This window comes from Hyla sarda, chromosome 1 (assembly GCF_029499605.1).
Source record: "Hyla sarda isolate aHylSar1 chromosome 1, aHylSar1.hap1, whole genome shotgun sequence".
Lineage (NCBI taxonomy): Eukaryota > Metazoa > Chordata > Amphibia > Anura > Hylidae > Hyla > Hyla sarda.
In genome coordinates, this window is record NC_079189.1 from 64,635,780 (window position 1) to 64,757,675 (window position 121,896).

At 43.0% G+C, this 121,896-nt stretch overlaps 1 protein-coding gene across 1 annotated transcript; it reads left to right on the forward strand.

The window, feature by feature from the left end:
* The first annotated feature begins 24,037 nt into the window (after positions 1-24,037).
* LOC130354998 (ADP-ribosyl cyclase/cyclic ADP-ribose hydrolase 2-like) lies at positions 24,038-102,864 on the forward strand. Its single transcript, XM_056555181.1, has 9 exons — positions 24,038-24,188; positions 35,355-35,555; positions 36,575-36,704; positions 74,102-74,237; positions 86,705-86,787; positions 89,093-89,169; positions 99,513-99,605; positions 100,872-100,958; positions 101,918-102,864. Exons 1-9 carry the CDS (start codon positions 24,100-24,102, stop codon positions 102,051-102,053), a joined length of 1,032 nt encoding a protein of 343 aa, XP_056411156.1. The 5' UTR covers positions 24,038-24,099; the 3' UTR covers positions 102,054-102,864.
* Positions 102,865-121,896: the final 19,032 nt, after the last annotated feature.

A 121,896-nucleotide genomic window follows, 5' to 3' on the forward strand; every position in this document is an offset into this window, starting at 1 on the left:
CAAGTCACCCCCCAATTCAGGTAAAGGTGGGTTCACACCACGATTTTACTATAAGGTTTTGGCATACGGTTTCATAAAAAAAAGACGTATGCAACCGTACAGAAGATCGTGCCCATAGACTTCCCATTCAAAACCGTATGCACCATAATGTATACGGTTGTCTCCGTTTTTCAAACCATACCGTTTTTAACTTTTTTTTTTCCGGACAGAAAACCGTGGCCTACCACAGTTTTTGGTCCCGGTGAAAAACTGTATTAAACTGTATACATTTTTTTTAAACATGGGAGTCACTGGGAACCGTACAGAACCGTTTGTGCGTACGGTTCCATCCAGTTTTCACCATACGGTTTTTGGCTTTGCTCAGTTTTTTTTCTTGGAATTTCAATCAAACAAGTAAAACTTCATTCATAATGGAGTGAAAAGTTAAAAACGTATAAGTTTTTTCTTAAAAAACGGATGCAACCGGACATCATTTTTCAAACCGTATACGGTTTTAAACCGTATACAGATAAAAATGTATACACACGTTTTGATACAGTTTAGTCAGGTTTTGAGGAATCCGTTTTTTTTATCAAAAACCTGATACAGGAACTGTATTGCAAAAACGTGGTGTGAACCCACCCGAACAGGAAGTGGGAGGGTTTGTAAGTCTTGATAGTGGCAGTGATCATAAAGCTAGTGATATGCACTCAAGAATCTGAAAAGAGAATTTTAAAATTTTGGCAAAAATATTAAAAAGTAAAAACTAACACTGGACTTAAGTATTTAGACCCTTTGCTATGACACTTGATACTTATCTCTGGCTCCTCCCATTTCTCTACATCATCTCTGAGATGTTTCTACACCTTGTTTGGAGTCACCTGTGGTAAATTCAGGACATGATATAGAATGAAAGACACAGCCCTTTCTATATAAGATCTCACAGCTGACAATACATATCAAAACAAAAATCAGGCCATGAGAAGGAAATAATTGCCCGTAGAGCTCAGAGACAGGATTGTTTGGATGCACAGATTTTGAGAAGGGTAATTCTGGTACACCTGGGCCGGAAGAAGCGTCCGTAGTGACGAAACGCTAGTAGCCTATCAGTGGTGTGCCTGGCATCTGAGTGCCTTGCCGGCTCTCGCTCCCCGCCATGGAATTGCATGCTTCCACATGCTTGCAGCCATCTTTTTGGAAATAAACTCCTAATGGTGAAGCCGAAGTTCGGGTGAGTGCGGCTTATTTCCATCTTGCTATACAATATTTAGCTCATCTCTTACCCAATACCATCCATACAGTAAAGTATAGTGGCGGCAGCATCATGATGTGAGGTGTTCTTTAACTTCTGGGAAAGGAAAACTGGTCAGATTAAAGGGGTACTCCAGTGGAAAATAAATGTTTTGAAATCAACTGGTGCCAGAAAGTTATACAAATTTGTAAATTACTTCTATTTAAAAATCTTAATCCTTCTAGTACTTATCAGCTGCTGTATGCTTCAGAGGAAGTTGTGTAGTTATTTGCAGTCCGACCACGGTGCTCTGCTGCCACCTCTGTCCACCTCAGGAACTGTCCAAAGCAGGAGAGGTTTGCTATGGAGATTTGCTCCTACTATGGACAGTTCCTGACATGGACAGAGGTGTCAGCAGAGAGCACTGTGGTCAGACTGAAAAGAACTACACAACTTCTTCTGGAGCATACAGCAACTGACAAGTATTGAAAAAATTAAGATTTTTAAATAGAAGTAATTTACAAATCTGTTTAACTTTCTGGCACCAGTTGATTTGAAAACATTTATTTTCCCTTTAAAGGAAAGCTGAATGGAGCAGTACTGCGATAGTCTTACTGAAAACCAAATCCAGAGTGCTCTAAAACTCAGAGAATGACCCTAAGCACAAAGTCAATATACCAGAGAAGTGGCTTAGGAACAATTCTCTGACTGTCCTTGAGTGGCCCAGCCAGAACCCTGACTTGAACCCTATTGAACATCCCTGGAGAAACCTTAAAATTGCTGTCCACCAATGGTCCCCATCTTACCTGACAGAGCTTGAAAATATTTGCAGAGAAGAATAGCAACAAAAAAAAAACCTAAATCCAGGTGTGTAAACATTGGGTTGGGTTGGGCAGATAAATATTCCGTTTCTGATCATTACCCAGCATCTAGCCAATAAATAATGAACACTTGGTCACTCGTATACCTTTTTATATGGGCTGAAAAATCATAATTTTTTGGCAGCACATTTGCTTGTAAACAGGTTCAACTAACAATGAGTGGAGAGGTTTATATGAATGATCACATGATAAATGTTTTGAACGATGATAGTGTCCAATTGACTGACTATTTTATCAATCACTGCGCCTTTTAATAAAGGACCCCAAATCCTTTACCAGTATCTTCACTAATCTTCAAAACACCCCCTCAACCCTATAAGCAAGCCCATAGTTATCAATTACATGTGCGCTAAATGAAAAACAGAAGCATCAGGTCTAGGTTGGACAGGTGGGAAAATTTGTGTGTAAAACCGAAGGCTATGTTCTTATCTATCAAGTGACTATGTCACTGGTATATTCCATCATATACTGTGGTATACCCACGGTGATCCCATCGACTTTAATAGACCAAAAGTAGTCTTCTAGTAACTATGGTCAGTTTGTTTTCTGAGCATATACTTTTTAGAGGTACTCAAAAGCAGTGTAATATATATATATATATATATATATATATATATATATATATATATATAAGGTAGCTCTACACAGCACTCTATGGATGAAAAAAGGTGAATTTATTCCATACAAAGTGTCTCACAAAGCGACGTTTCAACCAGCTCTACCTGGTCTTTCTCAAGCTGTGCACATGGTTGTGACTACCACACATATATAGGGGTATCCATTAGATACCAGAGGGAAATAGTATCATTCAATTGTGCAAATAAATACATAAAATTCATAATCAATTAATACAGTCCGTGCTATTAAAACAATAAAGTGCTTAACATAATAAGGTGTATTTTATATACATACGTAAAACGTGTACATACAGTGTATACAGTGTAAAACCTTAAAGGAGAACTCCAGAATATAAAAATTGTCCCCCATACTGCCGGCAGTAAAAAAAAATAAAGATGTACATACCTTCCTTCGCTCCCCCGGTGCCTCCGGTAACTGGCTCCAGTCTCCGCCGCGAACCTCTTCCTGGTTGCCGGTGGTTGGCGAGTCATACTGCACTCAGCCAATCACCAGCCGCAGCGAAGTCCCGGCTCGGCCGGCGATAGGCTGAGCAGCAGTGTGACGTTTTCAGCCCCGGCAGCAGGTGCCAGTGTAGTGAAGAATTTTGTGTCTTAAAGCGTTCTCACACTGCTGCTCAGCCTATCGCCGGCCGAGTCGGGACTTTACTGCGGCCGGTGATTGACTGAGCGCAGTATGAATCGCCGACCACCAGCAACCAGGAAGATTATCGCGGTGGAGAGCGGAGCCGGTTACCGGAGGCGCAGGGGGAGAGAAGGAAGGTATGTTCTGTACATCTTTATTTTTTTACTGCCGCCACTATGGAGGACAATTTTTATATTCTGGAATACTCCTTTAAAATTACAATTGAATTTCCAATTGCAATCACCTGTACATATTAAAAACATAACTCACCAGATAATGTAAACAGTAAGGCGATTGCTGCCATAGCCACACTATGACGTGACGGGCCTATCTATCTATCTATCTATCTATCTAAGCAAAGAGTCATCATAGTACTCACAAATGCAGTGATGAAAGGTAGCTTTATTCAAGCACAGTCAGGTGACGTTTCTGTCACACCATTATGACCTTTTTCAAGCCTTTCGGCTTGAAAAAGGTCATAATGGTGTGACCGAAACGTCGCCCGACTGCGCTTGAATAAAGCTACCTTTCATCACTGCATTTGTGAGTACTACGGTGGTCCTTTGCTTTCTGTATCTACAATATGCCCTGGAACCGGGACCCCACACCTATCGCACCCGCATGCTACCCTTTACTTTTGGCGTGCTGTTCCTTTTGCTTTCTCTCTCCAATTATTGTATTGTTAGAAAAAGTAGACAGTTTATATCCACATAAACCTAAATCCGATTCCTATAGTCTAGTGTAAGCATGCACAGCATTATGGTGGATCAGTTACAACAATATTTATTCAGAAGGTGTGAGAAGATAACAGGCAGCTTACATGCACAGTTGGTAAAAGCTGGTATAAGCCAGTGAAATAAGCATAGCTAGCATACGATGAATACAGTGTAGGAATGGGCTACAGTACTTTAAGTGTTATACTCTGACTGCATTAATATGAATGAAGCCAGCAAGTGATTTTAGCAGGTAACCAACATAGAGCACCCAAACCTCTCGTGCTAGATTAGAAAATTTTATTTGAACCCTGAGGTTCCTACCCTTTAAGGTTTTTCATTGGGTTGTCTGAGGGCTGCCTTTTCTTTTTTTTATTTTTTTTATTTTTAGCGATTTAACTAAAAATCACAAACAGATTACATTTTCCAGTTATTTTGGAAAAGCATAATGAATGTTAAAAATGATCAGCGATATTTACAGTATCTTACATAAGGGAGTCCGCCCCTCACATTTGTGTAAATATTTTATATCTTTTCATGTGACAACACTGAAGAGATGACCCTCTGCTACAATGTAAAGTAGTGAGTGTACAGCCTGTATAACAGTGTTTATTGTTGAGTCCCCTCAAAATAACTCAACACAGCCATTAATGTCTAAACCTTGGCAACAAAAGTGAGTACAGCCCTAAGTGGAAATGTCCAAATTGGGCCCAAAGTGTTAATATTTTGTGTGGCCACCATTATTTTCCAGTACTTCCTTAAAGGGGTATTCTGGGATTTTTTTTATTTGACTGTGCTACATTGGCTGTAAAGTTAGTGTAATTCATAACATAGTGTCTGTACCTGTGTTTGATGGCTGGTCTCACAATTCTTCTGTGATCGTTGCCCCGATGTTCATGTTTAACAGCATGCAAAATGAGTGTTGTTTCAGACTTTTCCCAGGTTGCAGTTCAGCCCGAGACATTACATCACTAGCCAGGTGTTGAAAGGGAGCCTGTCTGTGCTTCAATGGGTGGAGCAACCGCTGGGTGAGAGGGAGGACATTCCCCACAGAGCTGCAGGAAATTCTAGGTTAAAGCACAGCATGCATATGGAAGGTAGCTTAGCTATGCTGCAATGGGTGGGGCGACACTTACAAACATGGGATTCTGGAACTTGGTTGCCTTGGAGGGTTGTTTGGGGTTGATCATGTTGTAATACTGCCCTGTGGCCCATTTTCCAAAAGGAGGGGATCATGCTCTGCTTCAGTATGTCTCAGTACGTGTTGGTATTCATGGTTCCCTCAATGAATTGTAACTCATGCAGGTTCCAGTAATTAACGTCCTTAGTCTGCTTGTCTTATGTAAACTGTTTGCAGGCTTTTTTGTGCATCATCTTTAGTAGAGGCTTCTGCCAATTTGACCCAGTGTGCAGGGTATGGTCTGAGCACTGACAGGATGACCCTTCACCCTTCAACCTTTGCAGCAATGCTGGCAGCACTCATATGTTTATTTCCCAAAAAACAACCTCTGGATATGGCACGAGCACGCACTCAACTTTTTTGGTCGACCATGGCAAGGTCTGTTCTGAGTGCAACCTGTCCTGTGAAACTGCTATATGGTCTCAGCTAGAGATTTGCTGAGCAAGTCGTCACTAAAGTCTGTCTCTAAGTTTGGGGGCTGGAGTGTGCTGGAGTATAGGTGAGTAACTGCCCCCCGTATAGGAGAACACTGATGGCCCCAGCGGTCAGACCCCCCACAATTGGAAACCTATCCCCTACCTTATTTCCACTGAATACTCTTCCCCTTTAATATAAAAACAGAGTAACAGATCATTTTCTCCCTGTTGACAGGGAAATGTCAGGAACCCACCATACACCTTATATGGTCGGTCAGTCCCACTGGAATTTGGAGTTTGCTTGACAAGCATGCAATATGCATGGCCAGAGAGGAAGTGAGAGACACTACTATTATTCTTGAGAAAACATTCCTTGCTTGTATGTGACACAAAACAAGCATTATGACTTTGATAATAACTTTACTTTGATAATAACTTTGATAATATGTACTCTATAAATTATAGACCTGAGAGAAGCATGTGGAGGACTCAGAGTGACAGCAAAATTATCCCCATGAAAGCTAATATGGCTGACAGTGGCTCCAAAACATACTGATATAAAGTGAATTTAGATTGTGAGCCCCAATGTGTCCATTATATAAAGAATTATTATTATTATTATTAGCTAAGGGAGATCAAAGAGCTACTGTAAATACTCGAGTATAAGCCCAACCAAATGTAAGCCGAGGCCCCTAATTTCACCCCAAAAACCCAGGAAAAGTAATTGACTCGACTATAAGCCTAGGGTGGGAAATACATCTCCCCCCCCCCTGTCATCATCCAGACCCCCATCATTAACACCCCTGTCATCATCATCTTGTCATCATCCAGACCACCCCTTTAGTTTTCTACTCACCTCCCCTCGGTGGGAAGGAAGGGTGAGCTGGTCCGGGCCATCTATGCTGCAGGGACGGTCCGGTGGGGAGGGTTAGTCATTTAGGGCTGTCCATTTTCACCGGGAGGCCCTCTTCTCCGCTCCGGGCCGGCCCCGGACTAGTGACGTTGCCTTGACGACTACGCACAGGGGCGTTCGTGCGCAGGGAAGTCCCTGTGCGTCGTCGTCAAGGCACCGTCACTAGTCCGGGGCCGGCCCAGAGTGGAGAAGAGGGCCTCCCGGTGAAGATGGACAGCCCGGAATGACTAACCCTCCCCACCGGACGGTCCCTGCAGCATAGATGGCCCGGACCAGCTCATCCTTCCTACTCACCGAGGGGAGGTGAGTAGAAAACTAAAGGGGGGGGGGGGGTCTGGAGGATGATGATGAAGGCCCGACAGTGGTCTTCAACCTGCGGACCTCCAGATGTTTCAAAACTACAACTCCCAGCATGCCCAGACAGCCGATAGCTGTCCTGGAATGCTGGGGGTTGTAGTTTTGCAAAATCTGGAGGTCCCCAGGTTGAAGACCACTGAGAAGGGATTGACAGGCGGAGAGTTCACTCGAGTATAAGCTGAGGGGGGGGCGTTTTCAGCCAGAAAAATCGCGCTGAAAAACTCGGCTTATACTCGAGTATATACGGTACTTCATATTTACAGCACAAACACCTAATGGAAAAGTTTGCAATACAAATGCCTAAATGCATAAGAAATACTCATTTCAGGGGTTGGCAAGTTTTAATTAGAGTGGATGTATGTTTTATAATGCTGCTTATGTTATGCAGTTGTATGTAGTTTATTACTTATGATTTTCTACCATGCTTTTGATGCAGGTTACATCATTCATGCTGCCAACTTCTTGAATTCACATAACATATAATTTCTCCTTAGTAAACTCGTAGGATCTTCAGATTACAGGTTACAGCTTTGGCGGTAATTTGTAGACACTCCCTGGTGCGATTACATGTTTAGACTTTAATTCCGCTTCATGATCATTGGTGATGTTCATCAAATCATTTTATCCAGATGAACACAACCCAGCAAGAAGTAACATGTCAATTATAGAAAATCCAGCTTAAATCTCAGTACAACGGCAAGTCTGTTGTGATCATCCAGGTAAATGTTAGAGGGATGAAGGTTACCAAGCAAATCATTTTTCATCTTGGCCGTAACATTGCTGAAAACACAATGAAGTGACAGCTATGGTGATGGGTGATAGCCCAAAAACAGCTTCAGAACAAATGGCAGGATTAGCAGCATTCCTGGGGATTAACCTCAGTTGAACTGCTACGTCTTTTGACATTGGTTGCTTTCGCTGGTAAAAAAAAGTGACTTCATTATCCAAACCAACTAAGTTTATTATGTTTAGTCTTAATTCCAGATAATAAAGGTGAGACGAACGTCGTAACCGGCACAAAACTACTTCCACTGTGACTTGACAAGATATTACGAGAGACGGGAAAAGATATGTTCAGCTAGTTATAGAGCCAGTCTGGACTGCTTACGGAAAAGGGTGGGTGTCACATTCTTCAGGATGTGGGTGACGCTTGTTCGGGAAATTCCTGGATTAGGGCCTAGATTTGAGGTGTAAAGCCCAACATGGCCCTTGGTATTTTTTATGACGCCATCATCTCTTAATGTTTTCTCTTCTGTATAATGTTGGATATTTCTTTTATATTTCGCCACTTACAGCTGCAACAGGAATGATGACCAGCAATGATGTGAGAGAGATTATGGAAAGAATGAGAATTCTATCAAAAAACAGTGGGAAAACAGTGCCATGGGGATACATGTTTACTAAAGACTGAAGTACAGAAAAGTCCCACTAAAACGGACCTACTGAAAAAGGCATCATTTATGCAAATTCGTGTTTGTGGGAGGTTTTGTGCGTGTTCCTGGCATTTCCCAGTAAAACTTAAATATGACACTTGAACTCAAATGTTGGTAATTATTTACAGTAAATATCATATGTTTACTTAGAGAAATCCTGTATTGTCCTTCCATGACCTTACTGTTTAATTCAATTACCATGGAACAAACACTTACTTGCTTTTATACATTAACAAGCTATACTTCTCTAGCCGCACCCAATAGTAAGCAGAAGGAGTGTGATATACAGTGCAATGCATAAGTATTCACCCCCTTGGACTTTTGCCTATTTTATACTATTGCAAACTGGAATTTAAATAAACTTAGAGTTTTACCATTTGGTCAGCACAACATGCATAGTACATTGAAACTGTAAAATACATTTTATTGTGACATAAGCAATAATGAGAACAAAAACATTTACACCTTTTGGATGCATAAGTTTTTTGGGATATGTCTCTACCAGCATTGCACATCTACAGAAGGAAATGTGGGGTGTTTGCTCTGTACAGTAATGACAGGTGGGTGCTGCAGCCAAGATCCCGGGGGTCCACAGCAATCTGACATCTTACCCCTATACTTTGGATGGGGATAAGATGTCTAGGGGCGGAGAGCTTTGATCGAACCTATTCCATTGTGGCTTTGGCTGTATGTTTAGGGTCATTGGAGATTTATCAATAACTTTGTAGAGGAAGAGTGGTGTTGTTGCCCATAGAAACATCAGATTGCTTTTTTTATGTATCAGAGGCCTTTTTGAAAATGAAAGAAGCAATATGATTTGTTGCCATGTGAAATCACTCATATTACCACCAAATCTACAGCGAAATGAAAATGTAGCACATTTTGGGGACTTCTGTTTCTACACAGTGCACTTTTAGGTACAAATGACATGTTATATTAATTCTGTAAGTCCATATGATTAAAACGATATCCAAGTTATGTAGGTTTTGTTTTATTTTACTACTTTTAAAATATTATATATTTTTGTATGAAAATTATCATATTTAAAATTGTCATCTTCTGACCTCTATAACTTTTTTATTTTTTCGTATACAGGGATATACATATGTGAGGGCTAAGTTTTTAATAATAATATACATGTTTTTACATGTAAAATACCTTTTGATCTATGTTTTAACTGTGCACCCTGTTCTGGTTCCTCTCCTGGAGGTTGGGGGCTTTTCTTCAGAACCCTGACAAACATGCTCCTTTCCTACTGTCTCTCTCTCCCTTGTCGGGCCTGCACAAACATTTTTACATTATCAAAGCTTTGTGCCCAATTTGCATGCTTTATTTAACCCTAAAGCAGCCATGTGGAACCTTTATAATGCAAATACACAAGAAGTAAGTTCATAAAATGACCAAAGAGAAATCATTTTGCAAAAAAATTATTATTTAGCATCTTGTATTGCTAGTCAGTGTGCATGAAAATGCTCCTCTTCTGAAAAGGCTGCAAGCTGTCTGGGTCCTGTCTGGATCTGGGTTCAGCTCACACTGGTGAAAGCTGAATACCACACTGCACTGAAGCACGGGAGAGAGCAGAGCAGGGAGATAACCACACCCTCTCTAATCACACGGAGTCAAACTTCTAGTTGCTAGGACCAAAAAGACTAGGATTCTAGGGTTGTTTGCAATATTAAAGAGGCAGAGACCCCTAGTGGCTGCTTTTAAAACATTTTTCTCATCTTTAGCAATCAAATTTTTGATGAAATATATTAGGAAAATGCTTAGTTTTTATGAAAGTATTAAATTAAAAATAGTTGTTTCTAAACTGACAAGCTGTTCATCCACTCTAAACATAATACTCTTTTTTGAAAACATTAAAAATAAATAAACGGTAGAAAAACTGCATCTTGGGAGTGCAGTGCAGGATGTGTGAAAACGTAGCCTAAATAAGTAGTATATCAAGAGCAGTCAGTCAATAGGGTACCTCAGAGGTTAGCTGTACTAATACTCAGAGGTAAGCTGTACTTTCTTACTTTACAGGTATCTCACTAGTACAGTATCCACATGATATAGGGGCAAATTTATCACTGGGATTATTCTGTTTTTCTTTTTTTTTGTGGCAAAAATTCTAATTGTTTTGCGTATTGGGTCGCAACTTTTTGTGCAATCCAACTAGACTTCAAGAAAACCCCTATGGGAGCTAGAACACTGCAAAAAAAAGTGGAAAAAAAAGTTAATAAAGATCATTTAACCCCTTCCCCAATAGAAGTTTGAATCACCCCCCTTTTCCCATAAAAAAAAACTGTAAATAAAAATAAAAACATATATGGTATCACCGCATTTGGAAATGTCCGAATTATAAAAATATATAGTTAATTAAACCGCACATTCAATGGCATGCGTGCAAAAAATCCCAAAGTCCAAAATACCGTATTTTTGGTCAATTTTTATATCATGAAAAAATTAATAAAAAGCCATCAAAAATTTCAAACAATACAAAAGTGGTACCGCTAAAAAATTCTGATCATACCACCCCGTACACGGAAGAATAAAAAAGTTATAGTGGTCAGAATTTTAAACGTATACATTTTCCTGCATGCAGTTTTGATTTTTTCCAGAAGTACGACAAAATCAAACCTATATAAGTAGGGTATCATTTTAACCGTATGGACCTACAGAATAATGATAAGGTGTCATTTTTACTGAAAAATGCACTGCGTAGAAACGGAAGCCCCCAAAATTTGTGTTTTTTCTTCAATTTGACTGTTGCACAATGATTTTTTTTCCCCATTTCGCCATAGATGTGTGGGTAAAATGACTGATGTCATTACAAAGTAGGTTTGGTGGTGAAAAAAATAAGCCATCATATGGATTTGAAAGGGTTATGCACAATTGAAAGGGTTATGATTTTTTAAAGGTAAGGAGGAAAAAACAAAAGTGCAAAAACTCAAAAACGCTGAGTCCTTAACCCCTTAAGGACCCAGGACGTACTAGAACGTCCTGGCACCCTGGGCTTTAAGGACCCAGGACGTACTAATACGTCCTGGTGTTTCTCCGGTCTCTGCCGTGCCCCGGGCAGAGATCGGAAGTGGATCCCTGCTGAAATCCTTCAGCAGGCATCCAGGGCAAACGCCGAGGGGGGCCATGTAGGCCCCCCATGTCGGCGATCGCCGCAAATCGCTAGGGAAATAGCCCCTGCGAACTGCGGCGATACCGGGCTGATCGGGTCTCTGGGACCCGACCGCCCGGTAATTTTGCATGATCCCGGTTGTCACAGACAGCCAGGACCATGCTGGAGTATAGGAGCGAGGTGGCAAGCCTGCCACCTCCTCTGATCCCCTGTGATCCGTTGGTTAGTTAACCAACCAATCGCAGGGGGGGGGGGGGGTTACTTCCTCCCGCCCTGCCCGGCCCCTGGAAGTCCGGAGAGGACGGGAGGAAGACCGGAGGACGCGGCGGGGGACGGGGGAGTGCTGGGGACCGGCCCCGGTACTTACCTCGTCCCTGAAGACCCGGATCCCGGCGATGAAGACGGCGGCGGCGACAGGTAAGTTCCTCTTCAGCCGCGGTCGGGCCCTTTACAGCAAAGCACGTCGCCGTAAAGCGACATGCATTGCTGTAATGGGACCCTGTATACTACAACTCCCAGCATGCCCAGACAGCCCTTGGCGTCTGAGCATGCTGGGAGTTGCAGTTTTGCAACATCTGGAGGTCCACAGTTTGGTGACCACTGTGCCCTTCCAGATGTTGCAAAACTACACATCTTCAGCATGCCCTTACTGTCCAGGCATGCTGGGAGTTGTAGTTCTGTAACATCTGGCCCTTCAGATGTTGCAGAACTGCAACTCCCAGCATGCCTGGACAGTTTTGGCATACTGGGAGTTGTAGTTTTGCAACATCTGGAGGGCTACAGCTTGGACACCACTACACAGTGGTCCCCAAACTGTTCTCCTCCAGCTGTTGCGTAACCACTACTCCCAATATGCCCTTCGGCTGCCTGGGCATGCTGGGAGTTGTGGTTTTGCAACAACTGGAGGCACACTGGTTGGGAAACATTGTCTGTTTCCTAACTCAGTGTTTCCCAACCCGCGTGCCTCCAGCTGTTGCAAAACTATAACTACCAGCATGCACTGATAAACCGTGCATGCTGGGAGTTGTAGTTTTGCAACAGCTGGAGGTCCCCCCCCCCCCCTGTGAATGTACAGGGTACATTGACATGGGCAGGGGGCTTACAGTGAGTATCAGGCTGCAAGTTTGCGATGCAGCAAATTTTGCGCAGCAGCTCAAACTCGCAGCGGGAAACTCGCTGTAATCCCCCGCCCGTGTGACTGTACCCTAAAAACACTACACTACACTAACACAAAATAAAATAAGTAAAAAACACTAGATATACACATACCCCTACACAGCCCCCCTCCCCAATAAAAATGAAAAACATCTGGTACTCCACTGTTTCCAAAATGGAGCCTCCATCTGTTGCAAAACAACAACTCCCAGTATTGCCGGACAGCCGTTGACGGTCCAAGCATGCTGGGAGTTTTGCAACAGCTGGAGGTACCCTGTTTGGGAATCGCTGGCGTAGAATACCCCTATGCAAATCCCTAATTCAGGCCTCAAATGCACATGGCGCTCTCACTTTGGAGCCCTGTCGTATTTCAAGGCAACAGTTTAGAGCCACATATGGGGTATCGCCGTACTCGGGAGAAATTGCCTAACAAATTTTGGGGGGCTTTTTCTCCTTTCACCCCTTATTAAAAGGGGAAGTTGGGGTCTACACCAGCATGTTAGTGTAAAAAAAAAATGTTTTTACACTAACATGCTGGTGTTGCCCTATACTTTTCATTTTGACAAGAGGTAAAAGGGAAAAAAGCCCCCCAAAATTTGTAATGCAATTTCACCCGACTACGGAGATACCCCATATGTGGGCGCAAAGTGCTCTGGGGGCGCACAACAAGGCCCAGAAGGGAGAGTGCACCATGTACATTGAAGGTGATTTGCACAGGGGTGGCTGATTGTTACAGCGGTTTTGACAAATGCAAACAAAACCCCACATGTGACCCCATTTCGGAAACAACACCCCTCACGGAATGTAATGAGGGGTGCAGTGAGAATTTACACCCCACTGGTGTCTGACGGATCTTTGGAACAGTGGGCTGTGCAAATTAAAAATTTTATACAGCCCACTGTTCCAAAGATCTGACAGACACCAGTGGGGGTAAATGCTCACTGTACCCCTTGTTACGTTCCTCAAGAGGTCTAGTTTCCAAAATGGTATGCCATGTGGAGGTTATTTTGCTGTCCTGGCACCATAGGGGCTTCCTAAATGCGACATGCCCCCCGAGCAAAATTTGCTCTTAAATGGCCAAATATTACTCCTTCTCTTCTGAGCATTGTAGTTCGCCCGTAGTGCACTTCAGGTCAACTTATGGGGTACCTCCATACTCAGAAGAGATCTGGTTACAAATTTTGGGGGTATTTTCTGCTATTAACCCTTGCATAAATGTGAAATTTGGCTGGGAATCACACATTTTAGTGACCTTTATTTTTTACGTATGCAAAAGTCGTGAAACCCCTATGGGGTATTAAGGCTCACTTAATTCCTTGTTACGTTCCTCAAGGGGTCTAGTTTCCAAAATGGTATGGCATGTGTTTTTTTTTGTATATGCTTACTCGAGAGAAATTGGGCTACAAATACAAGCATAAATTTTCTCCTTTTACCCCTTGTAAAAATTCAAAAATTGGGTCTACAAGAAAATGCAAGTGTAAAAAATGAAGATTGTAAATTTTCTCCTTCGCTTTGCTGCTATTCCTGTGAAACACCTAAAGGGTTAAAATGCTGACTGATTGTCATTTTGAATACTTTGGGGGGTGCAGTTTTTTAAATGGGGTCTTTCATGGGGTATTTCTAATATGAAGACCCTTCAAATCCACTTCAAACCTGAACTGGTCCCTGAAAAATAGTGAGTTTGAAAATTTTGTGAAAAATTGGAAAATTGATGCTGAACTTTGAAGCCCTCTGGTGTCTTCCAAAAGTAAAAACTTGTCAATTTGAAGCAAACATAAAGTAGACATATTGTATATGTGAATAAAAAAAAAATATTTGGAATATCCATTTTCCTTATAAGCAGAGAGCTTCAAAGTTAGAAAAATGCTAAATTTTCTAATTTTTCTTCAAATTTTGGGATTTTTCACCAAGAAATGATGCAAGTTACTACAAAATTTTACCACTATGTTAAAGTAGAATATGTCACGAAAAAACATTCTCGGAATCAGAATGATAAGTAAAAGCATTCCAGAGTTATTAATGTTTAAAGTGACAGTGGTCAGATGTTCAAAAAATGGCCGGGTCCTAAGGTGTAAAATGGCTGGGTCCTTAAGGGGTTAAAGGGGTTATCCAGGAAAAAAATTTTTTTTATATATCAACTGGCTCCAGAAAGTTAAACAGATTTGTAAATTACTTCTATTAAAAAATCTTAATCCTTTCAATACTTATGAGCCTCTGAAGTTAAGGTTGTTCTTTTCTGTCTAAGTGCTCTCTGACACGTGTCTTGGGAACTGCCCAGTTTAGAAGAGGTTTGCTATGGGGATTTGCTTCTAAACTGGGTGGTTTCTGAGACACGTGTCATCAGAGAGCACTTAGACAGAAAAGAACAACCTTAACTTTAGAAGCTCATAAGTACTGAAAGGATTAAGATTTTTTTTATAGAAGTAGTTTACAAATCTACAACACAAAGAGAGAAACACAGCCGCACATCCACCATTTGTAATTTGATCTACTTGCTTCTCAGCATAATTTCCAAAACTAACAGGTTGTTAGTATACATTTTGATCAAAAAGTACAAGTTCACTCGCCACGTCAAGGCCACCTCGTTAGAGTGGGTCCCTAACCTGACACTGACGTAGCCCCCGGCAGCGACCACTGCCTCCGAGACCCCACTCCCAACGGGGGGAGCAACCCAGTGGCCAGGCAGCCCCACTACTGCCCGACCAAGATTGGCAAGAATCTGGCGGCATGATATGTATCACGATACAAGTATGACGATACACTATATCCTGAAATATCCTGATTCTGTCTCAAAGACCATGTATTGCAATTTTTTTAAATGAATATAGCTGTGGTAAACCTAATCTACACATCAATACAACATTCACATAAACATTACTGTATAAAATACATTAAATTTTTTATTTTTTTAAACAATGAGGACTTAAAAACAAGTGTTTAAGCAACAAACTCTTGTGCTTGCAGGATTTCTTTTTTATAACAAATAAAATACTTTGACACAGCTTAGTGTTTGATACTAGATTTCACAAATAAAGTAAATTCTGTCTGAAATAAATACCAAGGCATGTGCCTTATCAATAAGGTTATTCCAGTATGCTTTTTACAAAAAAAAAGAAAATAAAGTGCAATCCTGCTTTAATGCATTTTCAGAGGTAGCAAAAAGGCTACTAACTTGAACTGAGAAATGTTTCATTTAAGCTTTAAGGTGCAATATAATAACAGTAAGACAACTATTAGCAACTCTTCACTTAAATGGGCACTGTCAGATGCAAAAACTTCTGATATGTTATAAAGCATGTATAACCAATAGGTTTTGCAATGGCTTTCATGAGAACATTTTCAGTATTTCATACTGAAGAAGCCAGTCAAACAATTGCCCCGCTACCTGCTTGGACACTAGTCCTGCTGTGTCCATGCATCATCACCTATGTCATGGACACACTTCCTTGATTGACAGCTGTGAGCGCAGGGCTCAAATCCTCCCACTGTCATCTTGTGTCCCGCTACTGTCAGTGAGGACAAGCTGGGAGTTGTAGTTTTGCTAATGCTAGGGGAGATGTGAGCAGACAGCATACTGAGGGAGGGGGCGGAGACCTGCACAGTGAGGCCACGCCCCCTCCCTTTGAGAAGAATTCAGACTAGTGAGCTAAATTAAAAGTGTAATAAAAAAAAATATAAAGGTGCTAGACACATAAAAATTAGACATACATGGTCAGGATTAGGTACTGAGTGATATATCTAAAAAAAAAATTTGTTGCATCTGATGGGTACGCTTTAAAAGTGCAACAGCAAAACATCTGTGCAGGGCAAAGGCCAACACCTGGAATAGCTCCTATGACATGACTATTGACTAACATAAAAGGATGGAACGTGTGAGCTTATTTTTTTATTTTAATCTTAAGATTCTTGTTGAGGAACACAAGCTGATCTACATGCCCAGCTTTAACCCCTTAAGGACTCAGGGTTTTTCCGTTTTTGCACTTTCGTTTTTACCTCCTTACCTTTTAAAAATCATAACCCTTTCAATTTTCCACCTAAAAATCCATATTATGGCTTTTTTTTTGCGTCGCCAATTCTACTTTGCAGTGACATTAGTCATTTTACCCAAAAATTCACGGCGAAACGGAAAAAAAAATCATTGTGCGACAAAATCGAAGAAAAAACGCCATTTTGTAACTTTTGGGGGATTCCGTTTTTACGCAGTGCATATTTCGGTAAAAATTACACCTTATCATTATTATGTAGGTCCATAAGGTTAAAATGATACCCTACTTATATAGGTTTGATTTTGTCGTACTTCTGGAAAAAATCATAACTACATGCAGGAAAATTTATACGTTTAAAAATGTCATCTTCTGACCCCTATAACTTTTTTACTTTTCCACGTACAGGGCGGTATGAGGACTCATTTTTTGTGCCGTGATCTGAAGTTTTTATCAGTATGATTTTTCTTTTGATCGGACTTTTTGATCACTTTTTATTCATTTTTTAATGGTATAAAAAGTGACCAAAATACGCTTTTTTGGACTTTGGAATTTTTTTGCGTGTACGCCATTGACCGTACGGTTTAATTAATTATATATTTTTATAGTTCGGACATTTACGCATGCGGTGATACCACATATGTTTATTTATTTATTTTTTTACACTGTTTTATGGGAAAAGGGGGGTGATTCAAACTTTTATTAGGGAAGGGGTTAAATGACCTTTATTAACACTTTTTTTTACTGTTTTTTTGCAGTGTTATAGGTCCCATAGGGATCTATAACACTGCACGCACTGATCTTTTACACAGATCACAGGCGTGTATTAACACGCCTGTGATCAGTGTTATCGGCGCTTGACTGCTCCTGCCTGGATCTCAGGTACGGAGCAGTCATTCGCCGATCGGACACCGAGGAGGCAGGTAAGGGCCCTCCCGGTGTCCGGTCAGCTGTTCGGGACGCCGCGATTTCACCGCGGCGGTCCCGAACAGCCCGGCTGAGCAGCCGGGTCACTTTCACTTTAGAAGCGGTGGTCAGCTTTGACCGCAGCTTCTAAAGGGTTAATACCGCACATCGCCGCGATCGGCGATGTGTGGTATTAGCCGCGGGTCCCAGCCGTTGATGAGCACCGGGACTGACACGATATGATGCGGGATCGCGGCACGATACCGCTTCATATCGCGGGAGACGGCGCAGGACGTAAATATACGTCCTGCGTCGTTAAGGGGTTAAGGACACTTCTTTGTGCAGACACAAGGTCTCCTGCAGTGGAGAAAACTCGTTCTGCAGAGACACTTTTACCAGGGATGCAGAGAAAATACTTTGCTACTCTACCTATGTGAGGATACTCTGCAATGTGCTTTCTCCACCAGTCAAGAGGGTCATCATTGAGAGGCAAGGGGGTTTCATCTCTAAACATTCTAACCTCAGTTGCTGCAACATCATGTGCAGATTTTTGTGCTGGATTGTCTTTGGCAAAGTGAAAAGTTGTTCCAAGCAATGCAGATGATGCTCTGGGATTCTTCATAGGTGGCTGGATGTTGGTTGCTGGTTGATTGTCTTCTTTGTCCTCCTCTTCTTCTTGCTGCTGAAAAACAAAAACAAGCAGTATTAATAATAAGTAATTGAAACTTAAGATATACAAATGTATCTCAACCTCCACAGCTTCAGTCAGTCGTGCGTAGATGTCATCAGCCTCTTCATCAGGGAGGAAGGGCAGATTCTTGAACAGTTGATGCCATATACAGGGTCTCCTTTTCATTTGCATATCTATTTTTTTTTCGATCTTGTGCTATTGCTTCCTTAATATCCTTGACTGTATCTGAATCATCAGGACTTTGTTCGGTGCCCATGATGAGCTTGGCATGAAGTGGTGCAATCAGTGACAGTGTTGGCATGCTCTCCTCTGACATCACTAATTTGGCATCTTTCATAGGCTTCAATGCTTTGAGGACCTCTTCTGCACATGTGATGTCCGACTCAGTCAATGTGAAGATGTCCTTTTCATTTTTTTCTGACCTCATTGAAAAGAAGTGCTGCAAATATTGCTGGTTGCTGTTCTAAAAGCCTCTCAGTCATGTTATAGAAGCTATTCCAGTGTGTAACAACGTCTGTAATAAACCTGTGCTTTGGTAGCTGGAGTTGGTCCTGTTTGAGATTTAGCTGGTGACTAGCTATTGTACTGCGCCTAAAAAAGCCAGTGACACGCCTAATTCTTCCAAGCAGTCTGGCCACTGCTGGTAGTTTAAGTGCTTTCTGTGAGGCTAGGTTTAGGCTGTGAGCAAAACACTGAATGTGGCTAACCTGTGCCAGTCTAACAGCCACAGCCATGTTGGCAGCATTATCTGTGACTACAACAGGATCTTTGGCAGTCAAGCCCCATTCATCAAGAGCATCACGGAGCAAACCTGCAATGTTTTCCCCGGTGTGGCTGTTATATATAGGTCGCGTTTGCAGCACATGGGAGACTAACTTCCACTCGCCCGTAATGTGATGAGCTGTTATGATCACGTATGACTCGGTGCATCTGGATGTCCAAGCATCACATGTCAAAGCGACTCTCCTGGCAGAACTCAGTTCATCCAGCACAGTCATTTTTACATCTTTGTACATCTTGGGTAAGGCGATATCCGTGATGTGTTTTCGGGAGGGTATGGCATAGAGGGTCTCCATCTCGTTCACCATACTATGAAAGCCCTCGTTCTCCACCACACTAAGAGGAGGACAGATTGCGTTATTCTTGTTGCACGAATCGAGCCTGGTGGAAACTTGGCTGAATTGGCTTGTTCAAGAGTCATCTGAGAGGTGGAGGTAGCTGCTTGTTTTGCGTTTACCTCTATGTCGCCATGATGCCTGGCCATGTGGGCACATAGGTTTGTCGCGTTCCCGCAGTATTTGATTCTGGAGTGACATATTTTGCACACAGCGTGGCTCTTGTCGTAGTCCTCACTTCCTGGTTTATTATCGCAAACAAAATGAGTCCAAATGTTTGATTTGTAAATCCCCGGAGCCTCCCGTATCTCTTTCTCATTGCCAGCCATGTTTGAAGCAGCATTCACTCTGCAGCAGCTACGGCGAGACTAAAGAGCAAACAGGCGGGAGACCATATGCGGGACGACTCTCACGGGATCTTGTTGTTTCTCTGCTGCGGGTGAGATAAAGCTGGTGAATAACAGGCTCTTGTGCAGTGCACTGCCAACTAGTGGTCGGGAGTTTAAGTGTTATACAAAAGAAAGACGGTGAAATACAGTAAATGTTACTTATAAATAGTTTATAAAAGATCGATTCAAACATATTCTGAATCAATACTAGTATTGTCTAATGATATTTCACGATATTTGACAGAATCAATTTTTTCTGATAGCCCTAAGCTCCTGAACGTACCCTAGGGAATTTCCGAGTAGTATTTCAAAGTGTATTTTCACTCAGAAACTCCATTGCAGCAGGGATTCCGCTGCACAGTGCAAACTACGGAATGTCAGTGGCGGATATTCTACCTCTCATCCTTTAGGCGGAATCCTTGTTGTAGACATTGCCATCTGGGCACACTCTGAATTTCTGACTGGATTTTGCCAGATATTCTGTACACATACAATGATAAATTCCCTGGATGGTCTTTCTATATCATGCAGGTAAGCTGCTGTTACCCTGTGCACCTGGGAGGTTTTTTTCAAGGAGTCACTGATCTGCAGCGGTGAGGTGTTACATTTTAATTTTTTCAATATCCAAATGAAGCTAGTATGATCCAACAACAACAACTGGGATTTGGCAATTTTTCTCAGGCTCTCAAACAGACTTCATGGGTGAAATTTATCATTGGTTTTACCCTGTTTTTGTGGTATTGATTTGCCACGCGATATGTTGCATGATTTGTTTTCATTATGACTTTAGATGCTTTTTCTACAATTGTGTAGCGATGTCATAGTCTGGTTACCTGTCATCAGCAAAACCTTTTAATATAATGTAGAAAATAACATTATATGTATATTTTTTTATATACATTGGTTAAAAAATGTGTATAACTTTTGTCTCTGCAGCTATTGCCTGTGTGTCTCTGTGAGGAGTCCAAATACAGGAAGTGTAGGTGGACATGCAGGACTCTGTACACTGAGGACAAGCAGGGCTCTGTACACTGAGGACAATCAGGGCTCTGTACATTGAGGACAAGCAGGGATCTGTACACTGAGGACAAGCAGGGCTCTGTGCACAGAGGGCAAGCAGGGCTCTGTGCACCGAGGACAAGCAGGGCTCTGTACACCGAGGACAAGCAGAGCTCTGTACACGAGGACAAGCAGGGCTCTGTACACCAAGGACAAGCAGGGCTCTGTACACCGAGGACAAGCAGGGCTCTGTGCACCGATGACAAGCAGGGCTCTGTGCACCGAGGACAAGCAGGGCTCTGTGCACCGAGGACAAGCAGGGCTCTGTGCCTCGAGGACCAGCAGGGCTCTGTGCACTGAGCACAAGCAGCGCTCTGTGCACCGAGGACAAGCAAGGCACTGTGCACTGAGGACAAGGAGGGCTCTGTGCACTGAGGACAAGCAGGGCTCTGTACACTCAGGACAACCAGGGCTCTGTACACTGAGGACAAGCAGGGCTCTGTGCAGTAAGGAGAAGCAGGGCTTTGTGCAGTGAGGACAAGCACAGTTCTGTGCAGTGAGGCCAAGCACGGCTCTGTAAACTGAGGACAAGCAGGGCTCTGTACACTGAGGACAAGCAAAGCTCTGTGCAGTGAGGACAAGCACGGCTCTGTGCAGTGAGGTCAAGCACGGCTCTGTGCAGTGAGCACAATCAGGGCTCTGTACAGTGAAGACAAGCAGGGCTCTGTGCACTGAGGACAAGCAGGACTTTGTGCAGTGAGGACAAGCAGGCCCCTTGCAGTGAGGACAAGCAGGGCTCTGTACACTGAGGACAAGCAAAGCTCTGTACAGTAAGGACAAGCACGGCTCTGTGCAGTGAGCTCAAGCATGGCTCTGTGCAGTGAGGTCAAGCACGGCTCTGTGCAGTGAGCACAAGCAGGGCTCTGTGCATCGAGGACAAGCAGGGCTCTGTACACCGAGGACAAGCAGAGCTCTGTACACGAGGACAAGCAGGGCTCTGTACACCGAGGACAAGCAGGGCTCTGTACACTGAGGACAAGCAGGGCTCTGTGCACCGATGACAAGCAGGGCTCTGTGCACCGAGGACAAGCAGGGCTCTGTGCACCGAGGACAAGCAGGGCTCTGTGCCTCGAGGACCAGCAGGGCTCTGTGCACCGAGGACAAGCAGGGTTCTGTGCACTGAGCACAAGCAGCGCTCTGTGCACCGAGGACAAGCAAGGCACTGTGCACTGAGGACAAGGAGGGCTCTGTGAACTGAGGACAAGGAGGGCTCTGTACACTGAGGACAAGCAGGGCTCTGTACACTGAGGACAAGCAGGGCTCTGTACACTGAGGAAAACCAGGGCTCTGTACACTGAGGACAAGCAGGGCTCTGTGCAGTAAGGACAAGCAGGGCTTTGTGCAGTGAGGACAAGCACAGCTCTGTGCAGTGAGGCCAAGCACGGCTCTGTAAACTGAGGACAAGCAGGGCTCTGTACACTGAGGACAAGCAAAGCTCTGTGCAGTGAGGACAAGCACGGCTCTGTGCAGTGAGCACAAGCAGGGCTCTGTACACTGAGGAAAACCAGGGCTCTGTACACTGAGGACAAGCAGGGCTCTGTGCAGTAAGGACAAGCAGGGCTTTGTGCAGTGAGGACAAGCACAGCTCTGTGCAGTGAGGCCAAGCACGGCTCTGTAAACTGAGGACAAGCAGGGCTCTGTACACTGAGGACAAGCAAAGCTCTGTGCAGTGAGGACAAGCACGGCTCTGTGCAGTGAGCACAAGCAGGGCTCTGTACAGTGAAGACAAGCAGGGCTCTGTGCACTAAGGACAAGCAGGGCTTTGTGCAGTGAGGACAATCAGGGCTCTGTGCAGTGAGGACAAGCAGGACTCTGTGCATTGAGGACAAACAGGGCTCTGTGCACTGAGGACAAGCGGGCTCTGTGCAGTGAGGACAAGTAGGACTCTGTCCACTGAGGATGAGCATGGCTCTGTGCACTAAGGGCAAGAAGGGCACTGTGCACTGAGGATAGGCAGGGCCCTGTACACTGAGGACAAGCAGGGCTCTGTATACTGAGGACAAGCAGGACTCTGTACACTGAGGACAAGCAGGGCTCTGTACACTGAGGACAAGCAGGGCTCTGTACACTGAGGACAAGCAGGGCTCTGTACACTGTGGACAAGCAGGGCTCTGTACACTGAGGACAAGCAGAGCTCTGTACACTGAGGACAAGCAGAGCTCTGTACACTGAGGACAAGCAGGGCTCTGTACACTGAGGACAAGCAGGGCTCTGTACACTGAGGACAAGCAGGGCTCTGTACACTCAGGAGAAGCAGAGCTCTGTACACTGAGGACAAGCAGGGCTCTGTACACTGAGGCTCTGTGAAATGCTCCTGGCTCACACAGCAGGCTGATTGAAAGGCCAGGAGCCTGCACAGAGCGCTGCTTGTCTCACCTACATATAATCATATTATCTACATTATATGAAAAGTTTTGGTTAATGACACATACTCTAATGTTTTTTCAGTAATCGTGGATTTGTTGCATATGTATACCAGTCCAGACCTGGTTTACCAAACTGGATGTGTTTCAGCGTTTAGCTTTCTCTGCTACTGCTAAAAGTCGTCCTTTTTGGTTTGTAGGATATGCAATAAAGCTCCTTATACCTGAATATACTTGGTGAGTGCTGGGACTTAATTTACACTGTTTTTGCACTTGATTTACCACCTGCACCACCCCCAACTTATATGCCTTGCTTACAAAACTGGCTGTGGAGAGCATTTGTAAAAAGGCACACAATATAGAGCAGACACGTGTAAAAGTTGCATTAGGGGTTGAGGAAGAACCATACAAAATGGTGCCATGAAGTGTAATAATTTTTTTTTTACCAGCCCCATGTTTATTAGATGCTATGCCACCATAAATTTGACGCACGTACACATTACCACCACACAAATTAAAGATGTAAAAAAAATCTCCATCATCGTACGATGACATTTGGAAGTGAATTTCCGTAATACTTACATTCAGCCTCTAGGTGTCACTGTTTACACTAAATACAATTTCTACATAGCCAGCAGTCAAAACGTCTACAGCAGTGGTCTCCAAACTGCTGCCCTCCAGATAATGCAAAACTACAACTCCCAGCATGCCCGGACAGCCGTTGGCTATTTATAAAATGTGTGCAGCCCTATATATAGATGATATCTGTTTTAGAAAAGTGCCATACTAACCTCTACAGGCACCGTCTAAAGTTTTAAGGGATATGCTGGTTTGAAAAGACAAATGTTATTTTTATGTTAATATATTTTGTAAATTGATCACTTTTTAATATTTCTGCTTGATCTCATTCAATAGGAACTTTACATTTTTCACTTTCAGTTGATAAAACATATCCTGGTTATGTGGTGGACGCACGGTTCTCAGATAGAGGAGATCTTTTTCCAAAGAAGGTCCCAGCTAGATGACAGCAAGCAGAGATCTGGAAAACAGTAAAGAATTAATATAGGAAATGTACAAAAATTTCTTTTTTTTTGTGAAATTTCCCATGAGAGTCACTGTAGATATCTTGAAAATGAACTAAGAAATAAAACAGGAGTGCACAGATTTCCACAGTTAGCTTTGTACACAGCCATATTAGATCCCATGCACACAGCCATATGAGGGCCCATGCACACAGCCATATAAGGGCCCACACACAGAGCCATGTTAGAGCCCATGCACACAGCCATATGAGGACATATGCACATGTTGTGTCGCACGGGGTAATGTGTGTGTATTAACCCCTTAACAAAGCAGGACGTAAATGTGCATCCTGGTGCGGTGGTACTTAACTCACCAGGACATACATTTACGTCCTGTACATGACCGCGAGCATCGGACCCATGCGCGGCAGGACCCGACTGCTATCAGCGATCGTGCTGATGTGTGCCATTAAGCCCTCAGATGCCGTGATCAATACAGATCATGACATCTGCGGCAGTGCAGTCACTAAAATGGATGATCTCATCACCCGCAGCGCTGCCGCAGGGATACGATCATCCATAATGGTGGACGGAGGTCCCCTCACCTGCCTCCGGCCGTCTCCCAGGGTCTTCTGCTTTGGTCTGAGATCGAGCAGACCAGAGAAGAAGATGACCGATAACACTGATCAGTGCTATGCCATATGCATAGCACTGAACAGTATCAGCAATCAAGTGATTGCTATAGATAGTCCCCTATGAGAACTATTAAAGTGTAAAAATAAAAGTAAAAAAAAAGGATTAAAAAAAGTAAAAAATGTGAAAAATCCCCTCCCCCAATAAAAATGTAAATGTCCCTTTTTTCCCATTTTACCCCCAAAAACATATTTGATATCGTCACATGTGTAAATATCCCAACTATTAAAATATTGGCGGGGATTGGCTCTATTAACCCCTTAAGGACCCAGCCATTTTACACCTTAGGACCCAGCCATTTTTTGAACATCTGATCACTGTCACTTTAAACATTAATAACTCTGGAATGCTTTTAGTTATCATTCTGATTCCCAAGGATGTTTTTTTTCGTGACATATTCTACTTTAACATAGTGGTCAAATTTTGTAGTAACTTGCATCCTTTCTTGGTGAAAAATCCCAAAATTTGATGCAAAATTTTAAAATTTAGCATTTTTCTAACTTTGAAGCTCTCTGCTTGTAAGGAAAATGGATATTCCAAATATTTTTTTATTTTATTCACATATACAATATGTCTACTTTATGTTTGAATCATAAAATTGACGTGTTTTTACTTTTGGAAGACACCAGAGGGCTTCAAAGTTCAGCAGAAATTTTCCAATTTTTCACAAAATTTTCAAACTCACTATTTTTCAGGGACCAGTTCAGGTTTGAAGTGGATTTGAAGGGTCTTCATATTAGAAATACCCCATAAAAGACCCCATTATAGAAACTGCACCCCCAAAGTATTCAAAAAGACATTCAGTAAGTGTTTTAACCCTTTAGGTGTTTCACAGGAATAGCAGCAAGGTGAAGGAGAAAATTCACAATCTTAATTTTTTACACACGCAATTTCTTGTAGACCCAATTTTTGAATTTTTACAAGGGGTAAAAGGAGAAAATTTATACTTGTATTTGTAGCCCAATTTCTCTTGAGTAAGCACATACCTCATATGTCTATGTAAAGTTTCGCGGGCGCAGTAGAGGGCTCAGAAGCGAAGGAGCGACAAGGGGATTTTGGAGAGTACATTTTTCAGACTTTTTGGGGGGCATGTTGCATTTAGGAAGCCCCTATAGTGCCAGAACAGCAAAAAAAAAAAACACATGCCATACCATTTTGGAGACTAGACCCCTTGAGGAATGTAACAAGGAATTAAGTGAGCCTTAATACCCCACAGGTGTTTCACGACTTTTGCATATGTAAAAAATAAATACATTTTTTTCACTAAAATGTGTGTTTCCCCCCAAATTTCACATTTTTGCAAGGGTTAATAGCAGAAAATACCCCCCAAAATTTGTAACCCCATCTCTTCTGAGTATGGAGATACCCCATAAGTTGACCTGAAGTGCACTACGGGCGAACTACAATGCTCAGAAGAGAAGGAGTCATATTTGGCTTTTTGAGAGCAAATTTTGCTCGGGGGCATGTCGCATTTAGGAAGCCCCTATGGTGCCAGAACAACAAAAAAAAACCACATGGCATACCATTTTGGAAACTAGACCCCTTGAGGAACGTAACAAGGGGTACAGTGAGCATTTACCCCCACTGGTGTCTGTCAGATCTTTGGAACAGTGGGCTGTACAAAATTTTTAATTTGCACAGCCCACTGTTCCAAAGATCCGTCAGACACCAGTCGGGTGTAAATTCTCACTGCACCCCTCATTACATTCCGTGAGGGGTGTAGTTTCCAAAATGGTGTTTTTTTTTTGCGTTTGTCAAAACCGCTGTAACAATCAGCCACCCCTGTCCAAATCACCTCAAATGTACATGGTGCACTCTCCCTTCTGGGCCTTGTTGTGCACCCCCAGAGCACTTTGCGCCCACATATGGGGTATCTCCGTAGTCAGGAGAAACTGCATTACAAATTTTGGGGGGCGTTTTTCCCTTTTACCTCTTGTCAAAATGAAAAGTATAGGGCAACACCAGCATGTTAGTGTAAACATTTTTTTTTTACACTAACATGCTGGCGTAGACCCCAACTTCCCCTTTTCATAAGGGGTGAAAGGAAAAAAAGCCCCCAAAATTTGTTAGGCAATTTCTCCCGAGTACGGCGATACCCCATATGTGGCCCTAAACTGTTGCCTTGAAATACGACAGGGCTCCGAAGTGAAAGTGCCATGCGCATTTGAGGCCTGAATTAGGGATTTGCATTGGGGTATTCTACGCCAGCGATTCCCAAACAGGGTGCCTCCAGCTGTTGCAAAACTCCCAGCATGTGTGGACTATCAACGGCTGTCCGGCAATACTGGGAGTTGTTGTTTTGCAACAGCTGGAGGCTCCATTTTGGAAACAGTGGCGTACCAGACGTTTTTCATTTTTATTGGGGAGGGGGACTGTGTAGGGGTATATGTATATGTAGTGTTTTTTACTTTTTATTTTATTTTGTGTTAGTGTAGTGTAGTGTTTTTAGGGTACAGTCACACGGGCGGGGGATTACAGCGAGTTTCCCGCTGCGAGTTTGAGCTGCCGCGCAAAATTTGCTGCATCGCAAACTTGCAGCCTGATACTCACTGTAAGCCCCCTGCCCATGTGAATGTACCCTGTACATTCACAGGGGAGGGGGGGACCTCCAGCTGTTGCAAAACTACAACTCCGAGCATGCACAGTCTATCAGTGCATGCTGGTAGTTATAGTTTTGCAACAGCTGGAGGCACACGGGTTGGGAAACACTGAGTTAGGAAAAAGACAATGTTTCCCAACCAGTGTGCCTCCAGTTGTTGCAAAACCACAACTCCCAGTATGCCCAGGCAGCTGAAGGGCATATTGGGAGTAGTGGTTACGCAACAGCTGGAGGAGAACAGTTTGGGGACCACTGTGTAGTGGTGTCCAAGCTGTAGCCCTCCAGATGTTGCAAAACTACAACTCCCAGTATGCCAAAACTGTCCAGGCATGCTGGGAGTTGTAGTTCTGCAACATCTGAAGGGCCAGATGTTACAGAACTACAACTCCCAGCATGCCTGGACAGTAATGGCATGCTGAGGATGCGTAGTTTTGTAACATCTGGAAGGGCACAGTGGTCTCCAAACTGTGGATCTCCAGATGTTGCAAAACTGCAACTCCCAGCATGCCCAGACGCCAAGGGCTGTCTGGGCATGCTGGGAGTTGTAGTATACAGGGTCCCATTACAGCAATGCATGTCGCTTTACGGCGACGTGCATTGCTGTAAAGGGCCCGACCGCGGCTGAAGAGGAACTCGCCTGTCGCCGCTGTCTTCATCGCCGGGATCCGGGTCTTCAGGGACGAGGTAGGTACCGGGGCCAGTCCCCAGCACTCCCCCGTCCCCCGCCATGTCCTCCGGTCTTCCTCCCGTCCTCTCCGGACATCCAGGGGCCGGGCAGGGCGGGAGGAAGTAACCGCCCCCCCCCCCCCTGCGATTGGTCGGTTAATTAACCGACGGATCGCAGGGGATAGGAGGAGGTGGCAGGCTTGCCACCTCGCTCCTATACTTTAGCATGGTCCTGGCAATCTGTGACAACCGGGATCATGCAAAATTACCGGGTGGTCGGGTCCCAGAGACCCGATCAGCCCGGTATCGCTGCAGATCGCAGGGGCGATTTCCCTAGCGATTTGCGGCGATCGCCGACATGGGGGCCTACATGGCCCCCTTCGGCGTTTGCCCTAGATGCCTGCTGAAGCATTTCAGCAGGCATCCGCTTCCGATCTCTGCCCGGGGCACGGCAGTGACCGGAGAAACACCAGGATGTACTAGTACGTCCTGGGTCCTTAAAGCCCAGGGTGCCAGGACGTTCTAGTACGTCCTGGGTCCTTAAGGGGTTAATGAATCTTTGTGCGAATGGGTTGATACATTTTTGTAACCCCTGGTTAAACGTACCTATGGGTACGTACGAGACACCAAGCATTTGCTTGGAGTTCTCAGTAATATCCCATGGCAACCAAATTATACATGGCTTACATTATACATTATACACCTGCATTCCCCACAGTTTGGCTCTAATAGCTATTGAGTATCATTTGGATAAATATTCCAATTATGGATCAGATCTAAAATATTTTATTCTTTCAGCTATTCAATTTCTACTTTCTCATAATTTTTTTAAGTTTAATTCCAAATATTAGTTACAGAAAGTTGGAGCCTCAATGGGTGCAAAATACTCACCTTCCTTGGCTATTCTTTATGTTGCGTGGTGGGAGGAGATTTATGTTTTTGATGCTGTTAACCCCTTCTCTTCTGATGTGGTATGGTATGGCCGCTACATTGACGATATCATTGCCATTTGGGCGTCTGATGTAGCGGCCATACCTAATTTCATAGAGTATCTTACATAGTTACATAGTTAGTATGGTTGAAAAAAGACATACGTCCATCAAGTCCAACCAGGGAATTGAAGGGAAGGGTGTAAGGGGATAAGGGAAAGGGATGTAGTTTTATAATTCTGCATAAGCATTAATGTTATTTTGTTCCAGGAATGTATCTAACCCTGTTTTAAAGCTGTTAATTGTTCCTGCTGTGACCAGTTCCTGAGGTAGACCGTTCCATAAATTCACAGTCCTCACGGTAAAGAAGGCGTGTCGCCCCTTTAGACTAAACCTTTTCTTCTTCAGACGGAGGGAGTGCCCCCTCGTCCTTTGGGGCGGTTTAACCTGGAACAGTTTTTCTCCATATTTTTTGTATGGGCCATTTATATACTTATATACGTTTATCATATCCCCCCCTTAAACGTCTCTTCTCAAGACTAAACAATTGTAACTCCTTTAATCGCTCCTCATAGCTAAGATGTTCCATGCCCCATATTAGTTTAGTCGCGCGTCTCTGCACCCTTTCCAACTCCGCAGTGTCCCTTTTATGAACAGGCGACCAAAACTGAACAGCATATTCCAGGTGAGGCCGTACCAATGCTTTATAAAGGGGGAGTATTATGTCCCTGTCCCTTGAGTCCATGCCTCTTTTGATACATGACAATATCCTGCTGGCCTTGGAAGCAGCAGCCTGACATTGCATGCTATTCTGTAGTCTGTGATCCACAAGTACACCCAGATCCTTCTCTACCAGTGACTCTGACAGTTTAATCCCCCCTAAGACATACGACGCATGCATGTTATTAGTACCCAGATGCATAACTTTACATTTATCCACATTGAACCTCATTTGCCAAGTGGATGCCCAGACACTTAGTCTATCCAAGTCATCTTGTAACTTATGCACATCCTCTATAGACTGTACCGTGCTACAAAGCTTGGTGTCATCTGCAAAGATAGAAACAGAGCTGTTAATACCATCCTCTATATCATTGATAAATAAATTAAACAACAGCGGGCCCAGTACTGAACCTTGGGGTACACCACTAATTACCGGGGACCAATCAGAGTACGAATCATTGACCACCACTCTCTGGGTACGATCCATGAGCCAGTGTTCAATCCAGTTACAAACTAAAGTTTCCAAGCCCAAAGACCTTAACTTACCTGTCAGACGTCTGTGAGGGACAGTATCAAACGCTTTGGCAAAATCCAGAAACACTATATCCACAGCCATTCCTTAACCAGCCATCTTAACAGTAACCCCTGTGCCTTGAGATTTACTTATGATTTTGATCCTACCGTTATTAACTATTTGGATGTAAAACTATCAGTGAAGGATCAAAGGGTTGTTTCTTCTACCTATAGGAAGCCGACAGCGGGTAACTCAGTGCTCCATGCACAATCTTGTCATCCGAAACACATAGTTAAAAACCTGCCATATGGAGAATTTGTTCGTAGCAGACGAAACTGTTCTACGGAAAGTAAATTTCTCTCGGAATGTACTGAAATCTCTGCTAGATTGAAACATAGGAAATATCCCGATAACTTAGTTTCTTCTGCTGCGAACAAAGTGAAAAATATGAAAAGAGAGGATTTCCTACGAGATAAAGTGAAATCTGGTAAAAAATGTTCTAAAAAAGAATGAACCGATTACTTTTGTTACTACATACAGCAAACAATATAATACTATCAAAAGTGTCGTTCAGAAATATCTTCCGGTTTTGAAACAGGATACTATTCTTAAAAATGTAGATTTTCAGCCAAGCGCCCCCCTACTCTACAATCGATATTAGCACCCTCTCATATACAAGATAATACAGAGACCAATACTTGGTTGAATTTGAAGGGTTGCTATAGATGTGGTGGTAATCGGTGCGTTTGCTGTGCTTTCATGAATCAAACCAAAGAAATAAGTGAAAATATTCTGGGATCTTCACATATCATTTCATCTTTCATTAATTGCAATACTATGTGGGCCATTTATTATGTGCAATGTACTACCTGTAATATTGGTTGTGTTGGTTGTACTAGTAGACGCATAAAAGACAGGTTGCGGGAACATATATATGATGGCACACATGTAACCAGAAATCCTTCCAACGTATCTAAGCATTTTGCTCAGGTTCACTCAGGGGATGTTGGTGCCCTGAGAATAACTGGTATTGAAAGGGTTACCAAACCGTCCTGTGGAGGAGACCGAAAAGTAAAACTGCTTAATCGTGAAGGTTTTTGGATCTTGATGTTTAACACCTCGTTTCCGAATGGACTTAATCACAGATTAGATTTGGTTACGAGTTATTAGGAACTTTAGTACTTTTGTAATTTTTTTACTTTGATTGGTTATGCCCATAGAGGCGGTACTTTTGCACACAAATATGTGTGACACTATCCCCTGTATCTATGATTAAGGCGTCAGACGAGGGGGAGGTCTTGCCTTCGACCTCGCTTGTTTGTTTGGTGCACCTTGTCCCTGTTTGGATTTTACATGGATTTACAATAAAGGACGTTTTAACCAGTGTCGTGGATTCTACATTTTTTTCTATTAAAATATAATGTTAATGATCCCGTACGGTGAATGGCGTGAACGTAAAAAAAAAAGTCCATAAATTGCTGCTTTTTCCTAGCATTTTATAAAAATAAAATTGATAAAAAATGTATTAAAAGTTTTATATATCTGCAAATGTGGTATCAATAAAAAGTACAGATCATGGCGCAAAAAATTAGCCCTCATACTGCCGCTTATATGGAAAAATGAAAAAGTTATAGGTCAGTAAAATAGAAGGATTTTATATGTACTAATTTGGTAAAAAAGTTAGCGATTTTTATTAAGTGGTACAATAATAGAAAAGTATGTAATCATGGGTATCATTTTAATCGTATTGCCCCACAGAATAAAGAAAACATGTCATTGTTTACCATAAATTGTACAGCGTGAAAACGAAACCTTCCAAAATTTGTAAAATTGCGGTTTTCTTTTCAATTTCCCCACACAAATAGTATTTTTTGTTGTTGTGCCATACATTTTATGCTAAACAGTGATGTCATTACAAAGGACTACTGGTCGCGCAAAAAACAAGCCCTCATACTAGTCTGTGGATGAAAATATAAAAGAGTTAATTTTAGAAGGAGAGGAGGAAAAAAAGAAAACATAAAAATAAAATTTGCTGAGTCCTTAAGGGGTTAACCTCTTCGTGACGCCAGGGCATGGTTATCCCATACACCACCCGAGGTAGACCAGCTTCACCTGGGCCAGGTACGGGGCAAATAATCACTCTGACGCAAGGTTACGGTTAACTGGTATGCTTTACTGAGGTAGACAAGGTTTTACAGTCTTTACAGCTCAGTTCAGCACTGGGGAGATGCAGGGTGAATTTGAGGAAGCTTATGGGGTTGCTGGGACTTATAGTTGCTATTGACATCACTGATGCAGCCACGCTTGTTAACAGACTTGACTTGGACTAACTTGCTCAGACTGGAAAGGACTAGAATCCCTACTGGTTTATGTCCTACCTTGCAGCTTTGACTTTCACTACAGGTGCAGGGGTTAACTTGAAGTAGAAGCGTGCTGACTGGATTAGGCCTCAGGTCTCCTTTTGGATCACACAGACTCTTCAGGTCCTCACTTCACTGTACCTCAGCATGCACTAAGAGCTAGAGCTCATGAGAGTGAGCTGAACCCTAACCTCTCTATATAAAGGGTGTTGTTTAGAAAGTTCCCATTGGTCACCAACAAGTCACCTGGTTCCCCTTGCACACCTCCCCTTAACAACAGGGTTACTTAGAACATAATTTAAAGTGACAAACGCCTCAAAAGAATAACCAACACGACATGAGATTTGATAGTACTCTATAGTCCTTAGGAGGGATGTGGCCCCAGGGACACTGAAATAGAAGTTGCCACACAGGACAGGCAGGTGTACAGAATAGAAAATTCTGTACTGGGCAACCACACACACAGCCATATTAGGGTCCATGCACACAGCCATATTATGGCCCATGCACACAGCCATTTAAGGGCCCATGCACACAGCCATATAAGGGCCCATGCACACAGCCATATAAGGGCCCATGCACACAGTCATATAAGGGCCCATGCACACAGCCATATAAGGGCCCATGCACACAGCCATATTAGAGCCCATGCACATAGCCATATTAGAGCCCATGCACACAGCCATATTAGAGCCCATGCCCACAGCCATATTAGAGCCCATGCCCACAGCCATATTAGAGCCCATGCACACAGCCATATAAGGGCCCATGCACACAGCCATATAAGGGCCCATGTACACAGCCATATAAGGGCCCATGCACACAGCCATATAAGGGCCCATGCACAGAGCCATATAAGGGCCCATGCACACAGGCATATTAGAGCCCATGCACACAGCCATATCAGAGTCCATTCACACAGCCATATTAGAACCCATGCACACACACAGTGGAATTTGCTTCCATCAGAATCCCATTAATCTCAATGAGATTCTGCTGCTCTGTGCACACTATGAAACTCCAAGGAAAGAATAAACATGTTTACTCTTTCTGTAGAATACTCTTGGAGAAGTCAATGGGACTTTTATTTTTGAACATTCTTTCTGCAGGAAAATTCAGCACGGAATAAGCGATGATTCCAAGTGTTCTACTGAGGAAATTCAACATGGAAATTACTCACTGAATTTACTTGATGTGCATGGTCCCTTAAAAGAGTAGTCTGGTGAAAAATAACTCCAAGGATAGAGGATAAGTTATAGATCGCGGGGGGTCCGAGCACTGGGACCCCCCCCCACGATCTCCTGCACGGGGCCCCGGCAGTTTGCCAGAAGCTGGCGTCTGTACCCCGCAGGAAGTTTCAGCCGGCACACCCCCTCCATGTATCTCTATGGGGTACATGGAGGGGCGTGTCGGCCGGCGCTCCATCAAGAGTACGGCACGCCCCCTTCCAGCCAACTGCCAGGACCCCATGCAGGAGATCGCCGGGGGTCCCAGCGCTCGGCCCCCCCCGCGATCTGTAGCTTATCCCCTATCCTTGGATACGGGATAAGTTATTTTTCACCAGACAACTCATTTAAGGCTTGATATCATTTTCTCCTAGTTGAGGCCTTCCTGTACCGACCTATACTGGCTCCTGGTGCGTGAGGCCTCAAGTTAAATTTACGCATCTCACACAGACTGCAGATATTGCAAAGTAAATGCAGGCTCATGTACACAGTCATGGTGCAGCTCAGTTTTATATATGCATATATTTTATATAGAGCAATATGTATTCTTACTTTAACACTGTGTAGCAGGGTATTGGGGCATCCACCTATATCCCTGTCGCCTCTTTTTCTTACCTCTTTGCATTCAGCAGGCCGATCCTGTACCTGTGGGAGTTGGGGTGCATTTTTGTGTCAGAGCCCTCACCCTACTGAGCATCCGGGATATGGCTGTGTGGAACATCTCTGAGAGAGTAATGAAGCTGACACAAAGCTAACTTGGAACTAACTTTGTACTGCATAAAGAAAAAAAAAAAACAACCATGCATAACATAATAAACAGTATGGCATAAAATAACAAAAATCAGACAAATGCAATGTGTATATCTCCCTCACTCACCCACAAGCACACCTGCAGCCCATCCTAATCTTCGTCCTGGCCTTGGCTGTTGGGTACCTTCAGTTTGTGCACATTGAATAGGTAGGACCCATACAAAGTTTTGCTCCACAGTGTTACATGGAGTAGGCTGAAACTCTCAAAATATCTGCAAACGGATCTCAAGGTAATTTATCGGTATAAGAATTCAGGGTGCCCTATTGTGGGACAGGGAAGAAGGGTTTCAGGCTTACCCTTACACAGGCTGTAATAAAATCAGTCCATGTTAACTTTTTCTTTACTGCTCATAGAGAGCTTTCCTATAACCAGCTGTGGATCTCTCAAACTTGCTAGCAGATTCCTCTCAGGTGTTGCAGCACTCTTGAAGCCAAATTCTTGCAAGTTGCTTGCTCTTTGTCCTTTCTCTTTCCCGGCTCAGCTAGAACTGAAAAGTCCATGATTACACTTAGCACATGTCCACAAAATTTCTTCTTCCCCAGCTTTAGTCACTGCTCAGTTCCTTTGCTTGAGCAGTCCGCCATTTACTGGACACATCATGTAATTTCAGGATAATACCACCTATAATCCCAGGGGGTAACCACTATATTACTATTCCCTTCCATTTTGCAGGTGTATTGCTTTCATTGGCTGGCCTAAATTGAAAATGCAGCTTTCTAATCTGACCATGCAAAGCCTGCTCTTTTACATCGTTGTCATGATTCAACTGAAAGGTACATGTCAATGGAAGGGGCCAGGTACAACGCCCAACCTGGAGACTATTGTCATTGGCAGGTGTTATGACTACATTGAAACGGTGAATCCTTCAGTGGGGTAAGTGCATTTATCTCCAATAAGCAGTGTTGGCTCCGATCAGGGTTAGGCTGGGTCAACACTACGTTTTGTCCCATACGGGAGCGCATACGGCAGGGGGGAGCTAAAAGCTTGCGCTCCCGTATGTGACCGTATGCGCTCCCGTATGCCATTCACTTCAATGAGCCGACCGGAGTGAAACGTTCGGTCCGGTCGGCTAATTTTTGCGCCGTATGCGCTTTTACAACCGGACCTAAAACTGTGGTGAACCACGGTTTTAGGTCCGGTTGTAAAAGCGCATACGGCGCAAAAATGAGCCGACCGGACCGAACGTTTCACTCCGGTCGGCTCATTGAAATGAATGACATACGGGAGCGCATACGGTCACATACGGGAACGCGAGCTTTTAGCACGCCCCTGCCGTATGCGCTCCCGTATGGGACAAAACGTAGTGTGGACCCAGCCTTAACCTATTATGTCAGCACATTGCCGAGCAGCTAACAGCAATGCCTCAGTAATCATAATCTATTCATATGCATAAGATGCATGAGATAGCTGTAAAGGGTCCACTAATGGTCAGGTTTTCCACCCCCTAAGGCAGTGTTTCCCAATCAGGGTGCCTCCAGCTTTTGCAATGCTGTCCGAGCATGCTTGGAGTTGTAGTTTTGCAACAGCTGGAGGCACCCTGGTTGGAAAACACTGTCCTAAATTCTGAACTGTGGAATGGAAGTAGGGGTTGAATAGCTAAGTTTTGCTTGAGGTTATATTATCAGATACAGGCACTGCATGGAAACAGTGCAACTAATACACACATCGGGGGAGATTTATCAAAACCTGTGCAGAGGAAGAGTGGTGCAGTTGCCCATAGCAACCAATCAGATTGCTTCTTTCATTTTCCACAGGCCTCTAAAGAGGCCTGTGGAAAATGAAAGAAGCAATCTGATTGGTTGCTATGGGCAACTGCACCACTCTTCCTCTGCACAGGTTTTGATAAATCTCCCCCATCATTTCTATCTCTTTTTTTTTTATTATTACTACAGGAAGAAGAACTGTTCCGCCATATGGGAAGCCTTTAAAAGTGCTTTTGTCAGCAAGGACCCATGTTCTGTAATCCCATCGGATTATGAGCGCTACGTCAACCTGACACTCCATGACCTACCCATAAATAAGGTTCTGTATTAAACGTATTATCTATGACACATTTAGAGGTTTCAGCGCTTACATAGGTAGTATTGGACTTTTTGGGGGGTATGGATACATTGAAAGGTAAATGTATAGCAATGCTTGTTCTTGTCTGCAAGTATTCCAACATGTCTACGTGATACACTTCATAGTGCCTCCATCAGTAGTCCAAAACCTTCTAAGGCTGCTTTCATAGTATTTCGATCAGTATTTTTAGGTAAAATCTGAAATGGGTTGAAATCACAGAGGAAGCTGCCTCAGAGAAGCATTGTTTCCTGCACCCATTTTATTTCAATGGGGAATTACAAAAACAGGGCTGAAAACATTGTTGGTTAGGGTGTGGTGCTAATAACGCCATGGTTGTGGGTTTAATCCATATGGGCAAATAGTTATTCCCAGGATGTCTGCGTGAATGCACATTAATACATGTAATGCAGGACAGTACAGGATTGGTAATGTAATGTATATATGTGCTGTCTATGGGTGGAATGTGGTTGAGATGCACAATTCGTGATGCCAGGGCAATGTGAACCTACACGTTCTGAGGGACAATAAGGACCACAATGCCAGGTTATGGAAAACTTTACTGAGGCAGGAATGTTGTTTAATCCTTCACAGTACAGATTTATGCAGGGGAAGTGCAGAGTGAGCCCGGGAAGCCTGCCGCCCTGCTGGGACTTGTAGTTGCTTAAACTGCAGTTTTGAGATTAATGGCAGCCTACGCTGATTTAGAGACTTTTGATCTGGATAAATATCCACTTACAGGTCACCTGTGTGGGTCCATATTAGGATGAGAGGTATAATTTGGTCAAATGAGAAAAGCTACATTGATGAATACACAGACAAGCTGGTACGAAGGCAATAATGTGCTGATCTGTTTATTGAAAATGGCTACCCACTTTTTATACACTAGATATACGTCATAGATTATGTTGTTTTAAAAAACATACACAGCATTTTCTTACACGATCACAAGATAACCTCCTCCAGCCCTCATAATCATTGGAGACCGTCCCAGATTTAAAATAAACTAATTGTCTCCTCTCTCAAGGTTGGCCTATCTCCCCCCCCCCCCCCCCCCACCCCACATGTAACCATATCTCATGGTTCTGTCTATTAGGCAGAGTTACCCACTTCTTATACACTGGATATATATCAAGTGTACATCACAGGTCATACAATTATACATTGCCATTAACCAGAGGACACCTGCATGCTATCTCAGCCCTTGGCTAATCTCCCAGAAACTCCTCAGCTTACTGTTATCAGCTTGGTCATTCCTTCCTGACAACTCATATAAAATACAAACTAAAACAACGTCTCGGACTTTCTCAAATTCAACTTATTTTCTAACAAATTCTGTACTGTAAGGATATTAACTGTTTAGTTTCCATAACACTTTGTACTCACTGACTGATGACTATTTTCCCACCGGAGCTTTGTGCTTACCGCCAGGATTGAACTTCACCTGAGCGATGGGGTTTTCCTGAGATTTGCGTGGCTGCAGATTTTGGATTTTTTCTCCTTATACTTCCTCAAACTTCTCCGCACACTTCTCCACACTGTTCCTATGCTCACCAGACTTGAGCTGGCACTAACCACACAGCTCCTTACTCGACTGACTAGACTAAAACAGTTCCTTACCCCTTACTCTATATAAGGGCCAAAGTTGGGGGCTCTCATTGGGGCGTCAGGGTCACCTGGGTCACTCTGCAAACTTTCCTTAAGGAGACAGTAACATAATTAATTGGAACATAACAGGAAATCACAGTGTAATGCAACAGAATATGCCATGGAGCAGTGGGCCCAGAACAATGAGACAAGGGATGCCCGAGGCAACATTTAGCCCACAGGATGACATCCTGTACTGGGACACCACATGTATGCAGTGACCAGCAAAATAGTGAATGCTGCTCCAGAGTATAATACAGAATTGTATGGTTTTGATATTGCAACTGGGCCAGAGAGTTCACATTTAATATTAGTGTATATAGTTTATTAATATGTTATGGATATTGTTTTGTATATATTTTTGTTTGTGTAGAGGAGTAAGTGTGGGGATGGATCGCTGTTTTATTTTAAGCTATGGTTATAGTGGTTTTATGATTGGTCTTCATTATTTTGTCATGCTCCAGTTAAATATGGTATGTTTATTTCTGTAATTATTTATTGTTATGTTTAAACATTTTAATAAAAGAATTACAGAACGTAACTCAGGATAAGATAAAGAAAAGTGATGTAATGTATGTACACAGTGACCCCCCCCCCCCCAGCAGAATAGCGAGTGCTGCTACAGAGTATAATACAGAAAGTAACTCAGGATAAGATAAAGCAATGTAATGTATGTACACAGTGACCTGCTGTCAGTTTCCCTTTAAAGGAGTACTCTGCTGGAATGTTTTTTCATTTCATTGTGCCTGGGCTGCAAAAAGTAAAATAACAAACTTTATCTCACCTTCAGCCGCTCCCCGGGTGTAACAATATCGCTCTTCTGTCTTCTGAGCCCGATCTTGTCACACATCCTGGGGTCCAATGAGTTACACTGCGATCAGCTTAATGTCGGTGTCCCGCCTTGGCTGGTGATAGTGATAAGCTGATTGCAGTGTGACGCATCGGGCCACAGGCAGGACCGGATTAACATAGGGGGAGATGGAGCATCAGCTCAAGGCCCGTACCTGAAAATAGGCCCAGCCTCAAAAAATAATAATTTATATATAGGGTGTGGCCTAGGAGATGAGTGGGTGTGGTCTGCAAAATGGGCATGGCTTGCGCTGCGTGCGTCGGAAACATCCCTGGACACCATCACTGTCAGACTTGTAGTTTTCTTTGACTTTACTTAAATTATAGTACAACATGCTGGGAGTTGTAGTTTTAGTTTGGGACAGCTGCAGAGAGATAGCCTGTGTCAGGGCATGCTGGGAGTTGTAGTTACAGCCTATGGCTCTGCAGTTGACCCAAAACTACTAACTACTGAGAGTTCTACTCTTACAAGGTGTCTCTTTCTTGTGATATGAGGTAGATGATGTGAGTGGTGAGAGTGAATTCAGCTGAAGAAAACCAACCGCATGACACTTGGTTAAAGCTTTGTGATGCTCACTCTGGCGCATGCCGTGTAGGCTCTTTTTATTACATATGCTTACGTCAAACATACAAGGCATAATAGGCGGGATATATAATTTGACTTATACAAGCAAAGAGTTAAAACACAAAAGCAACCTAAAAGTTTATCTATTTTTTCTTAGAAGTTTGAGTGTACACCCCCAAAATTCTTCAGATTAAAGCGCAACTGTCATGGATATTGTACCCCCCCCAGACTAATACCATGATAGTATAGAGGCTAAAACTTGTAATGCAGCTATAACTTTGGCTGCTCCTTATCACACTTTATCAGCCACAAAATAGTTTTATCGTGCGGTCAGCAACAGTCGGATAGGTGTGGCCGGGGGTTCACAATGCCCCACCTCCACCACGCCTATCCCCTGTAAGTGAGCGCTGGGACCGCTGAGTGATTGACACACAGGTCCCCAGCGCAAGCGCCCCGATGTTTGTGATGTGCGGGCCGTGACTCCACTGAGCCGTTACATATTATGTGCACCTTTATGATATACAGTGCGCGTTCCCATCTTCTTTCTTCTCCTAGTGCCGGAGATGCACTTGTGGTAGCCCAGTATGGGATGGTGTTTCCCCTTACCTCTCCTTCCCTGTCAGGCAGTGTCCCTTCATGTCCCCAGGGCCCCCCTCCATTTTTTATGTTATACATTAAAAGTGTAATAACCAGAAATTAAAATACCAATATAATAACTTTATTGATCATACATAAAGTAGGACATACACTATTAAAATGAATACAGGCAATGCAGATATCAGAAAAGAAAAGATGAGGGGTATGCTCAAAGGGAACTACATATGTATCAGGGTCACAAAATAAAGGTTAGGGAACATAGTGCATATTACTCAGGAAAGCAAGCAGGAAAAAGTATATAGGCGCACAATGAACCACATAACAGTCAGATATAATTGAAACCAAAATAACAGATTGTGCACCCTGTGTTGAGATACCTCACCTCAGCCCCGGGGGTTGAAGATTAAGCCGTAGAATTGTCATTTGCTTAAGCCCCGGGTACACTACCTAGATCATGTCGTCAGCGCCAAGGGAGTCCAACCCAATCCTGAAAAGGTGGAGGTTGTCAAGAACTGGCCCACCCTGCGCACGGTGAAAGATGTCAGAAGCTTCCTGGGATTTGCCGGCTACTACTGCCACTTCTTCCCCACTTCGCTCAGATTGCAGAACCCCTCACAGCTCTCCTGCGAAGGAGAACTACAGTGGAAGGCTACCTGTTGAATGGGCCGAAGTGCAAGAGACAGTGTTCCGAGCTCTTAAACGTCTGCTGACAGAACCACCCATCCTGGCTTAACCAGACTACAGTTTTTTTTGCCTACAAATCCCATAATTCCATTTCCTCCCTCCCACACATCAGCCACCCCACCCATTGAAACATAAATGAGCTGCATCCATTCAAAAGACCAGTGGTTTTCAATCAGGGTGCCTACAGCTGTTGCATCAGTTGCAGATTGATCTCTCCCGTACCAAGCGATCCCTCCACCCACTGAAACAGACAGGCTCCCTGTCATCAGCTGACTAGTGAGGTCAGGTCTCGGCCGCATTGCAACCTGGGAAAATCTGAGACAACCGTCCTTTTGTATGCTGTTAAAAATACATATTGGGGTGAAAATCACATAAGAATTGTAAGAAAACCATCACACATGGGTTCAGACACTATATTATGAACCAGATGAAGACGAAAAAGCCCTGGGCACACTGGATCCGGTCAAGCAGTTTATTGCAGGTGAGAATGCTCAGCAACAATTGTTTCGCTACTCACAGGTAGCTTTTTCACAGGCTTATTGAACCAGGGATCTCCACCCCCTTAAAAAGTCCCAGCCTCCTAAACAAACTTTATTAACAGGGAACATCGTAAGGACATCGTTAAAAATTGTTAATATGAAACACCTGTCATTATAACTATAATTCAATAAGATCAAACATAGAAAAATTGGTGGAAAAATACAAATGTATACAATGCAACAGTCAGGTCCGAACTAACTTCATTAGAATATACTGTTCAAATCGCTCCTTTCATTCATACCCAAAGGGCCCAATGCTTCTGTTCTAAGGATAAGTTCTGTTTCTTTTCTCAATAATTCTTGATTCCGATCACCCCCCTTTGGTAAAGGGTCCACACGTCTTAAACCACAAAAACGCATACAATTCGCATCCCCTTCATGACACTGTCTCATGAGTGCAATTAGTCTTGCCGATCCGGTCCCTGTTCTGAGCGAACGAACATGTTCCCCAAATCGTTTGAACAGGGGTAGGATCATCTTGCCGATGTAATATCTGCCGCAGTCGCAAATGACCGCATACACCACAAAGCTAGTGCGGGACATGAAGAATTGATCAATCGAAATATCATACGGACCTAAACGAACCGACAATACTCTGCTAAATTGGCCAATTTAGCAGAGTATCGTCGGTTCGTTTAGGTCCGTATGATATTTCGATTGATCAATTCTCCACGTGCCGTTCGTTCGCTCAGAACAGGGACCGGATCGCCAAGACTAATTGCACACATGAGACAGTGTCATGAAGGGGATGTGAATTGTATGCCTTTTTGTGGTTTAAGACGTGCAGACCCGTTACCAATGGGGGGTGATCGGAACCAAGAATTATTGAGAAAAGAAACAGAACTTATCCTTAGAACAGAAGCATTGGGCCCTTTGGGTATGAATGAAAGGAGTGATTTGAACAGTATATTCTAATGAAGTTAGTTCAGACCTGACTGTTTGATCTTATTGAATTATAGTTATAATGACAGGTGTTTTTAACAATGTCCTTATGATGTTCCCTGTTAATAAAGTTTGTTTGGGAGGCTGGGACTTTTTAAGGGGGTTGAGATCCCTGGTTCAATAAGGCTGTGAAAAAGCTACCTGTGAGTAGCGAAACAATTTTTGCTGAGCATTCTCACCTGCAATAAACTGCTTGACCGGATCCAGTGTGCCCAGTGCTTTTTTCGTCTTCATCTGCTTCATAGAAGTCTGTCCTATATCTGACTGAGAGCACCGGTGGTCAGTTGTGCAGACGTCCGGAGGTTCGCGGTGTGTTGCCATATCCTTGTGGGACATATGCAGTAGGCAGTGCCGGCTACACTTTCTTTGTGGAAGAACTATATTAGGAACTACACTAACTTTAAAGCCCCTGTACCATAGTCAAATAAAAATTCCTGGAATACCCCTTTAAGGACTACTTGGCTGACACGCCATTCACTGTCTGCCCATCTGAATACTTCCAAGTTGGGTGCCATCGAGCAGCGTTGGGCCTCAAGATTGGTGAATTACAGTTTCACCATCAAGTACAAGAGCGGCAAGTCAAATGTCAACACCGATGTACTGTCTCAGATGACCCCTGGCGAAGAACCACCTGTCGAAGATGAGTGGGAAAACATGAAGATGCCCCCATTTTACCAAAAGTTTGTGAATCAGAATGTTGTGACTGCCCTTGAGGATGGCGAAACCAGGTCCGAGAAGGTCCAAGAAGACCTCTACACCTGGAAGACTCTACAAGATGAAAGTTGAGTCACAGGGGATCTGTTGGACTACCTCCTGATGAAAAAGGTACCAACCCGTCAACGCTGGGCCCAGTGTGACTACGAGTTGAAACGTCTGTGGCGACAGAGGAAGAGACTGTTCGTGCATAAGGGACTGTTGTACTGAAAATCTTTGGATCCGGTTGCTGGTGATCGACTTCATCGGACTCTGGTTCCCCGAAGAGACGCGGCAATGGTCCTCAACACATATCATGATTAGACACTTTGGAGTCCACAAGACTGAGGCTACTGTCAGGCGAAGATTTTACTTGATTGAAATGCGGAGCAACATTGAGAAATGGTGCAGTGAGCGTGCAGTCTGCAACATCACCAAGAATGTGCGCAAGGACGCAAGAGCACCCCTCCCCTCCAAACAGAATAAAAGGCCTAATCAGTTGGTCGTGCTAGACCATGTCAAGTTGTCTCCTACCCAGTCCGGGTAAACTTATGCTCTCACCATGGTGGATCACTACTCCAAATGGGTTGTCGTGGTACCCGTTAAAAAGACCTCACAGCCAAGACAGCGTCCCAGATGTTCTACTCTAATTGGGTGCAAACCCTTGGGTGTCCGGAGTCTGTCCTAACAAACCATGGAATGGCCTTTGAGGTCCAACTCTTCCAGGAGCTGTGTCAGTTCCACGCCTGTAAGAAACTTCGGACTACAGCTTACCACCCTCAAGGGAACGGGCTCTGTGAGCGCATCAATCAAGTCTTCGTCCACATGTTGGGAGCAGCTTCTGTATCCAAGCATGAAGAGTGGCCCCGATTGTTGCCCGAATTGTTGGAGATTTATAACAACATGGGGGGGCATTTATCAACATCTTTAGTCATGTTTTTTCTGCTATGTTTGTCGCATAATTGTCGCAGTTGCGCCTGCGCGAGTTGTCCATTGTACCAGAATTAAGCTATGTCACAAAGAAGACCTGTGCTCCCCGTACCTTCTCCACCAGCAGTCAGACCTACATGGGAGTACGTCCCAGGAGAGGGGATCCGTCCATCCATGGATGTTCCAATGTTCTCTCCCAGCCAACCTGCAATCTTCTGTATTGCGCCAACCCTGGGACCGGTGCAACCAACCTTAGTCACCACACCAGCCCCCGTCCTGTCACCGTTGGCGCCGGTATATACTCCAGACCACCTGTTTCACCAATGTCTCTGCCAACAATTCCAAGTCCTGCCAATCCAGAACAGCTACCTACTTTCGAATTTGACGAAAGAGAACCTGCTCCAACTCAAGTTGTATCAAGAGCTCCCGAAGATTCTCAAGAAGTGGTGCTGCGTAGGTCCCAACGGTCCACTCAAGGCCAAACCCAGCCAGGTACAAAGATTAACTTGTCACATAAAGATTAAAGTAAAATATGTGAAGAGAAAAAACACAGAAGTGGCGCCTTGATGGTGCCTTTACCTTTCTGGTTGTAGGAGGTAAGGGGGGGGGGGATTTAGCAGGGAAGGATAGGGAGATTTTCTGCTCACCTTTCGGAGTTTTGCTGCATAACAGGCACAACTCTTCGATGCGTATAGGCTGGTATGCGGCAAGGTACCACATAAAGTTTATTGTCACACATAGTTAACTAATACTACATAATGTACCTATATCTACATTAGGGGTAGAGCATTCATTATAGTTCAGTCCACTAAGTCAAATGTAAATGTCTATGGTAAAAATGTCTAATATTTTCTTGTGTCCAAGTGCCCAGGGTACTTTACTGGCCAGAAGGTATTAATGATAACTAACCGCACACGTGTAGTAATAAGGTAACACAAACGTATAATGTTATCTAATAATATATATATAGAGTTCTGGGGAGAAGTGTGTCCACCGAGGGACCCCAGTAGCCAAAGCATTGGGTAAAAAGCCTCTGGCAGCCAAATCTGTGAGTTTAATGTCATGTATATTGTCCTTTGAACTTGTTACTACAGCAGTTACAAGGTTACTAAGCCTCCACATGTTTATGAGCGTGTATTGACATTTTATACTACATGGACTCTTTGTCTTCATCCACTCACTAATTGCAAACCTGGAATATGGATGTTGTTTGTAATGCCCCAGGAACTGTCTGTGGCCCCTGTGGTCATTCCGGTCCTCGGTCCTCCGCCCTCTAGGAATGGGCATCGAGGACAACTCAGTTAAAAGAGGGGGGGGATGGGGTGGCCCAGTATGGGATGATGTTTCCCTGTACCTCTCCTGCCCTGTCAGGCAGTGTCCCTTCATGTCCCCAGGGCCCCCCTCCAGTGTTACCCACAGTGTACATATGTTATACATTAAAAGTGTAATGTTTCTTTAATTGCTGTTACCATGTAATTGTTACCCAGGAGGCACTAGTGACCAGGTGACCTCCCAAGTGACCTATGGGCTCCTTGCACAGCCCCCCTATAAAACCAGGGGAGGGTCTGCAATCTCTCTCTTAGCTCATTGCTCTTCCTGCTGAGGTCCAGTGCAGTCGTCTCAGTGTGTGTGTCCAAAGCATTGGAGGCCTCAAGCCTAAAGTCTGCAGCCACAAAGTCTGCTCAAGTAAGCTCAAAGTCATCTTCATGTCAATTGTCAAGTCATTCAAGTCAAGCCTTCAATATAGTCACTGTGGCCTACACTAAAGTGTCTCTACATACTGCGAGGTCCCCCTGTGTCACTGGTCACTTCTTTGGATATTGGCTGTACTGCATAGACTGTATCACCTGTCTACCCTCAGTAAAGCTACCGTTGTCTGTAACTTGGCGTTGGTGTCTTCATTGCCCCCGTACCTAGCCCAGGACCAGCGGTTTTACCTTCGGGTGGTTAAGGCTAAACCAAGCCCTGGCATCATGACAAGAAGGGGTTAATAACATCTGCCCCCAGGGTTACAACAGCTACCCTGCATTGCACCCTGCTGACACCACACGCTGCTTCTGCTTTCACTAGAGGCAGAGAGCTCGCTCCCTGCCTCTAGCACTGCACAGGAGCACAGCGCGGGTGGCAGACGACAGGAGTGAGCGCTTTCTCTCTGGCAGAAAGATAGCACTCACTCCCGTCTCTGGCAGAGAGAAAGCGCTCACTCCCGTCTCTGGCAGAGAGAAAGCGCTCACTCCCGTCTCTGGCAGAGAGAAAGCGCTCACTCCCGTCTCTGGCAGAGAGAAAGTGCTCACTCCTGTTGTCTGCCGCCAGCGCCTGTGCAGTGCTAGAGGCAAGGTGTGAGCGAGCTCTCTGCCTCTAGTGAAAGCAGAAGCAGCGCTTCTCCGGCACCAGGAGAAGAGTAGAACGGACACTGTATATCATAAAGGTGCACATAATATGTAAAGGCACGCCAGCCCGCACATCATGAACATCAGGGCGCTTGCGCTGGGGACCTGTGTGTCAATCACACTGCGGTCCCAGCGCTCACTTACAGGGGATAGGCGTCGTGGAGGTGGGGCATTGTGAACCCCCGGCCACAACTATCCGACTGTTGCTAACCGCACAATAAAACTATTTTCTGGCTGATAAAGTGTGATAAGGAACAGCCAAAGGTATTGCTGCATTACAAGTTTTTTTTCAGTATTGAAAATTTTATTGAATTTTAAGACAAAAATAGAACAAGAACAAGCAAACAGTGTGCCACAGGCATATCAAGGGGGCACAAGCGTCACGTGTTCCCACAATGGAACAGTTGTAGCAACCAACACATTATCAAGAAATGTGGGCTCATAAGCCGCGCGTACAGAAGGTGCGGTATCGGGGGTGTTAGATAGGCAGGGAAGTAAGTGCCTATGGGGGCACCTCGCCCACATGGTGTCGAGATGGGGCCTCAGCCGGTACACAGCTACTTGGAAGGGCAAAAAGGGGAATGGCGTGGCTGGGGTTGTAGGTGAGCGAGGTGTTGTCGTGTGGTGCTATTGAATAGCCTGAACATGGGTAGGGACAGACGCTGCTCGAGAGAAGAAGATGTGGCAGAAGGCATAGGTGGAGGACAGGAGGGGTGGAAAGAAAGGGGGGCAGACAGAGGGGGAAGGCAGGTGTGGACCGAGAATTACAGAGGTAGGACTTACCAGGCGCTCTGGAGCAATCCAGGACAACCTCTGAAATCCAGCAAAGGTACGTCAGATAGTCGGAGAGGAGGGAGCTCCCAGGTCAGGCAGGAGGACAGGCACTCCATCTTTAGATCTCCCGTACTAGGGGAGGCGATCTTTGGAGAAGTGATTTCTTCATTGCACTTGTCTCAGCATGGAAGAGGGTCATCATTGCATTAGCGGTTAGAGGCTGGGGGGAGATTTATCAAAACCTGTGCAGAGGAAAAGTTGCCCAGTTGTCCATAGCAACCAATCAGATCGCTTCTTTCATTTTTAACAAGGCCTCTGCAAAATGAAAGAAGTGATCTGATTGGTTGCTATGGGCAACTCAGCAAGTTTTCCTCTGGACAAGTTTTGATAAATCTCCCCCTGTGTGTTTTTCTGAGAAAAGAAGATTTTAGAGGCCAAGATCTTTTCATTAGCAACAATTGAAACCTTGCTTACAATAATTCCCAGCACAATTACTATAGCGTGGAGTATTTTTCCAAACCATCCACTCATTTCTTTGAACCAGTTAGCTGGATTTAGCCATCTTAGCCAATTTAGCCAACCTGGCCATTCAAATTACCAATCTTCTTGCAGGTCTATTTTTCTGAACTGCTCCTTAGTCCTTTCCCTTTCTAACAACTCGTCCTGAGTCCTTTCCCTTTCTAACAACGGCCGGGACCCGTGGCTAATAGCGCGCGGCAGTGATCGCGGTGCTGCGCACTATTAACCCTTTAGACGCGGCGTTCAAAGTTGAATGCTGCGTCTAAAGTGAAAGTGAAACCATGCCGGTTAGCTCAAGGAGCTGTTCGGGATCGCCGCGGTGAAATCGCGGCGTCCCGAACAGCTGTTAGACATGAGGAGGGTCTCCTACCTTGCCTCCTGGTGTACGATCGCCGAATGACTGCTCAGTGCCTGAGATCCAGGCATGAGCAGTCAAGCGGCAGAATCATCGATCACTGGTTTCCTATGAGAAACCAGTGATCAATGTAAAAGATCAGTGTGTGCAGTGTTATAGGTCCCTATGGGAGCTATAACACTGCAAAAAAAAGTGAAAAAAAAAGTGAATAAAGATCATTTAACCCCTTCCCCAATAAAAGTTTGAATCACCCCCCCTTTTCCCATAAAAAAAAGACAGTGTAAATAAAAATAAACATAGGTAGTATCGCCGCATGCGGAAATGTTCAAATTATAAAAATATATCATTAATTAAACCTCACGGTCAATGGCGTATGCGCTAAAAAATTCCAAAGTCCAAAATAGTGTATTTTTGGTCACTATTTATATCATGAAAAAATGAATAAAAAGTGATCAACAAGTCCGATCAATACAAAAAGGGTACTCCTAAAAACTTCAGATCACGGCGCAAGAAATGAGCCCTCATACCGCCCCATACACAGTAAAATAAAAAAGTTATAGGGGTTAGAAGATGACAATTTTAAACGTATAAATTTTCCTGCATGTAGTTATGATTTTTTCAGAAGTACGACAACATCAAACCGATATAAGTAGGATATCATTTTAACCGTATGGACCTACAGAATAAAGAAAATGTGTCATTTTTACCGAAAAATTTACTGCGTAGAAACAGAAGCCCCCAAAATTTACAAAATGGCGGGTTTTTTTCAATTTTGTCTCACAATGATTTTTTTTTCCGTTTCGCCGTAGATTTTTGGGTAAAATTACGATGTCATTACAAAGTAGAATTGGTGGCGCAAAAAATAAGCCATCATATGTATTTTAAGGTGTAAAATTGAAAGGGTTATGATTTTTTTAAAGGTAAGGAGGAAAAAAAAAAGTGCAAAAACTGAAAAAACACTGGTCCTTAAGGGGTTAAAGGGGTACTCCGCCCCTAGACATCTTATCCCCTATCCAAAGGATAGGGGATAAGATGTCAGATCGCTGGGGTCCCGCTGTTGGGTTCGCTCTGTGCGTAATGACGGGCGATACAGCGGACGAGCTTCGCCCCTCGTGACATCATGGCCCGCCCCCTTTATGCAAGTCTATGGCAGGGGCGTGATGACCGCCACGCCCCCTCCCATAGACTTGTATTGAGGGGGCGGGCCGTGACATCACGAGGGGCGGAGCCGTGACGTAACGATGCTTCGGCCCCTGTATTGCCCGTCATTACGTGCAGAGCGAACTCGCTCTGTGCAGTAATGAGAGCGCGGTGCCGCAGCGGCGATCCCGGGGGTCCCCAGCAGCGGGGCCCCGGTGATCTGACATCTTATCCCCTATCCTTTGGATAGGGGATAACATGTCTAGGGGCAGAGTACCCCCTTTAACTTTCCTTGCCTGGTCAAGATAATGTTTTACTTTCATTATGCCCGATGGGTCAGTAATATAATGACAGCATGCTGGCCCAACTATCTGGCACATCCTCCCCCTGAGCTGCAGTCAAGTAATCCAGGACTATGACATGTTGATTTGTAACAATTATTAGCTGCTCAGTAAGGGAAGAAGTGGTATTAGTGGCATCAAACACATAATCAATAATATTATCGAATAGATCTGCTAGTTTCTGAATAGTGTGAGTATTTCTAACTGAATGTCCTGATATGGTTAGGGCCAGGCCAAATTTCTGCTGCCAGGGAACGTATGCAAGAGGTTTAGTCTTCTTAGGTTTCTCCACCACTCTTTGGATCAATATGTGTCTGGGTATTTTACCATAGGGAAATTCATCTTCAGTCCATACCCTGGTAGTAGGCAGGAGGCGTGCAAAGGTGCACGATCCTGTTACTCCCAAAGGGTAACCACTTGTATGCGTTATGACCACATACTACAAAAGTTCCATTATAAGGCAAATATCCTGCAGAATATTGCATCCTAGCTATTTCATCTAACAATGGCATTGTTTTGTGGCGTGGGCACCATGGAGGATTGGCATTTCGTCCTGTATTCTTACAAATAGATTATCTCCAATTACAACCTGATCTAGCAAAGACACTCTTACTTTCTCAATTTGACAGTTGAAAGAAAGAATTATACTGCCAGTAAGGAGTATGAGTTGTAACTAGTGTTGAGCGGCATAGGCCATATTCGAATTTGCGAATATTCGCGAATATATGGACGAATATTCGTCATATATTCGCGAATATTCGCATATTCGTTATATTCCCGTTTTATTTTCGCGTATGCGAAAACTATCATATGTGCATATTGGCATACACAAAATTAGCATTCGCGAAAAATTCGCATATACGAAAATTAGCATATGCTAATTTTCGCATATGCGAATTTTCGTACGCCAGTCTCACACAGTAGTATTACAGCCTTCTTTACACCACACAAGCTGGAAGCAGAGAGGGGTGATCACTGTGATGTGTACTGTGAAAAAAAACAAAAAAAAAAACGAATATTCGTAATTACGAATATATAGCGCTATATTCGCGAAATTCGCGAATTCGCGAATATGCGATATTCGCGAATAATATTCGAATTGCGAATATTCGTGAGCAACACTAGTTGTAACATTAAAGCTGGGTTCACACCTCGTTTTGTACTTACGGTTCCCGTATACGGCTGGGAGGAGGGGGGCGGGGCTTAATTGAGGCGCCCGCACTCAGACATGCATTAAATACGGTTCCCTAATAAGGCTAGGAGCCGACCGGAGTGAACCGCAGCCTCCGGTCGGCTGCGTTTTCGGCCGTATGCGGTTTCTCGACCACGTTTTTGCCTACGGTCCGCATACGGCCGAAAACACAGCCGACCAGAGGCTGCGGTTCACTCCGGTCGGCTCGTAGACATGCATTAAATACGGTTCCCCTATACGGCTGAGTGCGGGCGCCGCGATTAATCCCCATCCCCCCTCCTCCCAGCCGTATACGGGAACCGTAAGTACAAAATGTGGTGTGAACCCAGCCTAACACATGGTTCAAGTCCTCTATACCCACTGATGAATGATACCTTGATGTTTTCATTATCCTGCAACTGACCTAGCTGCTTTCCTGTTTCTAACCAGTTGTAAATTAGATTAACCATCCACCAGGGTGGAACAGCCCACTCAGTAATCATAAGAGGGGTCAAGGGTCTGAGTGTTGCCTTTTGATCTGCAGGGACTTCAGCCCGTTTCCCCAAAACAATATAATTGAAACATTTCTTCTACTGACAAAGGTACAGCTAAGTAAGGCATGGTCTTTGCAATAATTGGGGAATGTGTACGTATCCAACATTCACTAAGATTTGTCAATTTAGCTAGAACCTGGTGATGCTTTATGAATTTGTTATCCTACCTTTCAGTGCATATCCCACACATTGCATTGTTAGACTCAACTGTCAGGGAAATGCAATGATCCCATAGGATTATGTTGTTGAGGCCAAATTGGAAGTTATAATTGATCAGGCCTGATAAGAAGAAATAATGACACAGACCCCAAAGCTGTATACACAATCTTCTAAAGTTTACTACAGAACACATGATTCTTATGCAAGAAAGGATGGCACACTGCCAGATTATACATAGCTTAAAAAGATACAGGAGGATCGGATGTATGTGTCTCGTCAAACTAGACAACCTTGAGACTCCCTGCAAACTGAGCAACTGTGCCCTAAAATCACAGGTTTCCTGGTTATAATTGCTAGTAAAAGTTAATATACAGTTCATAATGAAAGAATGTAGACGAGATAGCAGATTATAGGCAACACGGCTGATGATATACAAGATGGCGTATAAAATATAAAAAGAGTTATATAAAGACGTATAACAAGCTGACTTCCCTCACAATCCCCCATTCAAAATTTAGAAAACATGTAGACATGATGGATCCCAGGTACTTCAGGGGTTCTAAACCACCCCTGCTGGACTTTCCCTAATTATCACTTCTTTTCTTCTGCCAGGTTCCCCAATCTCCGATGTCTTCTGTTTTCTCATTTTTGATCATTTCAGTCTCAGGAATGAGGGAATCCATTCGTTATTCCATAGGAGTCATACTTTGGTCGTCTTTGCATATATGAGCAGCATAGGTGAAATAACTTGAAAGCTGAGTATATGAATAGCAGTATCAAATATATTTGTAACATAACAAGCATAATTCCTGAAAACCACCCTACCAAACCCTTGAACCAGTTCACAGGGTTTAGAGATGAGAATGTCTCACTCCACCAGGAATCTCGTTCCTTTTTATTATGTTCATCATACTTTCTCAGTCTCTGTATGTCTTGGAGTGTCCTACAGGCTTTCACATTTCCGTCAGTGTCTATGTAATCACAGCAGGCTGGTCCTACAATTTGGCAAATACCCCCATGAGCTACTGTCAGGTAATCTAGCACTAGTGTACATTGATCAGTCACCATTATCAGCTGATTTTGAACCGGCATGTTGGTATTAAGGACATCGACAATGTCAAAGATTTGGCAATCAAGATAGTTGGTAGCTTCCACTAACTTATCCTATGTTTTCATTACCATTGTGTACAGTAAAATAGAACTAATTATTTTATTAGCAGCCCCCTTTCGTACTACATGTGACCTACCATTCTTTCTGGGGGTATTGGGGGAGATTTATCAAAACCTGTCCAGAGGAAAAGTTGCCCAATTGCCCATAGCAACCAATCAGATCGCTTCTTTCATTTTTAACAAGGCCTCTGCAAAATACAATAAGCAATCTGATTAGTTGCTATGGGCAACTGGGCAACTTTTCCCTTGCACAGTTTTTGATAAATCTCCCCCATTGTCTTTTGCTCCTTTATACAAAATGTGTCCTGGTACAGTCCCTAAGTCTATGTCATTGCCATGTACTATCGTAGTAGCAGGTGTTAGTCTGGCTAAGGTACAAGCACCATTTACACCCACTGCTAAACAATAAGCATGTTCCCCACATACCCAATAAGTTTTTTTCTGGCAAATTCCAGAAGGAAGAGTGTTGGTTTACAAGTCTTTGGGCCAAGTCAATCAGTACGGCTATGTCATTTGTATAACACCACTTAGGTTTCTGTCCCAGCAGTCCACAGTAAGCAACCTCTAGGTTCCTACAAGTAGGGTCTCCTGGGGAATAACCAACAGGATCATTGCATGGTACATAGTTTGTAACATCATTACAAGTGGTTTCATCTTCTTAAGGAAACATGTCATTGTACTACCAATTTAGTGTATGTAGATGTCTTTCTAAGATCCCTTCTTCTGGATTTTTTCCCAATACAGTAACTCCTTTGGTACTACTATGGATCCAGGTACCCCCTTTAAAATACATTGCTGGTGTTTGTAATTATCAGTGTCACTCAAACTGCCCTGCCACCAGGGGGCTTCTTCCCATCCTACTATTGAAATCCCCACAGAGGTGTACTGGTTTCTTACATATTGGGTATCATTATTAGCTAGAATGTCAGAGAAAGTTGTTCAACTTAATATTTCTTCTATGGGTAGTGGGATTACTAGATACGGCATGCTGGAAGCTGATATGGGGGAGTGAGTACATATCCAGCAGTCTGACACATTTAGTTCTTGACCTATCAGTGTATGGTGTTTAAGGAACTTGAGGGAATTGTCAGTTTCCCTTCCTTTTGAGGGAATTGTCAGTTTTCCCTAGATTTTTGTATGTTCCTGTGACTATTAGACACAACATGAAAAGGATATAAATGCAGATCCTCATTCTTCCACCGGAGCCAGCGCTTTCTTGTAGTGTGAGGTTCGGATCCAATTAGCCTTTCCCTCTAGCTTTCCAGAGGTGCTGACACCTGAAATGGGCCATCAAATCAGGGGTCCAAAGATTTTCGGACATGACTCTTTATCACCACCCAATCACCAGGCTGGAGACTATGAGTTTCTTCAGGACTGTCTGGATCTGGAATGGAAGAAAACACTTGCCCATGTGTTAGTTTTAGACATTTATACAAGACCTGCACATATGAGGTCAGATTCCCATACTGGTGTTGTAGCTGTAGTACATCCTCCCCATGGGGTAGGCCTCAGGTCAGCCTGAGAAGAGATCAACACACACCAAGACATACACATAGCCTGAACAAGGGGTCAAGCTTATGTAATCTACCTGAGCTCTCTAAAGCGGACAGAGTGGCTTTGGGTATACTTTTGGGGGGTTGGTACATTCCTCCCTGGTTTGTGTAGAGCACAGGTCATACAAGCTTGAAGAGCTGCTACGGTGGTGAAGATACCAGGGCCTATCCAGGATTTCTCTATGACTTGCATCATGGCCCCTTTGGAAAATGTGTTTTACCATGTATTACTTGGGCCATCATTGGGACCAGAGCTCTAGGCAGGCAGACTTTTGCAGAAGTCCCCCATATGCCATCTTTTCTCCTCTGCCCCTAATTTCTTCCAAGATTCCTTTACAGCAACATCTGTCTGTTGTGAAAGAGTTTTAACTCGCTTACCTCCACGTCTTTGGCAGATATCACTAGGCTTGTCCTTCCCTTTCCATGGCAGTACGGCAACTGCCTTTGTAGTGGGTTCAGTCATCTCATTACTTTTGGCTTCTATTGGCCCTTCTGCTCCACGGGAGGTTTATGTCCCTTGGTATGGGCCCTAATTTTGACAATTCCAACCTCCTCTCACAGTAGCAGCACATCTATGAGTTTTACCCTCAGCCAGTCTGCAGGCCTCAGTTAGTACAGCCAACTCTACTTTTTGCCCTGGGCAATAAGGTAGGAGTGGTACAGCTTTGATTACTTGGTGTAATGTAGAGTAACTGCATACCCCATGAAGAATCATGTGAGAACCCTGCTGTCTCCTGTAACATTAGTAAGAGTTTTTCTAAAATCCTTCCTCCTCCCATCACCCCCCTCCCTCCTCTGAATCCAGACATTCTCCACCAAAGAGCAATTTCCTGGAATCAAGGTATTTTTTTTCCCCCCATCTTGTGCTAAGCATAAGATAGGGGATGTTTCACTCAGGGAGGGGTGTACATGCCCAAATAAAGGAGAGGGTTAACTACCAACACTGCTACAAGTCAGTGAATGGAATCTACAAGGTGACTCCCCCTCCAACAAACCAAGAAACAGTTCTGGAATTATATCAATCTTTCTCGAGGAAAGAAGTCTAACCTAATGGGACAACAATATCTTAAAAGCTGCACTTTAGACTTGACAAAACAATACAGTTTGTTCTATGAAGCCTTACAATTATTCAAGGCAGAATTACACAAAATAGAAAGGTGACTTAATTGTATATGTTATTACACGAGATAAGCTACATACTGAAAGAACAAGAAAGAAAACAGGGCAGGAGGTGGCAGCAGCATGAGGAGAATAAGACAACTCTTTTGCAAAAGAGTTAGTGCGCACAAGTAAGTATTGAGGATATGCATCAGATCATATCAATGCACTGGTCAAGACCAGTATATGGAGGGTTAATCCAATCACTTTTTCCAATAGATCACCCCTTGGGGCAATCCAATAGTACCCTAATTTCCCATATACCCACTAAAATATTTAACCTTTATTGAAAATTAAATCAAAAATATCCACACATTTAAAAAGTATCAGAGCAGTACTCCCTGGTTTGAATCCAATACACTGTAGATATCTCCACTGAGATTATTATTGCTATCTATCGCTGAGTGTGCATGCAGCTCACACTCTGCTTCCTCCGGAGACTGCTCTGATTTGCTTAAAAACACCCTACTCAGCCCCCCCCCCCCCCCCCCCCCGACATGTTTCGCTACTATGTAGCTTTGTTTGGGGCCCCATACCTCTTGACAAAGCTACATAGTAGCGAAACATGTCGGGGGGGGGGGCTGAGTAGGGTGTTTTTAAGCAAATCAGAGCAGTCTCCGGAGGAAGCAGAGTGTGAGCTGCAGGCACACTCAGCGATAGATAGCAATAATAATCTCAGTGGAGATATCTACAGTGTATTGGATTCAAACCAGGGAGTACTGCTCTGATACTTTTTAAATGTGTGGATATTTTTGATTTAATTTTCAATAAAGGTTAAATATTTTAGTGGGTATATGGGAAATTAGGGTACTATTGGATTGCCCCAAGGGGTGATCTATTGGAAAAAATGCATCAGATCATGGCACAAAAAATTAACCTTCATACTGCCCCATACGCGGAAAAATAAAAAAGTTATAGGGGTCAGAAGATGACAATTTTAAACATATACATTTTCCTGCATGTAGTTCTGATTTTTTCCAGAAGTACGACAAAATCAAAGCTATATAAGTAGGGTATCATTTTAATCGTATGGACCTACAGAATAAAAAGAAGGTGTAATTTTTACCGAAAAATGTACTGTGTTGAAACGTAAGCCCCCAAAATGTACAGAATGGCGTTTTTTATTCAATTTTGTCGCACAGTGATTTTTTTTCCGTTTCGCTGTAGATTTTTGGGTAAAATGACTGACGTCATTACAAAGTAGAATTGGTGGTAATTTTTAGGTGCAAAATGTAATTATGATTTTTTAAAGGTAAGGAGGAAAAAACTAAAGTGGAAAAACCCTGGGTCCTTAAGGGGTTAAGCAGCCTCGCTGAGAAATTGTATTCTGCTATTCCTAATTCAACTAAAACATTACATACTCCAGAATTTCCACTAATCTGGCAACTTTTACATTTACTAAATGGATTTAGCGCAAATATGAAACACTTGATTTATCCCATGAAATGATGTCTTTAGCATTGACTAAAACCATTTACAAATTCTCCTACTATGTTAATTACACATTTCTTTGTAACATACAAGCCCCTCCCCTCTAGGAAAGGTCTGTGAAACTACATTACATTTGCATTTAAGACAAGCCCTCCTCTTGGAATGCTTGGGCGTTGGCTAGTCCCTGGATGCCATTTTGAGACATAGCGCTATGCTTTGGAGATTCTATCTTTTTATACAACAAAATTGAAATATCAATCACACCTCGCATAGCAGATAGGAAAAAGAAGTTTGATTTTTTTGTCTTCCATTACCATAAAAATATAATATTACCTTTCCCAAATTCTTTCCAAAGCTGATAACTCAGTATTCCATCACTGTCACATCCTAACATCTTTCTTAAAGGGGTATTCCAGGCAAAAACTTTTTTTATATATATCAACTGGCTCCAGAAAGTTAAACAGATTTGTAAATTACTTCTATTAAAAAATCTTAATTCTTCCAATAGTTATTAACTTCTGAAGTTTTCTGACTAACTGCTCAATGATGATGTCACGTCCTGGGAGCTGGGCATGATGGGAAAATATCCCCATAGGAACTGTACAGCATCTGGGATGTGAGTCATCAGAAAGCAGTTAGACAGAAAACAGCAACTCAACTTCAGAAGCTAATAACTATTGGAAGGATTAAGATTTTCTAATAGAAGTAATTTACAAATCTTTTTAACTTTCCGGAGCCAGTTGATATATAAAAAAAACTACAACTCCCAGCAAGCCCGGGCAGCCATCGGCTGTCCGGGCTTGCTGGGAGTTGTAGTTTCGCAACCTCTGGAGGTCCGCAGGTTTAAGACCACTGAGGCCTTCGACATCATCCAGCCCCCTCTTACCCCCTTTAGTTCTGTGCAGTACTCGCCTCCGCTCGGCGCTGGTCCGGTGCTGCAGGACTGTCCGGTGAGGAGGTCGTCCGGTGGGATAGTGGTTCCGGGCTGCTATCTTCCCCGGGGGCGCCTCTTCTCCGCGCTTCGGGCCCAGAATAGAGGCGTTGCCTTGACGATGACGCAGAAGTACGTTGGTAATGAACGTACCTCTGCGTTGTCGTCAAGGCAACGTGACTATTCTGGGGCCGGGCCCGAAGCGCTTAGAAGAGGCCTCCCCGGTGAAGATAGCAGCCCGGAACCACTATCCCACCAGACGACCTCCTCACCGGACAGTCCTGCAGCACCGGACCAGCGCCGAGCGGAGGCAAGTACTGTACAGAACTAAAGGGGGTGAGAGGGGGCTGGATGATGTTGAAGGCCGCAGTGGTCTTCAACCTGCGGACCTCCAGAGGTTTCAAAACTACAACTCCCAGCAAGCCCAGACAGCCGATGGCTGCCCGGGCTTGCTGGGAGTTGTAGTTTTGAAACCTCTGGAGGTCCGCAGGTTGAAGACCACTGCGGGTGGAGAGTTCACTCGAGTATAAGCCGAGGGGGGTGTTTTCAGCACGAAAAATCGTGCTGAAAAACTCGGCTTATACTCGAGTATATACGGTATCCAGATCTTGGACTAGATATTCAATGTCAAATTCCCTTTGGGCATTAGGATGCTGATCCCCGAGTACTTCTTGTACCCACATGAAGGTATCGTTGGCCTCCTGCTGACAATCTGAGGCATGTTTTTCAATTTTCATTTTTCCATCTTTGAAAACAATTTCAGCTTCTAGAGTTGACAGAAGGTTGGCTCTTTGCAAATTGGCTGGATAAGTTTTTGACACTAACATCTGTGCCACTACTGAAGTGTTCCCTTTCACACAGTCAAGGGTTTTGTCTCCGGTAGTGATACAGAGTCTCCTGTCCACCCCATCCCCTCCACTCGATGATCAGTAAGTGAATGTTTTGGTATTTCTTGGGCCCCAAGTACTTTTCTGGTTGCTTCAGTGTCCACTAAACAATTGACTACTTTACCATTTTGTAGTTCAAGTTCAATATATCCCTGTGGCCCTTGACTAGATTTGTCGACTAGTAGGGATGGGGTGGACGTAGGGTTGCCACCTTTCTTGCCAAAAAATACCGACCATGCTAATATGCATAATTTATTATATTAACCTGACTTCACAGTATACACATATACGGGGGAAATTTTGTCCTATACTGACCCCTATAACTTTTTTATTTCTCCTTATACGGGCCTGTATGAGGGTTCTTTCTTTGCGTACCGATCTGAAGTTTTTAACAGTATAATTTTTGTTTTGTTGTGACTTTTTGATCACTTTTTTTTATTAAATTGAGGAGTTACAGTTAGTTACTAACTACAACTCTCAGCATCCCCTGATACAGCCTGTGGCTCAGAAGCTGCCCCAAATGAAAATGACAACTCCTAGCATGTTGGACTATATAGAAGTATATAGTATAGGTCAGTGTTTCCCAACCAGGGGTTCCTCCGGCTGTTGCAAAACTAAAACTCCCAGCATGCCCGGACAGCCGTTGGCTGTCCGGGCATGCTGAGAGTTGTAGTTTTGCAACAGCTGGAGGGGCCCTGGTTGGCAAACCCTAGTATAGTATATGGTGCAACATTCCAGGAGTTGGAGGATTGGTTGGATAAATACCGGCCATTGCATTGCCAGTATCTTTATTATAAAAATACCGGCGGGGTGGCCAAAATTTTGGCTGTGCTGGTAAAATACTGGCCAGATGGCAACCCTAGCTAGATGCCTAATTGCCAATTTCCTATTCATCACCTCCTGCGGCTTCAAAATGAACTCCAGCAGATGATATAGATGGACAATTTTTCTTAATGTGGCCTGGCTTCTTACAATAGAAACACAATCCCCTCTCTTTTGCCTCCTGATAAGTAACTACTTTCCTCTCACCAATGTACATTCTCTTCACATTTAGATTTACATGCTTAGACTTTTTCTGTTTCTTCAATTCTCTCTGATATTCTTTAGCTCTGAGTATAGTTAACACAGCTTCTATTGTCGTACCTGCTTCTGGTCTGGTTCGGAACAACTCATCCTTTATCTCTGACTCTAAACCACTCAAAAAGGCTGTTCTCAGTACTCTCAAATCTCTGTCATTCTTCACTGTAAAACCTTGATCTATGTGCTGCTGTAATACACCATCGTAGTACTTCTGCACTGTCTCCCCTGGTTCCTGTATGCGGCCTGCATTAGCTGGGCAACTGGAAAACAATTTGGAACAATATGCTTCACAACGCCTTATCCACTGTTCTCCTGACTGTAAAGTCTGCTGTTCTTTCCCCTCTGCAGGCTGAGGAACAATTTGAGTACCCTCCAGGATCTCTGTATTTCTTATCTCTAAACTTACTCCTATCCCAGAGGTTGCTTTAGCTACCTCATCTAGATCAATCCATGTAGCACTGAAAACACAATGCAGCCTCTTCATCTCCGTCAGATAAGACATGGGTAATTTATTTATGTCTGGCATTGTTTTTGTCATTGCCAAAAGCTCAATATTACTCCAAGGTTTATGCCATGTGACTGAAAGCTGTTTTCCATGATTTGGCCCTTCCTCGGGTTCTGGGTCAGGGTCTCGATCTTCTTCATCTGAAGAGGAGGGAGGAGGTAGAGCACTAGGTCTGGGTCTATAATCAAAATTGTCATGAGATCCAGATCTAGGCCGTTTCCTGTCACCACAAGGGTTACTCTCTGGTCTCCTCATATTCACCACTGTGCACAAGTCTCCAAATTAGGTGGATTACAAAATCCTCTGTGCCTCATGTCTCGGTTCCTCATTCTGTAGACCCCATGTTATCTTTCTCCACGTGGCAACCTGATCCTCCAATCCTTTATCCATTATCCTCTATTACCCGCCAAACCTCATGATCCAATGTTCCTCCAAACTTACTTAGCAGTATCCCCATGATTGAGTTCCCTCTCCCACTACCAACTCAACACCTACTAAGAGTCTTCAATCTCCCCAAATCTCTCTAGATTGCGTACTCTTTTAACTTCTCACAGCTTCTAGCTGTCCCACAGTGGCCAATTCACACTAGAGGAAACAAAAAACACCTTCAATAATACCTTGAATCACTACAACAAGGATTGGTGACCCCAGTAAACAAATACCAACAATAATCAACTTAAAGAACTGATAAGACAATCCGAGGATCACTCCCACTATTACTCTGAGATGTCCCTTGACAACAAAGTTCTTCAAACCCTTCACAACAAAATTCTCCAAGAGGCTGAAATCCCCCCTAGGTATCATAGCAAAGATACAGACTAAGTAGAAGACAAAACCATTCCTCCAGCAACTATCCACCAAATCATTTATGTTATACAGAGTACAGTGCTATGGGAAGACTTACTTCACCATGTGACAAGACACAACGAGGAAGTGAATTTTCATATGACAAACTATCATTAAGGAATACACACCTTAAATAGATTAAGAATATTGTTACTCCAATGCCCACTGTATACTAAATAAATACCACTATGGTAATAGTTAACAGTACAGACATAGACTTGGATCCTTCAACACAACCCACTGTCACTCGCCACTTAGACAAGGACTTGACGTTTAACAATCCCCTGGTTCTCAAAATATATGAGAGAACTGCAAGGGCCCCTTTCCAGACTCAGTGCTCCCCTTTTTACAAAAAGACTCCTTTTTATCTTCCCAAGTAGAGGTTGTGAACATCAACCATAGCCAGGGGCGTCCCAGGAAATTCAACCGGTCAAGCCAGACTGAATACCGGGGGTAGTCTTTGTTATGGTTTAGATGTCAGCCTCACATATTGGGTCGACTTATCTCAATCACAGAATCACTCAGTCATATGCCTAAAAACAATTGAAGCACATGTAACATGTAATTGCAGCATTAAAATTGAGATTTTAATCACAAGAAAGGAGTCCTGCCTCTCCTCAGACTTTGAAATCCCACCCGTCTACAGATGTCTCAGAGAAAAGAAGGAACAGATTGAGCAGATTTGTAATTCTACTCACCTGGCCAGGTTTTGTTCCTCTGTTCTCGGTGACTCCTGATGATAGTCGGGTATGGACCCAAGAGTTGAGGATCCCGGATGACTAGGCCCAAGCTGATAGAATAGGCCGCTTCTACTCTTACAAGGTGTCTCTTTCTTGTGATATGAGGTAGATGATGTGAGTGGTGAGAGTGAATTCAGCTGAATGACAGAAGAGAATCAACCAAGGGACACTTGGTTAAAGCTTTCTGATGCTCACTCTTCTGATGCTCACTCTTCTGATGCTCACTCTTCTGATGCTCACTCTTCTGATGCTCACTCTTCTGATGCTCACTCTGGCGCATGCCGTGCAGGCTCGTTTCATTACATATGCTTACGTCATACATACAAGGCATAATAGGCGGGATATATAAGTTGACTCATACAAGCAAATAGTTAAAACACAAAAGCAACCTAAATGTTTATTTCCTCCCAAACCAGGGACAGCTGCGGAGCCATAGGCTGTATCAGGGCATGCTGGAATTTGTATTTAGTAGCTAACTGCAACTCCCAGCATGCCTTGACACAGCCTATGGCTCTGTAGCTGACCCAAAACTAGATTACCGTATTTTTCGCTGTATAAGACGCACTTTTTCTTCCCCAAAACTGGGGGGGGAAAAGTTGGTGCGTCTTATACGTCAAATACACATTAAAACCCTGTCCTTTTGCGGCGGTCCCTGCGGCCATCAACGGCCGGTACCCGTGGCTAACACAGGACATCACCGATCGCGGTGATGCCCTGTATTAACCCTTCAGACGCGGGGATCAAAGCTGACCAGCGCGTCTGAAGCCGGCTGCTCAGTCAGGCTGGTCGGGACCGCCGCGGTGAAATTGCGGCGTCCCGAACAGCTTTCAGGACACCGGGAGGGACCTTACCTGCCTCCTCGGTGTCTGCTCCGTGCTGGGATCTCCTTTGTCGTCATCACGTCGTCGCGCACGACGTCCTGTCATCCAATAAGAGCGGCATGATGGCGGCGAGGGAGAGCGAGGATATTGGGCAGCAGAGACGTTCCAGAGCGACGGAGAGACCCCGGGAACGCGGCGACAGTGATTGAGGGCGACACGTGAGTACTACCTCGTATACCAGTGGTCTTCAACCTGCGGACCTCCAGATGTTGCACAACTACAACTCCCAGCATGCCCGGATAGCCGTTGGCTGTCCGGGCATGCTGGGAGTTGTAGTTTTGCAACATCTGAAGGTCCGCAGGTTGAAGATCACTGTCCTATACTTTACATTGTATTTGGTTCAGAATCTTTATCTTCTGCATTTTTATCCTTGGAACGTCTTATATGGCGAAAAATACGGTATTTAATATGGGCAGAGCAAATAATTTCTGGTTTTGGTTTTCTCCCCCCCCCCCTACCTAGCTATCTAGGTACCTACCTACCTGGCTAATAACCTACCTACCATCATATTTACCTACTAGCACTTAGGAATTTCAGCGGTGGAAAATTCCGCCACAAAAATTGTTCCATACAGAGAATGAACATGTTAATTCTTTGTGCAGAATTACGCGGGCACTGCATAGCTGTCAATGGTGATGGCGCAGTTCCACGCGGTCCTACCACCGAAGTATTTTCTCGGATGGAATCTGACGGCTGCCAGTCGGAGATTGCGCAGTGTGAACATACCCTTACAGTAGCTACTGCTGGAGAAAGGTGGATGACCATGTAATACACTGTCATGCAGAGTCCTCCAGAGTAGGAAGAAATAGAGTCATACAGTCATGGCCGTAAATGTTGACACCCCCGAAATTTTTCAAGAAAACTAAGTATTTATAGAAACATAGAATGTGTCGGCAGATAAGAACCATTTGGCCCATCTAGTCTGCCCGATAAATTTCTCACAGGAAAGGATTGCAGTAACATATGTTTTGCTATACACATGTTTATTCCCTTTTTATGTATTGGAACTAAACCAAAAAAGGGAGGAAAAAAAGCAAATTGGTCATAATGTCACACCAAACTCCAAAAATGTGCTGGACAAAATTATTGGCACCCTTAACTTAATATTTGGTTGCACACGCTTTGGAAAAAATAACTAAAATTAGTCTCTTCCTATAACCAGTAATAAGCTTCTTACAGCTTCCCAACAGCAATTTTAAGATCTCTCCACAGGTGTTCAATGGGATTTAGATCTGGACTCATTGTTGGCCAATTCAGAACTCTCCAGCGCTTTGTTGCCATCCATTTCTGGGTGCTTTTTGACATATGTTTGGGGTTGTCCTGCTAGAAGACCCAATATCTTGGACGCAAACCCAGCTTTCTGTCACTGGGCTGTTCATTGTAAATCCATTGTAAATCCTCAGATTTCATGATGCCTTGCACAGATTCAAGGCACCCAGTGCCAGAGTAAGCAAAACAACCCCAAAATATTATTGAACCTCCACCATATTTCACTATAGGTACTGTTTTCTTTTCCTTGTAGGCTTCATTTTGTTTTTGGTAAACAGTAGAATGATGTGCTTTACCAAAAATATCTATCTTGGTCTCATCTGTCCACAAGACGTTTTCCCACAAGATGTTTTGTCCACAAGATGTACTCTTTTATGTCTCTGTGTCAGCAGTGGGGTCCTCCTGGATCTTCTGCCATAGCGTTTAATTTCACGTAAATGTCGACGGATAGTTTGTGCGGACATTGATTCTTCCTGAGCCTGCAGGACAGCTTGAATATCTTTGGAACTTGTTTGGGGCTTCTTATCCACCATCCGGACTATCCTGTTTTGACACCTTTGATCAATTTTTCTCTTCCGTCCACGCCCAGGGAGATTAGCTACAGCGCCATAGGTTGCAAACTTCTTGATAATGTTGCACTCTGTGGACAAAGGCAAATCTAGATCTTTGGAGATGGACTTGTTACCTTGGAATTGTTGATACTTTTCCACAATTTTGGTTCTCAAGTCCTCAGAAAGTTCTCTTCTCCTCTTTCTGTTGTCCATGCTTAGTATAGCACACACAAACACACAGTGCAAAGACTAAGTAAACTTCTCTCCTTTTTATCAGATTTCAGGTGTTATTTTTATATTGCCCCAACCTGTTACTTGCCCCAGGCGAGTTTAACCCCTTAAGGACACAGCCCATTATGACCTTAAAGGGTAGCTCCCACCATCACTTTTTTCTTTTTTCTGTCCCCGCCTATTACCCATTTATCCCTAACCCCCTCTCTGCCTTTAATGTTTTTTTTTACATATTTAAAAATGCCTTTTTGTCTGCCTGGTAGTGTGCTCACTACCAGGCAGACTTCCCCAGCAGGCACCGCGTCACTGATGCCTGCTGGGGCCGACACTTCCGCCCGTAGTTCACCTATACAGGGCGCCTCCAGCTGTTTCCCCACTGCAACTCCCAGCTTGCCCTGACATCTATTGGCTGTCAGGGCATGCTTGGAGTTGTAGTGGGGAAACAACTGGAGGCATACTGTATAGCTGAAAACAGTATCTGTGATCGCTGTGCACATCCCGCTCCCCGCCGCGCAGCCCGCAAGCTCTCTGCTTGTAAGGAAAATAGAAATACCAAATAAATTTTATATTGACTCACATATACAATATGTCTATTTTATGTTGGCATCATAAAGTTGACATGTTTTTACTTTTGGAGGGCTTCAAAGTCCAGCAGCAATTTTTTAATTTTTCATGAAATTTTCTAAATCAAAATTTGGATTTGAAGGGCTTCATATTAGAAATACCACATTAATGACCCCATTATAGAAACTGCACCCCTCAAAGTATCAAAATGACATTCAGAAAGTTTGTTAACCCTTTAGATGTTTCAAAGGAATAGCAGCAAAGTGAAGGAAGAAATTCAAAATCTTCATTTTTTACACACGCATGTTCTTGCAGTTTTTGAATCTTTACAAGGGGTAATAGGAGAAAATGTCCCCAAAGTTTGTAACCTAATTTCTCTCAAGTAAGGAATTACCTCATATGTGTATGTAAAGTGCTCTCTGGGTGCAGTAGAGGTCTTAGAAGGTAAAGAGCGACAATGAGATTTCGGAGAGTTAATTTTGCTGAAATAGTTTTTGGGGAGCATGTCGCATTTAGGAAGCCCCCATGGTGCCAGAACAGAAAAAAACAAAACACATGGCATACTATTTTTCAAACTACACCCCTTAACCCCTTAAGGACCCTTGACTTACGTGTACGTCATGACACCCTGGTACTTAAGGACCCATGACGTACGCAAATTTTTCGCCGCAGCGCAAACTCCTAGCGGGAAGCTCACTGTAACCCACCAGTGTGAATGTAGCCTAAAAACACTACACTACCACATAATAAAAGGTAAAACTTCCCCCCCCCCCCAATAATAATGAAAAATGTATTGTACGGCAGTGTTTCCAAAACAGAGCCTCCAGCTGTTGCAAAACAACAACCCCCAGCATTTCCGGACCGCCACTGACTGTCCAGGCATGTTGGGAGTTTAGCAACAGCTGGAGGCACCCTGTTTGGGAAACACTGGCGTAGAATACCCCTATGTCCACCCCTATGCAATCCCTAATTTAGTCCTCAAATGCGCATGGTGCTCTCACTTCAGAGCCCTGTCGTATTTCAAGGAAACAGTTAAGGGCCACATATGGGGTATTTCCGTACTGGGGAGAAATTGCACTAGACATTTTGGGGGGCTTTTTCTCCTTTTACCCCTTATGAGAAGGAATAGTTGGGGGCTACACCAGCCTGTTAGTGTAAAAAAATAAAACATTTTACACTAACATGCTGGTGTTGCCCCATACTTTTTATTTTCACAAATGGTAAAAGGAAAAAATTACCCCCAAAATTTGTAACGCAATTTCTCCTGAGTGCGGAAATAACCTATATGTGGGTGTAAAATGCTCTGCGGACGCACAACAAGGCTCAGGAGAGAGCGTGCACCATGTACATTTGGTGATTTGCACAGGGGTGGCTGATTTTACAGCGGTTCTGACATAAACGCAAAAAAATAAATACCCACATGTGACCCCATTTTGGAAACTACACCCCTCACGGAACGTAACAACGGGTATAGTGAGCCTTAACACCCCACAGGTGTTTGACGAATTTTCTTTAAAGTTGGATTGGAAAATGAAAAAAGGAAAAAAGCCCCCCAAAATTTGTAACCCCATTTCTTCTGAGTAAGAACATACCCCATATGTGGATATAAAGTTTTCTGCGGGTGCACTACAATGCTCAGAAGAAAAGGAGGGATTGGGATTTTCAAGAGAAAATTTGTCCGGAATTGAAGGCTACGTGTGTTTACAAAGCAAAGCAAGAACAGTGGACCCCTCCACATGTGACCCCATTTTGGAAACTACACCCCTCACATATTGTTATTTTTGGAACTGTGGTCCGTGAAAATGAAAAATTACATTGCACAGCCCACTGTTCCAAAGATCTTTCAAACGCCAGTGGGGTGTAAATACTTACTGCACCTCTTATTAAATTCTGTGAGGGGTGTAGTTTCCAAAATGGGGGTCACATGTAGGGGGTCCACTGTTCCAGCACCACGGGGGGGCTTTGTAAATGCACATGGCCCCTGACTTCCATTCCACACAAATTCACTCTCCAAAAGCTCAATGGCGCTCCTTGGTGCCAGCAGAGCACTTGACGTCCACACATGGGGTATTTCCATACTCAGAAGAAATGGGATTACAAATTTTGGGGGTCATTTTCTCCTATTGCCCCTTGTTAAAATGTAAAATTTGGGGAAAAACCAGCATTTTAGTGAATTTTTTTTTTCATTTACACATCCAACTTTAACAAAAAGCCGTGAAGCACTTGTGAGGTGTTAAGGCTCACTGTACCCCTTGTTACATTCCTTGAGGGGTGTAGTTTCCAAAATAGTATGCCATGTGTTTTTATTTTTTGCTTTGCTGACACCATAGGGGCTTCCTAAATGCGACATGCCCACCAAAAACCATTTCAGCAAAATTTGCTTTACAAAAGCCAAATGTGACACTCCTTCTCTTCTCTTTTGTTTATTGTAGTTCGCCCGCAGAGCATTTTACGTCCTAAGATTGGGTATTTCCATACTCAGAAGATATGGGGTTACAAATTTTGGGGGGCATTTTCTCCCATTACCTTTTGTAAAAATGGTAAATTTTGGGGAAAACTGCACTTTAGTGAATTTTTATTTATTTATTTACACATCCGTCTTTAATGAAAAGTCGTCAAACACCTGTGGGGTGTTAAGCCTCACTGGACCCCTTGTTACGTGCCTTGAGGAGTGTAGTTTCCATAATGGGGGGTTTGCCATGTGGGGGGTTGCCATGTGGGGGGTTTCCTGCTGTTCTGGCACCATAGGGCTTCCTAAATGCGACATGCCCCCCAAAAACCATTTTAGCAAAATTCACTCTCCAAAATCCCATTATTGCTCCTTCCCTTCTGAGCCCTCTACTGCGCCCGCCGAACACTTGACATACACATATGAGGTATTTCCTTACTCGAGAGAAATTGGGTTACAAATTTTGGGGGACTTTTTCTTCTATTACCCCTTTCAAAATTTCAAAAACTGGGTCTACAGGAACATGCGAGTGTAAAAAATGAAGATTTTGAATTTTCTCCTTCACATTGCTGCTATTCCTGTGAAACACTTAAAGTGTTAACACACTTACTGAATGTCATTTTGAATATTTTGAGGGGTTCATTTTTTATAATGGGGTCATTTGTGGGGAATTTCTAATATGAAGGCCCTTCAAATCCACTTCAAAACTGAACTGGTCCATGAAAAATTCTGATTTTGAAAATTTTGTGAAAAATTGGAAAATTGCTGCTGAACTTTGAAGCCCTCTGATGTCTTCCAAAAGTAAAAACATATCAACTTTATGATTCAAACATAAAGTAGACATATTGTATATGTGAATCAATATATAATTTATTTGGGATGTCCATTTTCCTTACAAGCAGAGAGCTTCAAAGTTAGAAAAATGCAAAATTTTCTATTTTTTCATAAAATTTAGGAATTTTTAACCAAGAAAGGATGCAAATATCGACGAAAATTTACCACTAACATAACGTAGAATATGTCATGAAAAAAGTATCTCGGAATCAGAATGAAAGGTAAAAGCATCCCAGAGTTATTAATGCTTAAAGAGACATTGGTTAGATGTGCAAAAAATGGCTGGGTCCTACAGTCAAAATTGGCTTTGTCCTTAAGGGGTTAAGGAATGTAACAAGGGGTACAGTGAGTCTCACAGGTGTTTGACGACTTTTCGTTAAAGTCTGATGTGTAAATGAATTTTTTTTCACTAAAGGTTAGTGGGAGAAAATGCCCCCCCAAAATTTGTAACCCCATTTCTTCGGAGTATGGAAATACCCCATGTGTTGACGTAAAATGCTCTGCGGGTGAACTACAATGCTCAGAAGAGAAGGAGTCACATTTGGCTTTTGGAAAGCAAATTTTGCTGATTTGGTTTTTGGGGGGGTTCACAAAAAAAAACCACATGGCATACTATTTCGGAAAATACACTTCTCAAGGAATGTAACAAGGGGTACAGTGAGCCTTAACACCCCACAGGTGTTTGACTCCTTTTCATTAAAGTCAGATGTGTAATTGAAAAAAAAATATTTTTAACTAAAATGCAGTTTTTTCCCCAAATTTTACATTTTTAAAAGGGGTAATAGGAGAAAAAGTCCCCCAAAATTTGTAACACCATTTCTTCTGAGTATGGAAATACCCCATATGTGGATGTAAAGTGCTCCGTGGGCGAACTACAATGCTCAGAAGAGAAGGAGCGCGATTGAGCTTTTGGAGAGAGAATTTGTTTGGAATGGAAGTCAGGTACCATCTGTGTTTACAAAGCCCCCATGGTGCCAGAACAGTGGACCCCACCCCCCCCCCCCACATGTGACCCTATTTTGGAAACTACACTCCTCACAGAATTTAATAAGGGGTGCAGTGAGAATTAAAACCCCACTGGCATTTGAAAGATCTTTGAAAAAGTGGGCTGTGCAGACACCTGGGGGCATAAATGCTCACTGCACCTCTTATTACACTGCATGAGGAGTGTAGTTTCCAAAATGGGGTCACATAGTAACATAGTTCATAACGTTGAAAAAAGACCAGAGTCCAGCCAAGTTCAGCCTATAACCCTAACGAGTCCCTACAGAGTTGATCCAGAGGAAGGCAAAAAACCCTCATACTAGAGGTAAAAAATTGCTTCCCGACTCCAAATATGGCAGTCAGAATAAATCCTTGGATCAACGTTCTGTCCCTATAAATCTAGTATACATAACCGGTGATGTTATTATTCTCCAAAAATGCATCCAGACCCCTTTTTACAGAGTTCACCATGACCACCTCCTCTGGCAGAGAATTCCACAGTCTCACTGCTCTTACAGTAAAGAACCCCCGTCTGTGCTTGTGTAGAAACCTTCTTTCCTCTAGACGTAGAGGATTCCCCCTTGTTATAGATACAGTCCTGGGTATAAATTGATCATGGGAGAGATCTCTGTACTGCCCCCTGATATATTTATACATAGTTATTAGGTCATCCCTAAGCCTTCTTTTTTTTAAACTAAATAAACCTAATTCTGATAATTCCCAGTATTACTCTGGTTGCCTGTCTTTGAACCCTCTCAGGCTCCACTATATCTTTCTTGTACACTGGTGCCCAGTACTGTACACAGTATTCTATGTGTGGTCTGACTAGTGATTTGTACAGGGGTAGAATTATTTCCTTGTCGTGGGCATCTATGCCCCTATTGATGCACCCTATGATTTTATTAGCCTTGGCAGCAGCTGCCCGACACTGGTCACTACAGCTAAATTTACTGCTAACTAAGACTCCCAAGTCCTTTTCCACATCAGCCGTCACAAGTGTTTTCCCATTTAATACATAATCCCAGCCAGGATTTTTTTCCCCATGTTTGTTACCTTACATTTATCAGTGTTGAACCTCATCTGCCACCTCCCAGCCCAAACTACAACCTATCCAGATCCTTTTGTAACAGTGCACTGTCCTCTATTGTGTTTACTGCTTTACAGAGTTTAGTATCATCTGCAAAGATTGCTTCTTTACTATTCAACCCATCTACAAGGTCATTAATAAATATATTAAACAGGACAGGACCCAAGACTGACCCCTGTGGTACCCCACTAGTAACAGTCACCCAATCAGAATAAGTACCATTAATAACCACCCTCTGTTTCCTATCATTGAGCCAGTTACTTACCCACTTGCACACATTCTCCCCCAGCCCAATCCTTTTAATTTTATGCACCAATCTTTTATGTGGAACCGTATCAAATGCTTTGGAAAAATCCAGATATACAACATCCAGCGATTCCCCCTGTTCCAGTCTGGAGCTCACCTCCTCATAAAAGCTGATCAGGTTAGTCTGACAGGATCTATCCCTCATAAAGCCATGCTGATATGGAGTCATACATTTATTTTTATCAAGATATTCCAAAATAGCATCCCTTAGTAAACCCTCAAATTATTTACATACAACGGAGGTTAAACTAACAGGTCTATAATTCCCGGGGTCACCTTTTGTCCCCTTTTTTAATATTGGTACCACAGTCCCTGTTACTATGGAGTCCATGAATATTAAAAATAGAGGTCTGTCTATTACATTACTTAATTCTTTTAGAACACGGAGATGAATGCCATCTGGACCTAGTGATTGGTCTATTTAGATTTTTTGTAGTGCACTGTACTTCTTCCTGGGTTAGACAGGTGACCTGTACTGGGGAGTTTGCCTTATCTCGCTGTATTTCACCTGGCATTTCATTTTCCTCTGTGAATACAGTGGAGAATAATTTGTTTAATATGTTTTCTTTTTACTGATCCCTGTTTATAATTTCTTCCTCATAATTTTTTAAGGTGCCTACACTTTCATTTTGGACCTTTTTGCTATTTATATAGTTAAAGAACATGTGGTGGGTTCATTGTTCTGGCACTATGGGGTCTTTGTAAACACACGTGACCTTCAATTGCAGACAAATTTTCTCTCCAAAAGCCCAATGGCGCTCCTTCTCTTCTGAGTATTGAAGTCCGCCCACAGAGCACTTTACACCCACATATGGGGTATGTTCTTACTCTATTTTCCTATTTTCCCTTGTGAAAATGAAAAATTTTGGGTAAAACCAGCATTTTAGTGAAAAAAAATTTTGTTTTCATTTTCCCATCCAAATTTTACGAAATTTGGTCAAACACCTGTGGAGTGTTGAGGCTCACTATATACCTTGTTACATTCTGTGAGGGGTTCAGTTTCCAAAATGGGGTCACATATGGGTATTTATTTTTTTACATTTATGTCAGAACCGCTGTAAAATTAGCCACCCCTGTGCAAGTCACCAATTTAGGCCTCGAATGAACATAGAGCGCTCTCCCTCCTGAGCCTTGTTGTGTGTCCACAGAGCTTTTTACTCCCACATATGGGGTATTTCCGTACTCAGGAGAAATTGTGTTACAAATTTTGGATTTTTTTTTATCCTTTTACTTCTTGTGAAAATGGAGAAGGAAAAGGGTATGTGTAGCTCACTGGGGTATACTATTCTGAGGTTAACTGGAATGGTCTAAATCCCAAAAAGACCTAGTAAAGTGAATAGGTATATATAATAAATTATATAAAACCAGATCTCAAGTATAGTGAAATAAAGAGATAAAAAGGTGATAAAATGAGCGAGAAAAAGGTGATGTGGAACCAAATAAATGTAAAATCGATAAGTTAAATGTCATAAAATAGATACTGAATTAATAATGATAGTAAATGGAGGTAAATGAATAATATAATGATAATAAAAGACCTGAATCAAGGATAATGCAGTAAAATAATACAATATAACATTTATTCACAAGATAATAACTTACATCTGGGCAGGGACCTTGCACCAGATGTTAATAAGATATTGATATTAAAATAGATGTAATATTAAAAAGTCATTTATAAAGCAACCACCTAAAATAAGTCTCTTTCTTGTGATATGCGATACATGATATGAGTGGTGAGAGTGAATTCAGCTGAATGCTCGAACAGAATCAACCATGAGAGACTTGGTTGCAGCTCTTCTGATGCTCAACCCCCGTATGGGTTGTGCAAGCTCCTTTTATTGTACATGCTTACGTCATAAAGAAAAATACATAAAATGAAATATATGTAAAATACATAAAATGAAATATATGTAAAATATATAAAATGAAATATATGTAAAATACATAAAATGAAATATATGTAAAATACATAAAATGGAATATATGTTGATTACAGTTTAAAAAGTCAGCTATAAGTCATCTAAGTTTGTGGTAAAGGTTAAATGTGCTTCCCCTGATAGGAATAACAAATCACAAGAATGTTTGTGCACATTGTCTCTAGCTTGCAGTTTGCACTTGTTTGCTAGGACTAGATCTTTATCTTGCATAAGTGCAGAAAGTCAGTGTCACAGCCTACACGTTAAAGTCTTAAGTTCAGACATAACTAGATGACATAAAGCATTATAAAGCGTATATTAAATATATTAGATTCAAATAAAACAAATAATCTTGACCACTCTATCAGTAGTCAGCAGAATCGCCGCCCGCTGCCGATCGCTGTCAGTAAGCGACCTCCGCCCTGTCCGGACTATCGTGAGTGGGCAGAGCGGGGGAACTGAACTTTAACCCCCTGCCCTCGATCTGCTATTGCTACTGCTATTCTGAACGACCAATTGCAGGGATAGGAGGGGTGGCATCCCTGCCACCTCACTCCTATCCCTTCATGGGGATCGTGGGTGTCTTGGACAGCCCCGATCCCCCTTATCGGGGTCACCGGAGACCCATATGACCCGGAATCGTTGTAGATTGCCGGTCTGAATTGACCGGCGAATTGTGGCGATCGCTGACATGGGGAGTCTCAGGACCCCCCCAGGCATTGTCACGGGATGCCTGCTGAATGATTTCAGCAGGCATCCCGGTCCGTTACAGGTACACCCTGGGGCCTAGACGGGTTAAAGGAGCACCACATGCTTGAAACAATCTTATTTTTCCACAATTTTGAAAGGGTAGCAATAATTTTGTCCAGCCCATTTTTGGAGTTTGGTGACATTATGTCCAATTTGCTTTTTTTCCTCCCATTTTTGGTTTAGTTCCAATACACACAAAGGGAAAAAACATGTGTATAGCAAAACATGTCTTACTGCAATCCTTTTCTGTGAGAACTACTTCATTTTCTTGAAAAATTTCAGGGGTCCCAACAATTACGGCCATGACTCTATATTATAGCTTCATATTGGATAACATAATGTAGCGTAATATATTTCTTTCTTTTTTATTTTATACTTGTCTGCAGTCACTTTTCTGGGAAAACAACAAACAACTGGTGCACAGATTGTCGGACCGTGGACACCGATACATGGCTCTGGGTGACACTTTAATGGGATGGCTAGCCGATAATTTGGACTTTTGTGGATCAAGCAGTGACTCAGGTTAGACAACCATAAAGGTAGAATATATACAGTAACTGATGACAATACCTGAAATGTAATAATAAACAATACTTCCTATATCAGTGCCTCACTATTACTAATTAATAAAAATCTGGTTTTATATAAGGATTAGGCTGCGTTCACATGGCCGTCTAGACCCGTCCCATTCTTGTTCCGTCAAAAATAAACATCCTTTTGTATCCGTTTGGATCTGTTATTGTTCAGTTTATAAACAAAAAAAATAAAAAATGTTTTTGTTCTGAACATGCTCAGAAGTAAAAATGGATCAAAAAACGGATTGAAAAAACGGATGCAAACGGATGACATACATTAAAAGCTCATCCGTTTTCCATAGACTTCAATGCTAAATTTACTGTATCCGTTTATTCTTCAGTTTTTTTAACGGAAGAAAAAATACTGCATGTGCCGTTTTTTCTGCCGTCAAAAAAACCCAGAAATGAGTGCCGATGGGTACAAACGGATGTAAACGGATTGTAAAAAAAAATTCCATTGACATGAATGTTTACAGCCTGCAAGAACGCAACCGAAACCGAAAAAAACGGGGACAGACTGCCGCGTGAACGCACCTTTATGGGGGAGATTTATCAAAACCTGTGCAGAGGAAAAGCTGACCAGTTGCCCATAGCAACCAATCAGATTGCTTGCTTTATCCTTTAGAGTCCTTTAAAAAAAAAATTAGAGGTGCGGTCTGTTTGGTTGCTATGGCGCCACCTGGCTGGTGTTAAAAGTGACAACGGTATGTAAACAGTTATATGCTGCTTCATTGGTGGTTCAGCCTCAGTATCCATGTGTAGAATTTGCCAAAATGTATAAATGGACATACAGAAGAATAGTAAAAAATAATCTAACTAGTCTAAAACTATGTTAGTGTATAGACAGATGTTTTTTGTAAATTCCCCCCCATTGAGTATACATCACAGTGCAGGGAGAAAAATTAAGTGTATTTCTGTGTTACTTAAAGGGGTACTCTGCCCCTAGACATCGGCTGCTGGCGACACCCGGGATTGCCGCTGCGGCACCCCGCTGTCATTACTGCACAGAGCGAGTTCGCTCTGCACGTAATGACGGGCAGTACAAGGGCCGGAGCATCGTTACGTCACAGCCCCTCGTGATGTCACGGCCCGCCCCTTCAATACAAGTCTAATGGAGGGAGCGTGGCGGTCGTCACGCCCCTGCCATAGACTTGTATTAAGGGGGCGGGCCGTGATGTCACCAGGGGCAGAGTCATGACGTCACGTTGCTCCGTCCCCTGTATCGGCCGTCATTACGCACAGAGCGAACTCGCTCTGTACAGTAATGACAGCGGTTTGCCGCAACAGCGATCCCGAGGGTCCCCAGCAGCAGGACCACGGCGATTTGACATCTTATCCCCTATCCTTTGGATAGGGGATAAGATGTCTAGGGGTGGAGTACCCCTTTAAGGGCTACATGGTGACTTTGGTTGTGACTCAGGTCTAGAGTTGGCACCTTTCTTACAAAAAAAATGTAAAATACCGGCCATGCTAATTTGCATAATTAATTATATATGTGTAACATCACAGGATACACAAATGCGGGGAAATTTTGTTCTATTCTGACCCCTCTAACTTTTTATTTCTCCTTATATGGACCTGTATGAGGGCTCATATTTTGCGCCCCGACCTTGTAGTTTTTAAGGGTGCATTCACACGCTATTTGTTTTTGCGGGTTTTCCGCTGCGTATTTAAAAGGGGGCGGGAAAATCCGCCGCAAGCCCCATTGAAGTCAGTAGGGACTGCGACGGATTTTCCGCAGCAAATAGCATGTGAACGCACCCTAACAGTGCCATTTTTATTTTGATGTGACTTTTTGATTGCTTTTTAAAAAATTAAATTCAGGAGTTGCAGTTAGTTACTAACTACAACTCCCAGCATGCCCTGATACAGCCTGTGGCACAGTAGCTTCCCTAAACCAAAACTACAACTCCCAGCATGTTGGACTATATAAGTAGTATATAGTATAGGTCAGTGTTTCCCAACCAGGGGAGCCTCCAGCTGTTACAAAACTACAACTCCCAGTATGCCCGGACAGCCGTTGGCTGTCCGGGCATGCTGGGAGTTGTAGTTTTGCAACCGCTGGAGGCGCTATGGTTGGGAAACACTGGTATAGTATATGGTGCCACATTCCGGGAGTTGGAGAATTGGTTGGATAAATACCGGCCATTGAATTTTATATTAAAAATACCGTCAGGGTGGTCAAAATACCGGCCAGGTAGCAACTCTACTCAGGCCGCACCTCCTGCTTTGCAACTAATGGAAGTGAAAGTGGTTGCTGCGACCATGATCATAAATCCATTCTGTATGGATTTCTACCAACTTGTCGAGTCCTGGCATCCTATATTCCACAGGATATTTACATTCACTCTCATTATTTAGGATACAGACAGTGCAGCACAATGATCTTTAGTCATCCAACCTACGTCTGGGCCAAAGTTGCCATGTAGACCTAGACTTAAATGGGCACTGTCATGAAAAAAAAAACCTTTTGATATGTCATAGAGACACTCAGACCCCGACCATTCACAATAAAAACTTGCCTGGAGAAGTGCACGCTTAGCGCGTTCTCTCCCAACTCTGCATCATGTGACCTGGATGGACTCACAATGTAAGTCTGTGGGGCCGTTCAGGTCTTCTAAACACAGAGCAGGGAGAGGAGCGCTCGCTCTCATCACGAATACTCAGACCCTGACTAATAAAGACTTTCGACGTCCTTAAAAAAGGTTTTACTGTTGACAGGAAGACTTTAGGCTTCTTTTCCACTGCCGTTAGTAAACAGCAATGTGACGGCCTTCGGTAGAGCCGGGCAGAATAGCGGGAGAAAAATTACCGCTAGTGCCGTCTTTTTCTCCTGCTATTCATAACGGCGCCCAGTGGCCCTCATAATAGTAAATGGGAGCCACCGGGACCCGTTGTTTCCCGTTGCTCTCCGTCATGAGAACGGCCGTTAAAGCAACGGTAGTGTGAAAGGGGCCTTAATGGCCTAATGAAAACATTTTACAGGAGAATATATCCACAGCAGTTCATGACCTTAACCCCTTAAAGGGGTATTCTGCAAGAAAACATCATCAATTAAGTTAATCAACTGGTGCCAGAAAGTTAAACAGATATGTAAATTATTTCTATTTAAAAATCATAATCCTTCCAGTACTTATCAGCTCAGAGGAAGTTCTTTTCTTTTTGAATTTCTTTTCTGTCTGTCCACAGTGATCTCTGCTGACACCTCTGTCCATGTCAGGAACTGACCAGAGCAGGATAAGTTTGCTATGGGGATTTGCTCCTACTCTGAACAGTTCCTAAAATGGACTGAGGTGTCAGCAGAGAGCACTGTGGTCAGACAGAGAAGAAATTCAAAAAGAAAAGAACTTCCTCTGTAGGATACAGCAGCTGATGAGTACTGGAAGGATTAAGATTTTTAAAAAGAAGTAATAGAAAAAACTGCTTAACTTGCTGGCACCAGTTGATAAAAAAAAGTACCCTTTAACCCCTTAACGACACAGGAGGTAAATGTACGTCCTGGTGCGGTTGAATTTAACGCACTAGGACACATATTTACGTCCTGTACATGACAGCGAGCATCGGACCGATGCTTGGGTCATGCGCGGCAGGTCCCGGCTGCTATCAACAGCCAGGGACCCGCTGGTAACGGTGCACATCAGCGATCGCGCTGATGTGTGCCATTAACCCCTCAGATGCCGTGATCAATACAGATCATGGCATCTGCGGCAGTGCAGTCAGTTAAATGAATAATCGGATCGCCCGCAGTGCTGCCGTGGGGATCTGATCATCCATAATGGTGGCCGGAGGTCCCCTTACCTGCCTCTGTCCATCTCCAGGGGTCTTCTACTCTGGTATGAGATCGAGCAGAATCAAAAAAATATAGATAAATCAGGTATCTTAAACACCTTGCATGTGTGACGCTCCCAGTCTCCGAATTGCGCAAAAAATAGGGGAGTGAATTTAAAATATAACTTTTACTTGTTATCTACTAAAACACATAATATAAGTGTATGTAGAAATGATTGTAGGTAGATAATTACCTTACATTTGACCAAAAATAGACAACTGCTAGAATCATGAACAACAAATAGTTCAATAGAGTGTAGATAGTCACTATCTGACTAAATGTGTCTCCATGTATGGCCCAATACGCATTTAGTCAGATAGTGACTCTATCTACACTCTATTGAGCTATTTGTTGTTCATGATTCTAGCAGTTGTCTATTTTTGGTCAAATGTAAGGTAATTATCTACCTACAATCATTTCTACATACACTTATATTATGTGTTTTAGTCGATAACAAGTAAAAGTTACATTTTAAATTCACTCCACTATTTTTTATGAGATCGAGCAGACCAGATCAGTAGATAGCCGATAATACTGATCAGTGCTATGCCCTTTGATTAACAATCAAATGATTGCTATAAATAGTCCCCTATGGGGACTATTAAAGTGTAAAAATAAAAGTAAAAATGTATTTAAAAAAAGTAAAAAAAATAGAAAAATCTCCTCCCCGAATAAAAATGTAAATTGTCCCTTTTTCCCATTTTACCTCCAAAAATTTTTTAAAAATGAAAATAAAAATGATTAACATATTTGGTATCACAGCATGCGTGCTCCCATACAGTGAACGGTGTGAACGTAAAATTTAAAAAAAGATCCAAAATTGCTGCTTTTTTATAACATTTTATTCCCCATAAAATGTATAAAAAATTTATTAAAAGTTTTATACATGCAAATGTGGTATCAATACCAAGTACAGATCATGCTTTACGGAGAAAAAAAAAAGATATATGTCAGCAAAACAGAGGGATTTTAAACATACTAATTTGGTTAAAAAGTTAGCGATTTTTTTAAAGCGGTACAATTATGGTATTACTAGTTGGTTCTTCTGTTGTAAATTTTTTAGAGCTTGGTATTCATAATAAGGTAAATTATTGTATGTGTGCTCAGTCACGCTGGAGGTAACAGGGAGCAGGCTGCATGTCGGCCTAGTGCTGCTGTAATTGCCCACTGGCCCCTGGTTTTTGCTTATCACGCACAGGTAGGTTTAGCGTTAGGTCTCGTGTCACTTGAGAAACTTTGGCGTTGGTGTGTGGGCTAGGGTATGTCCTTTATATAAGGATACACTGGCGAATGTCTCAATTTTAACATTAGTGTTGAGGGATAGCCAATGTCATTGTATACATCTACCACAGTAGTGCACCTAAATTTCTGTAAAACAGTATTAAGGCAAAATTCTCACATACATTTCCATGCAGGCCCTTAATAAACTTATTTTTATTTTTGTTTGAAAAAGAAGCTTACCCCTAATACAACTGTTTTCAAGATATGATCTCAGTTTTCAAAAAATCATAGTTTTCAGGATGTGACCTCAAGTGTATTTAACATCATTCAGACTCCTAAAAAGCGAGATTAAAACGGACTTAGGGTATTTGCAGACATAACAAAGCCTAGCCTTACAATAATGTCAGTCTCATCTTAATCAAGAATAGCAGTACAGCCAAAATGTGCAATAATAATCATAGCCAAAATATAAAGATTCCCAAAGCTTACCTAATAAACAGATGCAAAAGGTGATAGATGGCGGATGGTATAGATACAAGTGTATGCAGACATGGCCCTTAGAGAAGGAGGATCCCTCCCTAAAATCATATAAAAGTATGTAATTAACTAAATACTTTGTCAGATGTACAAAGCCAAACCCAAAATACATAGACAAAAACGGAGGAAAAGGATTACCTGATAGCAATTCAGATCAAGCATCAATAAGTGGGTGCCACGATAGTGGGGTCAATTAGTGGGCTGGACCTGTATGGTGACAGTGTCCCATGCATATGAACTGGGAGAGAAAGAGCCCCTGTCAGTGGAAAGCCCCCAGAGAACAAAGGTTTGGATAAATCATATCAGACAGGTAAGTAAATCAAGAATATATGGATTCAGTCCTCAACACACCCCTATAAAAAATAGTGTCTGGATGGGTGTTTGTGTTCTCCCAAGGAAAAAGGCAAGTTTGTATGGTAAAATATAGTTTTAATCCTACAATAGCATATACTCAAATTTATAAAAATAAAAAACAAAAAGGGTGTTTCCCTCAGGGCCCTGCGGTAGCGCAATATGTTATAAAATATTAAAATGTGGAGGCGCCAATTCACAAAATACTACAGAGCGGTATTACAGTGTTCCTGCTAGAACCATACATGTGGCTAATAGTAAACATCTAAATTCCTTTGGTGCATAAATTAATACACTTCTTAGTAATAAACCCTATGTGGGAAATAAGTAACTTTGGGATATCACCTGAAAAATACAATATAAATCGCCTGTAACATAGACACAATATATATCCTGTAAAGGAAAAGAAAATACTGTCCTTTGGAAATGATACAATGGAACACCTGTAACAAAATCACAGTGTATCTCCTGTAAAGAAAAAGAATGTCCTTAACAATGAAATTGATCCTGAAAAACACAGTATATCCCAAATAGGTGGAGGACCTTATAGTATGTTCATTGCAGACACAAACGGCCCATCCATATAACTTAACCATAATATAAGATCCTCCACCTATTTGGGATATACTGTGTTTTTTAGGACATTGCAACTTTTCCACAGGATCAATTTTATTGTTAAAGGGTAGCTCCCACCATCATGGTTTTTTTTTCTGTCCCTGCCTATTGCCCTTCTATCCCTAACCCCCTCCCTGCCTTTATTTATTTATTTTTTTACTATTTTAAAAATGGCATTTAGTTTGCCTGGTAGTGTGCTCACTACCAGGCAGACTTCCCCAGCAGGCACCATGTCACTGATGCCTGCTGGGGGGGCAACTTCTGCCCTTAGTTCTCCTAACAGGGTGCCTCCAGCTGTTTCACCACTAAAACTCCCAGCATGCCCTGACATCTACTGGCTGTCAGGGCATGCTGGGAGTTGTAGTGGGGAAACAACTGGAGGCACACCGTGATGGCCGCACATCCCGCTCCCCGCCGCGCAGCCCGCAACCCCGCTCCGCCGCTCAACTCCCTCCCCACCCCCCCCCCCTTAGTTCACCTAATCAGTGTCCCTCCAGCTGTTTCCCCACTACAACTCCCAGCTTGCCCTGACATCTATTGGCTGTCAGGGCATGCTGGGAGTTGTAGTGGGGAAACAACTGGAGGCACACCGTGATGGCCCATCCCGCTCCCGCTGCGCAGCCCATAACCCCCCTGGCCCTGCTGCGCCGCACAACCCACTACCCTCCCCTCCCCCCGAAAAAACATTCAGTAACTGACACAACATAGATAATCTTACCTGTCGCCGAGGCCTGCCAGGGAGCCTGCGCGCGTCCTCTTCATTCAAAGCGCTCGCTCCCGCCTGTCTGATTGACAGGCGGGAGCGAGCACCGCAGTGAATGAATTCCAACTCATTGCCAGGCTTCAACGAGTCGAAATTCATTAGTGACGTCACTGCCCAATGCATTCGGCCACTAGGAGGGCGACCCCTAGTGGTCGAATTTAAAAGTCATTTTAAACTGTTTTAAAATCACTTTTTTTTTATTAAAGTATATTGGAGATATGTTGTAGTACTTAAGTACTACAACATATAAATTTTTTTATTTCATGACAGTGCCCATTTAAGGACATTCTTTTTCTTTACATGAGATACACTGTGATTTTGTTACAGGTGTTACATTGTATCATTTCCAAAGGACATTGTTTTCTTTTCCTTTACAGGATATATATTGTGTCTATGTTACAGGCGATTTATATTGTATTTTTCAGGTGATATCTCAAAGTTACTTATTTCCCACATAGGGTTTATTACTAAGAAGTGTATTAATTTATGCTCCAAACCAATTTAGATGTTTACTATTAGCCACATGTATGGTTCTAGCAGGAACACTGTAATACCGCTCTGTAGTATTTTGTGAATTGGCGCCTCCACATTTTAATATTTTATAACATATTGCGCTACCGCAGGGCCCTGCGGGAAACGCCCTTTTTGTTTTTTATTTTTATAAATTTTAGTATATGCTATTGTAGGATTAAAAATATATTTGACCATACAAACTTGCCTTTTTCCTTGGGAGAACACAGACACCCATCCAGACACTATGTTTTATAGGGGTGTGTTGAGGACTGAATCCATATATTCTTGATTTATTAAATATTTTCTGTTCTCTTAGGGTGAGAACCTTCAGGTAACCTCGCATTCCCGACCCTGTGAGCTGCACAATACTTAAATACAAATTTAGATAAGTAAATCAGTCAAACCTGATGCTGTCAGAGGATGATACACATCATAAGCCACGAGGACGCCATCTGAATGAGCGAGGCGGCCCGCGGCTTATATGCAGGTAGCAGTGCCGAAACTTACGTCACTTCTGCCGCAGTGGAGCGCAGCATGCGTTCCATGCCGGGTGACTTCCTGTAAGCTCAGCGCATATCCATGGGACACTGTCACCATACAGGCCAAGCCCACTAATTGACCCCACTATCGTGGTACCCACTTATTGATGCTTGATCTGAATTGCTATCAGGTAATCCTTTTCCTCCGTTTTTGTCTATGTATTTTGGGTTTGGCTTTGTTCATCTGACAAAGTATTTAGTTCATTACATACTTTTATATTATTTTAGGGAGGGATCCTCCTTCTGTAAGGGCCATGTCTGCATACACTTGTATCTATACCATCCGCCGTCTATCACCTTTTGCATCTGTTTATTAGGTAAGCTTCTCCTTGTGACTTTGGGAATCTTTATATTTTGGCTATGATTATTATACCACATTTTGGCTGTACTGCTATTCTTAATTAAGAAGAGACTGACATTTTTGTAGGGCTACAGTGGGGATCAAAGGTTTTGGCACCCCAGGTAAAAATGTGTATTAATGAACTTAAAGAAGCCAAGGAAAGATGGAAAAATCTCCAAAGGCATCAAATTACAGATTAGACATTCTTATAATATGTCAACAAAAGTTAGATTTTATTTCCATCATTTACACTTTCAAAATGATGCTCACAAAGCTGGAGAATGCTATAAGAAGATAGCAAAACGTTTTCAGATGTTAATATCCTCTGTTCGGAAAGTAATTAAGAAATGGCAGTCATCAGGAACAGTGGAAAGCAAGATCTGGAAGAACAAGAAAAATATCAGACAGAACAGCTTGCAGGATTGTGAGAAAAACAATTCAAAATACACGTTTGACTGCACAATCCCTCCAGCAAGATCTGGCAGACACTAGAGTTGTGGTACACTATTCCACTATAAAGAGATACTTGTACAAATATGGTCTTCATGGAAGAGTCATCAGAAGAAAACCTCTTCCACGTCCTCATCACAAAAATCAGCGTTTGAACTTTGAAAATGAACATATAGACAAGCCTGATGCATTTTGGAATCAAGTTCTGTGGACCGATGAGGTAAAAATTAAACTTTTTGGCCGGAATGAGCAAAGGTACGTTTGGAGAAGAAGGGGAACAGAATTTAATGAAAAGAACCTCTGTCCAATTGTTAAGCATGGGGGTGGATAAGTCATGCTTTGGGGTTGTACTGCAGCCAGTGGCACAGGGAACATCTCAAGAGTAGAAGGAAAAATGGATTCAATAAAATTTCAGCAAATTTTGGATGCTTACTTGATGCCATCTGTGAAAAAGCTGAAATTAAAGAGAGGATGGCTACTACAAATGAATAATGATCCTAAACACACCTCGAAATCCACGGGGGATTACATCAAGAGGTGTAAACTGAAGGTTTTGCCATGGCCTTCACAATCTCCTGACCTCCACATAATTGAAAATCTATGGAGAGACCTTAAAAGAGCAGTGCGTGACAGACAGCCCAGAAATCTCAAAGAACTGGAAGAATTTTGTAAGGAAGAATGGGCAAAGATACCTCAAACATGAATTGAAAGACTCTTGGCTGGCTACAAAAAGCGTTTACAAGCTGTGATACTTGCCAAAGGGGGCAGTACAAGATCTTAACTCTGCAGGGTGCTCAAACTTTTGCAGACGCCATTTTTTTGTTTTCTGTTATTTTGAAAGTGTAAATGATGGAAATAAAATCAAATTTTTGTTGAGAATGTATAATCTGTAATCTGATGCCTTTTGGAGATTTTCCATCTTTCCTTGGCTTCTTTATGCACATTAATAAAACATTTTTACCTGGGGTGCCCAAACTTTTGATCCCCACTGTAGGCTTTGTTATGTCTGCCTTTACCCTAAAACTGTTTTAATCTCGCTTTTTAGGAGTCTGAATGATGTTAAATACACTTGAGGTCACATCCTGAAAACTATGATTTTTTGAAAACTGTGAGATCATATCTTGAAAACAGTTGTATTAGGGGTAAGCTTCTTTTTCAAACAAAAATAAAAATAAGTTTATTAAGGGCCTGCATGGAAATGTATATCTTCTTTTTGTCTTTGCATGTTGTTCATAAATACCGTATTTATCGGCGTATAACACGCATTTTTTAGGCTAAAATTTTTAGCCTAAAGTCTATGTGCGTGTTATACGCCGATACACCCCCAGGAAAGGCAGGGGGAGAGAGGCCGTCGCTGCCCGCTTCTCTCCCCCTGCCTTTCCTGGGGTCTAAAGCCCTGCTGCCGGCCCTTCTCTCCCCCTGGCTATCGGCCGACAGCCAGGGCGAGAGAAGGGGCAGCGGCACCCATTGCCGGCGCCGCTGCCCCGTTGCCTCCTCCCATCCCCGGTGGCATAATTACCTGGTTCGGGTCCGCGCTGCTGCAGGCCTCTGGCGTGCGTCCCCTGCGTTGTTGCTATGCACGGCGCGGCGCACTGACATCATGCGCCGCGCCGGGCAGCGCATAGCAACGACGAAGGGGACACACGCCGGAGGCCTGCAGCAGCGCGGACCCGACCCAGGTAATTATGCCACCAGGGATGGGGGGAGGCAACGGGGCAACCGCGCCCCTTCTCTCCCCCTGGCTGTCGGCGCCGCTTCTCTCCCCCTGGCTATCGGCGCCGGCAATGGGGCGCCGGTACCGATAGTCAGGGGGACAGAACAGGCAGCGGCGCCGATAGCCAGGGGGAGAGAAGGGCCGGCAGCAGGGCTCTAGACCCCAGGAAAGGCAGGGGGAGAGAAGCGGGCAGCGACGGCCTCTCTCCCCCTGCCTTTCCTGGGGATGTATCGGGGTATACACGCGCACACACGCACCCTCATTTTACCATGGATATTTGGGTAAAAAACTTTTTTTACCCAAATATCGTTGGTAAAATGAGGGTGCGTGTTATAGGCCGGTGCGTGGTATACCCCGATAAATACGGTAATCGCACTTCAGTGAATCTCATCTACAGCTTCAAGCCTTTAGGCTGTATGCCACAATATATTGACTGTAGTTATTGTATGTGAGAATTTTGCCTTAATACTCTTTGCTCTCCTAATGTGACCTCTCATCTGACAGACACAGACTCCTCTAATCTACTGACAATTATTCACTACTCTGGACGTCATTCTAATATTTTAACATTACCTCTGTAGTACACTATATCTCTCTATATCATGATCAATGTGGTTTCCTCTTATCCCTGATGAGCCCCTACAATTTAAGGGGTGAAACGCGTTGGCAAGAGAGGTCTGCCACTTGCTAATCTTATTGTCACGTCTTTTTGTATAACTATCCCTCTTCCCTTCTCCACACTTAGGAATTATTAGTGTTCTTTGTATTTGGACTGGTAGGTAGGGCATAACCTGTATCCCATTTCCCCAATCGTCATTTATGTGTACCCCATTTATAATTTTTTAAAGTAAAAGCTACTATTTAATTTTTAACTAAGCATTATCGGTATTTCTCAAGTTGGTCCTATATCTTATACAATTTTACCAAGGGCACAGTATCAGAGCGGGTCCTGGTAACTCCATTGTTTGCCAGAAGTGTGTTTACTACATCTACCACAGTAGTGCCACTAAATTTATGTATTATCCTTCCAGTACTTATCAGCTGCTGTATGCTCCACAGGACGTTCTTTTCTTTTTGAATTTCCTTTCTGTCTGACCACAGTGCTCTCTGCTGACACCTCTGTCCATGTCAGGAACTGTCCAGAGTAGGAGCAAATCCTCATAGCAAACCTATCCTGCTCTGGACAGTTCCTGACATGGAAAGAGGTGCCAGCAGAGAGCACCGTGGACAGATAGAAAATAAATTCAAAAAGAAAAGAACTTCCTGTGGAGCATACAGCAGCTGATAAGTACTAAAATTAAGATTTTTTAAATAAAAGTAATTTTCAAATCTGTTTAACTTTTTGGCACCAGTTGGTTTAAAATAATTTTTTTTTTCCAGTGGAGTATCCATTTAATGCTCTGTTCCCATTACTTTTAAGCCTTCTCTTTGTTGTATACATCAGAAGGATTTGCTGGTTTATACCTTTTTCTCTAAGATCAGAAAATAAGCCATGGTATTTGTATATTGCTGCTAATGTATGTATAATGTCTCTGGCTTTAGGGTTCGACTACAACTCTTGTCCTATGACGTCAGAGTGTGAACACAACCCTGGGGAGTCTTTCTGGAGGTTGGCTTCTATTACTGTAAGTTGTTCCTTTTGTATGATTATTGACCATCTAATACAGAATTTCCCCACCAGGGTTCCCCAGTTGTTGCAAAACTACATGCTGGGAGTTGTACTTTTGCAACAGCTGGAGACACTCTGGTTGGAAAACACCAGTCTAATATTTCCACAGCCTTGATCCTACTGTACTTAGCAATCATGGTGCTTATGAGAAGATGGAAAGGAACAATGGAGCATGTCCTGACTATCTCCTTATACACCTTCTATTCAGCCAATCACGTAACTGTGCCCCTAAGAGGAATGCCATATTATCCGAATTCTTATCACTTATGCCACTTGCTTTTTATTCATTTAATATAATGTGGTGAGGGTGTGATGAGGGCAGATGTTATTACCCTAGGGGCAGATGACATTAACCCTTGTATTCATGATGCCAGGGCAAGATTAACCTCTGCACCACCCGAGGTATGGCCACTGAATCCTGGGCTAGGCACGGGGCAAATAATGACTCCGATGCCAAGTTACGGAACAACGGCAGCTTTACTGAGGCAGACAGATGGACAGTTCCCGAGACAAGTGTCATAAGAAAGCACTTAGACAGAAAAGAACAACTCAACTTCAGCAGATCATCAGTACTGAAAGGATTAAGATTTTTTAATAGAAGTAATTTACAAAACTATTTAACTTTCTGGAGCCAGTTGATATATGTGTGTGTATATATATACATTCTGCAGCAGAAATTCTACATTTCGCATAATTATTAGAGATCTTAAAATTTTGAAGAATTCCATTCAGAGTCCCATTGAAATTAAGGGAATTCTGAATTTGAGCGGAATCTGTGTTTTGAAAGTACAGAAATTCTGCTGGAATTCCGCTCAAATTCTGCAAAACTGCAAAAATCCCCAGTCTGCCTTTCTGTGCAGAAATTACGCCATGTGAACCTAACCTAATCTTTAGTTAAGGCTAAGAGTGTCATACCATGTCACACATTCTATTGACAAAGGGAATAGGGACACCCAATTATAAATGTATTCACACATTTCCAGGAGGAACAACACAATGGAGAATTCTAAGAAAAGATGTTTAAAGAGTATCTGTCATCAAACAATATTTTCTAAACTCAGATTATAATCTAACTACTCCTAACACTCCTCCTGCCCTTAAACAAATCCTCTTAAAAGCTGTGTATTATACCTTTCCCCTTGCTCATATTGTGTGAGCTCCCGGCAGGAGAAAGTGGGCGTTCCCCAGCAGGCGCGACATCACTAAAGCCTGGGAGAGCTGTGCCTCACCATGCCCCACATGCACTTCCTGAGTTTGGTCTCCTGCCAGGCCGGCAGGAGACCAAACTAACTGTTTGACTTGGGGCAAGGAACAGAACAAAGCCACCTTCAGTCACATTAAAAGCATATAAAAGGTTGAGAACAGCAAGTAAAGTGTATTATAATTACAAAAGGAACATTATATTAAAAGTTTAGTTTGGTGACAGGTACGTTTTAAGATATCTTTTCATGGGTAATAAAAGTATTTACTAAAACAGATCAGTTATATTTAATATACTGTATTTATTGGCGTATAACACGCATTTTTTAGGCTAAAAAGTGGTCGCTTTAAATCAATGAACTGCAGCGGCTTTTGCAGGTCCAGAGACCTGCCATCGCTGCCCAATTCTCTGCCCCTGCCTATCCTGGGGTCCAGAGACAGCCGCCGCCACTGCCCCATTCCCTCCCCCATCCCCGGTTTTATAATTACCTGTTCCCGGGGTAGGGTCCACGCTTCTTCTGGCTCCGGCGTCTCCTGCGTCATTGCTATGTGCTGCGCAATGACGAGTGACGTCTTCAACGCAACATCACCGTCAGTGGCCCAGTGCACAGTGACAGCTAAGGACGCCTCCGGAGCCAGAATCAGCATGGACCCGACCCCGGGAACAGGTAATTATAAAACCGGGGATGGGGGAGGTAATGGGGCAGCGGCGCCGGCAGTCTCTGTATAGCCAGGCGGAGAGAAGCGGCGGCAGCAGGGCTCTAGACCCCAGGAAAGGCAGGGGAGAGAACCGGGCAGCGACGGCCTCTCTCCCCCTGCCTTTCCTGGGGGCTTCTGCGGGGTCAGAAACAGTGTATCGGGGTATACGCATGCACACACACGCACCCTCATTTTACCAAGGATATTTGGGTAAAAAAACTTTTTTTACCCAAATATCCTTGGAAAAATGAGGGTGCGTGTTATAGGCCGGTGCGTGGTATACCCAATAAATACGGTAGTTATTTATATAGTTATATATTTATGAAGTTATTTCACCTTGCTATATCTTATTTTCCCTTTAGTATGCTAAACACAGCCATGGTGAAATACAAATCATGCTGAATGGATCCACACCAGGAGGGGGCTTCCCAGTACCCAGGTGAGAACTCATAGGATTTTGCATATAAATAAATATATATATATATATATAGGAAAACAAACAAATAGAGCGGCACATCAGTCCTTTAGTCACAAGGGGTGCAAGCGGAGATAGGCCCAGGTCAAGAGCTCTTCCTAGATTCAGACCGCAAACATGAACCGCAGCACACAGTTGTGCTGCAGTTCATGTTTGCGGTATATATATATATATATATATATATATATATATATATATACGTAAATATACTGGCTGAGTACCCGGCAATGCCCGTTTTTTCCTACATTATCCTTGTGGGGGAGGAAAAGCAACAAAGGAGGAGCTTTTGTCCTTATTTTGTCCTTAAATCTTGACTTCATATCCTCTCCTTGTATCCTGACCCCAAATCCCCTCCTCATATTCTGACCTCATAGCCTGTCCTCATATCTTGACCTCGTATCCCGTCCTTACACCTCGACCTTATATCCAGTCCTAGTGTCTTGACCTCATATCACGTTCTTATATCTCGACCTCATATCCCGTCCTCATATCCATTAGTGATGAGCGGCATAGGACATATTCAAATTCGCGATATTTCTGGAATATATTGACAAATATTCGTCATGTATTCGCGAAATTCGCATATTCGTTATATTTGCTTTTTTTGCGAATTTGCGAAAATGTATGCGCATATGCGAAAATGTATGCGCATAAAGGCATATTCGCGAATATTGAGCCCTCCCTTCTTTAATGGTATAGGGAACTATGACTAGTGCATTAACTGTGATTTTTTGCCCATTGAAATCAATAGGCCCATTGTTGGGGATCTCACGGCATGTAAAACAGTAAGTTAAGCAGGACCGTCTCGGAAGCACAGTAGAATGGGAGACCACCACTGGTTCGAGTCCTGAGGTGGGACAGAGTGTTATGGTTAAACTTTACTTTCCTGGAAAAGTTTCTGAGTTGCCCATAGCAACCAGTCAGATTGCTTCCTTCATTTTTCAGAGGCCTTTTCAAAAATGAAAGAAGAGATCTGATTGGTTGCTATGGGCAACTCAGAAACTTTTCCTCTAGACAGGTTTTGATAAATCTTCCTCTATGGGGGAGATTCATCAAAGCAGTGTAGAGGAAGAGTTGTGCAGTTGCCCATAGCAACCAATCAGATTGATTCTTTCATTTTTGAAAAGGCCTCTGAAAAATGAAAGAAGCGATCTGATTGGTTGCTATGGGCAACTCAGCATCTTTTCCAGGAAAGTAAAGTTTAACCACAACACTGTAACACTCTGTCCCACCCTGAGACGGTCCTGCCGTGAGATCCCCATAGACCACAATGGGCCTATTGGTTTCAATGGACAAAAAATATAACAGAATTAATGCACTAGTCATAGTTCCCTATACTATTAAAGGAGGGAGGGCTCAATATTCACGAATATGCGCATATGCGCATATATTCACAATATTCGTGAATTTGCGATTAAAATTCAAATTGCGAATATTCGCAAGCAACACTAATATCCATATCCAATAAATTGTCCTCATATCCTGTCCCTGTATCCTGTCCCTATATTCAGTCCCTATATCCCGACCTCATATCCCATCCCTATATCCATCCCCATTTCCCGTCCCTATATCCCAACCTCATATCCTGACCTCATATCCCGACCTCATATCCCGTCCCCATATTACGTCCCCATTTCTAATCCAGATTTCTAATCCTCATATCCCGTCCTCAGGTGGGGCTGAGTTGTGATGAACATATTGTAAACTGAAAATAAAAGGGGTGTAGCTTAAAGGGTGGGCATGTCTTTGCAAGATGGGGCAAGGAATGAGGGGAGGGTGTGGCTTGCCAGCCGGACTGATGCATTCACCAGGAGATGCGGAGCTTGTGGAGTAAGGTACCAGAAGTCCTATAAACAGTGGGGCAACAAAGTATTTAGTCAGCCACCAATTGTACAAGTTCTTCCACTTAAAATGAAGAGAGAGGCCTGTAATTTTCATCAAAGGTATACCTCAACTATGAGAGACATAATAAGAAAAAAATTCCATACAATCACATTGTCTGATTTTTAAAGAATTTATTTGCAAATTATGGTGGAAAATAAGTATTTGGTCACGTACAAAGAAGATTTCTGGCTCTCACAGACCAGTAACTTCTTCTTTAAGAGTCTCCTCTGTCCTCCACTCATTACCTGTATTAATGGCACCTGTTTGAACTTGTGATCAGTATAAAAGACACCTGTCCACAACCTCAAACAATCACACTCCAAAATCCACTATGGCCAGGACCATAGAGCTGTCGAAGGACACCAGAAACAAAATTGTAGACCTGCATCAAGCTGGGAAGACTGAATCTGCAATAGGCAAGCAGCTTGGTGTGAAGAAATCAACTGTGGGAGCAATTATTAGAGAATGGACGACATACAAGACCACTGATAATCTCCCTCGATCTGGGGCTCCACACAAGATCTCACCCTGTGGTGTCAAAATAATCACAAGATCAGTGAGCAAAAATCCCAGAACCACACGGGGGGACCTAGTGAATGACCTGCAGAGAGCTGAGACCAATGTAACAAAGGCTACCATCAGAAACACACTACAAATCATGCGGTGCCAGGCGTGTCCCCCTGCTTAAGCCAGTACATGTCCGGGCCTGTCTGAAGTTTGCTAGAGAGCATTTGGATGATCCAGAAGAGTATTGGGAGAATTTCATATGGTCAGATGAAACCAAAGTAGAACTTTTTGGAAAAACTCAACTCATCGTGTTTGGAGGAGAAAGAATGCTGAGTTGCATCCAAAGAACACAATACCTACTGTGAAGCATGGGGGTGGAAACAGCATGCTTTGTGGCTGTTTTGCCTGCTAAGGGATCAGGATGACTGATCCCTGTAAAGGAAAGAATGAATAGGGCCATGTATCATGAGATTTTGAGTGAAAACCTCCTTCCATCAGCAAGGGCATTGAAGATGAAACGTGGCAGGGTATTTAAGCATGACAATGATCCCAAACACACCACCCAGGCAACGAAGGAGTGGCTTCATAAGAAGCATTTCAGGGTCCTGGAGTGGCCTAGCCAGTCTCCAATTCTCAACCCCATAAAAAACCTTTTACCTTGAAAGTATGTGTTGCCCAGCGACAGCCCCAAAATATCACTGCACTAGAGGAGATCTGCATGGAGAAATAGGCTAAATAAACAGCAACAATGTGTGAAAACCTTGTGAAGACTTACAGAAAACATTTGACCTCTGTCATTGCCAACAAAGGGTATATAACAAAGTACTGTGATGAACTTTTATTGACCAAATGCTTATTTTCCACCATAATTTGCAAATAATTTTTTTTTAAATCAGACAATGTGATTTTATGGATTTTTTTCTCATTCTGTCTCTCATAGTTGAGGTATACCTATGATGAAAATTACAGGCCTCTCTCATCTTTTTAAGTGGGAGAACATGCACAATTGGTGGCTGACTAAATACTTTTTTGCCCCACTGTACTTGCATGGGACTTGAAACAAAAATCCCATCCTTCACATAGGGGGGAAGGTTAGGGGTTATTTTAACTATTATATATTTTTATTCGACACATAAGTAACATGTGACCAAGTATTATCGAAATATCTCCAGCCGTACGGAAGTTATGCTGGAACATACATTTCGCATAGGTTTGCATTGGACTTTAACCCCTTAAAGGGGTTCTCCGGTGCTTACACATGTTTTCCTTTGGATAGGGGATAAGATGCCTGATTGCGGGAGTCCCGCCGCTGGGGACCCCCGGGATCATGCACAAGGCACCCCGTATGTAATCAGTCCCCGGAGCGTGTTTGCTCCGTCACGCCTCCGCCCCGTGTGACGTCACGCTCCGCCCCTCAATGCAAGCCTACGGGAGGGGGTGTGATAGCCCAGTGGTCGCCTGTAATCAGTCCCGGAGCGAACACGCTCCGGGACTGATTACAAACGGGGTGCCGCGTGCATGATCCTGGGGGTCCCCAGCGGCGGGACTCCCGCGATCAGGCATCTTATCCCCTATCCTTTGGATAGGGGATAAGATGTGTAAGCACCAGAGAACCCCTTTAAGGACCAAGGACGTACGCGTACATCCTAACTACCTGGTAGTTAAAGGGGTACTCCAGTGAAAACCTTTTTCTTTTAAATCAACTGGTGCCAGAAAGTTAAACAGATTTGTAAATAACTGCTATTAAAAAATCTTGATCCTTCCTGTACTTATTAGCTGCTGAATACTACAGAGGAAATTCTTTTCTTTTTGGAATGCTCTCTGATGTCATCACGAGCACAGTGCTCTTTGCTGATGTCATTATAATAATAATAATAACTCTTTATTTATTGTTGTCCTTAGTGGGATTTGGGCCCAAGGCCCCAGCACTGCAAGGCAGCAGTGCTAACCACTGAGCCACCATGCTGCCCTCAGCATACATCTGCTATGCACGGTTGCTAAAATGGACAGAGATGTCAGCAGAGAGCACTGTGCTCGTGATGTCATCAGTGTTCCAAAAAGAAAGGAATTTCCTCTGTAGCATTCAGCAGCTAATAAGTACTGTAAGGATTAAGATTTTTTAATAGAAGTAATTTACAAATATGTTTAACTTTCTGGCACCAGTTGATTTAAAAGAAAAAAGGTTTTCACCGGAGTACCCCTTTAAGGACCAAGGACGTACGCATACGTCCATGGGAATTTCGGTCCCCGCCGCGCGGGGACCGGACCGGGGTGTCTGCTGATCGCCGCAAATCACTAGTGAATTCACACTGGTGATTTGCGCCGATTCTGGGTCATACGGGGTCATATGGGTCTATGGTGACACAGTGACCTGGAAAATAGGGATCCCGATAGCGGTGGCGAACGAGCGCGCTGGCGGGTGACAATTAAACAGTAAAAGTATTAGCTTCTGTGGCCTGATACCGCTCTCGGAATCGGGCCACAAAGGCCATGAGAGCTCCGTGCAGCTTCGGGCTATCACAGGGAGAGATCCTCTCTATGGAAAATAAGGGAGATCGGGGTTGTCCAAGACAACCACGATCCCCCTGAAGGGATAGGGGTGAGGTGACAGGGGTGCCACCCCTCCTATCCCTGCTATTGCTCGTCTAGAAGCGACGACCAATAGCAGATTGGAGGGGGGGGTTAACTTTTGGTTTCCTCATTCTGCCCACCCACAATAGGCGGGGCAGAACAGGGAAACCGACAAGGACCGGTGCTGAAGTCCACATACCCATTGGTGGCGGCAGGGATCGGTGGAAGAAGAGGACGGCAATGCGGCTCCCTGGATCCTACAGAAGCCGACTAGTTGCCTAGCAACATCTGGAGGGCTACAGTTTGAGACCACTATACAGTGGTCTCTAAACTGTAGCCCTCAAGATGTTGCAAAACTACAACTCCCAGCATGCCCAGACAGCTGTTTGGGCATGCTGGGATTTGCAGTTTTTAAACAGCTGGAGGGCTACAGTTTGGATGTGTAGACCAGAGATGCTATTTGGCATGAGTCTCTATGTGTACCAGAATCAATAACCATCGTTTGATTTGGGTGGGGTGTATTGTTTTTAAATATTTTTTAAAGGTGCGTGTGTGTGTGTGTGTGTGTATGTGGGTAGTCCCCATTATGCCCAAGTGTGCTGTAGGTGTGCTCGGACCCATAGGGACAGGTAAGGTACCCACATTATTCAAGGTAATTGCCACTTCAACCCTCAGAATGGTATGGTTCATAAGGGATGGATTGAGTGTCAGCAACAGGGGAATGAAAGGTGGTATTCCTCCACAAAATTAGGCCTTAGGTACTAAGACATTCCCCACTACTTAGGAGCTCTGATCTGCCTTGGTAAAGACCGGCTTATCTGTCCACGGAGACTACCAAACCGATGATAATCCCTACTTCAAAGTGACAAGGAGAAGCCTTAAAAAAGAGTCATGCCTGCGACAAGTCATAAAGATGCCACTCTGCGCTAGGATCAAGGTTGTGCCACATGTGTTAGCAAAAAGAACTGTCATGTTGACTGGGTAACAAGCCAAGGTTAAAGCTGCCCAGGTTGACTCAAAGACTCTGCTATTGAATAAATGAGGCCATTCCTGAGTCTGACCAGATGAACTTGAATGGAGATAACATCAGGATAGGCTGTTGACAGACAAAGAAAATGTCCAGGCAAAGTTAGGACTCATACTAAAGGACTTCAATCTAGGCCCAAGAAAGAAGGAAAATCAAGGCAAAGACTGTGTGTTCTGTGGATAGAGATGGTGGGTTACGATGACTGGCAGTAAAAGTGCACCTGAGGAAATGGGTGGTGTCCAAGTACCTAAATGTAAAATTATACTTCATCCCATTCTGAACCATTACCAACAACATACAGGGTTGAGGAGGTAAATACATCCCAATATGACACTTCCAAAAATGCATTGTCGAGTTCTCGACAACAGGGGGATTGTGAAGGGAAGCGTCATATCATCATATTTATATCAATCTATCTCACATCACCTATGCCCTAAAAAGGACCTCTTTATAGGAATGTTGTTCAAACAGGAATATTTCTTACATGACTTGGGGCATGTCATAAAACACAATATAATGGTCATTAGACCTGGGGCATATTTTGGGATGTGTTGTAAAACATTCTGACCTAACCTGTCTCATACATGTATCATGGTAGCCTTGGCATATCTGGCCAGGTCATAGAGAGGCCAAAGCACAGGTGGCATTGTTTCTGGTATGGGCCCACCAAACCTGTGTTGGTACCTGGGGATATCTGGCCAGATAGGAGGGTCTTAGGACATTGTATAATGTTAGCTATATATACCAAGCTGGATGGAAGGGAGGGAGTGATCCTGAGAGGCAGCCACCATAACAGGCAGTGAGGATCCATCATCAAACTGCTGCCCTGCCTCTGTTAATCTGCTAAGTATCACCCTCTTTCCTCCTCTACCTTTGCCCCAAACTTCTAATCTTATCCTCTTTCCTCCTCTACCTCTAATCTTATTCTCTTTCCTCCTCTACCTTTGCCCCAACTTCTCTCTCTTAGTAACCTCCACTCTCTCTTGGCTTCCATAGTCTAATCCTTTACCCTCTCATCCCAAGCACTAATTCCTTTCCACTCCTTTCTACCAAGACTCATTAACCCCTTCCATCCCTGTTAACTGTATATCACAAACTCCCATAGCCCTAGGGACAGAAAGCTGTTCTGGATTGAGTGCTTATGTATTGGTGTGTAATTAGGTGGGCGGGTAAGATATTGTATTGGGTTAAATTGTAATGTAACTAGTATAATGTTAATGTATTGAAGTTACCATTGTTGTATACACTGAGATACATTAATATTATACGGCTATGTATATATGTTAGCTAAAGTTATATAGTGTATTTGTGAATAAACCTTTGTATTATTAACCCTGTGTTGGGAATTACTTAAACCGTACAATCTACAAAGGGAAACTAGAGTAAGTTATTAACACTTAGAAAAAGGAAGGAAGGAGGACCACTAGGATATCCTTTATCATTAGGATACCCTTTAATATAAATCCTTTAACAATCCTTTAACATTGGCCCAAGTGAGACTACCGTGAGCTGCGATGCCTGATGATTAAATATGTCACGTGACACTCACACCCCCCCCCCAGCCCCCTGCAGTAACCAATGGTTGGGGGGTGGTGTGCGAGTGTCAGCCTATAGATTGTAATGGAGGCGGAGCGCTCAAGCAGGGAAAACTGCTGAGTCACTCCATCACAATCTATGGCAAATCACAATCTACGGCAGTGCACCGGACAGCCACTGACTGTCCAGGCATGCTGGGAGTTTTTGCAACAGCTGGAGGCACCCTGTTTGGGAATCACTGGTGTAGAATACCCCTATGTCCACCCCTATGCAATCCCTAATTTAGTCCTCAAATGCGCATGGCGCTCTCTCACTTCAGAGCCCTGTCGTATTTCATGGAAACAGTTTAGGGCCACATATAAGGTTTTTCCGTACTCGGGAAAAATTGCACTACAAATTTTGGGGGGCTTTTTCTCCTTTTACCCCTTATGAAAAGGAAAAGTTGGGGCTACACCAGCCTGTTAGTGTAAAGAAAATTAAAAATTTTACACTAACATGCTAACATTTTAACAAGCAGTAAAAGGGAAAAAAATAAATAAAAATTTGCAACACAATTTCTCCTGAGTACGGAAATACCCCATATGTAGGGGTAAAATGCTCTGCGGGCGCACAACAAGGCTCAGAAGTGAGAGCGTACCATGTAAATTTGAGGCCTAAATTGGTGATTTGCACAGGGGTGGTTGATTTTACAGCGGTTCTGACATAAACGCAAAAAAATGAATACCCACATGTGACCCCATTTTGGAAACTATACACCTCATGGAACGTAACAAGGGGTATAGTGAGCCTTCACACCCCACAGGTGTTTGATGATTTTTTGTTAAAGTTGGATGGGAAATTTAAAAAAAATTCACTAAAATGCTGGTGTTACCTTAAAGTTTTCATTTTCACAAGGGAAAATAGGAAAAAAGCCCCCCAAAATTTTTAACCCCATTTCTTCTGAGTAAGACCATACCCCATATGTGGATGTAAAGTGCGGGTACACTACAATGCTCAGAAGAGCGCCATTGGGCTTTTGAAGAGAAAATTTGTCATGAATTGAAGACCTCATATGTTTACATAGCCCCCATAGTGCCAGAACAATGGACCCCTCACGGAATGTAATAAGGGGTACAGTGAGCACTTACGCCCCACAGGTGTCTGACAGATTTTTGGAACAGTGGTCTGTGAAAATGAAAAATTAAATTTTTCATTTGTACAGCTCACTGTCCCAAAGATCTGTCAAACGCCAGTGGGGTGTAAATGCTCACTGCACCCCTTATTACATTCCGTGAGGGGTGTAGTTTCCAAAATGGGGTACATGTGGGGGGGTCCACTGTTCTGGCACCACGGGGGGCTTTGTAAACGCACATGGCCCCCGACTTATATTCCAACCAAATTCTCTTTCCAAAAGCTCAATGGCGCTCCTCCTCTTCTGAGCATTGTAGTGCGCCAGCAGAGCACTTGACGTCTACACATACAGTATTTCCATATTCCATAAATGGGGTTACAAATTTGGGGGGTAATTTTCTCCTATTACCACTTGTAAAAATGTAAAATTTGGGGAAAAACCAGCATTTTAGTCAAAGGGTTCCTCCAGCTTTTGCAGAACTGCAACTCCAAGCATGCCAAGTTTTGCAACACTTGGTGGCATTCTGGTTGGTAAACACTGATATAGAGGTAAGGGGACAGATTGTTCAGCAAAATTACATATTTTTAAACCCAGACATTCTGGAGGAGATTTTCAAAAACTTCTGTAATTTCTGTTCCAGCGATATTATTCACACCTCTTTTTTCTCTTTTCACATTTTTAAAGGTCTCTTTTGCTGCTTTGAAAATATGTGAAAATTCATTTTTGCGCCACTTTAGTTTTTTTTTTTTTTTGCACCAACATTTTTTGTTTGCAGCCATATTGGATAGATTTTTTGCGCCGAAATTGCCGAGATTGGTGCCAAAATCGGCAATTTTTGTGCCAAAATTGTTGATTTTTGCGCCAACTTTTACTTCTAAGAAAAATCTGGTGTAAACATCTCACGAAGTATTCCATGGTTACTAGTGCCCAGACAAGCGATAACTGTATAAGTAAAACATTTCAGAGCTTAAATGTGAGTGCAGGTGCAGTGACCAAGAAAAAAAATAAATATATATATTTTTTAATAACATTTTTCAATAATAATTCTTTTTGTTATAATTACTTACATAACACATATCCCCCCCCCCCAAAAAAAAATAAAAGCAAATAAACCCCAAAACAATAAAACTACAACCATTTCTGTGATTTCTACACTATCAAAATTTTTGATGCACACTGGACTTTCACCCCTCTCAAAATATCATGTAAAGCAGACAATATACGTGGACACGCCCACTTTTACAAAACTGCCGTGAACAGTGTAAACCGTGGCACAAAGCTCTTTAAAAATGTGGTCGATACTTTTTACGCCAAAATAGATTATTTTTTTGGGCGCAAAATTCTTCGAGAATCTACCCCTCTGTGTACTTTATAAATATTTATGATTTTACTATTGTGCAGAGTTTTATTCGGCGCACACTGCTGCTCCGGCACGTCTAGCTATGCGAGCAGTGTACCGCACGCATTAATAAAAGTGGGCCGAAGGGACTAATGTGTATGGGGCTTCCCCAATCCCCCCCATCAGGTGATGTCAGAGGAGAGAGGGATCGGACAGGGTGGATTTCTGCCTGATCCTATAATTCATGCTTACATACAGTAAAATTAAAAATTTTGAACATTTTGTTTAAAATTGTGTCACAAACATTTCATTTTTTTTTCTACCCCGTGAAGTTTTTTAGCTGACTTTGAAATTCCAAATTTTCAAAGAGACAAAGTTTCCAGCATCAACATCTGGGTAATGGACGAAATAGAGGGAGCGAATGTGTAAGTACAAATAAATCTTTAAGGTTTTCTTAAATATTACTCTTATAGGGATTCAGTTTTCAGATAATGTCTATTTGTTAGATGGGTCCTCTGACTAAAGGCTGATCAGAGGGTTTTCTGAAATCTGTGAGAAACCAGGCAACTTGTTCAATTCCCCTGCAGCACCATCACAGGGTAGAAGAAGCATTACAAAGCAAGGTCAGACACTGATTTTGGACAAGAGGACTTGGCTGGCAATCTCCATTCTAGTTCATCCCAAAGGTGTTGGATGGGTTTAGATCCGGACTCTTTGTGGGCCAGTCTTGTTCTTCTTTACCAAACTCTCCCAGCCTTAACTTTATGGACCTTGCTTTGTGTACTGGGCCATTGTCATGCTGAGTCGAACCCAAACTGTTCCCACAAAGCAAAAAGCCAACAATTGTCCAGAATGTTTTGGTATGTTAAAGCATTAAGATTTCTCTTCCCTGGAACAACCCCTGAAAAACAACCCCAGAGCATTATTCTTCATCCACCAGCCTTTACATCAGGAGTAATGCAGTCAGGCAGGTCACGTTCCCCTGCCATTCACCAAACCCAGACTTGTCCATCAGACTGTGCTTGGTGATGTCGGTCTTGCATGCAGCTGCTTGGTCATGGAAATTTATGCCAGGAAGCTTTCGGCGGGTGCAGTTTTTGTGCTGATTTTAAAGGGGTACTCTGCCCCAAGACATCTTATCCCCTATCCAAAGGGTAAGATGTCTGATCACGGGGGTCCTATAGCAGGGATCACTGTGCAGCACCTGGTGGTTGTTTAGAATGCTTTGAGCGGAAGGCGGGGTTTGTGACATCTAGACCACGCCCCCTTGTGATGTCATGCCACGGCCCCTAAATGCAACTCTATGGGAGGGGTGTGGCGGCCGCCACACCCCCTCCCATAAACTTGTCTTGAGGGAGCGTGGCGTGATGTCACGAGGGGCCATGGCCTTGACGTCACGATCCCCACCTCCCGCTTCAAATGTTCGGAACACTGGGGCAGCAGAATACCCCTTTAATATCAGATAAGGTTTGGTGTCCGCAGGTATTGAATCAGCAGAGTGTTGGTGACTTTTATGCCCTATGCACCTCAGCACTCAGCAACTCTGCTATGTAACATTAGGTGGTCTCCACTTTGCTGTTGTTCTTAAACGCTTTTCAGTAATACCCCTCGCAGTTTGATCATGGAAGATCTAGGAGAGAAGAAATCCTGTAATGATAATATGAAGTTTTTCTGCGCTCTGTGTTTTTCAGGGATTCCTGTGGAAAGAATAGCACTGCTACATTAGAATCTGTCTTGTCCCGCAAAGGTTTCCCATACACCTGCTATGACAATTATAGGTCAGTAACCATTGAGTTATTAATAGATCATCATTAATAAGCTGATAAATGTAATTGTAATACCTGCTAACAGTCAGAGTTTCTGATGAGTGTCGTCATGGTAACAGGAGTTCTATTATCAGTTATTCTTGGATCCGTTTGTGCACATGTTGTGACTGTACATGCAGAGCTCTATTTTTATTCTTCCTTATCATACAGCCCTGATGTCAAAAATTCTAGAAGACCAAATCGGCACAACATGGATGCATTGAGGACTTAAAGGGATACTGTGCCACTAGACATCTTATCCCCAATCCAGCGGCGGGACACCCGCAATCTCCATGCTGCACTCGGAGTTTGTTTAGAGCGTTGGGTGAAGCACCGGAGGCTGTCACGCCCCCTCCCATTGACTTGCATTGTGGGGGCATGGCCATGACGTCACTAGCGGGGTGTGACCGTGATGTCACGAGCCTCCGCCCAGCATCACCAGTCATCCGGCACGGAGCGAAGTGCCACAGATGTCTGGGGTGCCGCAGCCGAGACCGAGGGTCCCCAGCCTTTGGATAGGGGATAAGAAGTAGAATGAGTATAAATTGTATATTAAAAGGGTTTTCCGGGCATAGAAAATGGTTAAGAATGCTGTAGGGTGCTTTTAAATTAAAGACTGATCCCCCACAGCTGCTATTCCAACAGCTCCCAGTCCCCTCTGCACATGGCTGCTGTCCGCTTCCTGCGACATTTTGTTCCTGCAGGAAATGCCCACTTGGCAATCATTCGCTGAGGTAGGTCACTGCTGCGGACAGTGATTGTCTAAGTGGGCATTTCCTGCAGGAACAAAATGTCGCAGGAAGCGGACAGCAGCCATGAGCATCAAGGATTCAAAGCCATCGGAATGCAGCTGTGGGGGAACAGGGCAGGTGAGTATGGTTTCTTACAAGCAAAGATTTTCCTGCATTTTAAAACTTACCATCTCCCCACAGACCAGTTCGGATCCTGCAGTGTGTGGACTTTCCGGGTAACCCAGACTGTAGTACAAATAGTGGAATTGGACTTGCATTATCATGGGTGACAATGATTCCTGTTTGGTTTGTTACAATTATAAATTATGGACATTAATTTAATAAATAAGATGTCTTCTTTCCATTGTTCTTGCTGTCATTCTTTTACTCTAGGATGCTCAGAACCATAAGATGAGCAAAATGGAATGCGGAGGCCGGGACAGGAGTTGTACTCCTGTACCCTAGCTGCCCTGTCAGGCAGCCTCCCTGCAGTGTCCCCTGGGCCCTCTGCACCTGTTCCCCTTGAATAGTTATCTTTATGCTGTTTATTGTATATAAAAGTGTTATGTCTTTAAGAACCGTTGACATGTGATTAACCAGTGTCATGTTATTGTAACCCAGTGAGGTATCAGTGACCATGTGACCTTAGGGTGGCCTATGGGACCCCTCCTAGTCTCCCCCATATAAGCCCTCAGAGGAACTAGCTCGCTCTCTTGATTTCCAGGTAAGTCTTTGCTGAGGTCCATTGCAGTCAAGTCCTAAGAGTGTGTCTGGAGTCCAGAGGAGGCCTCAAGACAACCACGTAGCCACAAGTCTACAAGTCCACAACCCCCAGGTCCCAGTCAGAGCCTGGTGAGCAACAAACGGGGTATAGTCAGTCTCAGTCAAGTCAGTCAAAGTCAACCTGTCTTCAGTCAGCGTGGCTTGCATCAAAATTGTCCCAGTCCACTAAAAGTCCCAGCAAGCCCTAAGGTGTCTGAAGTCAATGGTCACCTCCATGGGCCTGGCTAAGCTGTATAAACTATTCCATCTGTCTAACTCAGTAAAGCTACCGTTCTTCCGTAACTTAGCGTCTGAGTCATTATTGTCTCTGTGCCTAGCCCAGGATGAAGTGGTGTACCTTCGGGTGGTATTGAGGATAAACCACGCCCTGGCGCCATGAACACAAGAGGTTAATGCCATCTTCCCCGAGAGCAATTCCATCTGCCCTCATCACACCCTCTACCACATGGACTTACTGTGCACATCTTATTGGTGATATTGTGTTAGGTAAAATGGAAAATAGCATTTCTTTTTAAAGGGGTACTCCACCCATAGACATCTTATTCCCTATCCAAAGGACCCCAGCGGTGGGATCAACCTCCGCCCCGCATTGCCAGTCATCCAGAAAGGAGCGAAGTTCAATGTCTGGGGCGCCGCAGCTGAGATCGTGGAGGTCCCCAGTGGCGGGACCCCTGCAGACATCTTATTCCCTAACTTTTGGATAGGGGATAAGATGTTTAGGGGCAGAGTACCCCTTTAACAATACAGAACACAATTTTAAACCAATAAGAAGCAGCACTATTTCTTGCACATTATATGATGGTGCCACTTGTTGATACATAATGTCCCCCAATCCTGTGTGGCCATCACAAATCAATATTAAAAATTCCATCACAAAAATGTGATCTGTGATTTATCTCATTATCAGGACCAACATGTGGTATTCTGGGAGAGTAAAGCCGGGTCCTGAGCCTGAAAATTAGGTAGAGCCGTTCTAAGATGGTACTGGATCACATGACATTTTTTCACCATTGTCTCTTTAAATCCAAAAAGCCAGTATACTTCTTATACTCCCATCTGCTCGGGATTCAACATCTGGTGGGCAGCTAGAAGAAATAGATGGGATAGAAAGTACAGTGTCCATTGCTGCTGATCACACCATATACCTAAAACTCTACCATATACCTAAAACTCAATCATTGTAACGTGTTAAAGACAGAGTCCAATATACCAACAGGCTGAGCATCTACATGACTGATGAAGGTCGATGGTGATAGCGATAAAGTGATACATTTAAACCAGGGGTGCATAATTCTTATAGGTCCAACACCATGCATTGTAAGTGTTGAAGGGTGAAAACAGTAGGACACATCATGCAGGCAATGAAACATTTGCCTCTATACAGTCCTGTGCTACACCTGTCTGACAATAAAGGGCCTCATTCACAACTATCATGATAAACTGCAAGCTGTCATTGATATATAAAACGATTATACAGTATGCTCAACTGACATATGTAATGTACATAATACCATATCCAGTCATGGCCGTAAATGTTGGCACCCCTGAAGTATTTCTCACAGAAAAGGATTGCAGTAACACATGTTTTGCTATACATATGTTTATTCCTTTTGTGTGTATTGGAAGTAAACAAAAAAGGGAGGGAAAAAAAAATTGGACATGTCACACCAAACTCCAAAAATGGTCTGGACAAAATTATTGGCACCCTTAACTTAATATTTGGTTGCACACCCTTTAGAAAAAATAACTGAAATCAGTTGCTTCCTATAACCATCAATAAGCTTCTTACACCTCTCAGCCGGAATGTTGGACCACTCTTCCTCTGCAAACTGCTCCAGGTCTCTCTTATTGGAAGGGCGCCTTGTTGCCATACATTTCTGGGTGCTTTTTGACATCTTTTTTGGGTCATTGTCCTCCTCGAAGACCCAAGATCTCGGACGCAAACCCAGCTTTCTGACACTGACCAAAATCCGTTGGTAATCCTCAGATTTCATGATGCCTTGCACACATTCAAGGCACTCAGTGCCAGAGGCAGAAAAACAACCCCAAAACATAATTGAACCTCCACCATATTTCACTATAGGTACTGTTTTCTTTTCTTTGTAGGCCTCATTCTGTTTTCGGTAAACAGTAGAATGATGTGCTTTACCAAAAAGCTCTGTCTTGGTCTCATCTGTCCAGAAGACGTTTTCCCAGAAGGATTTTGGCTTACTCAAGTTTATTTTGGCAAAATGTAGTCTTGCTTTTTTATGTCTCTGTGTCAGCAGTGGGGTCCTCCTGGGTCTCCTGCCATAGTGTTTCATTTCATTTAAATGTCGATGGATAGTTTGCACTGACACTGATGCTCCCTGAGCCTGCAGGACAACTTGAATATTTTTGGAACTTGTTTGGGGCTGCTTATCCACCATCCGGACTATCCTACGTTGACACCTTTTATCAATTTTTCTCTTCCGTCCACACCCAGGGAGATTAGCTACAGTGCCATGGGTTGGATAATGTTGTGCACTGTGGACAAAGGCGAATCTAGATCTCTGGAGATGGACTTGTAACCTTGAGATTGTTGGTATTTTTCCACAATTTTGGTTCTCAAGTCCTCAGACAGTTCGCTTCTCCTCTTTCTGTTGTCCATGTTTAGTGTGACACACAGACACACAATTCAAAGACTAAGTGAACTTCTCTCCATTTTATCTGTGTTCAGGTGGGATTTTTATTTTGCCCAAACCTGTTACTTGCCCCAGGTGAGTTTAACCCCTTAAGGACCAGGCCGTTTTACACCTTAAGGACCAGAGCGTTTTTTGCAAATCTGACCACTGTCACTTTAAACATTAATAACTCTGGAATGCTTTTAGTTATCATTCTGATTCCAAGATTGTTTTTTTCCGTGACATATTCTACTTTAACTTAGTGGTAAAATTTTATGGTAACTTGCATCCTTTCTTGGTGAAAAATCCCCAAATTTGATGAAAAAAATGAAAATGTAGCATTTTTCTAACTTTGAAGCTCTCTGCTTGTAAGGAAAATGGATATTCAAAATAAAAAATTTTTGGGTTCACATATACAATATGTCTACTTTATGTTTGCATCATAAAATTTATGAGTTTTTACTTCTGGAAGACACCAGAGGGCTTCAAAGTTCAGCAGCAATTTTGAAATTTTTCACAACATTTTCAAACTCACAATTTTTCAGGGACCAGTTCAGTTTTGAAGTGGATTTGAAGGGTCTTCATATTAAAAAAAAAAACCATAAAAGACCCCATTATAAAAACTACACCCCCAAAGTATTCAAAATGGCATTCAGAAAGTGTATTAACCCTTTAGGTGTTTCACAGGAATAGCAGCAAAGTGAAGGAGAAAATTCTAAATCTTCATTTTTTACACTCGCATGTTCTTGTAGACCCAATTTTTGAATTTTTGCAAGGGGTAAAAAGGAGAAAATTTTTACTTGTATTTGAAACCCAATTTCTCTCGAGTAAGGACATACCTCATATGTCTATGTTAATTGTTCAGCGGGCGCAGTAGAGGGCTCAGAAGGGAAGGAGCGACAAATGGTTTTTGGGAGGCATGTCACCTTTAGGAAGCCCCTATGGTGCCAGGACAGCAAAAAAAAAACACATGGCATACCATTTTGGAAACTAGACCCCTCGGGGAACGTAACAAGGGGTAAAGTGAATCTTAATACCCCACAGGTGATTCCCGACTTTTGCATATGTAAAAAAAAAAAAAAAAAATGTTTTTACCTAAAATGCTTGGTTTCCCCAAAATTTTTTTATTTTTAAAAAGGGTAATAGCAGAAAATACCCCCCAAAATTTGAAGCCCAATTTCTCCCGATTCAGAAAACACCCCATATGGGGGTGAAAATTGCTCTGCTGGCACACTACAGGTCTCAGAAGAGAAGGAGTCACATTTGTCTTTTTGAAAGCAAATTTTGCACTGGGGGCATGCCGCATTTAGGAAGCCCCTATGGTGCCAGAACAGCAAAAAAAAACACATGGCATACCATTTTGGAAACTGGACCCCTCGGGGAACATAACAAGGGGTAATGTGAACCTTAATACCCTACAGGTGTTTCACGACTTTTGCATATGAAAAAAAAAAAATTTTACCTAAAATGCTTGGTTTCCCAAAATTTTTACATTTTTAAAAAGGGTAATAGCAGAAAATACCCCCCAAAATTTGAAGCCCAATTTCTTCCGATTCAGAAAACACCCCATATGGGGTTGAAAAGTGCTCTGCTGGCGCACTACAGGTCTCAGAAGAGAAGGAGTCACATTTGGCTTCTTGAAAGCAAATTTCGCTCTGGGGGCATGCCGCATTTAGGAAGCCCCTATGGTGCCAGAACAGCAAAAAAAAAAAAAACACATGGCATACTATTTTGGAAACTAGACCCCTCGGGGAACGTAACAAGGGGTAATGTGAACCTTTATACCCCACAGGTGTTTCTCGACTTTTGTATATGTAAAAAAATTTTTTTATTTTTTTTACCTAAAATGCTTGTTTTCCCAAAAATTTTACATTTTTAAAAAGGGTAATAGCAGAAAATACCCCCCAAAATTTGTTACACAATTTCTCCCGAGTACGACGATACCCCATATGTGGTCCTAAACTGTTGCCTTGAAATACGACAGGGCTCCAAAGTGAGAGCGCCATGCGCATTTGAGGCCAAAATTAGGGACTTGCATAGGGGTGGACATAGGGGTATTCTACGCCAGTGATTCCCAAACAGGGTGCCTCCAGCTGTTGTAAAACTTCCAGCATGCCTAGACAGTCAGTGGCTATCTGCCAATACTGGGAGTAGTTGTTTTGCAACAGCTGGAGGCTCCGTTTTGGAAACAGTGGCGTACCAGACGTTTTTCATTTTTATTGGGGAGGGGGGCTGTGTAGGGGCATGTGAATATGTAGTGTTTTTTACTTTTTATTTTATTTTTTGTTAGTGTAGTGTAGTGTTTTTAGGGTACAGTCGCAGGGACTTGCAGCCGGATATTTACTGTAAACCTCCGCCCATGTGAGTGTACCTGTACATTCACATTGGGGGGGAGAAACATCCAGCTGTTGCAAAACTACAACTCCCAGCATGTACGGTCTATCAGTGCATGCTGGGAGTTGTAGTTTTGCAACCGCTGGAGGCTCTGTTTTGGAAACAATGGCGTACCAGACGTTTTTCATTTTTATTGGGGAGGGAAGGGGGGCTGTGTAGGGGTATGTGTATATGTAGTGTTTTTTACTTTTTATTTTATTGTGTGTTAGTGTAGTGTAGTGTTTTTAGGGTACAGTCACACGGGCGGGGGTTCACAGTAGTTTCTCGCTGGCAGTTTGAGCTGCGGCAGAAAATTTGCCGCAGCTCAAACTTGCAGCCGGATACTTACTGTAAACCTCCGCCCATGTGAGTGTACCCTGTACATTCACATTGGGGGGGGAGAAACATCCAGCTGTTGCAAAACTACAACTCCCAGCATGTACGGTCTATCAGTGCATGCTGGGAGTTGTAGTTTTGCAACAGCTGGAGGCACACTGGTTGTGAAACACCGAGTTTGGTAACAAACTCAGTGTTTTGCGACCAGTGTGCCTTCAGCTGTTGCAAAACTACAACTCCCAGCATGCACTGACAGACCGTACATGCTGGGAGTTGTAGTTATGCAACAGCCGGAGGCATACTACTTTGGCTGGGGATGCTGGGGATTGTAGTTATGCAACAGCTGGAGACATACTGGTTTGCTACTTAACTCAGTGTTCCTTCAGCTGTTGCAAAACTGCAACTCTCAGCAGTCACCGACAGCCAACGGGCATGCTGGGAGTTGTAGTTATGCAACCAGCAGATGCACCACTACAACTCCCAGCATGCACTTTAGCTGATTGTGCAAGCTGGGAGTTGTAGTTATACAACAGCTGAAGGTACACTTTTCCATAGAAAAAATGTGCCTCCAGCTGTTGCAAAACTATAAGTCCCATCATGCCCATAAGGGAATGCTGGGAGTTGTGGTGGTCTGCCTCCTGCTGTTGCATAACTACAGCTCCCAGCATGCCCTTTTTGCATGCTGGGAGCTGTTGCTAAGCCACAGCAGGAGGCTGTCACTCACCTCCAACTGCAGATCCACGCCGCCGCCGCGCAGGTCAGTCCCTCGCCGCTGCCGTCGCTCCTGGGGCCCCAATCCCAACAGGGACGCCGGGGATTGGGGTCCCCAGCTCCCGGGGTCTTCTTCCTGCACCCGCTCACGTCCTCCGGAAGAGGGGCGGAGCGGGTTGCGGGAGTGACACCCGCAGCAGGCGCCCTGATTGGTCGGCCGGGAAACCGGCCGACGAATCAGTGCGATCGATGAGGTGGCACCAGTGCCACCTCACCCCTGCTGGCTATGGCTGTTCAGGGCCGTCTCTGACGGCCCCGATCAGCCAGTAATTCCGGGTCACCGAGTCACTGGAGACCCGATTGACCTGGAATCCGCCGCAGATCGCTGGACTGAATTGTCCAGCGATCTGCGGCCATCGCCGACATGGGGGGTCATCATGACCCCCCTGGGCGATATGCCGGGATGCCTGCTGAACGATTTCAGCAGGCATCCGGCACCGGCTCCGCTCCAGCTAACGGCTGGGGCCGGAAATGCGCAGGGCGTATCCATACGCCCTGTGTCCTTAAGGACTTGGGAACGGGGGCGTATGGATATGCCCTGTGTCCTTAAGGGGTTAAAGGAGCATCACATGCTTGAAACAATCTTATTTTTACACAATTTTGAAAGGGTGCCAATAATTTTGTCCAGACCATTTTTGGAGTTTGGTGTGACATTATGTCCAATTTGCTTTTTTTCCTCCCTTTTTTAGGTTTAGTTCCAACACACACAAAGGGAATAAACATGTGTATAGCAAAACATGTGTTACTGCAATCCTTTCCTGTGAGAAATACTTCATTTTCATGAAAAATTTCAGGGGTGCCAACATTTATGGCCATGACTGTATCTGTTATGCCCAACCTGTGGCCATCCAGCTGTTTCAAAACTACAGTCTTTGTCAGGGTATGCTGGTTCTACCTTTAACAGCTGGAGAGCAACAGGTTGTGGATGAATAATATGCCATCATTTTATACACATTTAGTAGTATGATACCCTTCTACCTCTTAGCACATTAGGTACTTATTGTTTCTTTATTCAGAAGACGTTGCTGAGCAGAGAGAAGGATAAAGCAAGGAGGAAAGTTCTATGCAGATTCAATCCATGAGAAAAATACTTGGAGTAAAAATTCCTGTTCTAACAATTGGACATTGAATGCAATGAGGCTATGGATAAAACTCCCAACTCTCCCGCTTTATCTCCTATGAGATAGGGAATTCATTGTCTCAGGACTGTATAGTTCTCTCCCTTACCTAATGAATGGAAGGATATTTGGTATTCTTGGCATGTACGGTGAAAGTAATGTCTGTCCTTATGTGCACACAGAATTCTAATCCTCCTCATGGTTTAGGATAACATGGTGATGCTCCATAGACTTTACTTTTGATAAACAGGCAAAGAGTCTGAGAAAACCAAAATATCACACATAGGAAGTGATAGATGACAGTAATGTAGCCTCAGGGAATATATTATATATGATATACATCATGATGTGAGTTTAACATCTGTTGTGGGTAAGATTTTTGAGAGATGGTATCTTGGATTATTTTAACGAAAATAACCTTCTGACACAGCACCAACATGGGTTTATGTAGGATCGGTCCTGTCAGACTAATCTGATCAGCTTCTATGAGGAGGTCAGTTATAGATTGGACGGGGGGAAGCTGTGGATGTTATATATCTGGACTTCTCTAAGGTGTTTGATACTGTGCCACACAAAAGGTTAGTGAATAAAATGAGGATGCTGGGACTGGGGGAGGACATGGATTAATGGGGATTGATGGAATTTACTCTGGATGGGTGACAGTAACAAGTGGGGACCACAGGGGTCAGTACTGGGTCCACTTCATTTTAATATCTTTATTAATGACCATGTAAAGGGATTACGAAGTAGAATTTCTATATTTGCAGATGGCACTAAACTATGTACTGTGATCACCACAGAGAAGGATAACATAATATTACAGAGGGATCTGGGGAACTGGAGGCTGGTGGACAGTAAACTCAACTTTAGTGATCAGTGCCAGGCAGCTGCTGCCAAGGCTAACAAAGTCATGGGATGCATCAAGAAAGGAATAGAGGCTCCTGATAAGAACATAGTTTTGCCTCTGTATAAATCACTAGTCTGACCACATATTTGTCCAATTCTGGGCAACTGTTTATAAAAAGCACATGGCTGAACTGGAGAGGGTGCAGAGGAAGGCGACAAAGATTATTAATACAGAAGTAGTCAAAAAGAAAATAAACTCCAATTTGGGCAAAAATCCAATATAGTCCAAAGCCAAAATATATTAGATGGAAATATATTGTCCAAACTACAAGCGCTTTCGGAGCTCTTACAGCCCGTTCCTCAGGTTCCAGGACTTCTCCTGAGGAAGGAGCTGTAAGAGCTCCGAAAGCGCTTGTAGTTTAGACAATAAATTTCCATCCGATATATATTGGATTTTTGCGCGAATTGGGGTTTATTTTCTTTTTGACTACTTCTGCATCCTCTACTGGCTTGGATTGTATATCAGGCCAGTATTTAACTTCTACGCAGCATATCCTGACATCTTGGTTTCTCCCCGAAGTGGGATTGATCTACTCTTCATGGTGTTGTGGCTTCCCCACAACCATTTCAGGTGAGCACCCTGCTGTTGTATATTTATAGTTTTGGGCTGAGCTAAATGTACTACCCGATGAAGTGCTCTGTGCTTTTTTTGTGTTTTCTCTACTAAGATTATTAATGATATGGGAGGATTACAGGACCAAGACAGGTTATTAACCCCTTCATGACCCAGCGATTATTATAATTTTTTTTTTGGCTCATGTTTTTTTGTTCCTCACATTCTAAGACATTAAACAGCTTACATTAAAGTGGTCTGAAATTGCCGGAGGTGCTCAACACCAAGTGTAGTTGTGCACCTACGCTGGGGTGGAGGTCCTACACTTGTGGTCCGTTGCTATGGGCGATCCCCAGCATAGTATGCATACAATGGAGGATGCCTGCAAACGGTCACAAGTACCACAAAGACATCATACACCAGAAAAATGTGTGGATGCGTCACACTCATAATTTAAACAAACAACTACATTGACGTGGTCTAAAATGGCAGGAGGTTCTCAACCCCAAGTTGTGCACCTACGCTGGGGTGGAGGTCCTGCATTTGTGGACCACAATATAGGTTCACTACTGTGGTAGATGTAAACAATGACATTAGCTAACCCTCAAAACTGATGTAAAATTGAGACATTAGCCAGTATATCCTTATATGAAGGACATACCTGAGCCCGCACACCAACGCCAAGATTTCTCAGTGGTAGGGGACCTAACACTAATCTACCTGTGCCAGATAAGCAAAACCAGGAACCAAATGACAGCAGCATTAGGTCCAACTTGTAGACTGCTCCCTGGTTATCTCCAGTGTGATAAAGCACACATTCAATGGGAGGGGGGAGACAGGCTACAAGCCCCACCCTGGTTGGCTAATATATTGCTGCCTTCACAGGTGAAACCTTAATGCTACCCAATATGATAAAAGGGTGCATGAGTATAAATTTTAGACATTGAACAGCTTACATTAATGTGGTCTGAAATTGCAGGAGGTGCTCAACCCCAAGTGCAGTTGTGCACTTAAGCTGGGGTGGAGGTCCTGCATTTGTGGACCACAATATAGGTTCACTACTGTGGTAGATGTAAACAATGGCATTAGCTAACCCTCAGAACTGATGTAAAATTGAGACATTAGCCAGTATATCCTTATATGAAGGAAATACCTGAGCTTGCACACCAATACCAAGGTTTCTCAAGTGGTACATCTACCACAGTAGTGAACCCATATTGTGGTCCACAAATGCAAGACCTCCACCCCAGCTTAAGTGCACAACTGCACTTGGGGTTGAGCACCTCCTGCCATTTCAGACCATGCCAATGTAGTTGTTTGTTTATTTCCATTTTAAGACCCATAACTTTTTAATTTTTTAGCTATCTTTATTCTATTGGTCAGTACAATTCCAATGATACCAAACTTGGGTAATGTTTGTTTCATTTTAAGGTAAAAAAAAATATTTGAAACCTTGAAAAAGAAAAAAAAGTTTGTTCAATGCCATGTTCTTAGCCCTATAACTTTTTTTCCCCAACTACCAAGGGTTTATTTTTTGCGCCATTAGCTCTAGTTTTTAACGGTACCAATTTTGCGTATATATGACTTTTTGATCACTTTTTATTATGTTTTTTTCTGTGGCATGATGTAACCAAAAAATCTGCAATTTTGGCATTTGGATTTTTTTTTGCATTTACTCCTTCTACCATGCAGAATCACAAACATCACAATTTAATAGTTCAGACTATTACGCAGCTATATTTTTGCAGTGATAATTATTGTGGAGATACCAAATATGTTTATTGTATACCATTATTAGATGGCTTACATAAATCAATGTAATGCTATTGCATTACATTGATCTATGTTATCAACGCTCAATTGCTAAGGGCTGCCAAAGGCCGATCCACCGAGGACAAGGAAGGACAGGTAAGTCCCCGTTTTTCCCTGGCAACCTATCTGCAGCCCGAGATTACATTGCAGAGCTGCAGATGGGTCCCCTAGAACCCAGGGTTTACCAGCATTTAATGTTTAAATGCAGTGATCACTATTGATCATGGCATTTAACCATTTCAATGATGGACATCGGAGCCAGCTCGGATGTCCTTCATTACTGGCAGATGTCACCTGCTGATAGCAGCGGGGATCTACCAGTTATGACGTGGACCCGACCCATGGGCCCACGTCATATTCCCCTCAACCGACCTATAGGTGATATTTAGTTTGGAGAATAGACGTCTTAGGGACGATCTGATCACAATGTACAAATATATGAATGGAGAGTACAGAGATCTTTCTAGGGATCTTTTTATATCTAGGCTGATAATCATGACAAGGGGACATCCTCTACGTCTAGAGGAAAGAAGGTTTCACCATCATTGCAGATGGGAATTCTTTACTGTAAGAGCAGTGAGACTATTGAACTCTATGCTATATGATGTTGTGATGTCTGACTCAATAAACAAGTTCAAGGGGGATCTGGATGTATTTCTGGAAAAATATAATATTACAGGTTATGGATTCTAGATTTATGGAGATAGAACATTGATCCAGGGGTTTATTCTGATGCTATATTGGAGTAGGGAAGGAATTTTTCCTCACATGGGGCAATTGACATCAGCCTCATGAGGGGAAGGGGGGGTTTCCTTTCTCTGGATCAACACAGTAAGCATATAGGTTGAATCCGGTGGACCATTGTCTTTTTTTCAACCTTACAAATTATAATATTGTGTTACTATGTGGCTGGCACTGCTATGGTAGAATACTAAGGCTTTGATTGTCATATGAGAACAATATGGTTGGCATAGTTATGAGAAAATGCTGTGACCTGCAATGTTATGGGGGAGCTGCATGGCTTACACTATTAAGGGGGAGAGCTGTAAATGTAATTGTTTTATGGGAATGCTGTGGCTGACATCATCATAAGATGTGTAAACTTAATTGTTATGACCCACAGTGCTATGATGGAGCATGTCTATTAGTGAATTATGGGAATTGTGTGGTTAGCTGTTATGGTGGAAAGCTGTGGCTAGCACATGTCTATGTTTTCTCTGAGCATTTTTAACTATCAATATTATGGGGGAACACTTACAGGAGTTATACAGTATCAATAAACGTATCCCCTAGCCGTATATGACTCCTCTGCAAACCATGAACACAAATCTATCATTGTAAAATGAAAAAGTCCCACTCCTCTCACCCCCCGGACTACAAAGGGTAAACATTCTTACATCTACAATTTAAAATTGAAAAGAATTCAGAAAAACATGAAATGTAAGTCAAACTGGAAATCCCTGTTACCTTCTAAAGAAAGGAAAAGCTCACCAAATGACATAATGATGGGAATGACACTACTGCAACACCTGCACAGTAAGACTTACAATCATCTATGTAAAATATAACAACCTTTATTTAGAAATAAAGAAGTATTCCAGCCAAAGGCATTTATCCACTGTGCAGGTGATACATACTAGATGGAGGTCTGACTGCAGGGACCACTGATGGCTGGAGCGCTGAGCTCAACTGCTGTAGACTTTGAATGGAGCGACAGGGTGCATGGTAGACTGCTGCTCCATTGAAACTCCTAGATGTGGCTATTTGGCTGTGGAAAACAGTGGATTGGGTCCACCATTCTAGTAATAGGAAGCTATATTGCAATATGGCATCTAACTACAGTGTTCAAATAATTCCGTATACAATGCAAACCTTAGCTGGTACTTAGTTATATACAGCACAGATAACACCCCATACAGTGCTTAGGACCCCTTTAAATCAGCTTATGTGCAGTTCAGTGGTTATCATAGAAGAAAAGGGGGTGTCAAATCAAAATGGGCCTCTTATTAAAAGCCCCCCCCCCCCCCCCAGGACAGGGGCGTGATTTATTAAGCTTCTATGCCTGCTATTTAGGCAGTTTATCCAAAGGATAGGGGATAACATCTGATCGTGGAGGGTCTGGCAGCTGGGACCCCCCCTGATCTTTGGGTTGGCACTGCAGCGTTCATGAGCATGGAATAGATAGATGATAGACAGATAGACACATATAAGATAGATAGATAGATGGATATGAGAGATAGATAGATAGATAGATATGATAGATAGGTAGATAGATATGCAATAGATAAATAAATAGATAGATGGATATGAGATAGATAGATAGATAGACAAACAGACAGACAGGCAGAAAGATAAATATACAGATAGAACCTTCAAAATCCTCTTACTCTGTGGGTTAATTCATAAAATAATTAGACCTATAGGGTGGATTTATACCAGTCACAGAATCTGGATACATTTGAATGTTTTTATTTTCTTGGAATTTTTTTTTTTTTTTACAAAAAGGATAAAAGTTATATTTGATAATGTGAATTCAAATTAAAGAAAAAACAGACATGGTCGCACATCTATAACATGCACAGTGATATAAGGCTTCTCAGCAAGATTTATTAAACTAACAGGTCATTAGTGTACCTAATGATCATGAAGTGCAAGCCCACTAGCCACGACACAGCCACATGTAAGTAGCAGGTTCCTAACATTCCTAACATAAAATGGCGTAGCACTGGGCAGCGACCACCACCGCCGCAACACTAGTGCCCACAGGGGGAATGGCCCACTGGCAGAGTAGCACCAATGGCACCCGAACCAGCCCCTGGGCTGCACCTCCCCACAGACACGGCACCACGGCAGCAATGGATGCTGCACAGCACAGCACCAGTGTGAACAGGTGTAAAAGCTCACTTACTATGTGCTCCCAGTCAGACTGGTAGACTGCCAGAAAGAATGGGGCCCTATGCAGCTTCCTGCCAATAATAATAAATATAGGCCTGGGCTGAGGGGGAGGGGCAGAGTGCTGACCAAGTAAAAACAAAAAAAGAGGGGGGATAGAAAACACATGCTCTTCATGATCATAAAGTACACTAACGGCCTGTTAGTTTAATAAATGTTGCTGAGAAGCTTTAGATCAAGGTGCATGTTGTACAGTCATGGCCGTAAATGTTATCACGATATAGAATAGAGGGGGAGGGCTCGACCTATGTATCAATATATACAGGGGTGCTACTAACAGCAAAGAAAGAACATATGCAACACCAAGAGGAGCTACTGCTGTAAAAAGTGCACACCCACAAGAAAAGCAATATTCAGTATAATCTCTTTATTGTAACAACACTTACTACAAAAAATACACAAGGATATTAAACATGAGGGCAGCTAAAAACAATTAAAACAGCTCAAGAAGAGCAAAGCAATGTATATATACCATATATCAATTAAAGAAAGTACCTGGCAGGTGAAGCGTCCCTCACGGCATCCCACATAGCGCACACTGACTAGATTTGTGGCGTGTACTTCCACCTTCCGTAGTCAGTATGGGCACTTCCCCCTACTGGTATCCTTACTGTGCATGCGTCAGCACACCGCAGTCGTGCGCCACGTCTGACGCTATGCGTTTGTACGCTGATTTACGTAACTCATCTTTGAGTCACGTAAATCAGTCATGTGATCACATAAGACACTTGTTTGTTAGGATAGAAATATTGATGGCGCATGGGCGAGATAATGACCAATGCACGACAGGTACTGTTGGTAAGTATATAAATCCATAAAACTGTTACATAATAATACTCACTATGTATTTACCAAGATGAAAAGACAATGTCATATACAGTGTCCTGCAACATTTCACAAACAAAAATATCTTCCCATGCTCTATAACAAAATTTGGTATTTATACCACACAGGGTTGGAGTGAAGAATCCGTATAACCAATAAGCAGTGTTTTATATTGTACAGTGACCCCCCGACCTACTATGGCCCCGACATACGATGCTTTTGTATGTCGGGGCCATCGCATAAACGGCTATCCAGCAGCGCACACTGCTTCAGCTGCCACCAGATAGCCGGAACTTCCTATACTTTACATTGCACGGATCCCTCAACATACGATGGTTTCAACAAACGATGGTTCATTTGGAACGGATTATCATCGTATGTTGAGGGACCACTGTATCTGTAATATCTATGACCAATAAAAATATAAAAGCTGGATCCTATATCCCCCAGCTACAGATCCACTAACATATAGGTCTCATATAGAGCAGACATATATATACCACATCTGTAACTTCAATCACTAATATACTGTAAATGTCGCTAAGGCAGTAACTATAAGTTTGTATCATACCACACCACATAGTTATTCCTCTATATTTTTTATATACCATAAATGCATCTATACCAATAACCTCCTATAATTTTAATTATACTTCACATATGTCCTAAACACAATATATATACATGTAAACAACTATCCCCATAACCTTAATGTGTCAATTGCATATCACCACTCAATTCACCACAGTTGTAATGTGTAATATGAAAAAATACCAAATGTGTGAAATTATTAAATATACTTTTCCCCATAACAAATTACTTACTGTAGGTCATGTATATCATGACACACAGTATAACTCTAACATGGAGATCCAGTAAATAAAAAAACAAAAAATATTAACCCCTTCATGACCCAGCCCATTTTCACCTTCAGGACCTGGGCATTTTTTGCACATCTGACCACTGTCACTTTAAACATTAATAACTCTGGAATGCTTTTTACTTATCATTCTGATTCAGTTTTTTCGTGACATATTCTACTTTATGTTATTGGTAAAATTTCACTGATATTCGCATCCTTTCTTGGTAAAAAATCTAAAAATTCCATGAAAATTTTGAAAATTTTGCATTTTTCTAACTTTGAAAGTCTCTGCTTGAAAGGAAAATGGATATTCCAAATAAATTACATATTGATTCACATATACAATATGTCTACTTTGTGTTTGCATAAAAAAAATTGACAAGTTTTTACTTTTGGAAGACACCAGAGGGCTTCAAAGTTCCGCAGCAATTTTCCAATTTTTCTCAAGATTTTCAAAATCGTAATTTTTCAGGGCCCAGTTCAGGCTGGAAGTGGATTTTAAGGGTCTTCATATTAGAAATACCCCATAAACGACCCCATAATAAAAACTGCACCCCCAAAGTATTCAAAATGACATTCAGTAAGTGTTTTAACCCTTTATGTGTTTCACAGGAATAGCAGCAAAGTGATGGAAAAAATTCTAAATCTTCATTTTTTACACTCGCATTTTCTTGTAGACCCAATTTTTGAATTTTTACAAGGGGTAAAGGAGAGAAATCACCCTAAAATTTGTAACCCAATTTCTCTCGAGTAAGGAAATACCTCATATGCGTATGTAAAGTGTTCGGCGGGCGCAGTAGAGGGCTCAGAAGGGAAGGAGCGACAATGGGATTTTGGAGAGTGAGTTTTTCTGAAAGGGTTTTTGGGGGGCATGTCCCATTTAGGAAGCCCCTATGGTGCCAGAACAGTGGACCCCCCCACATGTGACCCCATTTTGGAAACTATACCCCTCATGGAATTTAATAAGGGGTGCAGTGAGCATTTACACCCCACTGGCGTTTGACAGATATTTGAAACAGTGGACTGTGCAAATCAAAAATTTTATTTTTCATTTTCACAGACCACTGTTCCAAAAAATCTGTCATACACCAGTGGGGTGTAAATGCTCACTGCACCCCTTATTACATTCCGTGAGGGGTGTAGTTTCCAAAATGGGGTCACATATGGATATTTATTGTTTTGCGTTTGTCAGAACTGCTGTAACAATCAGCCACCCCTGTGCAAATCGCCTCAAATGTACATGGCGCACTCTCCCTTCTGGGCCTTGTTGTGCGCCCCCGCAGCACTTTGCGCCCACATATGGCGTATCTCCGTACTCGGGAGAAATTGGGTTACAAATTTAGAGGGTCTTTTTTCCCTTTTACCTCTTGTGAAAATGAAAAGTATAGGGCAACACCAGCATGTCAGTGTAAAAAATTTATTTTTTTACACTAACATGCTGGTGTAGACCCCAACTTCACCTTTTCATAAGGGGTTAAAGAAGAAAAAGCCCCCCAAAATTTGTAAGGCAATTTCTCCCGAGTACGGCGATACCCCATATGTGTCCTAAAACTGTTGCCTTGAAATACGACAGGGCTCCAAAGTGAGAGAGCGCCATGCGCATTTGAGGCCTGAATTATGGATTTGCATAGGGGTGGACATAGGGGTATTCTATGCCAATGATTCCCAAACAGGGTGCCTCCAGCTGTTGCAAAACTCCCAGCATGCCTGGACAGTCAATGGCTGTCCGGCAATACTGGGAGTTATTATTTTGCAACAGCTGGAGGCTCCGTTTTGGAAACAGTAGCGTACCAGACGTTTTTCATTTTTTGGGGGGAGGGGGGCTGTGTAGGGGTATGTGTATATGTAGTGTTTTTTACTTTTTATTTTAGGTTAGTGTTAGTGTAGTGTAGTGTTTTTAGGGTACAGTCACATGGGCAGAGGTTCACAGCAAGTTTGCCGCTGGAAGTTTGAGCTGCAGTGCAAAATTTGCGCCATCTCAAACTTGCAGCACTCACTGTAAACCTCCGCCCATGTGAGTGTACCCTGTACATTAACATTGGGGGGAGGGGGCAAACATCCAGCTGTTGCAAACTCCGAGCATGCCCTTTGGCTGTCCGTGCATGCTGGGAGTTGTAGTTTTGCAACAGCTGGAGGAACACTGGTTTGGAAACACTAAGTTAAGTAATAAACTTTCAAGTGTTTTGCAACCAAACTTAGTGTTTCCAAACCAGTGTGCCTCCAGCTGTTGCAAAACTACAACTCCCAGCATGCATGGTCTGTCAGTGCATGCTGGGAGTTATAGTTTTGCAACAATTGCAACAGCTGGAGGCACTGAGGTAGGAAACGGACATTGTTTCCCAACTAGTGTGCCTCCAGTTGTTGCAAAACTACAACTCCCAGCATGCCCAGACTGCCCAGGCATGCTGGAAGTTGTAGTGCGGCAATATCTGAAGGATCAGATGTTGCCGAACTACAACTTCCAGCATGCTTGGGCAGTCTGGGCATGCTGGGAGTTGTAGTTTTGCAACATCTGGAGGTCCACAGTTTGGAGACCACTGTATAATGGTCTCCAATCTGTGCTCTTCCAGATGTTAGAGAACTACAACTCCCAGCATGCCTGGACATACTGAGCATGCTGAGATTTGTAGTTTTGCAACATCTGGAAGAGCACAGATTGGAGACCATTATACAGTGGTCTCCAAACTGAGGACCTCCAGATGTTGCAAAACTACAACTCCCAGCATGCCCAGAAAGCCAAAGGCTGTCTGGGCATGCTGGGAGTTGCAGTTTTGAAACTCCCAGAGGCAGCAGTGAGATCGCTTTACGGCGATCTCACTGCTGCCAATGAAGATGCCGCCCTGCTGCCGGAAACTCACCTCCGGGACGCAGCGCCGCCGGGACCGCATGGAGGACGCCGCTCGCGCCGGGACCGCTCGGGACACCGCTTGGACGGGTAAGTGACGCCGGGGGACGGGTCAGGGACAGGGTCAGGGTGTGTGTCCCGATCCCCGTGATCCGGACTCACACATCGCGCTGCTAAGTATTCTCATAGCGAAACGCTGCTATCAGCTAGTCAGATTTGACCAGCTGATAGCAGCGATCGCTGGGGGGGGGGGGGGATGAAACCCCCCGTGGTCGCATGGTAAGATGGCTGGCTATCAGTGATAGCCACCATCTTTCCGGGCGCTACGGGATGCTGCGAGTAGCGGCAAAAATGTTCATGACGTACCTGTATGTCATGGGTCGGGAACACCTTGCCACCCATGACGTACAGGTATGTCATAGGTCGGGAAGGGATTAAAGAAATATATAATATATATAAATATTCCCTACCAAGAGTAACTAACTATACAGATCACTTGATTTTATGCCATAGCTATTAGGGATAACATATACCTAACGTAATCCATTGATAGCTACCCTGTCTTAATCTCTTATAGTTCTACTACATATTTTCCAACAGTAACCCATTGGCTCCATACCTCCATCCAGTACATTAAATGTCACAGAAGATCCTTCATTGATACCCATATATCTATCGAATGTGACACACTTCCATAGGTCACTGACATTATGAATAAAACAACAGTAATATATGCCTATAGTTGTACACCAAAATGTACCATGAGGGAATCAGCCAAGACTCCACCTGCAAACTCTATACATACAATTCCTTATAAATGCAACATGATTATAGTATTAACATCTATAAACAATATTTTATTATATTGGTATTTGTGCACTGATTTAGATAAACGGCCTACTTCAGGGCCATGCTAAATAGTTTTCTTATGAAAGAGAGGCATTGTTTTCTATATCTATGATACTACGTCTGTATCATTCCCAACTCAATAATGCTCAATAGCAGGGACAGTTCCATGAGGGAAGAGTACCACATATATCTGCCCAATAAGGGTATAGCTTTCAATGGGTCCTGGTTAACATCCCACCTAAGGGTCCAAGATCAGGTCCATCATTGGAAGTTAAATCTCCCAAAGCTCCCATTTCCATCCACTGTTTTCCTTATGTCTTTCCAGAACAGGAACCATATACCCTTCAAGCCAGAACACATCCTGCAAGATGGAGACAAGACAATTCATCTTCACTGCTCAGATCATGTCCCACATTTTCCATATGTTCATATCAGCCTAGAGTAAAAAGATTCTCACTATTCTTGCATAAATAAACAGATTATGCATAACAATAATTATTCAATAAACCAATACCATTGGATCATATGGAAATGGATCTCATCATTTCACCTA

Coding starts and splice junctions, on each gene's coding strand:
- LOC130354998 (XM_056555181.1), top strand. CDS start 24,100: ATGTGGTGGACGCACGGTTCTCAGATAGAGGAGATCTTTTTCCAAAGA. Junction 35,556..36,574: donor ACGGTGAATCCTTCAGTGGG/GTAAGTGCATTT, acceptor TTATTACTACAG/GAAGAAGAACTGTTCCGCCA. Junction 99,606..100,871: donor GAAATAGAGGGAGCGAATGT/GTAAGTACAAAT, acceptor TGTGTTTTTCAG/GGATTCCTGTGGAAAGAATA.